Source organism: Lepisosteus oculatus, unplaced genomic scaffold (assembly GCF_040954835.1).
Source record: "Lepisosteus oculatus isolate fLepOcu1 unplaced genomic scaffold, fLepOcu1.hap2 HAP2_SCAFFOLD_131, whole genome shotgun sequence".
Classification (NCBI taxonomy): Eukaryota; Metazoa; Chordata; class Actinopteri; order Semionotiformes; family Lepisosteidae; genus Lepisosteus; species Lepisosteus oculatus.
Window position 1 is genome coordinate 109,703 of NW_027167680.1, and position 140,810 is coordinate 250,512.

A 140,810-nucleotide genomic window follows, 5' to 3' on the forward strand; every position below is an offset into this window, starting at 1 on the left:
TGACACAAGACCTGTTAAGGGAGCTTAGTGCCACTGTAGCCAGTCTAGCCATAGCACAAATCCTAACCCACTTGATTTCACTCTTCTCAGTAGAGGAGTATGTGACATTAAACCCATTGCTCATAGCTCACCCAGAAGGCAATCCAAGATTGAATTCGGTTCCAAATCTTGAGATGGGTATGGCTACCAAAGCTATCCATTGGCTGTGTCTAACTGATCCACCAATGAAGGGTGTAAAGCTACTAACGAGCAGAGGGAGGTTAATGAACCCCATGAAGAGCAGATGGGAAGTAAATGGCTGGTCAGCACACCACATTTAACTGTCACTATAACTTGTGACAGGCATGATACAGCTACCACAATGCAGCTACCTAACCAACAGTTTCCTGCAAGTTCCCAAGGAGGCCATAGTACAGCATGGTAACTTAACACTGTACGGTCTGCAACCAGACAACATAAGACCAAACTTGAGGTCGTGGATGCCTTCAGGTGCCACACTATTGAATTGGATAGAAATCCAAGAAACAGTAAGCCCTGAAGATGTACAGGTAGTTAGTTTGCTTTAATGGAACAAACCTCCAAACCACCCTGGCAGGTGCCCAACACAGGTGTCATGGTTCATCAGGGGGGCTGGGAACAGGAACCGGTGTTATTGTAACACTGGTGCTGGGAAGCTGGATCATGACTGACAATGTACTCTGAATGCTGTACTCTTACATCAAGATGTACTCCGGGTAGCACGAATGAGTCAAAGGTAGCATTTCAAAAGAAAGGAAGTTACCTCTTCCCCAAATATCTGCCTACAGAGGTATCAGATACTGACAGTGAACTTCCTGATTTGTAATGCCTAGACTGAGATGATGTCTCCTACCTTGTTTATACATACTCCAGATGTTATTCATTCTGTTTGTTCCCAATGCTGGTTCCGGTATGAATTCTCGAGGAGTAATGTGGACATTTAAGGTTAATGTTCTAATGACAAGGGACATCACTTAACTCTGTTTTGTTTTGAAGGCAACAACGCCTCAGGACCTCGTGACCTTCAAAAAGGGGGGATATGTAGAGGCAATGCTTGTTAATAAGAAAGAATTAAGTGTTGCTGTGCTTTCCCAAATGAGGCCCCATCTCTCTCTTCATCTCTGTGGCTGCACCACAGAGAAACTATTCATGCAGGCTGATTTAAAGATGTTTTCTTTTGATAAGGGACAGCTCCCAAATGGGGATGCACTTAGCTGAGCCTGGCTATCATGATCAATGGTCATCCATTGGCGCCTATCTGTCTAGGGAGTGCCAGATGGACATCTGGATTGCATTCCTAGGTGTCAGGAGTAAGTGACTCATATCTCACCTTGATCAACCAGTCAGGGATTGGTAGGGCCATGTAACCCATGTGGGACTCTGATGCCCATTAAACTTTCAGCCAATGACAAGCTGAAGTTCCTCCAGGTAAAAACAGGCAACAGAGAGCCTGGAGAAGGAGAACTAGTAGGACTATTCCAGTAGGAGAATTCTAAGGAGAATTCCAGGGGTGCAAGACAAATCCATGGCAGGACGGCCCAGGAGCAGAAGGCTCCCAAGGGCAGGACATTCTCACAGCGCGCCTCTTGACCATCCTGAGACTCAGCCCGGACAACCACGGAACGGCCAGTGCGTCTGAGTGCCAGTACTTTCCTCTGTTCTAAAAGTCGAGAGCGGAGGTTGCCACGAGTAACCAGAGGATCCACCCGAGGTTAGCATCAGCAGCAAACCTCATGAACAGGTCAGAACTGTGGACAGCTGAATCACTATTCAGAACAAGCGCTTCATCAGGAACGAATCGGTCCTCTTCCTGACCTGCTGGGACCCACAGTCATCTTTTCTCCTGTGCACAAACTTTGCTAGTTAAAGCCAACACTAACTAGCCGGTCAGTGAGCATCAGCAGCGCACCGTCGCAAGCAGCACAGCACAGCCTGGCACCTAGCCAGAGAGTGCGGATTGGACAGCAACAGCCTGCAACTGTTCCTTTGTGCCCACAGGAGATCTGAATCCCGAGAGATTGGATGAGTATTCAACTTCACTGCATTACAGCTCGAGAATTCCATTGTTATCCCAACCAGTTGATATCAGTTTAATTCCTAAGAGTTATGTACTTGTTTTGAGTATCTAATGTAGAAGTTGTAATCAAGTTCAATTATGAAACGGTCTAGATGAATGATATACTGAACGTATGTCCTCTTGATATATGTAACTCTTTGTAACTGAATGAATATATACCTTTTGTATTCTGATAACCCTCTCGATAAGATCTGTTAGGTTTACATGCATATTCTATGTATTAATAAATGTATCCTCGTGTATTAGTACCTGTGTGTGTGCGTTGTTTGAGTTATATCGCATAGTTGGATTCTAAAGCCATTAAAATAATTATTTTTGTGACTTACACAAAAATAATTTTTAGCTACAATTAATAATTGTCCCCGTAAATGCCCAAACTCTACAGAACTGGTGCCTCGTGAGAGCACACTACACCAGCTTCCGCGGGCTTGCAATACAATCGGCGAAAGCGAAAGCGAGAGCAAGGTGTTTAAAGACAGATTTTGTCGTGGTGACATCATGGTAGAAAGAAACGAACTTGTTACGTCTCAACAGAAACGCTCTTTAGCTCTTTCGGCTTTATGCAGAGAACAGCGTCTGTCGAGATCACTTTTGAGTCAGCGGGAAACGCCCTGTGCTGTCAGTTTGATTTCATATTGCTCGTAGCGGCGCCCGGCTTTTGTCTGTCAAACGTTAGGTTGCGCTCCTTCATGCTGCATCGTCGGCATGAGTGGAGCTTTTTAAACGTCTGTACTTACTGCGCCCCATAAGAAATCGTTTGTCCCCGTTCAAAAGAGATTGTGCGATGTCCTGCAGGGTTCGCAAAGCAAACCTTTGACAGTTTGAAAAGAGGAATTTATTCTGCTTCCTGTGCGTGCAGTAGTTACAAAGTTGAACGTCTTTACACGATCTGCTGCAGTTTTCAGTGGGCGGGCTTTGTCAGATGGCTTGGAAAAACGCACTGTGTTTCGGCTCGGGAAACATCATGAGCAGCTATACTGTGTATAGCTGACTTTTAACGCATACAGAATTCATTAGAAATCATTGATTTCTCCAATTAACAAGGGTCCCTTAAAGGATGAGTCAAAGTAACGTTTAATCGGATTAGTTTCCTTAGAGCTGGTTCAGAGTTTGCTCAAGAGTGTACCTTTCACAGATGCGCAAAGAAGAATGTTGGGGGTGCACGCTTCAAGGCGCCTTACAGCTATAGGGAGCGATTCGAGATGATTCGTGGCGTGTGCTCGTTCCCATATACCGTACGCCCCGGGGTGCAGTGCTAAGATGACGTACAATACCGCTTGGGCACGTAACGGCGTTATATGCAAGTGCGGGACGTGAGGGTTTTCGTTTGTTCGTTTTGTTTTGCTCTGCTTTGCTTTGTTTTGCTTTCCATCGCGTTGGTAAGAGCGTAAATAAAAAGGCGATTCCTGCGTCTACCACTAATGTAAGAGCTATTTCAAGTGCGACGTGGTGCGGCTTTTCAAATGCTTGTGGGCATTTCTCTGTTGTTGATTCTTTTTTTGTGTGTAACAAAGTGGCATTTTCATGTCCGGACGGGGAGACTTTATCATTCCGACATGAAGCCACCCTTAAGTCCTCTGAGGCGTGTCTGTCTGCAAGGCTTGTATTTTGGAAATGTTTTTATGAAACGGAGAACGACTTTGAAATAGGCTTCCGCCGGCACCTCGCGATCCAGGTAAGATTGTAGCAAGAACGCAGCGGCAGTGGGGCTTGCTGTAGTCGTGGCCGAGTGGTTAAGGCGATGGACTAGAAATCCACTGGGGTCTCCCCGCGCAGGTTCGAATCCTGCCGACTACGTTATCCGCCTCCAGTCGGTGTGTTTCGGCGCAAGCAAAGAAGCGTGCCTCTTTGCTGTTCCTGGTGGTTTTAAAACGCCCAATCGCTTGTACCCGCTGCCTTGGAAATAAGTTCTTCAGCGTCCGCGAATGGCATTTTGCAGCTGGAAGCAGATGTCGACGCGTTTTGCACAGACCACCAAAAAAGCGTCTTTTTTGAAGGCCCAGGCACTGAGCATTGGTGGTTCAGTGGTAGAATTCTCGCCTGCCACGCGGGAGGCTCGGGTTCGATTCCCGGCCAATGCAGTGGCTTTTGCAGCGAGCGGCTCCATCACTTGCATCCCCTTGCAACTCGCAACTCAAAAAACCCACTGAAGCTAAGCAGGTGTGAGCCAGGTCAGTACCCGGATGAGGGTGAGCTACAGGGAAAAACAAAGCTTCCAGCTGGAAGCGGTGTTAATGGTGCCGGCGTTGGGGCGCTCACCCTGAGGTCTGTGCGGGTCCCAATGCCCCAGTATAGTGACGGAGATGCTGTGTTGTAAAAGGGCGCTGTCTTTTGGATGAGATGTAAAACCGAGGTCACAGCGCTCTGTGGTCATTCAAAATGACCACCAAAACCTTTGACAAAAGCTCTTGGTAATTGATGGTCTTCAATAATGCTTCTCCTTTAGGTACATTTTAAATCAGCTGAAAAATGCTGTGAAATGGGGGGGCACTTCAGGCCAGTGTAGGATTTGGGTTACAAGAACCATGAAACTGCACGAGAAAGCCCGTACACTGAATTACACGGCTTTCTATTCAAAGGAGGACAAAAGAAATTCCCTGAGTTCGATTTTTTGCAGCACAGAGAGGAGCACTGTTGTGAGGCCGGTTAGCTCAGTTGGTTCAAGCGTGGTGCTAATAACGCCAAGGTCACGGGCTCGAGCCCGTACTGGCCAGGTCCTTTTCTCCTCTCTTACCAAAGCTGTTAGGTTCCTTTCCGTGGTGAGAGGGGTTGTCATGCAACGCTGCCACATAGTGCCGACAGACAAGAGTGTTGCGGGAGAAGAGAAAAGTGTTTGAAGATTTAAGAGTGTCTTAGGTGGAGCCAAAATCAAGTGTCACAAATACAAGTGGGAGGATTTCCAATGTTTAATATGGTAAAAATAAGCGGAAGTTATCTGCCGGTCCGGCACAGTCTGCCATGCTTTTGTCATATACTGTAAAGTGGTGTCGAACTGGGTGTCGAACTGGAGCCTCACCATTTGCATATGTGAGGCTCCAGTTATACATCGAGTGTCACATTAAATGACAAAAATGAAGAGAGTTAAAGCAGCTGGAGAGGTTTTCTTACAACTTTTGAGCTGACACAGTTTTGGAAAATGTTTCCTTCACGCTGCACTGTACAACATAGGCAGCCAAGAGTCTCCAAAACAAAACAGAATTGACAGATAGGAGAAAATTCCCACTCATCCTGAAGTTCCCAAAATCCAGCACTGAGCGTAAACAAAGTGTCTAAGTAGCGTGGGAATGCTAACCCTAACCCTAGCTGGAGTTTGAGTAATCCAGCACTGAGCGTAAAAAGATGAGTCAAAGTAACGTCTAATCGGATTAGTTTCCTTAGAGCTGGTTCAGAGTCTGCTCAAGAGTTTACCTTTCACACATGCGCAAAGAAGAATGTTGGGGGTGCACGCTTCAAGGCGCCTTACAGCTGTAGGGAGTGATTCGAGACGATTCGTGGCGTGTGCTCGTTCCCATATACCGTACGCCCCGGGGTGCAGTGCTAGGATGATGTACAATACCGCTTGGGCACGTAACGGCGTTATACGCAAGGTTTTCGTTTGTTCGTTTTGTTTTGCTCTGCTTTGCTTTGTTTTGCTTTCCATCGTGTTGGTAAGAGCGTAAATAAAAAGGCGATTCCTGCGTCTACCACTAATGTAAGAGCTATTTCAAGTGCGACGTGGTGCGGCTTTTCAAATGCTTGTGGGCATTTCTCTGTTGTTGATTCTTTTTTTGTGTGTAACAAAGTGGCATTTTCATGTCCGGACGGGGAGACTTTATCATTCCGACATGAAGCCACCCTTAAGTCCTCTGAGGCGTGTCTGTCTGCAAGGCTTGTATTTTGGAAATGTTTTTATGAAACGGAGAACGACTTTGAAATAGGCTTCCGCCGGCGCCTCGCGATCCAGGTAAGATTGTAGCAAGAACGCAGCGGCAGTGGGGCTCGCTGTAGTCGTGGCCGAGTGGTTAAGGCGATGGACTAGAAATCCATTGGGGTCTCCCCGCGCAGGTTCGAATCCTGCCGACTACGTTATCCGCCTCCAGTCGGTGTGTTTCGGCGCAAGCAAAGAAGCGTGCCTCTTTGCTGTTCCTGGTGGTTTTAAAACGCCCAATCGCTTGTACCCGCTGCCTTGGAAATAAGTTCTTCAGTGTCCGCGAATGGCATTTTGCAGCTGGAAGCAGATGTCGACGCGTTTTGCACAAACCACCAAAAAAGCGTCTTTTTTGAAGGCCCAGGCACTGAGCATTGGTGGTTCAGTGGTAGAATTCTCGCCTGCCACGCGGGAGGCTTGGGTTCGATTCCCGGCCAATGCAGTGGCTTTTGCAGCGAGCGGCTCCATCACTTGCATCCCCTTGCAACTCGCAACTCAAAAAACCCACTGAAGCTAAGCAGGTGTGAGCCAGGTCAGTACCCGGATGAGGGTGAGCTACAGGGAAAAACAAAGCTTCCAGTTGGAAGCGGTGTTAATGGTGCCGGCGGTGGGGCGCTCACCCTGAGGTCTGTGCGGGTCCCAATGCCCCAGTATAGTGACAGAGATGCTGTGTTGTAAAAGGGCGCTGTCTTTTGGATGAGATGTAAAACCGAGGTCACAGCGCTCTGTGGTCATTCAAAATGACCACCAAAACCTTTGACAAAAGCTCTTGGTAATTGATGGTCTTCAATAATGCTTCTCCTTTAGGTACATTTTAAATCAGCTGAAAAATGCTGTGAAATGGGGGGGCACTTCAGGCCAGTGTAGGATTTGGGTTACAAGAACCATAAAAACTGCACGAGAAAGCCCAAACACTGAATTACACGGCTTTCTATTCAAAGGAGGACAAAAGAAATTCCCTGAGTTCGATTTTTTGCAGCACAGAGAGGAGCACTGTTGTGAGGCCAGTTAGCTCAGTTGGTTCGAGCGTGGTGCTAATAATGCCAAGGTCCCGGGTTCGAGCCCCATACTGGCCAGGTCCTTTTCTCCTCTCTTACCAAAGCTGTTAGGTTCCTTTCCGTGGTGAGAGGGGTTGTCATGCAACGCTGCCACGTAGTGCCGACAGACAAGAGTGTTGCGGGAGAAGAGAAAAGTGTTTGAAGATTTAAGAGTGTCTTAGGTGGAGCCAAAATCAAGTGTCACAAATACAAGTGGGAGGATTTCCAATGTTTAATATGGTAAAAATAAGCGGAAGTTATCTGCCGGTCCGGCACAGTCTGCCATGCTTTTGTCATACACTGTAAAGTGGTGTCGAACTGGGTGTCGAACTGGAGCCTCACCATTTGCATATGTGAGGCTCCAGTTATACATCGAGTGTCACATTAAATGACAAAAATGAAGAGAGTTAAAGCAGCTGGAGAGGTTTTCTTACAACTTTTGAGCTGACACAGTTTTGGAAAATGTTTCCTTCACGCTGCACTGTACAACATAAGCAGCCAAGAGTCTCCAAAACAAAACAGAATTGACAGATAGGAGAAAATTCCCACTCATCCTGAAGTTCCCAAAATCCAGCACTGAGCGTAAACAAAGTGTCTAAGTAGCGTGGGAATGCTAACCCTAACCCTAGCTGGAGTTTGAGCAATCCAGCACTGAGCCTAAAAAGATGAGTCAAAGTAACGTCTAATCGGATTAGTTTCCTTAGAGCTGGTTCAGAGTCTGCTCAAGAGTTTACCTTTCACACATGCGCAAAGAAGAATGTTGGGGGTGCACGCTTTAAGGCGCCTTACAGCTGTAGGGAGTGATTCGAGACGATTCGTGGCGTGTGCTCGTTCCCATATACCGTACGCCCCGGGGTGCAGTGCTAGGATGATGTACAAATCCGCTTGGGCACGTAACGGCGTTATACGCAAGGTTTTCGTTTGTTCGTTTTGTTTTGCTCTGCTTTGCTTTGTTTTGCTTTCCATCGCGTTGGTAAGAGCGTAAATAAAAAGGCGATTCCTGCGTCTACCACTAATGTAAGAGCTATTTCAAGTGCGACGTGGTGCGGCTTTTCAAATGCTTGTGGGCATTTCTCTGTTGTTGATTCTTTTTTTGTGTGTAACAAAGTGGCATTTTCATGTCCGGACGGGGAGACTTTATCATTCCGACATGAAGCCACCCTTAAGTCCTCTGAGGCGTGTCTGTCTGCAAGGCTTGTATTTTGGAAATGTTTTTTTGAAACGGAGAACGACTTTGAAATAGGCTTCCGCCGGCGCCTCGCGATCCAGGTAAGATTGTAGCAAGAACGCAGCGGCAGTGGGGCTTGCTGTAGTCGAGGCCGAGTGGTTAAGGCGATGGACTAGAAATCCATTGGGGTCTCCCCGCGCAGGTTCGAATCCTGCCGACTACGTTATCCGCCTCCAGTCGGTGTGTTTCGGCGCAAGCAAAGAAGCGCGCCTCTTTGCTGTTCCTGGTGGTTTTAAAACGCCCAATCGCTTGTACCCGCTGCCTTGGAAATAAGTTCTTCAGCGTCCGCGAATGGCATTTTGCAGCTGGAAGCAGATGTCGACGCGTTTTGCACAGAGCACCAAAAAAGCGTCTTTTTTGAAGACCCAGGCACTGAGCATTGGTGGTTCAGTGGTAGAATTCTCGCCTGCCACGCGGGAGGCTCGGGTTCGATTCCCGGCCAATGCAGTGGCTTTTGCAGCGAGCGGCTCCATCACTTGCATCCCCTTGCAACTCGCAACTCAAAAAACCCACTGAAGCTAAGCAGGTGTGAGCCAGGTCAGTACCCGGATGAGGGTGAGCTACAGGGAAAAACAAAGCTTCCAGCTGGAAGCGGTGTTAATGGTGCCGGCGGTGGGGCGCTCACCCTGAGGTCTGTGCGGGTCCCAATGCCCCAGTATAGTGACGGAGATGCTGTGTTGTAAAAGGGCGCTGTCTTTTGGATGAGATGTAAAACCGAGGTCACAGCGCTCTGTGGTCATTCAAAATGACCACCAAAACCTTTGACAAAAGCTCTTGGTAATTGATGGTCTTCAATAATGCTTCTCCTTTAGGTACATTTTAAATCAGCTGAAAAATGCTGTGAAATGGGGGGGCACTTCAGGCCAGTGTAGGATTTGGGTTACAAGAACCATGAAACTGCACGAGAAAGCCCGTACACTGAATTACACGGCTTTCTATTCAAAGGAGGACAAAAGAAATTCCCTGAGTTCGATTTTTTGCAGCACAGAGAGGAGCACTGTTGTGAGGCCGGTTAGCTCAGTTGGTTCGAGCGTGGTGCTAATAACGCCAAGGTCACGGGTTCGAGCCCCGTACTGCCCAGGTCCTTTTCTCCTCTCTTACCAAAGCTGTTAGGTTCCTTTCCGTGGTGAGAGGGGTTGTCATGCAACGCTGCCACATAGTGCCGACAGACAAGAGTGTTGCGGGAGAAGAGAAAAGTGTTTGAAGATTTAAGAGTGTCTTAGGTGGAGCCAAAATCAAGTGTCACAAATACAAGTGGGAGGATTTCCAATGTTTAATATGGTAAAAATAAGCGGAAGTTATCTGCCGGTCCGGCACAGTCTGCCATGCTTTTGTCATATACTGTAAAGTGGTGTCGAACTGGGTGTCGAACTGGAGCCTCACCATTTGCATATGTGAGGCTCCAGTTATACATCGAGTGTCACATTAAATGACAAAAATGAAGAGAGTTAAAGCAGCTGGAGAGGTTTTCTTACAACTTTTGAGCTGACACAGTTTTGGAAAATGTTTCCTTCACGCTGCACTGTACAACATAGGCAGCCAAGAGTCTCCAAAACAAAACAGAATTGACAGATAGGAGAAAATTCCCACTCATCCTGAAGTTCCCAAAATCCAGCACTGAGCGTAAACAAAGTGCCTAAGTAGCGTGGGAATGCTAACCCTAACCCTAGCTGGAGTTTGAGCAATCCAGCACTGAGCGTAAAAAGATGAGTCAAAGTAACGTCTAATCGGATTAGTTTCCTTAGAGCTGGTTCAGAGTCTGCTCAAGAGTTTACCTTTCACACATGCGCAAAGAAGAATGTTGGGGGTGCACGCTTCAAGGCGCCTTACAGCTGTAGGGAGTGATTCGAGACGATTCGTGGCGTGTGCTCGTTCCCATATACCGTACGCCCCGGGGTGCAGTGCTAGGATGATGTACAATACCGCTTGGGCACGTAACGGCGTTATACGCAAGGTTTTCGTTTGTTCGTTTTGTTTTGCTCTGCTTTGCTTTGTTTTGCTTTCCATCGCGTTGGTAAGAGCGTAAATAAAAAGGCGATTCCTGCGTCTACCACTAATGTAAGAGCTATTTCAAGTGCGACGTGGTGCGGCTTTTCAAATGCTTGTGGGCATTTCTCTGTTGTTGATTCTTTTTTTGTGTGTAACAAAGTGGCATTTTCATGTCCGGACGGGGAGACTTTATCATTCCGACATGAAGCCACCCTTAAGTCCTCTGAGGCGTGTCTGTCTGCAAGGCTTGTATTTTGGAAATGTTTTTTTGAAACGGAGAACGACTTTGAAATAGGCTTCCGCCGGCGCCTCGCGATCCAGGTAAGATTGTATAAAAAACGCAGCCGCAGCGGGGCTTGCTGTAGTCGTGGCCGAGTGGTTAAGGCGATGGACTAGAAATCAATTGGGGTCTCCCCGCGCAGGCTTGAATCCTGCCGACTACGTTGTCCACCTCCTGTCGTTGTGTTCCGGCGCAAGCAAAGAAACGTGCCTCTTTGCTGTTCCTGGTGGTTTTAAAACGCCCAATCGCTTGTACCCGCTGCCTTGGAAATAAATTCTTCAGCGTCTGCGAATGGCATTTTGCAGCTGGAAGCAGATGTCGACGCTTTTTGCACAGAGCACCAAAAAAGCGTCTTTTTTGAAGGCCCAGGCACTGAGCATTGGTGGTTCAGTGGTCGAATTCTTGCCTGCCCCGCTGGAGGCTCGGGTTCGATTCCCGGCCAATGCAGTGGCTTTTGCAGCGAGCGGCTCCATCACTTGCATCCCCTTGCAACTCGCAACTGAAAACCCACTGAAGCTAAGCAGGTGTGAGCCAGGTCAGTACCCGGATGAAGGTGAGCTACAGGGAAAAACAAAGCTTCCAGCTGGAAGCGGTGTTAATGGTGCCGGCGGGGGGGCGCTCACCCTGAGGTCTGTGCGGGTCCTAATGCCCCAGTATAGTGACGGATATGCTGTGTTGTAAAAGGGCGCTGTCTTTTGGATGAGATGTAAAACCGAGGTCACAGCGCTCTGTGGTCATTAAAAATGACCACCAAAACCTTTGACAAAAGCTCTTGGTAATTGATGGTCTTCAATAATGCTTCTCCTTTAGGTACATTTTAAATCAGCTGAAAAATGCTGTGAAATGGGGGGGCACTTCAGGCCAGTGTAGGATTTGGGTTACAAGAACCATGAAACTGCACGAGAAAGCCCGTACACTGAATTACACGGCTTTCTATTCAAAGGAGGGCAAAAGAAATTCCCTGAGTTTGATTTTTTGCAGCACAGAGAGGAGCACTGTCGTGAGGCCGGTTAGCTCAGTTGGTTAGAGCGTGGTGCTAATAACGCCTAATCGTACGGGCCAGGTCCTTTTCTCCTTTCTTACCAAAGCTGTTAGGTTCCTTTCCGTGGTGAGATGGGTTGTCATGCAACACTGCCACATAGTGCCGACAGACAAGAGTGTTGCGGGAGAAGAGAAAAGTGTTTGAAGATTTAAGAGTGTCTTAGGTGGAGCCAAAATCAAGTGTCACAAATGAAAGTGGTTGGATTTCCAATGTTTAATATGGTAAAAATAAGCGGAAGTTATCTGCCGGTCCGGCACAGTCTGCCATGCTTTTGTCATATACTGTAAAGTGGTGTCGAACTGGAGCCTCACCATTTGCATATGTGAGGCTCCAGTTATACATCGAGTGTCACATTAAATGACAAAAATGAAGAGAGTTAAAGCAGCTGGAGAGGTTTTCTTACAACTTTTGAGCTGACACAGTTTTGGAAAATGTTTCCTTCACGCTGCACTGTACAATATAGGCAGCCAAGAGTTTCCAAAACAAAACAGAATTGACAGATAGGAGAAAATTCCCACTCGTCCTGAAGTTCCCAAAATCCAGCACTGAGCGTAAACAAAGTGTCTAAGTAGCGTGGGAATGCTAACACTAACCCTAGCTGGAGTTTGAGCAAACCAGCACTGAGAGTAAAAAGATGAGTCAAAGTAACGTCTAATCGGATTAGTTTCCTTAGAGCTGGTTCAGAGTTTGCTCAAGAGTTTACCTTTCACAGATGCGCAAAGAAGAATGTTGGGGGTGCACGCTTCAAGGCACCTTACAGCTGTAGAGACTGATTCGAGACGATTCATGGCGTGTGCTCGTTCCCATATACCGTACGCCCCGGGGTGCAGTGCTAGGATGACGTACAATACCGCTTGGGCACGTAACGGCGTTATATGCAAGTGCGGGACGTGAGGGTTTTCGTTTGTTCGTTTTGTTTTGCTCTGCTTTGCTTTGTTTTGCTTTCCATCACGTTGGTAAGAGCGTAAATAAAAAGGCGATTCCTGCGTCTACCACTAAGGTAAGAGCTATTTCAAGTGCGGCGTGGTGCGGCTTTTCAAATGCTCAACAGGATGACTTCGCATGCACGCGTGCTTTCATGCAGTCGTGTGTGCAACCATGTCTGCTTACGTGCAAACGGGCGTGGTTTCATGTATGCAAAAAACTTTCCTGGGCTCTTCTGAAGCACATAAAATTATTTGGAGATATACATTTGTCTTGTTTTCCTCTTAGGCTCTAGAATTGATAACTTTTTTTTCATTTTTGGCATTTTTCATAATTTTCTAGAAAGTGGTTGCAAGCCCGATATCATGCAAAGAAACTTCAGGATTCGGGGATCAGTCAATGGATTTTCTTCAAAGTTGGATTTTTGCACTCTGTTGACCAAGAGATGTTGTTCTATAATGTTTTTTTTTCAAATTTAAAAATATCATTTTTTCATGGAGCTTTGAAGGGGATGGATTCACCCTCCTTTAGCCAGGACAGAGCTCCAGGAGCCTGCGTAGGATTCTAGCTTTCTCCCCTTGCAGGCACCTGGCACAGAAGACAATATTTTTTTCCTTAAAATCTTTTTTTTTGTGTTCCTTGTTGTTCCAAACTTAATTTTAATCACTTTTAATTAGAGATTTTATTAAAAATAGTGCAATAAATGACTAATTTCACAAAAATTAATGTAATATAAAACGGATGTTTTCAACTTTATTGTAGTGTTTTAGAAACTAATATGTCTTCAAAAATGGTTGTTTTTCACTCCTATGAATGAAAACTGTTGTTATATGATGTTTTTTTTTTCAAATTTTAAATGATCATTTTTTCATGGAGCTTTGAAGGGGATGGATTCACCCTCCTTTAGCCAGGACAGAGCTCCAGGAGCCTGGGTAGGATTCTAGCTTTCTCCCCTTGCAGGCACCTGGCACAGAAGACATCATTTTTTTCCTTAAAATCTTTTTTTTTGTGTTCCTTGTTGCTCCAAACTTAATTCTATTCACTTTTAATTAGAGATTATATTAAAAATAGTGCAATAAATGACTAATTTCACTAAAAATACTAAAAGTAATATAAAACGGATGTTTTTAACTTTATTGTAGTGTTTTAGAAACTAATATGTCTTCAAAAATGGTTATTTTTCACTCCTAGGAATGAAAGCTGTTGTTATATGATGTTTATTTTCAAATTTTGAAAAAGCAAAGGATTCTAGCTTTCTCCCCTTGCAGGCATCGGACACAGAGAACTTCATGGTTTTCCTAAAAATCATTTTTTATGTTCCCTGGTGTTCCAAACTTAGTTTTAATCAATTTTAATTTGTTATGTTACAAACAGGGTAATAAAGTCTTAATTGGACTATAACTAATGTCATATTGTCTGCTACAAAACTGATATTTTCAGCTCTATTGTAGAGATTCTAGAATCAACTAATAAAGAATTGAAATAAAAAAGGGCATAAGAAGACATTACCAACAACGACCACATGATGGAGATATTGTCTAGACATTACCAACAACGACCACAAGATGGAGATATTGTCTAGACATTACCAACAACGACCACAAGATGGAGATATTTTCCAAAGAGGCAAGAGGGGCAAAGCTGCGATAAGGTAAAATCATTTTTTGAAAGAGATTGTTGTCAGAATGCACATCCGTATCCCAAACAGAATCTCTAGTAAAATATGATCATTTGTGAAACAGGCAAATGAGTGTCAGCTACAATATGATTGCTACATATCTGCATTTGTTGGTATTTAAGGAGTAAGAGTGCAGGTTTAAACCTGCGATCCAGTGTGCTGAAGAATTTCACAACACTACCTCTAGCACATATGGAAATAAATCCTCATAATGATTATTGCCCTGGGCATGTACCAAAAAAGCAGTGAGCATATATATATATATCACTGGGTTGAAGCTAGAAACACAGAATAACTGCAAACACATCCTAAATACAGTGTTCCAGCACCTTTGACCTCATCCAGAACGTATCATTTCTTGAAAGGGATTGCTGTCCGAATGCACATCTGAATCCCAAACAGAATCTCTAGTAAAATACGATCATTTGTGAAACAGGCAAATTGTCTCAGGGGCCCATTTCTCAATGTCAGACACATGTATGCAATGCTTTCACTGTGCATTGAGCAATAGGGATCAAAAACACCGCAGGTAAGGTTAGAAGTCATGTTCTATGATCATTTCTTTCAGCATTAGGGACTAAATATACTAAACGTATGATGCTAAAATGTTATTTTTACATATATTAATGTAATAAATGATTGCTTATGCTTTATAAACAAATCTAATTATAATAAAAGCTTAAGTTTTGTATTTATCTTGTACCATAGAACATGATTTTCTTTGTATTTCAAGCCCACAAAGTGTCCAAATGATGCACCTTTGACCTCATCCAGAACGTATCATTTCTTGAAAGGGATTGCTGTCCGAATGCACATCTGAATCCCAAACAGAATCTCTAGTAAAATACGATCATTTGTGAAACAGGCAAATGACTGTCTCAGGGGCCCATTTCTCATTGTCAGACACATGTATGCAATGCTTTCACTGTGCATTGAGCAATAGGGATCAAAAACAGAAGGGAAACAGACATGGAAACCAACGAGGATGGGATTTGTACCCATGCGTGCAAAGCACAATGGATTAGCAATCCATCGCCTTAACCACTCGGCCACCTCGTTAACAAAACTGGGCTGTCCCAACTGGGTTGGCGCGCTCCAGATGATCTTTTTCTTTTTTTTCCCTCGTACTCGAGGGTCATTTTCCTGTTCCACATGCGATTTCAACATTTTCCTTGGGAGATGTCAAGCCAGCAAGCCACTGCTGTGGTTCAGTGGCCAGCGTGGAGTTCAGTGGCCCTGTTGTACACAGAAAGCACATTGAGCTCCTTGGACATGAAAAGTTCCAGATAAAAGCCATTTGTCATCCTTTCTCTTGGTGTCGATGTTGCTATTGTATGTAAAGGTGGCAACTTGCTCAGCGAGCAGACGGAGCACACACCGAATGCAGATGTGTCTGAGTGGTGTGTCCAAGTGGCTGCAAAAGGACAGCACTCCCGGGGCGCTGTGGCTTAGTTGGTTAAAGCGCCTGTCTAGTAAACAGGAGGCCCTGGGTCTGAATCCCAGTGGATAACCGCCTACGGCTAGACTTAATTAAATGCAAGTATTCATTTCCTGTCTTTAACACGACTTGTTTTTCTTAAAATGGATGCAACTTGCAAAACATGAAATACAAACCTTGCTAATCAGCGCTAGCAGCTGGCAAAAAAAAAGAAGTCAGCAATGTTTTTTTTCTTTAACCTTAACCCTGCTAATGGAGAAGAGTTAAACGACCGAGTCTATGCAGCTTAAACGGTGCGCACGTCGGGTTCTTAGCTGAAAGGGTGGTAAATCACGCTCACCCCAGTCCTTAATCTTTTAAAGAGGATACAAAATTGAACCTAGTCGCCACATCACATACATCCTGTTCAATGATAAAAAGGTAACATCATTCCTCGCTCCAGAGTAAATCTCACGTTGAGGGCATATTTTTTTTCACTTTACCGTGAATCGGGCTCGGCTGCACAGAGGAGAGAGCAGAGCAATGAGGTCACGGGGACAGGGGAGTCACACGCTGGCTGTTTGAACACGCGGAAGATCACTGAGGGATCCACAGTATATGGACCCTCCGTGCGCAATCAGTCCGCACTCCGGACTCTGAATCCTGCCATCCAAGTTAAGATCTCGGCAGAACCTGAAGCGCAGTTCCTTCTTAAAACGTAATCTGGTGAGCATTTCTAGAATCGTACTTGTATAGATGCAGCCTTTAATGTGTTGCTAGGTTAAAATTGATGACTTCTTGTATTTCAGTAGGCAACTGCCCTCTTGATTTTGGATTTAATTTCTTTATTACAGTGGCGCTTTTATGAAGCCAAGGGACCAGGGAGCTGCCCCAGTACTGGGATGGCCAGTTCGAAATCATAGAAACTATTGTCAATTCCAGTCCCATGTCAGTGCGAGCAGGGATTTTGACATCTTGTTTTGCTATGTTCTGCACCAACAGGCAGGTGGCTCGGCCATTCCGTTCCAGTTTGGGGGTACAACAGACTGCTAGGTTCAGTCTGATAAACTGAGCTGATGGTTGGAAGAAAACCATCTCAGCGTCCATTCTCTGTCCCTTCTTTAGGACAAGGCGTACCGGAAACCCTGCTGTTGACGCAGGAACGATCAGGTCCGATTCGTTTACTACCTGGCAGGCCTGAGGAATCGTCTGACCTGACCGAATGTTCTCGGGGTCACCGCTTAGAGAGTGGGCATCTGGGTCCACCCGTTTCCACAGCACACTGTTTACTGTGTCCAGCTGGGCGCCCAGTCGAACCAATAGGTCTGCACCAATGCAGACAGAATGGGTCAGCTGAGGTGCTACCTGGAAGTAGTGAGCAAACTTCCTTTTTCCGATGGAGATGGAAGCTACACAGCTTCCTTTGCTCCAAATGGACCTATGAGGTGGGGGTGCCCACCACAGAACCTGTGACTGCGTCACCAGGGTCACCTGACAGCTTCGCGACAGGTCCTCGAACAGACCTTCACTGATTATGGACTTCTCAGAGCTGAGGCTAAGAATTACATCATCAACCTGCACTTCTGCCACCTGGACCCCCTCCCACCACCATGGGGTGGTAGTCCTGGACCCCCTGAGGTACCAGGGTGCACAGAAAGGACTCCCATTCATTACCGGACAGGGAGATCCACTCTTCTTCAGGGATGAAAAGGGGGTGTGCTTTACCTGGCGGGTCAAGCAGCTGCTCGGAGCACTGCTCCTGTAGTTGGGAGACCGTGGGAGTGCTGGCCTGGGCAGGACTTCCCTGTAGTTTTGGAAAGCAAGAAGAGACATTTATTCTCGTCCAGAGGAACCAGGAGGAACCTCCAACTCAGCTATAGTGTTCAGTGGGCACTGTGTGATCACAGCATAACCACTGAATCCCCCTTTTTGCTGTGCAACAGGCTTAGGGTTTTTGACCTGAGCCCACAATTTTCCACGCTGGCAGTCCACCAGAGGCTCCAGCCTGTCAAGCAGGTCTTGGCCAATGAGTAGTGGCTCTCTTTTTAACCTAGAGATGTAAACAGGATGCACCATGTTCATTGGCCCGAACCTAAGTGCCACCCACACTCGATGTGTGATCCTGGCATGATCCTGGGTATAGCTGGAAATATCTATCTTACACGGTTCTACCTTAAGTCTGATGCCTTTTCCTTTCGCTACTCGTTTGAGCTCGCTGAGTAGATCGGCTGACATCAAACTAATTTCAGCCCCAGTGTCAATCAGTGCTTCTCTATCTAAGACGTTTTCAAGAAAAACCTTGATATAAATACGCCTTGCTTTGCCTTTCTGGCTGAGATTCCCTAAGAATTGTTGGAAGCCTGCCTTTTCTTTGACTTCAGGGGCGGGGTCAGCGCCCAACTCAGAGTCACAGCCTTCTTCCAGGCAGGAACCCTCCCACCCAATCAGATAGACTGAGGGAGGGGCTTGGGACGGATCCCCGCCTCCTCCAGTGAGAAGGGGCGTGGTCCCCCTAAGCTCATTCACACTTCTGGCATTCGGTGCGGAAGGTTTACCCTGTCCTGATCTCTCAGGCAGGGCTTGTTCAAGCCTGGCCAGGCGGGCTGCAGTCGACTCCCTTCGTCCAGTCTTATGATAGACTCTGCCTGAGCCCTTGCCTTCCCCGTAGCGCTCACGGCGGCTCTGACGCTTAGTGCGGTCCTGCCTGCCTATTTTGTGCCGGGGCTTAGCGAGCTCAGGAACCTCAGCTGCCTCGAGCTGAGGCGAGTCGTCAACCCTGCTGGCTTTAGTGGCGAACACGGCCGTTTTAGCAGGTTTTCGCTCTGAGGAAGCAGAGACTTCAGCTCCCCAGGCTTTTTGAGCCAACCTTCTAATGTCAGCCATTTTCATCGCTGTGTGTGCATCACAATCATTTTCCTGACTGAGGGATGCAGATTAGCAATGAATAAACCTTTGAAATTCACGTTCTCTTCGCAACCCTCTTCATTCCGCCCTGCAAAATAAGTGCGCCTAAGCCTCTGATAATAGTCGCGAGGGGCTTCAGCTTTTTCGTGCTTAATATGGTGCACAGCAGCCACGGCAGCTATGGGATCGATAAAAGCCGAAAATTCTCCGATCATTGCCTGACACAGCTCCTCAAAGCTATTACAGACTTCCGGTCCTTGTCTAGACATCCACTCGTGGATCGCTCGGCTGGTAGTTTTCCTTACTTACATAGCCTTTTCCTGTTCGGACGCTTCGGGCATAAACTGCAAAGTATATCTCAGCTCATCGATGTAGGTCTCCACATTATTCCCTGACACTGACGGGTCAAACCTTTCTACATCTTTGGCTAACTGCCTCAGGGAGTGGAGGTTAATTTTTACGGTTTCTCCGCGGGCAGGGAGACGGCCGTGATCAGGAGCAGGGGGTCTATGCCTGAACTGACTCGCCCTTGCGTTTCGCGCAGGACTCGGCGATCTCCCCCATGCCGATCCGACCACAGACCCTGGCCGGGAGAAACCTCCTCCCGGCGCGCTGGGTGAGCGCTCCGGGCTGCTAGGTGGGCTGGCATGCAAGTGGGATCTAGTCTATTTTGCTTCCAGTACGGCAGCATCTGACTCCTTTTGCCTTTCCTGGCTGAGCTCATTTAAACTCTCAATTTCTTTTTCTTTTTCTTTCGAGCTCCCTTCCAGGTCTCTCCTAGCTACCTCAGCCGCAGTTTCTCTAGCAGACAAGTCATCTAATTTACCTAAAACTTCCCTGAGTCAGTCTTCACTTTCCTCATTTTTCACTCTCTTTTCTCTGATTATATCCAACAACTCGACTCGCTCCACCTTATATCTTTCTAGCGTTCCCTGAAGCTTTTGAAACTTTGTCAGCTCGGACAAAGACAGTTCCAGCTGTTTAGCTAGATTTAAGGTGAAACTCGATAGGACCAGAACTGCGTTCACAGACACTCCTGTGTTAAGCTGGTTCGCTACCTTAGCTACTAAATCTACTTGCAGCTTCTCAATATCATCAAAGTTCAACTTTTCGATACCACTCCAGTAACCAGGATTGTCGTCGCTAGAAATAGTACTTATAAGCGACTCCACTTCAGACATTTTAGCAGCCATTGTCATTACGTCAGAGAAACTTTAAGAGTATTACTTTTTTTTTTCTTTTTCCAAAATACAGTATGGAATCTAGACACCCGAGCAGATGGATTTCCAATCAGCACACGTTACACTAAACGCTAGAAAACAGGGGGATTTCTTTACGCAGTTATCAGCACACCCGGTATTCGCGTATAGAAGCCGCGGTGCTGTGCTGAACTTCAGTTATTCTGTGCGACTGATTCTCATTTCATTCTAAACTCACCCACCCAGGGACGCCATTAAATGTAATGGTTTGATGGGTTTACTGAGACAATTATTAATTGTAGCAGTAATCACAAGGTTGTTCGTTGGGGCTTTTAGAAAATCAATCGTCAGAACAACTAACAACGCACACACAGGGGTTCAATACACTAGATACATTTATTAATATAAATTGTGCACCAAACATATACTAGTCTGCCTGGATACGAGTGGCAGACCTTACTGTGAGGGTTATCAATATACAAGGTATATAATCCCGAAGAGATGCAAACACAAAGAGATACACAACAGAGAATATATGTCAATATATATCGTTCGGTTACCAAATCGCTAATCAGTGTTATTACCCACTGTTACTCTAAACTCGGAAGTAAATACATTACTCATGAATTAAATTGATAACAACTTGTGTTGAGGTACAATTAAATTCTCGAGATGCAATGTAGAACATGGGGTTTACTTATCCGCTGTGTATGGATTTGGAATTTCCCGGCACGAACACCAAACCAGCTGACAGGCTCTGTTGCAGCCTCTGTTCCAGCGGTTGTCCAATGGGCGTTGTCCCGGCGTCCTCTGGCTACCGGCCAACCAGTCAAGGTGCAGCTCGGAGTAGGACGGGCGGAGGAATCTGACTGCGGCGCGCAGGGCAGTCGTTGCTCCGAGGGGATCTACCAGCAGTCCGGCTGGCTGGTAGAAAGTCTCTATGCACAGAGTGTGACCGCGAGTCCTCACAAGTCACTCTTGTGCCTGGGAAGAAGCTGGTTCGTTCCCGGTCCAGCACTGCTTCTGAATAAGCTATTCAGGTTGTCGACGAGGGTCCAACTGTAGGGTCCAACTGTCCAACACAAACACAATCTGTGGCGTTTAGCGTGACAGTCTTGCAGGCATCGTGCTGTCTCACTGCAATACTATACCGCTGGAGGAAACAGTCCATCTGGCCATGAAACTCATTTGAACGTCTAGCTACAGCAACTAACAATATCATGATTTATTCAGGATGTGTGGAATCACCACGTCCCGGAGACAGCTTCCGAAATCGTGAGCATTCTCTGGTGGTGTCCTGCAGGGCACCTGTTGGCGTGCGTTGGTGATATAGTGGTGAGCATAGCTGCCTTCCAAGCAGTTAACCCGGGTTCGATTCCCGGCCAACGCAGTGGCGATTGGTTTCAAATGCTGTCATGAGCCTTGGATTGTGACTAGCAAAGCGCAGCCTTTTGAAAAACGGAATGCAAAACAGAATTGAAGGAGAATCTTACAGGGGATTCTGAGCGGTGTCTGCATACACGCAGTCCGATACGGGTGCTGAAAGCTTGAGCTACTCTCAATGTCATGCTGCCTTTCCCCGGAGTAAATCTGTTACATTGAAAGAATGCTTCTGGCAGGTTCAAAAAGCGACCCTTGTTAATTGGAGAAATCAATGATTTCGAATGAATTCTGTATGCGTTAAAAGACAGCTATACACAGAAAACATGCAGGACACTGCTCATGATGTTTCCCGAGCCGAAACACAGTGTGTTTTTCCAAGCCATCTGACAAAGCCCACCCACTGAAAACTGCAGCAGATCGTGTAAAGACGTTCAACTTTGTAACTACTGCACGCACAGGAAGCAGAATAAATTCCTCTTTTCCGGTTTTATTTATGCGAACCATAAATAAACCAAATAAACCAAGTTGCAAGAGGCCCGCACCCACAGCACAAATTGCGCAGCCTAGGCCACCTCCTCGCCCTGCACGCCACCGCCTCCTGCTGGGCCCACTCTTTCACACACTCACACGCCACACTAACACTCAAAAGTGTGGGCAAAACAAGAAAACGAGCGCACCGTTTCCTACACATCTGCAGTCACCGTTGCGCATTCGCAGCATGTCCCGGGATGCAATTCGGCCTCATTTGCATAACTCCAGACCGGCAGATCGCCACGCAAGCTCGCGACGTGCGCCTGCCACACACCGAACAAACCTTTTCAGCAATTTCCAAAAAACGGGCCTGCTCGCCTGCCCACAAGGCTCCATCTCTTACCTGCTCTCCAGAGCCTGCTGCCTTCTGTGCTTTTCTCTCGGCACCGCTGCAGCGCACACAACTCCTGCAGCGGGAGGGGGGGAGAAAGTTCCCGCGCTCCGCCGCAGGGAAGGCTCGCTCCGTGCGCACACGTCCTTTCGATGCCAGTCCAACAAGTGCTCCGCATTAGCTGCGTCGGGGCTCCGGGGTGTCGCACCTCACCTCACCTCACCTCGCACTGCCCCCTCCTTGAATGTCTGCCGCTGGGCATGCCCCACTCTCCTCCGCCTTATCTTATCGCGTGTGAGCACCGACAATGGCCACAATGCCGGGGAATGGCACCTGTAAATTAATTCTCTTCTCTTGCAGCCTGAGATCATGTCCTTCTTTTGGCTCCCTCCAGTTCTGATAAAAAATCTCACTCTTAGATTTGTTAATTTTTGCGGATGAAGCCAAAGAGAAACGATCACAGCACTGCAGAGCTCTGCTAATTGAGGCATTGTCAGAGAGGAGCAGGGTCATCCATGTATAGAGATGTCTTTACCTCTCCTCCCCCACTTCCAGGCACTGGTATCCCATTAATGGCCTGATCCTGGCGCAAGGCACAGGCTAAGGGCTCCATAGCCAAAACGAATAACAAGGGGGATAATGGGCAGGCCTGCCTCACCTCTGAACAGACTTCAAAGGGGTGTGATCTATTGCCATTAACCATTACTCTGCTGTTGCTACCTGTGTACAGCAGGTTAATCCACTTTCTCATGATGGGGCAAAAATTCATGTGCTCAAGTACCAATGTTAAGTACTGCCGGTTTAGGCGGTCAAAGGCCTTTTCTAGGTCTACACCTAAAATGCACAGAGGGAGGGAGCGATCCTCTGAGTACAGACAGACATCCCTCAACAAGGCCAGGTTGTCGCTCATCAGGCGTCCTGCTATCCCACAAGTCTGTTCTTTCCCTACCAGTGAGGCCACTACATTTTGTAGGCGCAGGAAAAGGGCTTTGGACAGGATCTTAGTGTCCACGCCTAACAGGCTGAGGGGTCTCCAGTTCTTTATGTCATTCTTTGCTCCTTTCTTAAACAAGAGAGAGATAGTGCCTTCTCTTAAGGAGTCAGGCAGCAATTCTGTCTTATAGCTTCGCTCGAATAGGAGCAGTAGCGGATCCTGAAGCAGATCCCAAAAGGTGCAATAAAATTCTTTAGGGAGCCCGTCAGCACCCGGAGTTTTCCTCTTCTGTAAGCTCTCCATAGCCTGTCTCAGCTCTTCTATTGTCAAATCCCTCTCAAGTACTTCCCTATCTTCTTCACTCAAAACGTTTTCTAGCTTTGAGGTAAAAAAATGAATTTCTTCATCCTTTACCTCTGTAGAGCTGTACAGTCTTGAGTAGAAGGCCTCGGTGCAGGAGAGGATTGCACTCGGCTCTGTTCTCTCTCGTCCCTCCTCATCAACTACACTTTCCATGACAGACTTGGAGCCTTCCACTTTCTTGAAAAAGAGGCGAGAACACTTCTCATTTTCTTCCAAGAACTGCACTCGACTACTTTCTTCGGCTATGCTCCGGATGTCCTTTTTTAAAAGGGTGATATCCTCGAGCACATCGAAGCCACTGTGCATCATCGTGTAGAGACGCTGCAGCTGCCTCTGTTTCCTGGCTAGCACTCCTCTCCGTCTGGCAGCAGCCTTCCTTCCCTCAGCCATGAAAAAGGCCTTTGTCCTCACCTTCACCTCCTCCCACCACTCTCCTACTGACCCGTACAGACACTGCAAGGACAGCCACTGTGATAGTTTCTCCTTGTAGCGGGATACTACCCCCTCGTTCTCTAGCAGCTTAGTGTTGAGTTTCCAGAGGCCTGGGCCAAAGACAGTCCCGCCCTTGAGTTCCACTCTACACCCTAAAGCCTGATGATCTGAGAAGAAGACAGGCTGAAGAGTGACCCCAACAACTTTCACTCTCTCTGAGACAAAGCAATAGTCAATTCTGGAGCTGCTATTCCTCCCTGACCATTTATATCCTGCTGTTGTGGGATATATACATCTATATGTGTCTGAGAGTTTAAAGTCTTGAACTAAGTTTTGCAGGGCCAGTGAGCTGGAATCCAATTTTATCGGAGAGCTAGACTGCCTGTCTGTGTGCTCTAAGATACAATTAAAATCCCCTCCCACTATCACGTCTGTGCTACTTAACAATAGGGGAGAGAGTGCCTTGAGTAGCTCCACCCTTCCTCCCACGTCAGTAGGACAATACACATTGATTAGCCGCAGGTTAACGGTCCCCCATTCCACATCCACACACAGCAACCTGCCATCTATGACCCTCTGAATACTTTTCAATTTGAAAGCCCATCCTTTGAAAAGAATGGCCACGCCAGAGGCTCTGTTGTTATTGTCCCCTGACCAAACAGAAGGCCCTTTATCCCACCTATCTTCAAAGCTTTTATACCTCTCTTGATAGGCTAAAGCACACTCCTGCAACATCAACACATCTCCCTCTCTCTGCTGGAGGTAATCAAAGACACACTGGCATTTAACTCTGTCATTGATACCTCTGGTGTTAAGAGAAATTATGTTTAGAGCCATATTACATAAGAAAGTGGAACCAGTCTTTACAAAACACATTTCTCTTCGGTCTCACCTGTTACCTTCTCTTTTTCTTTTTCTTCTTACCAATTTCCTGCCAGCCATCCTCTGAATGAGCCTTCATCAGGGTGGCAGCAGTAAAAGCGTTCACGGAGTCCATTTCAAGGAAGGGGGTAGAAGGAGGGGTGGAGGGGTTCCAGCTGTCCCTATCGCCATGCTCTCCTTCCTCCTCGCTCGGGGAGAAAACAGAGTCATTTTTCCTTTTCCTCAAGTCCAGCTCCTGGTAGCACTGAGGGGAAAGGGGTGCAGCCGATGCACCAGTCTCCTCTTCCCCCTCACCCACCAGCTGTTGCAGATCCTCCGTGACGGACTGGATGGAGGAGAGGAGGGCATCTGTAGCACTTGCAGAGTCTGAGAAAAGCAGCTCCGCTGAATCCTGGGTATCGTCGCTGGACCCGCTCCACCGGTGGGGGCCCCACAATGGCCCTCGTTCTGAGGAGCAGGAGTGGGGGAGGGGTCCTCGCTGTTCTCTGGGGTTTTCAAACCCTCGTGCTTGTCTGGTGCAGTCTGCGGTTGTGGGAGCGTAGTGGATTTCTCTTCCACCGGCCCCGGAGCCACAGCAGGACTGATCCTGGCTGGAGGCTGAGACTCTTTGTTCAACAAGGGTTCTTTGTTTGACTTGTTGTTTGCTTTGGCTTTTCGGGCCGGTTTGGCTGAAACAAGCACTGCCTCATCCTTTCTCATTTTGAGTTTATTGGCGTAGGCGTGAGGGCAGTTCTTAAAAACGTGTCCTTCCGAGCCACATAAATTGCACTTTGGCAGCATTGAACAGTCAAAGGCTAAATGTCCCTGTTTGCCACAGGTCTTGCAGCATTTCACAGTGCAGGACGATGCCAGGTGTCCCACAGCACCACAGCGCCGACGCACCTTTGGTTGTCCCACATAAAAAACATAGCCATTGCAGGCGCCCAGCCGGATTGTAGAGGGCAGGTGCCTTAAGCCTCCATTTACATTGTCCGGTAGCAAGCGAACCTCGAATGTCCTTGCTCCTGTTTTTATACCGTCAACATCTCTAACCTCAGTTCCATGGTGGACTGTGCAGTACTGCTTAAGCCAGGTGTGAATGTCCTCCGTCTTTGCCATTTCCGAGAACATAACAACATGCACCGTTTTCCTCTCTCTCTGTGTCAGAGGCTGCAAGTTGATCTTCTCAAGGGCAGGAACTTTCCCTCTTTTTGCCTCAAACACATCCACACATTGTTCAAACAGAGAATAGGTAGCAAAAACAACCTCAAATGCTTTCTGACCTGGGAGAGCGAAGATGAAATCCAAGTGCCGAGGTTCAAAGCCAAGTTCCTTCTGTAACACTTTTCTGCCTAACTGCATACGATCCATGAAGAGGTCATCCAAAAGCTCAAAACGTACAGCATTCTTGCGGGATCCAAAGGTTGCCATCTCAAACTGCAAAACAAACACTGCTTCCAGAAAACAAGAAAACAATCCAACTACACCAACTACAGGCTGATCAAGGTATCTCCCCTGCCAGGTAAGCCGAGAGCCGCAGGCGATGAGCCCGGAGCTGAACGGGCCCCACTGGCTCGTTTGTAAGGCCAGGTGCATTGCCAACCACGACCGGCAGGGCAGAGGGCTTGAAGGCGGCCTGGGCTCCTGCAGCTGTCCAGCCACGCACTCTGGTTTCTCTTCATCTCGTACAAATCTTTTGCCTTTTACTAAAGATTTCCATGGAGAGGAGCATGAATGAGTTCCATACAATTTTTGTGCTTCCCTGCCTTCGGGTGGGGCGCAGCTGGGCTGGTCAAAGAGAGAAAACAAAACCGCTCACAATCGCTCTTACAATGCAGTAAGTAGCACAGGCTACTTAGGGAGTAGGCTGATGTGTTTAAAAACAACCAGCGCCAGGCAGGAGTCGAACCTCCAAACTCCTAATCCATAGTCAGACACATTATCCATTGCACCACTGACCCTGGTGTGACATTGCAGGACTGTAACCCAGTGAGCTTAGCACTGCAACTAGTAAAATATTACCCCCGGTCCATTCTTTTCCAAAAGTGAGAAACACCTGTTTTCTACATTTTGTCTGTTTTAAAATCATATCTCTTTAAACCAAACCAAGAGTTTGTCTTTTGCACTGATATTCTGATTCATTTCGATTTCAAAGAAAAAAAAAACATTACCTTCCAAAGCATCATAAAATTGTCCCTTCCTCCAGACTCTACTTCTCTCTTGTAGTAGTACAGCAGACCTTTCCAGGTGAGCAGATCACAGAGTCCGAAATGAGCTTCCTCCATCAAGCAAAGTACCTGAACATGACTCTGTCATCATAAAAGCGCCCCTGTAATAAAGAAATTAAATCCGAAATCAAGAGGGCAGTTGCCTACTGAAGTTCAAGAAGTCATAAATTTTAACCTAGCAACACATTAAAGGCTGCATCTATACAAGTACGATTCTAGAAATGCTCACCAGATTACGTTTTAAGAAAGAACTGCGCCTCAGGTTCCGCCGAGATCTTAACTCGGATGGCAGGATTCAGAGTCTGGAGTGTGGAATGATGGCGCACGGAGGGTCCACATACTGTGGATCCCTCAGTGATCTTCCGCGTGTTCAAACCGCCAGCGTGTGACTCCCCTGTCCCCGTGACCTCATTGCTCTGCTCTCGCCTCTGTGCAGCTGTGCCCAACTCATGGTAAAGTGGAAAAAAATATGCCCTCAACGTGAGATTTACACTGGAGTGAGGATAGTTGTTACCTTCTTATCGTTGAAACGGATGTATGTGATATGGCGACTAGGTTCTTCTCCATTAGCAGGCTTAAGGTTAAAGAAAAAAACATTGCTGACTTCTTTTTTTTTTGCCAGCCGCGAGTGCTGATTAGCGAGGTTTGTATTTCATATTTTGCAAGTTGCATCCATTTTAAGAAAAACAAGTCGTTCAAGACAGGAAATGAATACTTGCATTTAATTAAGTCTAGACGTATGCGGTTGTCCATAATGACCAGTTCTGTTCGAGAACACAGAACAAAAAAAGGCACCACTGGGATTCAGACCCAGGATCTCTTGTTTACTAAACAGGCGCTTTAACCAACTAAGCCACGGCGCCCTGGGAGTGCTGTCTTTTTGCAGCCACTTGGACACACCACTCAGACACATCTGCATTCGGTGTGTGCTCCGCCTGTTCGCTGAGCAAGTTGCCACCTTTACATACAATAGCAACATCGACACCAAGAGAAAGGATGACAAATGGCTTTTATCTGGAACTTTTCATGTCCAAGGAGCTCAATGTGCATTCTGTGTACAACAGGGCCACTGAACTCCACAATGGCCACTGAACCAGTGGCTTGCTGGCTTGACATCTCCCAAGGAAAATGTTGAAATCGCATGTGGAACAGGAAAATGACCCTCGAGTACGAGGGAAAAAAAAGAAAAAGATCATCTGGAGCGCTGCAACCCATGTCTGGACAGCCCAGTTTCCTAGACGAGGTGGCCGAGTGGTTAAGGCGATGGACTGCTAATCCATTGTACTCTGCACGCATGGGTTCGAGTCCCATTCTCGTCACTCTCCATGTGTGCCCGTGTGCCTTTGGCCCTCCTGTTGTTTGCTCCAGTACTAGAGCCGTACATTTCCTAGTGGTGGCTGAACATGGTATAGTAGGCTAACGTCAGTATCGAGCAGTGAGCAGTGACAGTAACAGTATTTACGTGCCGCTGCTGCCAAGTGGCTCTGGTTTGAGACCGCGTTTTCACTTACTTGCAACGCAAACGGAGAAAGCGATTTTTGACAGTCTCTCGAGAGATTGCGCTAGGTGTTTAGGGATAGACTTTGTCAGTTCCCCTGGGATGATGGCCTCTCAAATAGTTTGTGATTTCTCTAGACGTTTATAGACTAGAAGCCTGCTTCATGGCTTAAATCCAAGCTAAGGAAACGAGTTAGAGGTCTGATGCAGAACTGCGAATTCAATGAACGGGAACACTACAGTACATTGCACTGTGTGTGTGAGGAAAGCTGCCCCCTTCTGTCCCTTGTCGACCGAACAGAGGACTGTAAAGGATACCGCCAAGAAACTTTAGGATGCTGGTTGGAATCCAGCTCCAAAGAAGCCCCTTTGGGTGTTATGTCATCAAAAAGTAAGAACAGCGAATCTCCCTTTGATCAAAAGCGCAACAGAACTGTTTTCCGTGGAGCAGGTTTCAGACCCGTAGACCTGTTTTATTCGTAGGGCAGGGCGCATTCCCAAACACGAATCTCCTGTTTTAGAAATGCTTTGGGCGGCGTGAAGTGAAAATAAGAAATGGGCTCCAGATGCACATGGAAGCAATCAAGTGTTTCATCCGAGCTGTTTCAAAGACTGCTCAAGAGCTTTCCTTTCACAGAGGCGCAACGATTAATGATGGGTGTGCACCCTTCAATGCGCCTTACGACTCTAGGGAGTGATTGAGACATACGTAGCGTGTGCTCATTTCCCTCTATTCCCCGTATTGCAGTGGTAGGATGACATAAATTCCTGCTTCGACACGTAACAGCATTATAATCAAGTGCAGGATTCCTGTGTCTAACAGGAATGTAAATGCTTTTGAAAGTGCAGTGTGGTGCAGCTTGTAAAATCCTTATCCACATTTGTGGTTTGTTGCTGTTTTTTTTGTCTGCCAAAACTGCATTTTGACATCCGGACGGGGAGACTTTATCATTTGAACGTGAAGCCAGCCTTAAACCCTCTGAGGCGTGTCTGTCTGCCGGCACGTATTTTGTCAAAGGTATTTATTTTTTTTTAACGGAGAGCGACTTTGAAAAAGTTTCCGCAGCCACCTCGCACTCTGTGTTAGATTATAGGAGGAATGCGGCGGGGGTGAGCTTGCTGTAGTCGTGGCCGTGTGTTTAAGGCGATGGACTTGAAATCCGTTGCGAACTCCCTGCACAGGTTTGAATCCTGCCGACTATGGCGTCTGCCACACGTATCCTTGTGCCTCCCCGGCAAAGGCGAAGTGCCGCTTCTCCATTCCTGGTACTATAAATACGCTGAATCACTTGGCCCTGCTGCCATGGAAATGAGTTCTTCAGATAACCACACATCTTACGTTCGCGCCTCTGGTGCTCTACTTATGCCTTTGAAAACCTAATGAATAAAGCTGAAAGAACTGACACATTATGTAGGTGTTCTTAAAGCACGCAGTAAAGAACTGTTAACAGCAAGGGTTTCAGTGGGTTAACTGAGGAGAAGGCGTGATCGCTAATTGTTGACTTTTTATTTGGTGTTAGAAACACTCTTACTGTGCATGACGTGCAACAAATGTAGCCACAGAAATTGCATCACGCTTTCATGTATGCTATTGCAGACACCAACGTTGCCTAGATAGAAAACCGAAATAGCCGTGGGTTTGCTTGCTGGTCTGAAGGATCTCTCTTCGAATTGCTATCATTTGTCAATGGAAGTAAAAGGCGCTGCACAGAGAGGACCACTGTCGTGAGGCCGGTTAGCTCAGTTGGTTAGAGCATGGTGCTGATAACGTCAAAGTCGTGGGTTCGAGCCCCTTACTGGCCAGGTCCTTTTCTCCTCTCTTACCAAAGCTGTTAGGTTCCTTTCCGTGGTGAGATGGGTTGTCATGCAACGCTGCCACATAGTGCCGACAGACAATTAAATGACAAAAATGAAGAGAGTTAAAGCAGCTGGAGAGGTTCTCTTACAACTTTTGAGCTGACACAGTTTTGGAAAATGTTTCCTTCACGCTGCACTGTACCATATAGGCAGCCAAGTGTCTCCAAAACAAAACAGAATTGACAGTCATATAATGTCCATTAACCCCGGTTTTAAACGCAGCATCATGTCTGCCATCATAAGAATATGAGTCCAATATTTTAGAATATAGTCAGAATGAATTCTAACCTTACCTGTGGTGTCTTTGATCCCTTTTGCTCAATGCATGGTGTACGTACTGCATACATGTGTCTTGAGAATGAGGAATGGGCCCCTGAGACAGTCATTTGCCTGTTTCACAAATGATCGTATTTTACTAGAGATTCTGTTTGGGATTCAGATGTGCATTCAGACAGCAATCCCTTTCAAGAAATGATACGTTCTGGATGAGGTCAAAGGTGCTGGAACACTGTATTTAGGATGTGTTTGCAGTGATTGTGTGTCTCCTGCTTCAACGCAGTGATATATAGATGTGCTCCTGTAATTTATTGGTACAAGCCCAGGGCAGTAAGCAGTCTGAGGATTTATTTCCAGACGGCATAGAACAGTGAAGCAGTGAAGTAGTGCAACACACTGGATCATTATATTATTAGAATCTATTCTACTTAAATTATTACATTATACACAACTTGAGTTCATTTTAAAAATTAAAAGGTAATGAAAGGAATGCATTTTCATGAGAAAGATAATACCGATTTTTCATGTGATAATCTTCCTTATATCATGTCGTGCATCATTTGGACACTTTGTGGGCTTGAAATACAAAGAAAATCATGTTCTATGGTACAAGACAAATACAAAACTTAAGTTTTTATTTTAATTAGATTTGTTTATTAAGCATAAGCAATCATTTATTACATTAATATATGTGAAAATGACATTTTAGCACCATAATATTACATACAGGTCTCTAGCTTCAACACAGTGATATATGCTCAGTGATTTATTGGTACATGCCCAGGGCAATAATCAGAATTAGTATTTATTTCCATACGGGCTACAGGTAGTGTTGTGAAATACTTCAACACACTGGATCGCAGATTTAGACCCCCTGCACTCTTACTCCTTAAAAACCAAAGAAATGAAGATATGTAGCAATCACATTGTAACAGGGGTGACAGTGACTTAATGCTTATACTAGTGGACTTCTGGTACCTTTAGGGTACGGTGTTCCCTGAAGGGCTCTCAAACCCCGCATTTCAGATGCCTAGCTGTATCGCTGATGTGTTGCACCTCAGAATCACTTTTAAACCTTACCTCTGGTATCTTTAATCCCTATTGCTCAACGCATGGTGAAAGTATTGCATAAATGTGTCTGAAAATGAGCAATGGGCACCTGAGAAACTCATTTGCCTGTTTCACAAATGATCATATTTGACTAGAGATTCTGTTTGGGATTCAGTTGTGCATTCTGACAGCAATCTCTTTCAAAAAATGATTTTACCTTATCGCAGCTTTGCCCTTCTTGCCTCTTTGGACAATATCTCCATCTTGTGGTCGTTGTTGGTAATGTCTAGACAATATCTCCATCTTGTGGTCGTTGTTGGTAATGTTTTCTTATGCCCTTTTTTATTTCAATTCTCTATTAGTTGATTCTAGAATCTCTACAATAGAGTTGAAAACATCAGTTTTATAGCAGACAATATGACATTATTTATAGTCCAATTAGAAATTTATTACCCTGTTTTTAACATAATAACAAATTAAAATTGATTAAAACTAAGTTTGGAACACCAGGGAACATAAAAAATGATTTTTAGGAAAACCATGAGGTTCTCTGTGTCCGATGCCTGAAAGGGGAGAAAGCTAGAATCCTTTGATTTTTCAAAATTTGAAAATAAACATTATATAACAACAGCTTTCATTCCTAGGAGTGAAAAACAACCATTTTTGAAGACATATTAGTTTCTAAAACACTACAATAAAGTTAAAAACATCCATTTTATATCACATTATTTTTTGTGAAATAATTAAATTGGCTTATTTCTCTCGCATTAAATTGGCTACAAATGCAAGAATTCAACCAGATATTCTTGTAAAATGTATAGTGTTGCATTGCAGTTAGTTAATGTAGTTAGTCCATAGTCAGCAATCTAAACTTTATTGTTAAGCTTTAATGATTGATGTTGTACCAGTAACCTTTAGAAATACTATAGTACTTCACAAATGCTTTGTGTGTTTGGAAATCTTTTGAGTAAAAGCCTTATAAAAATAGGTTTAGTTTTTACAGGATATCACAAAGAAGTAGGATGGTATAATTCTTATAATTGCTTAGTGATTGTATTTGGAAGATTATGCACTAAACAGACTTCAGGGATGCCAGTGGATCATTGTGCTATTTGGAATTATTCCAAAAATCAAGTGACCTATTTGCTGAAGTATTTTTAGTATTATTTATTTAGTATTAATAAAGAATAGATTTATTAAAGTCATGCGATGTGCAAGCGGGATATGTAAAATAATTGAAAATAAAGTTTTTTATTATTGTTATAGAGAAACATGATCAGATTTTCCCTGGTTCAGAAAAAAGACGGTTAAAATCTGTAATCTTTCCACTTGTATGTCATCAGACATTAACGAGTACAACCCCCCTCTCTGCCGGAGTGCTGGCTGTGACGAATTAAACCAATTTCACAGGTATTTTCAAAGTAGGAAGTACAGTGTTAACTAGTAGATGGCCTCCTCAATGAAATCGCTTCAACATGCTAATGCGTTGGTGTAACAGTCCGGGCGTGGCAAGCTTCCAATGTCAACTCGACTCGATTGGAAGACAATGAACGTATTTTAGCCCTAAATGAATTAATAGCAAACATGGTTTACATAAAAGACATTTTTCCAAGAAAGTTCATAATAATACGATCTATAGTTGAAATCTGAGCCTAAATATAAAGAAAAAACCATTTTCAGAGAGCAATCACGCTGTGTTTATGTAGAAAAAGCGATTAGGTTTATGAGCAATCTAATTACCTATTCGCTTAAAACGCTATATAAAATAAAGTTTATTTAAAGATGAATGATAAGTGTCGCAGTTTAAATAATTTTCATAGTAGGGCTAGGATAGATTCCAAGTGCATTTTTGCAATTTACGTTGCATTGTCCAATGTGATGTTGTAATACAGTTTAGAATACAGTAAGTCTAAACTGTATCAGCTTTATTTATGGGTTGCAATTTAGAAAAAGTCAAAAACCGCACTCAAAATGCAATTTAGAGCTTTCTGGCAAGAGGAGACACCCAAATTATAATGTAACATGCCACTGTTTGTGCATGAACAAAGTTATACTGCAATTTTCCTTAGATACGCGATTAAAAAAAATATTTTTTTTGAATCCCCGGCCGAACACATTCCATAAGAATCAGCGCTTTTATACAGTATATCGCCTTTAAACACATATATTTAAACACGCGTTTACGATTTAAATCAAAACGCAATTCAAATCAATATAAATGTTTATTTTGTAACGCATAGGTGACTATTCATTGTTATTAAAAAGACGTAAATTCGATCATGTTGTGATATTTAGAAATATAAATTTGTTTTGATGCGAGTGAGGTTTTATTTAATCTCTGACCAAGGGAAATGTTTCATTTTTTCAAAGAAATGTTTGTTAAAAATTAAAGTCATAGTTCCATGAGATTCAACCACAGACCATGTGACATAGGAGTCAGGAACCTAACCCACAGCACCACCAGCGCAGACACATGCTGAGGGCTGAAAAAGCACTACAGAAACATTATCGACTATAAAATAATGTAATTAGGCACAGAAGAAGTTTACAGCACAGTACAATAATAAATGCTGACCATGACTTTAGAAGCATAAATTACCTTACACTCAATTTAAACACAAGCTGTCTTTAGCCCTCTAAGCTGGTTCATACAGAAATGTAGAGAACCAGGCTCAGAAAAACACAGCTTCATTAGCGAATACATATGCAGAACAACTAGAGAAGATGTTTTACAGAGGATGGATTTTTAGAAACATCCCATCAGTGACATCACTGAAGTCAACTCCTAGGTAACTGTCGTGTGGATAGTTTCACAAGAATCAGACAAAGGTTTAAGCATCGCTTATTTTAGATAAAACTGCAAAAAAACAACAACAACCCATAATGTACTTCTTTGCGGCTCTGTTTGCCCAAATCATATATTCACAACGTGAAATTAGAAAATAATATTACGTAACCAAAAACCGCAATATGGAAACAGAACCTGTGTAATTGTTGACAGATGATGTACTCGTAACATTTTTACAAGACGAACTACAACATTTAAAAAATGACTTGTATGTACTTGATATCTCTAATCAATCCACTGCACTGCATTAAAACAAAACGAAAACTAAAACGCCCTGGGCATACCGTTTCGCGCTTCTTATCAGTTGCTCAAAAGCAATTTGACCGTATGAAATGCATAATATAAACCTAGAAACATATACGTGAGGAGTATTTACGTAGTATCGGTGTCAAGACATACCTCTCAAATACTGTAAATCAAGTTAAAAATATCTCAAGACCGATTCTGGTCATAATGAAACCATGTTTCGTGTATGTTTTCTTTAAAGTACCGAGACCAGCCATATACTGTATGTTTATGTTCCAAAATTAATATCGTTTATGGCCTTCACACGTGTTCCAGTATGCTGCTATTCTTTTTATGCTCAGGCACTAAGATTTCCCTTCAGTGGTAAAATTCCATATAAATATTCAATACTTAAACGGGCACAGTTAAGACATTAAATATACATATACATATACATATACAAACTGTATACAGTACAGTTTGCATACGGTAATATGTTTATGTTCCTAAATCAACCTCTTTTATGAGCATGTGAAAGGCATGGTGAATCGATTCTCAAAAATTACTGTACTTTGCATGATTGGAAAAAAATGCGTGATTGCGAAATGCTGTGGTGTTACTTTTACAAAGACGGGCAATGAAAAAAATAATGTGGACCAGGGCAATACTTTGAGTTTACAGCTTGTCCAAGTTCATTTATTATTAATACTATTAGTAATATCTTCATTAAAGACTTTGATGGCTACAGCTCAAACATGAGAAGTTGAGCTTTATTAGCTCCACCTTGCGGAAATTCCGGATACTATTATTTTGCTAGCGGTATTTACCGGTAACTCGCGGTATTTACCGGTAACTTGTGGTAGACTGCGTACAGCGTACGCCCGCGCATTTTGAATGGCTGCATCTGTAGCAATCATATTGTAGCAGACACTCAATTGCCTGTTTCACAAATGATCATATTTTACTAGAGATTCTGTTTGGGATACGGATGTGCATTCTGACAGCAATCTCTTACAAAAAATGATTTTACCTTATCGCGGCTTTGCCCTTCTTGCCTCTTTGGACAATATCTCCATCTTGTGGTCGTTGTTGGTAATGTCTAGACAATATCTCCATCTTGTGGTCGTTGTTGGTAATGTCTTCTTATAGATAGATACTTTATTGATCCCGTGAGGGAAATTGCAGTGCAACAGCAGCTTAACACACACAACACAGCCACAGTGTAACAATTATATAATAATAGTACAATACTGTATATATACTGTATATATATATATGAAACAGAAATAGAAACAGAAACAGGAATCGCTTACTCACCTGGAGAATCTCTGTAGGAATATCTAGCATTTATCAATGGAAATAAAAGCTGCTTTAATACAGTGCATGTTCAAACTCAAACCCTCAGCTGCTGTTCTTGTTTGTTTTGGGACAAATTGCAACTGAGCATCGCATGAGCCGTTACGTACCCTTATCTGTTAGGGAATTTCAAGGGAGGAGTTAGGTCAGAATGGGTAGGCTGCAAAACAACAAGTAAAGATTTATTCCGAGATGAAACGTTGTGGCGGTTTTCTTATCTTTTCAACATGGACTAAACTTTTACGTGTTCCTTATATGCTATATATGTATATATTAGCACCAATGTCGTTCTTAAAAACTAACATGAAATTGTCAGGGACATTCACCTATATACAAAGACGAGACAGACAAAGTAATAATTCTATATTAACGTGGCCTACATATTGACGCAATGATCGAACTAAGTGACGTGTTCTGATTCAGATCCCCTGCAGTTCATGCCAATTAGAACAATAGCAATGCTGAGTCCTCCCCACCCTACTGAGCACAAATTCAGCTGCTCTCCAGTTCTGTTCTGCATGTTTTTTCATTGCAATTGAGCTCGGAGCTGGAGATGATCTCCATACAGTTCTGTGTTAACTAGCCCGCACTTGCGTGCTAATTTACGGGTTGTGGCAGATGCTTTTCTATAGTTCATATACATGACGGCAACCTGTTACCGAGGAACCTGAGAGGTTTAAAAGCCTCACGAACCAGGCAGGACTCGAACCTACAATCTTCTGATCCGAAGTCAGACGCGTAATCCATTACGCCACTGGCCCATAGAACATGTGTTTGCATTCCACCACAGAGAGCTCTACACTGCTACCAGTAGTACACTTCCCCATCTAAATTTTCACAGCAAGAAACTTGTGTTTCCTACTATTTTTATCAGGTTTAAAATATCATCTCCTTAAAACAGAAAAAGTGTTGGTGTGTCGTGCTGAAATTCTGATTGATTTTGAATTCAAAGAAAAAAGGTTTTCTTCCAAAACACCGTGAAATTGTCACATCTTGCAGACAATAGGTGTATTCCATGTTGAAAAGAGAAGAAAGAAAACCATGGAGCCTTTTACAGGTGTGAGGCTTCTTCAGGTGTGAGAAGACCTCATGGCCGAAACGCTGTGTTTCCGTTCTTCTCTTTTCAGCATGCAATAAACCTATTACTTGTTCCTTTGCAGCCGAGGCATGCTGACGTAGCTACCCAGCTGAACATCTTGCAGACTCTACAGTACTTCTCTCCTGTAGAAGTAAAGCAGGGCTTGCTGGGTGAGCTTTTGCTCCGGTAAATTAGGTCACGTGTCATGTTAAATCACTTCTTCTAAACACAACATTTGCTGGTGCTAGCTTTCCCCATGAAAAGAGACATTTCCCTTACAGTACATGACATATCGTTTTTATTCTATCAATAAGTATAGAAATAAAACAAAAGAAAAAATGTTGTCGCCAAAGAATGCACAGCTCTGTCGCCTTGGGGAGGTGTCAAGGGCATTGAGCTCCTTGGACATGAGAAGTGCCCGATAAATGCCATTTCTCATCATTTCTCTTGGCGTCAGTTCTGCTATTAAATGGGACGGAGGCAACGGGCTCAGAGAGCAGATTAAGTGCACACCGAACGCAGATGTGTCCAAGTGTCTGTAAAAGCACGGTGCTCTGCTGGCGCTGTTCCCTAGTGGCTTAAAGTGCCTGCCTAGTAAGCAGGCGATCCTGGGTCTGAATACCAGCGGTGCCTCTCTCCGTGTCTTGTTGTGCCGCATATCTCATTTCAGACAAACATGTACAGCTTGGTTCAGTTTAATGCAAGAATTCATTTCCTTTCTGGAATAACTTGTTTTTGAAGAAATCCATACAGCTTGTGAAAGATGAAATCCATTTCTTGGTTGTCAGTGGAAAAAGATTGCCGGCTGCAAGAAGTGCAAGTGATTGTTTTCTTTGACCATAAACCTGCAAATGTAGGGCGCACAAAAGACTGTCAGACTCTGTGGTGCTGAAAAGTTGGTGGTTCAAGCCCCTCCAGTATGCGTGTCTCAGTTTTTCCAATGTAAACATCATCACCATTGCTAAAGAAGATGGCGCAGAAGGCTCCACAGCCGAAACGTTGTGCTTCTTTTCTTCTCTTTTCAGCATGGAGTAAACCTTTGCTTTATCCTTTGCAGCCTAAGCATGCTGACGCAGCTACCTTTCTCTTAACACGCCTCAATCATTATTCACCAAAACGATCAGCAGAATAAGTCGCCTTTGTGGTGATGTCACTCCTCTGCTTCACAAATGTCCTTAGTGACGGGCCATTTCTTTCTGCCATTTTTCCGGAGCGGTTATTGATTGCTCCATCATTTCCCTCTTACTTTCCATCACTAGATTGAAAAAAAAAACAGAAACAGGCTGACAGGACGACAATCAAATTGCAAAAACTCATCAAAGCACTCGATAGAGTATTTGAATCCACAAGTAGCTACGAGCAACTTTGTCCTGGCTTGCATGAAAGTCGGAAAATGTCAAAAAGAAAAAGATGGTGGCTTTTTCATATTCGTTCTTTTATTTTTAGTTCGTTGCTTCTTCTGTCCATTGTCCTCCTGCCTGGCTCTTAACCTGTGACTGTTTGAACGCACACAGTAGACTTTCATGCAGGGGATTTGTCCTGAGCCTCTGTGAAAGACCCACCCACCCCCATAAATAACTGCTCTAGAAACACATGAATGCAAAACTAAACCACAGCTTAAAGAGGAGCTTGTCATGACCGCCAGGCAGTTAAGACCAACTCTTAAGCAATCTAAACAGCACCAGCAGCGGGTGATTATTAACAAACGCCGCCGCACGAGTTTACCCACCTGCACACACTCCACCGTGCGGTACGCAGTGCTATTTTTACCATCTTTATCTGCTTCCCGCTGGTATTGAGTCTACTCCTTGAGAGCTCTACCTGGCGTTTTTTCCATTACCTCGTTTATTCTGGATATTGGACTCCCCTTCTAACTTTTCGACTTTGGACCTCGCCTCTCACCTCGGACTGTTTGCCACCAGTGTTCTCCCTGGATTACGACTTACCTTACGCCTCTTGACCAAGAAACAAAGCAAAGCAGAGCAAAACAAAACAAAATGAACAAACGAAAACCCTCACGTCCCGCACTTGCATATAACGCCGTTACGTGCCCGAGCGGTATTTTACGTCATCCTAGCACTGCACCCCGGGGCGTACGGTATATGGGAACGAGCACACGGCACGAATCGTCTCGAATCTCGAATCACTCCCTACAGCTGTAAGGCACCTTGAAGCATGCACCCCCAACATTCTTCTTTGCGCATCTGTGTAAGGTAAACTCTTGAGCAAACTCTGAACCAGCTCTAAGGAAACTAATCCGATTAGACGTTACTTTGACTCATCTTTTAAGGGACCCTTGTTAATTGGAGAAATCAATGATTTCGAATGAATTCTGTATGCGTTAAAAGACAGCTATACACAGAAAACATGCAGGACACTTCTCATGATGTTTCCCGAGCCGAAACACAGTGCGTTTTTCCAAGCCATCTGACAAAGCCCGCCCACTGAAAACTGCAGCAAATCGTGTAAAGACGTTCAACTTTGTAACTACTGCACGCACAGGAAGCAGAATAAATTCCTCTTTTCAAACTGTCAAAGGTTTACTTTGCGAACACTGCAGGACATCGCACAATCTCTTTTGAACGGGGACAAACGATTTCTTATGGGGCACAGTAAGTACAGACGTTTAAAAAGCTCCACTCATGCCGACGATGCAGCATGAAGAAGCGCAACCTAACGTTTGCATTCCTAGCAAATTCCTTTTATTTTTTGATAAATAAAGACAGTCTTGTTTAACAAACAACACACACAACATTTTACATTGTCAATTCAATTCAAATCAATGTATTTCTATATAGCGCCTTTCACAACAAGGTTGTCCCAAGGCACTTAACAATGCAAGTTGTTAAGAGCCTTGTGTCTAATATGCCGCCTAGGTAACGTGCTGTCTCTTTGAGGCAAATGTTTAAATCCTCTGAGTTAAGTGCTGAAGTTATAGTAGTCCTATCAGTATTGTTGCCTCCGATCAACAGATCCTCAGTTTTCTCAGAGTTGAGTAACAAAAAGTTTTCACACATCCAAGTATTTCCTTCCTTAATGCATTTAACTAAACTGATAATAGAAGAGTTGTCGTTTGGTGTAAACAAAATGTTTATTTGAGTGTCATCAGCATATGAATGAAAGTTCATATTATTTTTTCATATTATCCTACCTATCAGCAGCATGTAGAGAGAGAGAGCAATATTGGTCCCAGCACTGATCTTCTGGTACCCCAAATTGAACTGGTGACATTGATGAAGCAGTACAATTATTAGATATTTGAACATAATGAAAACGATGAGTAAAATGTGAAGTAAACCACTGAAGGACGGTTCCAGATAAGCCAACCTCAAACTCAAGCCTGTGTAACAAAACAGAGAGGTCAACCGTGTCAAAGGCAGCTCTAAGATCTAAAAGCACAAGCACTGTTGCATTCCCCGCATCAGTAGCTAAGAGAATATCATTTACGACTCTTGTTAATGCAGTTTCAGAAACCAGACTGAAATTTCTCAAGTATATTATTTGAATCCAGATACGATTGACATTGGGCAACAACTATTCTCTCAAAACTTTTAGATTGAAATGGGACCTTTGAGACAGGCCTGTAGTTGTTAAGAACTTGTGGATCCAAATTTGACTTCTTAAGGAGCGGTCTAACAACCGCTACCTTAAATTGATCAGGTACAACGCCTGACGCAAGCGATGCATTCATCATACTAATTATAGGTCCTGCCAGTCCTTCGAGGGAATCTTTGACTAGCTGAGTGGGGATGGGATCTAGCGAACAGGTGGTTGACTTTGTCTTACGTCTGTGTTCATGAGTCCACCATAAGAAAAAATCTGAACAGGAGTGGTGATCATGCGAGGTCACCATGGAGGAAACCACTGCTCTCCCCCCAAAAAAAACCACCACTGCCCCTCTCAAGTTTGCTAAAGACCACATGGATGTTCCACAGCAACTCCTGGAACAATGTTCTGTGGACAGACGTGACAAAAGTTGAACTTGTTGGTAAATGTGCACAGCGTTATGTTTGGAGATAACAAAACACTGCATACCAACTCCAAAACCTCATCCCACCTGGGAAGCATGGCGGAGGCTGTTTTGTTAAAACAGCAATGTCAAATGTTGGGCGTGTGTTGTTTGTTAAATCAGACTCTCTTTATTGATTATTATGACTTAGATAAAGATAAGATCACATGTTAGGAGCCATTCATGCAGAAATCCACATCATTCCGAAGGGCTGTTTACAAAAGTTTTTCTCCCAACTGTATGTGAGAGAAAAGCAGAGACGCTCACTGAGTAAGGTGGGGTTGCAGCTTTGCAAATCACAAGGACATTTGTACGCTCAAAATGGGACAGGAGCACCCCAGATGGGACTCGAACCCACAATCCCTGGCTTAGAAGGCCAGTGCCTTATCCATTAGGCCACTGGGACACACTGGGTTGGGTCGATCACGCTGATGAAGAGCCAGTTTTTTTTTTTCCTTTGCTTTTTCAAAGGGATCCCCAAAATTAGGAAAGTTAGGCAGCAGAAGGTTTACTGTGACCTGAGAAGGACCGGCATCCAATCACGGTGGTGCACACACACACGCTCTCACTCATCTGAGCTACACGGCTACCAAGATGATCTCAGGTGCGCCGAGCTGGTACGGAACATATTGAACTGATTGACGGCGAATTGTTTCTCAGACAGGCTTTTCACCTCTGAGCTCCCTGACTGACAGTAATCCGCTAGGTAGTGAAACAGTCAGCTGCTTCTAAGCCTTAAACAGCTGCATCTCGGCGCTTCCACAGAGAGATGATTTGAAAGCCAAACATCGCCCATTGGGAACACCTTACTATCACTAGTTTAAGAGACTCTTAAGGTCTTGCAGAGGTGCCTGTCTAATAGCATGCGCTTTGCAAGCTATAGGTGTTTGGACTAAGGCAGAATGCCTGTTAACAAAATGTTTTTCTAAAGGGGCCTCGCACTCTTTTCCAAGCAATGGTCACCATCCCCACCGAGTGTCACAATGTAGTCATGTCCTAGGACATCACCTGTTAGTCTCCATTTGTCTGCCACCAACACTTTAGGTTACGGGGTCACAACCGCACCCCGGAGACCAGAGGAGCCGTTGGCGTTCTGGCGGCGCAGATTGGGCTGAAGGTGGGGCGCTTGAATCTCGCTGTTGGAGGCCGTCTGAAACTGACCCAAGCCTTTCCCTTGAATTAAATGTAAATAAGAAATGAACCCCAGATGCACATGGAATCAATCACGTGTTTCCTTTGAGCCGTTTCAGAGACTGCTACAGAGTTTACCTTGCACAGATGCGCAAAGATTAATGATGGGGGTGCACGCTTCCAGGCGTCTTACTACTGTAGGGAGTGATTGAGACAATTCGTAGCTTGTGCTCATTTCCCTCTATTCCCCGTGTTACAGTGGTAGGATGACGTAAATTCCTGCTTCGACACGTAACGGGACTATAATCAAGTGCAGGAGCTGAGGGCTTTAGTTTTGTTTCGTTTTCCATGGCGTTCGTAAGCGCGCAAATCAAAGGCAATTCCTGCGTCTAACACGAATGTAAATGCTTTTGAAAGTGCAGTGTGGTGCAGCTTGTAAAATCCTTGTCCACATTTTTGGTTTGTTGATGTTTTTTTCTGTCTGCCAAAGTTGCGTTTTGACATCCGGACTGGGGGACTTTATCATTTGAACGTGAAGCCAGCCTTAAACCCTCTGAGGCGTGTCTGTCTGCCGGCACGAATCTTGTGAAAGGTATTTTTTTTTAACGGAGAGCAACTTTAAAAAGGTTTCCGCAGCCACCTCGCAGTCCGTGTTTGATTATAGGAGGAATACGGCGGCGGCGAGTTCGCATTTGTCGTGCTCGAGTGGTTAAGGCGATGGGCTCGAAATGCGTTGGGGCTTCCCCGCGCAGGTTCGAAACCTGCCGACTCCGGCGTCTGCCGCACGTCGCCTTGTGCCTGCACGGCAGAGGCGAAGTGCCGCTTCTCCTTTCCTGGTACTATAACAACGCGAAATCGCTTGGACCCGCTGCCATTGAAATCAATTCTTCAGATAACCACACATTTTGCGTTCGCACCTCTGGTGCTCTACTTATACCTTTGAAAACCTAATGAATAAAGCTGAAAGAACCGACACGATATGTAGGTGCTGGTAAAGCACGCAGTAAAGAACTGTTAACAGCAAGGGTTTCAGTGGGTTAACTGAGGAGAAGGGCGTGATCGCTAATTGTTGACTTTTTATTTGGTGTTAGAAACACTCTTACTGTGCATGACGTGCAACAAATGTAGCCACAGAAATTGCATCACGCTTTCATGTATGCTATTGCAGACACCAACGTTGCCTAGATAGAAAACCGAAATAGCCGTGGGTTTGCTTGCTGGTCTGAAGGATCTCTCTTCGAATCTCTATCATTTGTCAATGGAAGTAAAAGGCGCTGCAATCTCATACGTTCAGAATCAAACCCGCAGCTGTTGTTCGACTTTATTTCTTGACTAATTACAACTGAGTGTCGCATGAGCAGTTACATAAACTTGTCTGGTATATTTGAACACAAATGCCGTTCTTCAATTAAAACTAACAGAACATTGTCAGGGACATTCAGTTCTATACAAACAAGAGACAGACAAGAGAATATTTCTACCGTTCATGTGGACTACGTGTTGACTTACTGATCGGAATAATTGAAAGGTTCGGGCTCATAGCCGATGCAGTGCGTGCTAATTAGAACAGCAACGCTGAGCTCTCAGCACCGTACTGAGCCCAGGTGTTTTTCTAAAGCTGTCAGGTGCAGTTCATTTACATGAAGGAAATCTCTTACCGGGTACGATTACAATGCAGTAAGTAGCACAGACTACTTAGGGAGTAGCCAGATGCGTTTAAAAACGACCCGAGCCAGGCAGGAGTCGAACCTGCAATCTCCTGATCCGTAGTCAGACGCGTTATCCATTGCGCCACTGGCCCCGGTGTGACACTGCAGGACTGTAACCCAGTGAGATCAGCACTGCAACTAGTAAAATATTACCCCCGGTCCATTCTTTACCAAAAGTGAGAAAGACCTGTTTTCTACATTTTGTCTGTTTTAAAACCATATCTCAAACCAAACCAAGAGTCTGTCTTTTGCACTGATATTCTGATTCATTTCGATTTCAAAGAAAAAAAAAACATTATCTTCCAAAGCATCATAAAATTGTCCCTTCTTCCAGACTCTACTTCTCTCTTGTAGTAGTACAGCAGACCTTTCCAGGTGAGCAGATCACAGAGTCCGAAATATGCTTCCTCCATCAAGAAAAGTACCTGAACATGACTCTGTCTTCATAAAAGCGCCCCTGTAATAAAGAAATTAAATCCGAAATCAAGAGGGCAGTTGCCTACTGAAGTTCAAGAAGTCATCAATTTTAACCTAGCAACACATTAAAGGCTGCATCTATACAAGTACGATTCTAGAAATGCTCACCAGATTACGTTTTAAGAAGGAACTGCGCCTCAGGTTCCGCCGAGATCTTAACTTGGATGGCAGGATTCAGAGTCCGGAGTGCGGACTGATGGCGCACGGAGGGTCCACATACTGTGGATCCCTCAGTTTTCTTCCGCGTGTTTAAACCGCCAGCGTGTGACTCCCCTGTCCCCGTGACCTCATTGCTCTGCTCTCGCCTCTGTGCAGCTGAGCCCGACTCATGGTAAAGTGGAAAAAAGTATGCCCTCAACGTGGGATTTACTCTGGATCGAGGATAGATGTCACTTTTTTATCATTGAACAGGATGTATGTGATGTGGCGACTAGGTTCAATTTTGTATCCTCTTTAAAAGATTAAGGACTGGGGTGAGCGTGATTTACCACCCTTTCAGCTAAGAACCCGACATGCGGACCGTTTAAGCTGCATAGACTCGGTTGTTTAACTCGTCTCCGTTAGCAGGGTTAAGGTTAAAGAAAAAAAACATTGCTGACTTCTTTTTTTTTTTGCCAGCCGCCAGCGCTGATTAGCAAGGTTTGTATTTCATGTTTTGCAAGTTGCATCCATTTTAAGAAAAACAAGTCGCGTTAAAGACAGGAAATGAATACTTGCAAGTCTAGCCGTAGGCGGTTGTCTGTAAGGACCAGTTCTGTTTGAGAAAACAGAACAAAGAAGGCACCGCTGGGATTTGAACCCAGGATCTCCTATTTACCAGGCAGGCGCTTTAACCAACTAAGCCCCGGCGCCCCAGGAGCATTATCCTTTTGCAGCCACTTGGACACACCACTCAGACACATCTGCATTCGGTGTGTGCTCCGCCTGCTCGCTGAGCAAGTTGCCACCTTTACATACAATAGCAATATCAACACCAAGAGAAAGGGTGACAAATGGCTTTTATCTGGAACTTTTGATGTCCAAGGAGCTCAATTTGCTTTCTGTGTACAACAGGGCCACTGAACTCCACACTGGCCACTGAACCACAGCAGTGGCTTGCTGGCTTGACATCTCCTAAGGAAAATGTTGAAATTGCATGTGGAACAGGAAAATGACCCTCGAGTACGAGGGAAAAAAAAGAAAAAGATCATCTGGAGCGCGCCATCCCATGTCCGGACAGCCCAGTTTCATTGACAAGGTGGTTGAGTGGTTAAGGCGATGGACTGGTAATCCATTGTGCTCTGCAGACATGGGTTCGAATCCCATTCTCATCGCTCTCCATGTCTTACACATTTGACGTTGGCCCTCCTGTTGTTTGCTCTGGTGCTAGAGCTGTACATTTTCTAGCGGTGGCTGAGCATGGTATAGTGGGCCAACGTCGGTATCGAGCAGTGACAGTAACAGTACTTACTGCGCCCCATAAGAAATCGTTTGTCCCTGTTCAAAAGAGATTGTGCGATGTCCTGCAGCGTTCGGAAAGCAAACCTTTGACAGTTTGAAAAGAGGAATTTATTCTGCTTCCCGTGCCTGCAGTAGTTACAAAGTTGAACGTCTTTACACGATCTGCTGCAGTTTTCAGTGGGTGGGCTTTGTCAAATGGCTTGAAAAAACGCACTGTGTTTCGGCTCGGGAAACATCATTCATGAGCAGTGTCCTGCATGTTTTCTGTGTATAGCTGTCTTTTAACGCATACAGAATTCATTCGAAATCATTGATTTCTCCAATTAACAATGGTCCCTTTTTGAACCTGCGAGAAGCATTCTTTCCATGTAACAGATTTACTCCGGGGAAAGGCAGCATGACATTGAGAGTAGCTCAAGCTTTCAGCACCCGTATCGGACTGCATGTATGCAGACACCGCTCAGAATCCCCTGTAAGATTCTCCTTCAATTCCGTTTTGCAGTGCTTTAGCTCTTTCAAAAGGCTTCGCTTTGCTAGTCACAGTCCAAGGCTCATGACAGCATTTGAAACCAATCCCCACTGCGTTGGCCAGGAAATGAACCATGGAAAGCAGCTATGGTCACCACTATACCACCAACGCATGCCCACAGGTGCCCTGCAGGACACCACCAGAGAATGCTCACGATTTCGGAAGCTGTCTCCGGGACGTGCTGATTCCACACATCCTGAATAAATCATGATATTGTTAGTTGCTGTAGCTAGACGTTCAAATGAGTTTCATGGCCAGATGGACTGTTTCCTCCAGCGGTATAGTATTGCAGTGAGACAGCACGATGCCTGCAAGACTATGTCACGCTAAACGCCACAGATTAAATGTGTTTGTCCGTTCGTGTCAGTCGTCCTGCAGCCACGGGAAGTGGGACACAAACATGCTGCAATGCTTTCAAGACGTTAGGATTTGTTTGTGTAACATCCGAGAAGAGTACTTGTGGCTTGAATGTGAACTGTACGTGCCCGCCCCCTTTCCTCTGTAGTGCATGAGTTCCTCCAGGCATGCCCTTCGTCATTGTTCTGTCATCTTGTATTTAAAGGGTTGTATTTCTGCTGCTGAAAATAAGCAACGGTTTTCTCACAACGCCCTTTGTTCCCGAGGGAGCCCTTGTCTGTCATGAAATTCTTCAAAACCTCAAGCTAGAAGAAGAAGAAGACGACAAATATGAAGCGTTACCGCAACGACATGCCATGAGACGATCGATAACGATTTCCATAGGATCCCCGCGGTTGCCTGGCAACCGTCAGCTTTGCGCAGTGGCAGTATCGTAGCCTGTGAGGTTTAGCCGAGGCGCGATTATTGCTAGTTGAAAACTTTTCCCAATACCCCGCTTCCGCCGGTTTGCTATACAATCGGCGAAAGCAATTTTTGACAGTCTCGTCAGAGACTGAGCAAGGTGTTTAAAGACAGATTTGGTCATGGTGACATCATGGTAGAAAGAAACGAGCTTGTTACGTCTCAACAGAAACGCTCTTTAGTTCTTTCAGCGTTATGCAGAGAACAGCGTCTGTCGAGATCACTTTTGAGTCAGCGCGAAACGCCGTGTGCTGTCAGTTTGATTTCATATTGCTCGTCGCGGCGCCCGGCTTTTGTCTGTCAAAGTTAGGTTGCGCTTCTTCATGCTGCATCGTCGACATGAGTGGAGCTTTTTAAACGTCTGTACTTACTGCAATTCCTACGTCTACCACTAATGTAAGAGCTATTTCAAGTGCGGAGTGGTGCGGCTTTTGAAATGCTTGTGGGCATTTCTCTGTTGTTGATTCTTTTTTTGTTTTTTTTTGTAACAAAGTGGCATTTTCATGTCCGGACGGGGAGACTTTATCATTCCGACATGAAGCCACCCTTAAGTCCTCTGAGGCGTGTCTGTCTGCAAGGCTTGTATTTTGGAAATGTTTTTTTGAAATGGAGAACGACTTTGAAATAGGCTTCCGCCGGCGCCTCGCGATCCAGGTAAGATTGTAGCAAGAACGCAGCGGCAGTGGGGCTTGCTGTAGTCGTGGCCGAGTGGTTAAGGCGATGGACTAGAAATCCACTGGGGTCTCCCCGCGCAGGTTCGAATCCTGCCGACTACGTTGTCCGCCTCCAGTCGGTGTGTTCCGGCGCCTCTTTGCTGTTCCTGGTGGTTTTAAAACGCCCAATCGCTTGTACCCGCTGCCTTGCAAATAAATTCTTCAGCGTCCGCAAATGGCATTTTGCAGCTGGAAGCAGATGTCGACGCTTTTTGCACAGAGCACCAAAAACCGTCTTTTTTGAAGGCTCAGGTACTGAGCATTGGTGGTTCAGTGGTAGAATTCTCGCCCGCCATGCGGGAGGCTTGGGTTTGATTCCCAGCCAATGCAGTGGCTGTTGCAGCGAGCGGCTCCATCACTTGCAACTCGCAACTGAAAACCTACTGAAGCTAAGCAGGTGTGAGCCAGGTCAGTACACGGATGAGGATGAGCTACAGGGAAAAACAAAGTTTCCAGCTGGAAGCGGTGTTAATGGTGCCAGCAGGGGGGTGCTCACCCTGAGGTCTGTGTGGGTCCCAATGCCACAGCATAGTGACAGACAAGAGTGTTACGGGAGAAGAGAGATGTGTTTGAAGATTTAAGAGTGTCTTAGGTGCAGCAGAAATAAAGTGTCACAAATGCAAGTGGTTGGATTTCCATTGTTTAATATGGTAAAAATAAGCAGAAGTTATCTGCCGGTCATGGCACAGTCTGCCATGCTTTTGTCATATACTGTAAAGTGGTGTCGAACTGGTAGTGTCACATTAAATGACAAAAATGAAGAGAGTTAAAGCAGCTGGAGAGGTTTTCTTACAACTTTTGAGCTGACACAGTTTTGGAAAATGTTTCCTTCACGCTGCACTGTACCACATAGGCAGCCAAGAGTCTCCAAAACAAAACAGAATTGACAGTCATATAATGTCCATTAACCCCGGTTTTAAAAGCAGCATCATGTCTGCCATCATAAGAATATGAGTCCAATATTTTAGAATTAACCTTACCTGTGGTGTCTTTAATCCCTATTGCTCAATGCACGGTGAAAGCATTGCATACGTGTCTGACAATGAGGAATGACAGTCATTTGCCTGTTTCACAAATGATCGTATTTTACTAGAGATTTTGTTTGGGATTCAGCTGTGCATTCGGACAGCAATCCCTTTCAAGAAATGATACGTTCTGGATGAGGTCAAAGGTGCTGAAACACTGTATTTAGGATGTTTGCAGTGATTGTGTCTCCTGCTTCAACGCAGTGATATATAGATGTGCTCCTGTAATTTATTGGTACATGCCCTGGGCAGTAAGCAGTCTGAGGATTTATTTCCAGACGGCATAGAGCAGTGAAGTAGTGAAGTAGTGCAACACCACTTTATCATTATATTATTAGAACCTATTCTACTTAAATTATAACATTATACACAATTTGAGTTCATTTTAAAAATTAAAAGGTAATGAAAGGAATGCATATTAATGAGGAAGATAATACCGATATGCATGTGATAATCTTCCTTATATCATGTAGTGCGTCATTTGGACACTTTGTGGGCTTGAAATACAAAGAAAATCATGTTTTATGGTACAAGATAAATACAAAACTGAAGCTTTTATTTTAATTAGATTTGTTTATAAAGCATAAGCAATCATTTATTACATTACTATATGTGAAAATAACATTTTAGCATCATATTATTACATACAGGTCTTTAGCTTCAGCACAGTGATATATATATATATGCTCAGTGATTTATTGGTACATGCCCAGGTCAATAATCAGAATGAGGATTTATTTCCAGACGGGCTACAGGTAGTGTTGTGAAATACTTCAACACACTGGATCGCAGATTTAGACCCCCTGCACTCTTACTCCTTAAAAACCAAAGAAATGAAGATATGTAGCAATCACATTGTAACAGGGGTGACAGTGACTTAATGCTTATACTAGTGGACTTCAGGTACCTTTAGGGTACGGTGTTCCCTGAAGGGCTCTCAAACCCCACATTTCAGATGCCTAGCTGTATCGCTGATCTATTGCACCTCAGAATCACTTTTAAACCTTACCTCTGGTATCTTTAATCCCTATTGCTCAACGCATGGTGAAAGTATTGCATAAATGTGTCTGAAAATGAGCAATGGGCACCTGAGAGACTCATTTGCCTGTTTCACAAATGATCATATTTGACTAGAGATTCTGTTTGGAATTCAGTTGTGCATTCTGACAGCAATCCCTTTCAAAAAACGATACATTCTGGATGAGGTCAAAGGTGCAGGAACACTGTATTTAGGATGTGTTTTAAAATCCATTGACTGATCCCCGAATCCTGAAGTTTCTTCGCATGATATCGGGCTTGCAACCACTTTCTGAAAAATGATGAAAAATACCAAAAATGAAAAAAAAAATATCAATTCTAGAGCCTAAGAGGAAAACAAGACAAATTTATATCTCCAAATAATTTTATGTGCTTCAGAAGAGCCCAGGAAAGTTTTTTGCATACATGAAACCACGCCCGTTTGCACGTAAGCAGACATGGTTGCACACACGACTTCATGAAAGCACGCGTGCATGCGAAGTCATCCTGTTGAGCATTTGAAAAGCCGCACCACGCCGCACTTGAAATAGCTCTTACATTAGTGGTAGACGCAGGAATCGCCTTTTTATTTACGCTCTTACCAACGCGATGGAAAGCAAAACAAAGCAAAGCAGAGCAAAACAACGAACAAACAAAAACCCTCACGTCCCGCACTTGCAAATAACACCGTTACGTGCCCAAGCGGTATTGTATGTCATCCTACCACTGCACCCCGGGGCGTACGGTATATGGGAACGAGCACACGCCACGAATCGTCTCGAATCACTCCCTACAGCTGTAAGGCACCTTGAAGCGTGCACCCCCAACATTCTTCTTTGCGCATCTGTGAAAGGTAAATTCTTGAACAAACTCTGAACCAGCTCTAAGGAAACTAATCAGATTAGACATTACTTTGACTCATCTTTTTACGCTCAGTGCTGGATTGCTCAAACTCCAGCTAGGGTTAGGGTTAGCATTCCCACGCTACTTAGACACTTTGTTTACGCTCAGTGCTGGATTTTGGGAACTTCAGGACGAGTGGGAATTTTCTCCTATCTGTCAATTCTGTTTTGTTTTGGAGACTCTTGGCTGCCTATGTTGTACAGTGCAGCGTGAAGGAAACATTTTCCAAAACTGTGTCAGCTCAAAAGTTGTAAGAAAACCTCTCCAGCTGCTTTAACTCTCTTGATTTTTGTCATTTAACGTGACACTCGATGTATAACTGGAGCCTCACATATGCAAATGGTGAGGCTCCAGTTCGACACCACTTTACAGTATATGACAAAAGCATGGCAGACTGTGCCATGACCGGCAGATAACTTCTGCTTATTTTTACCATATTAAACATTGGAAATCCTCCCACTTGCATTTGTGACACTTGATTTTGGCTCCACCTAATACACTCTTAAAACTTCAAACACTTTTCTCTTCTCCCGCAACACTCTTGTCTGTCGGCACTATGTGGCAGCGTTGCATGACAACCCATCTCACCACGGAAAGGAACCTAACAGCTTTGGTAAGAGAGGAGAAAAGGACCTGGCCCGTACGGGGCTCGAACCCACGACCTTGGCGTTATTAGCACCACACTCTAACCAACTGAGCTAACCGGCCTCACGACAGTGGTCCTCTCTGTGCTGACACTGCTCATGATGTTTCCCGAGCCGAAACTGCGTTTTTCCAAGCAATTTGACAAAGCCCGCCCACTGAAAACTGCAGCAGATCGTGTAAAGACGTTCAACTTTGTAATTACTGCACGCACAGGAAGCAGAATAAATTCCTCTTTTCAAACTGTCAAAGGTTTGCTTTGCGAACGCTGCAGGACATCGCACAATCTCTTTTGAACAGGGACGAACGATTTCTTATGGGGCGCAGTAAGTACAGACGTTTAAAAAGCTCCACTCATGCCGACGATGCAGCATGAAGAAGCGCAACCTAACATTTGACAGACAAAGGCCGGGCGCCGCTACGAGCAATATGAAATCAAACTGACAGCACACGGCGTTTCGCGCTGACTCAAAAGTGATCTCGACAGACGCTGTTCTCTGCATAACGCTGAAAGAGCTAAAGAGCGTTTCTGTTGAGACGTAACAAGCTCGTTTCTTTCTACCATGATGTCACCATGACCAAATCTGTCTTTAAGCACCTTGCTCAGTCTCTGACGACACTGTCAAAAATTGCTTTCGCCGATTGTATTGCAAACCGGCGGAAGCGGGGTATTGGGAAAAGTTTTCAACTAGCAATAATCGCGCCTCGGCTAAACCTCACAGGCTACGATACTGCCACTGCGCAAAGCTGATAGTTGCCAGGCAACCGCGGGGATCCTATGGAAATCGTTATCGATAGTCTCATGGCATGTCGTTTCTGTAACGCTTCATATTTGTCCTCTTCTTCATCTAGCTTGAGGTTTTGAAGAATTTCATGGCAGACAAGGTCTCCGTCGGGAACAAAGGGCATTGTGAGAAAACCGTTGCTTATTTTCAGCAGCAGAAATACAACCCTTTAAATACAAGATGACAGAACAATGAGGAAGGGCATGCCGGGAGGAACTCATGCACTACAGAGGAAAGGGGGCGGGCACGTACAGTTCACATTCAAGCCACAAGTACTCTTCTCGGATGTTGCACAAACAAATCCTAACGTCTTGAAAGCATTGCAGCATGTTTGTGTCCCACTTCCCGTGGCTGCAGGACGACTGACACGAACGGACAAACACAATCTGTGGCGTTTAGCGTGACATAGTCTTGCAGGCATCGTGCTGTCTCACTGCAATACTATACCGCTGGAGGAAACAGTCCATCTGGCCATGAAACTCATTTAAACGTCTAGCTACAGCAACTAACTATATCATGATTTATTCAGGATGTGTGGAATCAGCACGTCCCGGAGACAGCTTCCGAAATCGTGAGCATTCTCTGGTGGTAGGGGCGTTCAAGATGGCGCTCAGGTGGGAGGTAAAGTTTAGTGGTTGAGGAGTTTTTTTTTAGTTTTTCATGACCTGAATGTTAATTTTTGCTTTTTTTGACTACAGAAAAATAAGGACTTAACACTAGTTGTTTAAACTTCAGTTATAATTGAAAGAAAAAAAAACGATTTTTTTTAGGTTTAAGAATTTCGATATGAGTAACACTGGGAAAAGAAAAGAGTGCTGGGTCCTCGAAGGAGAAATCTAAGATACCTCAATCGTATATGTATAGCACTACAAGAAAATCGATGGAACTACAGGGAAAAGTGAAGCAGCTGGAGGGGACGTGGAAAGAGTGCTGGAGATGCGCTCGTACGGTAGAGCCGGAGTCCCTGCCCAGCACACCTGTGAAAACCCCGGCGGCCAAGAGAGGAAGGGGCGACCTGACGCTGGAGGAGCTCCAAACCAACATCTTTAACATGATGGGTGAGCTGAAGGAAATGATTCGATTTAATACAGTCGCAATCGAAAGTCTTAAAAAGTCCATGGACTGTGTGTTTAAAGAGGTTGAAGACTTAAAGAGTGAAGTAAAAGTTCTTAAACAAGTAAATACCGAACAAGAAAAGCATATTAAAGAACTTGAATTGAAAGTGAACGATGTAGATAGATACTGTCGACGATGGAATTTAAAATTATTTGGAGTTAAAGAGGAACGTGATAAGGACCTTGTTGCAACAGTGAAGGGTATCTGTAAAAGGACCCTGCCGGACCAGGAGGACGTAATATCGGCCATTGACTTTGTTCACAGGCTCGGGAGAGCGAACATGTCTGGGCAAGTGCGCCCCAGATCGATTATAATACAGTTCACCAAGAGGACGGCGAGGGACATGCTCTGGCGAGCGGCGAGGGGGAATGAGTATTTGAATGGGAACAAACTGAGGTTTGCAGAGGAACTGTCTGCCGCGGACAGGAGCACCAGGAACCAGCTGTGGCCCCAGGTTGAAGCTGCCAGAAGAGAGGGGAGGAGACCCTACTTTGTGGGAGCGAGGGCCTTTGTGGACGGGAAGGAGATTTGCTCCCAGTGACTGCTCAGTTAATGATTATGTTTGGTTTTATTTGTTATACCAGTATATACTAGTGTTTCTTTAGTGTTAGTTTGGAATGGTGTAGTTAAGTGTTAAGGACTGTTATAGTTCTGGTTCTTTGAAAAACTCAATAGTTTAGATAGTCTTAGAGTTAGTTATTTGCTTTTGTGTATGTCTTTTTCATGAATGCCAGAGGTACTCGAAATGTTGTTAAAAGAAAAACGTTTTTTTTGTTTTGTAAAAAACTGTGCTGAGTTTTATTTTTTTACAGGAAACGCATGCATGTTGAAACTAAAGTTTATAATTGAGAAATATTAAAGCAAGGAAAATATGATACGTGTAAAATATACAATTTGATCACATAATTACTTAATTACCTCTGGTAGTTAAATGTTTTTTTTCTGCTGCGTTTTTTTTCTCTTGTACATGACTCTGATCCTCTTGTTGTATTTGTATTTCTAAATTCTACATGTTTAATAAAAATAAAAAAAAGCATTATAATCAAGTAGCCACAGAAATTGCATCACGCTTTCATGTATGCTATTGCAGACACCAACGTTGCCTAGATAGAAAACCGAAATAGCCGTGGGTTTGCTTGCTGGTCTGAAGGATCTCTCTTCGAATCTCTATCATTTGTCAATGGAAGTAAAACGCGCTGCAATCTGATACGTTCAGAATCAAACCCGCAGCTGTTGTTCGACTTTATTTCTTGACTAATTACAACTGAGTGTCGCATGAGCAGTTACGTAAACTTGTCTGGTATATTTGAACACAAATGCCGTTCTTCAATTAAAACTAACAGTACATTGTCAGGGACATTCAGTTCTATACAAACAAGAGACAGACAAGAGAATATTCCTACCTTCATGTGGACTACGTGTTGACTTACTGATCGGAATAATTGAAAAGTTCGGGTTCATAGCCGATGCAGTGCGTTCTAATTAGAACAACAGCAACGCTGAGCTCTCAGCACCGTACTGAGCCCAGGTGTTTTTCTAAAGCTGTCAGGTGCAGTTCATTTACATGAAGGAAATCTCTTACTGGGTACGATTACAATGCAGTAAGTAGCACAGGCTACTAAGGGAGTAGCCTGATGCGTTTAAAAACGACCCGAGCCAGCCAGGAGTCGAATTTACAATCTCCTAATCCGTAGTCAGACGCGTTATCCATTGCGCCACTGGCCCTGGTGTGACACTGCAGGACTTTAACCCAGTGAGCTCAGCACTGCAACTAGTAAAATATTACCCGCGGTCCATTCTTTTCCAAAAGTGAGAAACACCTGTTTTCTACATGTTGTCTGTTTTAAAACCATATCTCTTTAAACCAAACCAAGAGTTTGTCTTTTGCACTGATATTCTGATTCATTTCGATTTCAAAGAAAAAAAAACATTATCTTCCAAAGCATCATAAAATTGTCCCTTCTTCCAGACTCTACTTCTCTCTTGTAGTAGTACAGCAGACCTTTCCAGGTGAGCAGATAACAGAGTCCGAAATGAGCTTCCTCCATCAAGCAAAGTACCTGAACATGACTCTGTCTTCATAAATGCGCCCCTGTAATAAAGAAATTAAATCCAAAATCAAGAGGGCAGTTGCCTACTGAAGTTCAAGAAGTCATCAATTTTAACCTAGCAACACATTAAAGGCTGCATCTATACAAGTATGATTCTAGAAATGCTCACCAGATTACGTTTTAAGAAGGAACTGCGCCTCAGGTTTCGCCGAGATCTTAACTCGGATGGCAGGATTCAGAGTCCGGAGTGTGGACTGATGGAGCACGGAGGGTCCATATACTGTGGATCCCTCAGTGATCTTCCGCGTATTCAAACCGCCAGCGTGTAACTCCCCTGTCCCCGTGACCTCATTGCTCTGCTCTCACCTCTGTGCAGCCGAGCCCGACTCATGATAAAGTGGAAAAAAATATGCCCCCAACGTGAGATTTAATTTAGATTTCACAGATGCGCAAGGAAGAATGTTGGGGGTGCACACTTCAAGGTGCCTTACAGCTGTAGGGAGTGATTCGAGACGATTCGTGGCGTGCGCTCGTTCCCATATACCGTACGCCCCGGGCTGCAGTGCTAGGATGACATACAATACCGCTTGGGCACGTAACGGCCTTACATGCAAGTGTGGGACGTGAGGGTTTTCGTTTGTTCGTTTTGTTTTGCTCTGCTTTGCTTTGTTTTGCTTTCCATCGCGTTGGTAAGAGCGTAAATAAAAAGGCGATTCCTGCGTCTACCACTAATGTAAGAGCTATTTCAAGTGCGACGTGGTGCGGCTTTTCAAATGCTTGTGGGCATTTCTCTGTTGTTGATTCTTTTTTTGTGTGTAACAAAGTGGCATTTTCATGTCCGGACGGGGAGACTTTATCATTCCGACATGAAGCCACCCTTAAGTCCTCTGAGGCGTGTCTGTCTGCAAGGCTTGTATTTTGGAAATGTTTTTTTTAAACGGAGAATGACTTTGAAATAGGCTTCCGCCGGCGCCTCGCGATCCAGGTAAGATTGTAGCAAGAACGCAGCGGCGGTGGGGCTTGCTGTAGTCGTGGCCGAGTGATTAAAGCGATGGATTGGAAATCCATTGGGGTCTCCCCGCGCAAGTTCGAATCCTGCCGACTAGGTTGTCCGCCTCCAGTCCTTGTGTTCCGGCGCAAGGAAAGAAGCGTGCCTCTTTGCTGTTCCTGGTGGTTTTAAAACGCCAAATCGCTTGTACCCGCTGCCTTGGAAATAAATTCTTCAGCATCCGCGAATGCCTTTTTGCAGCTAAATGACGGTGTAAGTGTGTTTAGCCAGCGGGACTGGCTAGAGACGTAACTAAAGAGACTTGACGAAAATCAACTTAAGGAGATTGGAAAATATAAGAGCGTCTGAAAGTATAAGTACAGTACAGGTGGACGTAAAAGTAGTTAGATAAACAGTGTTTGTATTTTTATACAATTAGTTGCAATAGAGGAAACAATTTGGGTTTATTCGAATGTCTCAGACATGCTGAAACGCTGTAGGTTTAGAATCGAGACTGGGGAGAATAACGTCTTGTGAGAAGATCTGTTTACCTAACGATTAGATCCTGTAAATCCCTTGTACCCTCCCTAAGTCTGTCCCAGTCCAGTGGATAAAAATGTACTGTTAATGGAGTGTTGGTTTCTCTGTTATGGGATACTGGAGCACTACTGTCATGCTTGTTTCACTCCTCTGTTCAACAGTGTGCTATAGAGTAATGTATATGGGGAGACGGCAGGAGGCCACAGGAGTATTGGGGCAGCAAGTTTTACTTGCCGAGTACCAGATTTTAATGGGTGGTTTTATCCCAGATCTATTGGGTTGGAATATTATGCATTACAAAGAATGACTATCCAGAACAGGGTATCACGTGGCTTCAACTGACTGTGATCACTCAGTATGTTGATAGTATTCTGAGTGCTTCCCCTGACGAGGAAACCCACAAGTCTGAGTTGCTTCAGCTTTAGAGTGTCTAATAGAAGCAGTTATGATAAGGCCCTTTTGTGTCTAGCATTGTGAAATTTTAACAGGGCTTGGGTGCAATGTTTTTACAGGGTGAGCACAACTCTTAACAGATCTGCTTAAGGGGGGAGTGCAGTACAAGGACAAGATTGCCTTGGTTCCCGCAACAAAAGCCGCCTATAATAATTTGAAACAAGCTCTCTTACAGGTGCTGAGACTGGGGTTTCCTCAGATGGATCAACCATTCCTTTGTATGTAAGTGTGGACAAAGGGTTACTGTATATGTATATAATGTATGTATTTGTTGCATGTAGGCCACAATTCTGGATGGCTATGGAGAAATAGGATTCTCTCACAACGGCAGGGACTCCAGTTAAGAATACTAGGCTTGTCTCTGAACTGATTTGTAGTTTTACAGCTGCCGACAGAAGCAGCTTGAGTAAGGTGTAAATAACACAATAAATAAAGAATTCCAGTAACTCAAGGTAACAACCATGCAGATGCAGATGCCAGACGAGCTGCACTGGGAGAGCGGGAGTCTGAGACCCCTGTGAAACCTCTATTGGGGAAAGGGGAGAATTCAGGTTGAGGCCTTTAATAGATGTTTAATAGTGGTTAGAACAAATGTGTAAAGAATGTGGGGTTGTATGATGATGTGATGTGGGCTGGCACATACCCAAGTGTATGACAAAGATGATTCTAGTTTCTGAATACTAGAAGAAGAAGAAGACGACGACAAATATGAAGCGTTACCGCAACGACATGCCATGAGACGATCGATAACGATTTCCATAGGATCCCCACGGTTGCCTGGCAACCGTCAGCTTTGCGCAGTGGCAGTATCGTAGCCTGTGAGGTTTAGCCGAGGCGCAATTATTGCTAGTTGAAAACTTTTCCCAATACCCCGCTTCCGCCGGTTTGCAATACAATCGTCGAAAGCAATTTTTGACAGTCTCGTCAGTGCGTGACATAGTCTTGCAGGCATCGTGCTGTCTAACTGCAATACTATACCGCTGGAGGAAACAGCCCGGGTTCAATGAGCCTTGGAATGTGACTAGGAAAGTGAAGCCTTTTGAAAGAGGTAATGTCGACGCTTTTTTAACAGAGTACCAAAAAAGCGTCTTTTTTGAAGGCCTGGGCACTGAGCATTGTTGGTTCAGTGGTAGAACTCTCGCTTCTCACGCGGGAGGCTCTGGTTCGATTCCCAGCCAAAGCAGTGGCTTTTGCAGCGAGCGGCTCCATCACTTGCATCCCCTTGCAACTCGCAACTGAAAACCCACTGAAGCTAAGCAGGTGAGCCAGGTCAGTACCCGGATGAGGGTGAGCTACAGGGAAAAACAAAGTTTCCAGCTGGAAGCGGTGTTAATGGTGCCGGCGGGGGGGCGCTCACCCTGAGGTCTGTGCGGGTCCCAATGCCCCAGCATAGTGACGGAGACGCTGTGTTGTAAAAGGGCGCTGTCTCTTGGATGAGATGTAAAACTGAGGTCACAGCGCTCTGTGGTCATTAAAAATGACCACCAAAACCTTTGACAAAAGCTCTTGGTAATTGATGGTCTTCAATAATGCTTCTCCTTTAGGTACATTTTAAATCAGCTGAAAAATGCTGTGAAATGGGGGGTCACTTCACGCCAGTGTAGGATTTGGGTTACAAGAACTATAAAACTGCACGAGAAAGCCTGTACACTGAACTACACGGCTTTCAATTCAAAGGAGGGCAAAAGAAATTCCCTGAGTTCGATTTTTTGCAGCACAGAGAGGATTGCTGTCGTGAGGCTGGTTAGCTCAGTTGGTTAGAGCTAATAACACCAAGGTTGTGGGTTCGAGTCCCGTACGGGCCAGGTCCTTTTCTCCTCTCTTACAAAAGCTGTTAGGTTCCTTTCCGTGGTGAGATGGGTTGTCATGCAACGCTGCTACATAGTGCCGACAGACAATTAAATGACAAAAATGAAGAGAGTTAAAGCAGCTGGAAAGATTTTCTTACAACTTTTGAGCTGACACAGTTTTGGAAAATGTTTTCTTCACGCTGTACTGTACCACATAGGCAGCCAAGAGTCTCCAAAACAAAACAGAATTGACAGTCATATAATGTCCATTAACCCCGGTTTTAAACACAGCATCATGTCTGCCATCATAAGAATATGAGTCCAATATTTTAGAATATAGTCAGAATGTCTTCTAACCTTACCTGTGGTGTCTTTAATCCCTATTGCTCAATGCATGATGTACGTACTGCATACATGTGTCTTGAGAATGAGGAATGGGCCCCTGAGACATTTACCTGTTTCACAAATGATCGTATTTTACTAGAGATTCTGTTTGGGATTCAGATGTGCATTCGGACAGCAATTCCTTTCAAGAAATGATACGTTCTGGATGAGGTCAAAGGTGCTGGAACACTGTATCTAGGATGTGTTTGCAGAGACTGTGTGTCTCCTGCTTCAACGCAGTGATAAACAGATGTGCTCCTTTAATTTATTGGTACATGCCCAGGGCAGTAAGCAGTCTGAGGATTTATTTCCAGATGGCATAGAGCAGTGAAGCAGTGAAGTAGTGCAACACACTGGATCATTATATTATTAGAATCTATTCTACTTAAATTATTACATTATACTCAATTTGAGTTCATTTTAAAAAGTAAAAGGTAATGAAAGGAATGCATTTTCATAAGAAAGATAATACCGATATGCATGTGATAATCTTCCTTATATCATGTAGTGCGTCATTTGGACACTTTGTGGGCTTGAAATACAAAGCAAATCATGTTCTATGGTACAAGATAAATACAAAACTTAAGCTTTTATTTTAATTAGATTTGTTTATAAAGCATAAGCAATCATTTATTACATTAATATATGTGAAAATAACATTTTAGCATCATATTATTACATACAGTTATCAATCAAACATTGATAACGATTTCCATAGGATCCCCGCGGTTGCCTGGCAACCGTCAGCTTTGCGCAGTGGCAGTATCATAGTCTGTGAGGTTTAGCCGAGGCTCGATTATTGCTAGTTGAAAACTTTTCCCAATACCCCGCTTCCGCCGGTTTGCAATACAATCGGCGAAAGCAATTTTTGACAGTCTCGTCAGAGACTGAGCAAGGTGTGTAAAGACAGATATTGTCATGGTGACATCATGGTAGAAAGAAACGAGCTTGTTACGTCTCAACAGAAACGCTCTTTAGCTCTTTCAGCGTTATTCAGAGAACAGCGTCTGTCGAGATCACTTTTGAGTCAGCTTGAAACGCCGGGTGCTGTCAGTTTGATTTCATATTGCTCGTAGCGGCGCCCGGCTTTTGTCTGTCAAACGTTAGGTTGCGCTTCTTCATGCTGCATTGTCGGCATGAGTGGAGCTTTTTAAACGCCTGTACTTACTGCGCCCCATAAGAAATGGTTTGTCCCTGTTCAAAAGAGATTGTGCGATGTCCTGCAGCGTTCGCAAAGCAAACCTTTGACAGTTTGATAAGAGCGTAAATAAAAAGGCTATTCCTGCGTCTACCACTAATGTAAGAGCTATTTCATGTGCGGCGTGGTGCGGCTTTTCAAATGCTTGTGGGCATTTCTCTGTTGTTGATTCTTTTTTTGTGTGTAACAAAGTGGCATTTTCATGTCCGGGGAGACTATCATTCCGACATGAAGCCACCCTTACGTCCTCTGAGGCGTGTCTGTCTGCAAGGCTTGTATTTTGGAAATGTTTTTTTGAAACGGAGAACGACTTTGAAATAGGCTTCCGCCGGCGCCTCGCGATCCAGGTAAGATTGTAGCAAGAACGCAGCGGCGACAGGGCTTGCTGTAGTTGTGGCCGAGTGGTTAAGGTGATGGACTAGAAATCCATTGGGGTCTCCCCGCGCAGGTTCGAATCCTGCCGACTATGTTGTCCACCTCCTGTCGGTGTGTTCTGGCGCAAGCAAAGAAGCGCGCCTCTTTGCTGTTCCTGGTGGTTTTAAAACGCCAAATCGCTTGTACCCGCTGCCTTGGAAATAAATTCTTCAGCGTCTGCGAATGGCATTTTGCAGCTGGAAGCAGATGTCGACGCTTTTTGCACAGAGCACCAGAAAAGCGTCTTTTTTGAAGGCCCAGGCACTGAGCATTGGTGGTTCAGTGGTAGAATTCTCACCTGCCACGCGGGAGACTCGGGTGCGATTCCCGGCCAATGCAGTGGCGTTTGCAGTGAGCAGCTCCATAACTTGCATCCCATTGCAACTCGCAACTGAAAACCCACTGAAGCTAAGCAGGTGTGAGCCAGGTCAGTACCCAGATGAGGGTGAGCTACAGGGAAAAACAAAGCTTCCAGCTGGAAGCGGTGTTAATGGTGCTGGCGGGGGGGCGCTTACCTTGAGATCTGTGCGGGTCCCAATGCCCCAGCATAGTGACGGAGACGCTGTGTTGTTAAAGGGCGCTGTCTTTTGGATGAGATGTAAAACCGAGGTCACAGCGCTCTGTGGTCATTCAAAATGACCACCAAAACCTTTGACAAAAGCTCTTGGTAATTGATGGTCTTCAAAAATGCTTCTCCTATAGGTACATTTTAAATCAGCTGAAAAATTCTGTGAAATAGGGGGGGACTTCAGGCCAGTGTAGGATTTGGGTTACAAGAACCATGAAACTGCACGAGAAATCCCGTACACTGAATTACACGGCTTTCTATTCAAAGGAGGACAAAAGAAATTCCCTGAGTTCGATTTTTTGCAGCACAGAGAGGAGCACTGTCGTGAGGCTGGTTAGCTCAGTTGGTTAGAGCGTGGTGCTAATAACACCAAGGTCACGGGTTCGAGCCCCGTACGGGCCAGGTCCTTTTCTCCTCTCTTACCAAAGCTGTTAGGTTCTTTTCCGTGGTGAGAGGGGTTGTCATGCAACGCTGCCACATAGTGCCGACAGACAAGAGTGTTGCGGGAGAAGAGAAAAGTGTTTGAAGATTTAAGAGTGTCTTAGGTGGAGCCAAAATCAAGTGTCACAAATGCAAGTGGGAGGATTTCAAATGTTTAATATGGTAAAAATAAGCGGAAGTTATCTGCTGGTCCGGCACAGTCTGCCATGCTTTTGTCATATACTGTAAAGTGGTGTCGAACTGGGTGTCGAACTGGAGCCTCACCATTTGCATATGTGAGGCTCCAGTTATACACCGAATGTCACATTAAATGACAAAAATTAAGAGAGTTAAAGCAGATGGAGAGGTTTTCTTACAACTTTTGAGCCGACACAGTTTTGGAAAATGTTTCCTTCAGGCTGCACTGTACAACATAGGCAGCCAAGAGTCTCCAAAACAAAACAGAATTGACAGATAGGAGAAAATACCCACTCGTCCTGAAGTTCCCATAATCCAGCACTGAGCGTAAACAAAGTGTCTAAGTAGCGTGGGAATGCTAACCCTAACCCTAGCTGGAGTTTGAGCAATCCAGCACTGAGCGTAAAAAGATGAGTCAAAGTAACGTCTAATCGGGTTAGTTTCCTTAGAGCTGGTTCAGAGTTTGCTCAAGAGTTTACCTTTCACAGATGGGCAAAGAAGAAAGTTGGGGGTGCACGCTTCAAGGCGCCTTACAGCTGTAGGGAGTGATTCGAGACGATTCGTGGCGTGTGCTCGTTCCCATATACCGTACGCCCCGGGGTGCAGTGCTAGGATGACGTACAATACCGCTTGGGCACATAACGGCGTTATATGCAAGTGCGGGACGTGAGGGTTTTCGTTTGTTCGTTTTGTTTTGCTCTGCTTTGCTTTGTTTCGTGGTCAAGAGGCGTAAGGTAAGTCGTAATCCAGGGAGAACACTGGTGGCAAACAGTCCGAGGTGAGAGGCGAGGTCCAAAGTCAAAAAGGCAGAAGGGGAGTCCAATATCCAGAATAAACGAGGTAATGGAAAAAACGCCAGGTAGAGCTCTCAAGGAGTAGACTCAATACCAGCGGGAAGCAGGTAAAGATGGTAAAAATAGCACTGCGTACCGCACGGTGGAGTGTGTGCAGGTGGGTTAACTCGTGCGGCGGCGTTTGTTAATAATCACCCGCTGCTGGTGCTGTTTAGATTGCTTAAGAGTTGGTCTTAACTGCCTGGCGGTCATGACAAGCTCCTCTTTAAGCTGTGGTTTAGTTTTGCATTCATGTGTTTCTAGAGCAGTTATTTATGGGGGTGGGTGGGTCTTTCACAGAGGCTCAGGACAAATCCCCTGCATGAAAGTCTACTGTGTGCGTTCAAACAGTCACAGGTCAAGAGCCAGGCAGGAGGACAATGGACAGAAGCAGCAACGAACTAAAAATAAAAGAACGAATATGAAAAAGCCACCATCTTTTTCTTTTTGACATTTTCCGACTTTCATGCAAGCCAGGACAAAGTTGCTCGTAGCTACTTGTGGATTCAAATACTCTATCGAGTGCTTTGATGAGTTTTTGCAATTTGATTGTCGTCCTGTCAGCCTGTTTCTGTTTTTCTTTTCAATCTAGTGATGGAAAGTAAGAGGGAAATGATGGAGCAATCAATAACTGCTCCGGAAAAATGGCAGAAAGAAATGGCCCGTCACTAAGGACATTTGTGAAGCAGAGGAGTGACATCACCACAAAGGCGACACATTCTGCTGATGGTTTTGGTGAATAATGATTGAGGCGCGTTAAGAGAAAGGTAGCTGTGTCAGCATGCGTAGGCTGCAAAGGATAAAGCAAAGGTTTACTCCATGCTGAAAAGAGAAGAAAAGAAGCACAACGTTTTGGCTGTGGAGTCTTCTGTGCCATCTTCTTTAGCGATGGTGATGATGTTTACATTGGAAAAACTGAGACACGCATACTGGAGGGGCTTGAACCACCAACTTTTCAGCACCACAGAGTCTGACAGTCTTTTGTGCGCCCTACATTTGCAGGTTTATGGTCAAAGAAAACAATCACTTGCGCTTCTTGCAGCCGGCAATCTTTTTCCACTGACAACCAAGAAATGGATTTCATCTTTCACAAGCTGTATGGATTTCTTCAAAAACAAGTTATTCCAGAAAGGAAATGAATTCTTGCATTAAACTGAACCAAGCTGTACATGTTTGTCTGAAATGAGACATTCGGCACAACAAGACACGGAGAGAGGCACCGCTGGTATTCAGACCAGGGATCGCCTGCTTACTAGGCAGGCACTTTAAGCCACTAGGGAACAGCGCCAGCGGAGCACCGCGCTTTTACAGACACTTGGATTTGGGTTTTTTTCATTTATGTTTGTGGACCTTCACCATTTGAGGAAGTGAGTTAGATAAGAAAGTTACAGGTATGGTGAGCAATGACTAACAAAGGCACGTACTGCGTATTCCTTACAGAAGAGTAAGCAATTTGTTCTAAAAAACACCGGCTAAAGTCCAACATCGTTAGCAATCTTATTACTTAAATAGAATAAACATCAATAAACTGTAAGGTGCTGGTACATGCGAGTAGATTTGATCTTCTATTAAACAAAAATGCAATTACAGCTCTAAAAAGGTCAACCTAGACTTCTGTAACAGATCTGTTCAGGTCATCGCTGTTCCTCTGACCTTGTGAGTCTTTGGAATTTTAAAAGTGTATTTTGCTTGCCTTTCATGTGGTCTGTGTACAAGTCACTGTGGCGTATGCGGTCCTACACAGCCTTGCTATAGACGTGACGAGCCTCCGCTATGTTGCAATGGAGAACAGGTTCAGTACGGAGCTGCCGAGAAAATTCAGCTGGAAAGCTCGTTGCAGAAAAGCATCGTTATCTGCGTCCAGCTGCAAAGCGTCACTCGTGGGTGCTGAAGAATCGATTTCACAGGCTGCGGGTATAGGCGATTTAGAGTGTTAAAGGTCCCAGCGAAAACAAAACAGCGCTGGTCCTTTTTCATGCACGCACGAGAGCAAATGCAAAGGATTTGAACCTGCGTAGGGAGATCCAAACAGATTTCAAGTGTGTTGCCTTAACCACTCGGCCACGATTACAGTAAGTAAGCCAGCTGTTGGCTTCTTGCTACAATCGAACAAGGAGTGCAAGGCGGCGGCGGCAACTTTTTTCAAGTTCGCTCTCCGTTTAAGAAACCTTTTACGCCATACGTGTAAGCAGACACACACCTCAGAGTACTTAAGGGTGGCTTCAAGTTGGAATGATAAAGTCTCCCCGTTCGGACATGAAAATAGAACTTTCTTAGACAGAAAGAAATCAACAACGGAGACATGTGGATGACGATTTCAGTCACTGCACTTTGAATAGCATTTTTACTCGAGTTACAGGAGATGCACGAATGGCCCTTGACCTACGCTCTTACGAATGACTTGGAACATTCAAAGAGAACAGCCCTCAAGTCCTGCGGTTTATTATAATGCTGTTGCGTGTCGAGGCAGTATTTGACTCCGTCCTACCGTTGAGACAGGGGGCGTACTGTAAATGAACTGCACCTGACAGCTTTAGAAAAACACCTGGGCTCAGTACGGTGCTGAGAGCTCAGCGTTGCTGTTGTTCTTATTAGCACGCACTGCATCGGCTATGACCCGAACTTTTCAATTATTCCGATCAGTAAGTCAACACGTAGTCCACATGAAAGGTAGAAATATTCTCTTGTCTGTCTCATGTTTTTATAGAACTGAATGTCCCTGACAATGTACTGTTAGTTTTAATTGAAGAACGGCATCTGTGTTCAAATATACCAGAAAAGTTTACGTAACTGCTCATGCAACACTCAGTTGTAATTAGTCAAGAAATAAAGTCGAACAACAGCTGCGAGATTGATTCTGAACGTATGAGATTGCAGCGCCTTTTACTTCCATTGACAAATGATAGATATTCGAAGAGAGATCCTTCAGACCAGCAAGCAAACCCACGGCTATTTCGGTTTTCTATCTAGGCAACGTTGGTGTCTGCAATAGCATACATGAAAGCGTGATGCAATTTCTGTGGCTACATTAGTTGCACGTCATGCACAGTAAGAGTGTTTCTAACACCAAATACAAAGTCAACAATTAGCGATCACGCCTTCTCCTCAGTTAACCCACTGAAACCCTTGCTGTTAACAGTTCTTTACTGCGTGCTTTACGAGCACCTACATATTGTGTCGGTTCTTTCAGCTTTATTCATTACGTTTTCAAAGGCATAAGTAGAGCACCAGAGGTGCGAACACAAAGTGTGTGGTTACTTGAAGAATTGATTTCCATGGCAGCGGGGACAATTGATTTAGCGTTTTTATAGCACGAGGAAAGAAGAAGCAGCACACCGGGGTAAAGTTAGCTTGAAGTTCGAAAACGATTTTGGCACGCCTGTAGCGCTTTCACGAAATCTCTTAGAGTTGCGAGAATGCTTGTTTTGTGTATAAAATACATTGTGGATGCTTTCTCAGCCTTTACTTTTTCGATTTTATGACATTTTTTTGACCATGCACGAATATTCTTTTGTCCATATCTTCGCAATGGAAGCACAGAACGCCGTCAAACCAAATGCATTTTAAAGACCACGACTTGTGGATATTTCCACAGCCTTTACATCAAACTATCAGTGAGCTAATTATCTTTTTTTAAACCTCCGGTTTTTCATCGATGCGTAATTACGCACGAACTGGAACCCGGGGGACCGCTGTGTGCACACGTTCACAACGCGAGAAATACTGTTCAATACGGCTTCATGCGAAAAACCCGTATATGACCATAGGAAGCAGAACAGCGCAGTCTCCCATTACCCAGACTGTAAGCACGGGAATAAAGCTTTGTTTGATTTCTGAAACCCTTCCTTTACGCCCTGTTTTCATTCAGGTAAGGGTCAACTATATTCACAATACTACTGACAGCAGGAAGATTAAAATATTCTTTTCTCAGCAGCTTATTAAAAACAGCTCCCATGATGTTCAAACCGATTTTTTACACAGAACACTGACACAGCTTTGCATTCTGAATCTCTTTTTCTCAGGCTTTTATTTAATATGGCACAATGCACTGGGATAGGGGTATTCTGTTCACAAACCAATAGCATTTAAACCACATCACCCACAATGCAGCAAGTGTTTTGCACACTAAGCAGGTCCTCTGACTTTTCCCAGCTTTGTTTTGGGTTGTGGAACCTTTCTTTATATTTTTTAGGATTTTCTGAAGATAACACTACAGGTAATACACTGGGATAGGTGGGTCGTCTTCATGGCTCAATAGCATTTCAAATACAGCACCCACACTGTTGAAACCAAGTGTTTTACACACCAGACAGGCCCCCTAACTTTATATAACCTTGCTGTGGCTGTGGCCCCTTTCTTTAATTTTTTATGATTTTTTGAAGATAACACTACAGGTAATACACTGGGATAGGTGGGTCGTCTTCATGGCTCAATAGCATTTCAAATACAGCACCCACACTGTTGAAACCAAGTGTTTTACACACCAGACAGGCCCCCTAACTTTATATAACCTTGCTGTGGCTGTGGCCCCTTTCTTTAATTTTTTATGATTTTTTGAAGATAACACTACAGGTAATACACTGGGATAGGTGGGTCGTCTTCATGGCTCAATAGCATTTCAAATACAGCACCCACACTGTTGAAACCAAGTGTTTTACACACCAGACAGGCCCCCTAACTTTATATAACCTTGCTGTGGCTGTGGCCCCTTTCTTTAATTTTTTATGATTTTTTGAAGATAACACTACAGGTAATACACTGGGATAGGTGGGTCGTCTTCATGGCTCAATAGCATTTCAAATACAGCACCCACACTGTTGAAACCAAGTGTTTTACACACCAGACAGGCCCCCTAACTTTATATAACCTTGCTGTGGCTGTGGCCCCTTTCTTTAATTTTTTATGATTTTTTTAAGATAACACTACAGGTAATACACTGGGACAGGTGGGTCATCTTCATGGCTCAATAGCATTTCAAATACAGCACCCACTCTGCTGAAACCAAGTGTTTTACACACCACACAGGTCCCCTAACCTTATACAACCTTTCTGTGGTTGTGGCCCCTTTCTTTATTTTTTTAATAAGAATTTTAGTTTTTCAATATGGCACCATTAGACAGGCGGTACATGGGGATTGGGGGGTGCTATTCATGAGTCAATAGCTCTTCAAGCACAACAGCCACAGTGCTGCAACCAGGTGTTTTACACCAGACATTTCCCCTAACCTTATACAACCTTGCTTTGAGTTGTGGAACATTTCTTTATTTTTTAATGTTTTTTTTTTACTGTAATCAAGTGTTGTGCTCACTAGGCAGGCCTCCTGACCTTTCACAGTCATGCTTTGTTGTGTGCAACTTTAATTATCTTTTTAGGATTTTTTGAACATGGCAACTTCCACCGAGACGGGTGGGGGGTGTGGGGGTGCTCTTCAATAGCTTTTTCATCTATACACACAAACGGATGTAACCAAGACACTCAGAACCTGTCACGCAGGGGCTGACTGCTGAGGATAGGGATCCAATGCGGTGCCCTTGGTAGGGTTGGCGCGAGACGCAGGCGTAGTCGGAGTAAACAGGCAGGGGCCCGAGTCCGGGAAGGCGTAGAAGTTGCGTCGGTAGGCAGAGGCGTAAATGAAGAGACAGGCTGGGGTCAGGATCCGAGAAAGCGTAAAACAGGCGAAGGTACAAAATCGAGTGGCTAAAGCAGTTGTCGGAAAAGCGGGGTCGAGGTCCAGGGGAGAAGTCATAGTAAGGCAAAGGCGTAGTTAGTAGGTAAGCTCCGGGAGAGAATCTCAATCGTGAGCAATGACCGGGGGACAGATGAGGGTTTAAGTAGAGGACTGATTGACATGTGCACGTTTGGTATGGGGAGAGCTCGAGGGAATGCGGGAGCGCTTGCCTGCGTGAGGGAGATTCATGACAGAACCAACAGAATCAACCTGAACTCATAGAAAAACAAGAATGCCCCCGAGACACCTGAATCCCCCTCCTGGACCACTCTGGTATCAACACCCCCAAACCCATCCATACCAGCTAACAAGATTCAGAATCGGTGCAACCCTCCAACCTGGACCAAGAGCAGGATGGGACAAGAACCTGCACCACACAACGTACACAGGTTTGTATTTTTGGCTGAAGATGAAAATGTCTAACATAGATTGTTTTGGTTCTAGCAAACAATAAAAATAGTTGTTAAAATCCAAACACACATAATGAGATCACTCTCTGTCAGTATGTGTAACATTCTGGGTCTGGGCTCCTCTGTATTTGGGCTAAAGAGAGTTCAACAACATTTATTAAATGCACTGACATCATAATCTGACAAGATCCATTGTTTAGGGGAGACTTGACCACCCACTGTCCCCCTGGTATCGTGAAGCTCATTGTCCTTTAGCTTTCCAAAACCAGAATCAATTGGGACTCCGGGGGGATCGGTGTATGCAAAATATGAATTCCTTATGCAAGAAATTGTATATGGTCAATATAGCGATCATATCTTATCAGCAGATGGTAATCTCCAAGGAACAAGTAATAGGTTTATTCCACGCTGAAAAATGATCAAATGATTGATGAACCCAAGTGATTTGAAAGAAATGTTAAACAACTCAAAGCGAGGTTGTATAAGGTTAGGGGAGCTGTCTGGTGTGTAAAACACCTGGTTGCAGGACTGTGGCTGTTGTGCTTGAAGAGCTATTGACTCATGAATAGCACCCCCCAATCCCCATGTACCGCCTGTCTAATGGTGCCATATTGAAAAACTAAAATTCTTATTAAAAAAATAAAGAAAGGGGCCACAACCACAGCAAGGTTGTATAAGGTTCTGGGGGCTGTCTGGTGTGTAAAACACCTGGTTTCAGCAGTGTTGCTGTTGTATTTGAAATGCTATTGAGCCATGAAGATGACCCACCTGTCCCAGTGTATTACCTGTAGTGTAATCTTCAGAAAATCATAAAAAATTAAAGAAAGGGGCCACAGCTACAGTAAGGTTGTATGAGGTTTGGGGGCCTGTCTGGTGTGTAAAACACTTGGTTTCAGCAGAGTGGGTGCTGTATTTGAAATGCTATTGAGCCATGAAGACGACCCACCCGTCCCAGTGTATTACCTGTAGTGTAATCTTCAGAAAATCATAAAAAATTAAAGAAAGGGGCCACAGCTACAGTAAGGTTGTATGAGGTTTGGGGGCCTGTCTGGTGTGTAAAACACTTGGTTTCAGCAGAGTGGGTGCTGTATTTGAAATGCTATTGAGCCATGAAGACGACCCACCCGTCCCAGTGTATTACCTGTAGTGTAATCTTCAGAAAATCATAAAAAATTAAAGAAAGGGGCCACAGCTACAGTAAGGTTGTATGAGGTTTGGGGGCCTGTCTGGTGTGTAAAACACTTGGTTTCAGCAGAGTGGGTGCTGTATTTGAAATGCTATTGAGCCATGAAGACGACCCACCCGTCCCAGTGTATTACCTGTAGTGTAATCTTCAGAAAATCATAAAAAATTAAAGAAAGGGGCCACAGCTACAGTAAGGTTGTATGAGGTTTGGGGGCCTGTCTGGTGTGTAAAACACTTGGTTTCAGCAGAGTGGGTGCTGTATTTGAAATGCTATTGAGCCATGAAGACGACCCACCCGTCCCAGTGTATTACCTGTAGTGTAATCTTCAGAAAATCATAAAAAATTAAAGAAAGGGGCCACAGCTACAGTAAGGTTGTATGAGGTTTGGGGGCCTGTCTGGTGTGTAAAACACTTGGTTTCAGCAGAGTGGGTGCTGTATTTGAAATGCTATTGAGCCATGAAGACGACCCACCTGTCCCAGTGTATTACCTGTAGTGTTATCTTCAGAAACTCATTACAAAATAAAGACAGGGGCCACAGCCACAGTAAGGTTGTATGAGGTTCGGGGGCCTGTCTGGTGTGTAAAACACTTGGTTTCAGCAGTGTGGGTGCTGTATTTGAAATGCTATTGAGCCATGAAGACAACCCACCCATCCCACCTGTAGTGTTATCTTCAGAAAATCCTAAAAAATATAAAGAAAGGTTCCACAACCCAAAATAAAGCTGGGAAAAGTCAGAGGACCTGCTTAGTGTGCAAAACACTTGCAGCATTGTGGGTGCTGTGGTTTAAATGCTATTGGTTTGTGAACAGAATACCCCTATCCCAGTGCATTGTGCCATATTAAATAAAAGCATGAGAAAAAGAGATTCAGAATGCAAAGCTGTGTCAGTGTTCTGTGTAAAAAATCGGTTTGAACATCATGGGAGCTGTTTTTAATAAGATGCTGAGTAAAGAATATTTTAATCTTCCTGCTGTCAGTAGTATTTTCAATATAGTTGACCCTTACCTGAATGAAAACAGGACGTAAAGGAAGGGTTTCAGAAATCAGACAAAGCTTTATTCCCGTGCTTACAGTCTGGGTAATTGGAGACCGCGCTGTTCTGCTTCCTATGGTCATATACGGGTTTTTCGCATGAAGCCGTATTGAACAGTATTTCTCGCTTTGTGAACGTGTGCACACAGCGGTCCCCCGGGTTCCAGTTCGTGCGTAATTACGCATCGATGAAAAACCGGAGGTCTAAAAAAAGATAATTAGCTCACCGATAGATTGATGTAAAGGCTGTGGAAATATCCACAAGTCGTGGTCTTTAAAATGCTTTTGGTTTGAAGGCGTTCTGTGCTTCCATTGCGGAGATATGGTCAAAAGCATATTCGTGCTTGGTCAAAAAAATGTCATAAAAACGAAAAAGTAAAGGCTGAGAAAGCATCCACAATGTATTTTATACACAAAGCAAGTGTTTTTGTAACTCTAAGAGATTTCGTGAAAGCGCTACGGGCGTGCCAAAATCGTTTTCGAACTTCAAGCTAACTTTACCCCGGTAAGCAGCACTACGCCTTTTCCGCGCAGGCACAAAGCGACGTGCGGCAGACGCCGTAGTCTGCAGGATTCGAATCTGCACGGGGAGTCCCCAATGCATTTCGAGTCCATCACCTTAACCACTCGGCTACGACTACAGCGAGCTCGCCGCTGCCGCATTCCTCCTATAATCTAACACTGAGTGCGAGGTGGCTGCGGAAACCTTTTTAAAGTCGCTCTCCGTTAAAAAAAAAAATACCTTTCACAAGATTCGTGCCGGCAGACAGACACGCCTCAGAGGGTTTAAGGCTGGCTTCACGTTCAAATGATAAAGTCTCCCCGTCCGGATGTCAAAATGCAACTTTGGCAGACAGAAAAAACATCAACAAACCACAAATGTGGACAAGGATTTTACAAGCTGCACCACACTGCACTTTCAAAAGCATTTACATTCGTGTTAGCCGCAGGAATTGCCTTTGATTTGCGCGCTTACGAACGCCATGGAAAACGAAACAAAACTAAAGCCCTCAGCTCTTGCACTTGATTATAATGCCGTTACGTGTCGAAGCAGTAATTTACGTCATCCTACCACTGCAACACGGGGAATAGAGGGAAATGAGCACACGCTACGAATCGTCTCAATCACTCCCTAGAGTTGTAAGGCGCATTGAAGGGTGCACCCCCATCATTAATCGTTGCGCCTCTGTGAAAGGAAAGCTCTTGAACAGTCTTTGAAACAGCTCGGATGAAACACTTGATTGCTTCCATGTGCATCTGGAGCCCATTTCTTATTTTCACTTCACGCCGCCCAAAGCATTTCTAAAACAGGAGATTCGCGTTTGGGAATGCTCCCTGCCCTACAAATAAAACAGGTCTACGGGCTGAAACCTGCTCCACGGAAAACAGTTCTGTTGCGCTTCTTTGGAGCTGGATTCCAACCAGCATCCTAAAGTTTCTTGGCGGTACCATTTACAGTCCTCTATTCGGTCGACAAGGGACAGAAGGGGGCAGCTTTCCTCACACATAGAGTGCAATGTACTGTAGTGTTCCCGTTCATTGAATTTCTCAGTTCTGCATCAGACCTCTAACTCGTTTCCTTAGCTTGGATTTAAGCCACGAAGCAGGCTTCTAGTGTATAAACGTCTAGAGGAATCACAAACTATTTGAGAGGCCATCATCCCAGGGGGAACTGACAAAGTCTATCCCTAAACACCTAGCGCAGTCTCTCGAGAGACTGTCAAAAATCGCTTTCTCCGTTTCTCCGTGCAAGTAAGTGAAAACGCGGTCTCAACCCAGAGCCACTTGGCAGCAGCGGCACGTAAATACTGGTACTGCCACTGCTCGATACCGACGTTAGCCTACTATACCTTCTTCAGCCACCGCTAGAAAATGTATGGCTCTAGTACCAGAGCAAACAACAGGAGGGCCAACGTCGAACAGGCACACATATCAGACATGGAAAGCGACAAGAACGGGATTTGAACCCATGCGTGCAGAGCACAATGGATTAGCAGTCCATCACCTTGGCCACTCGGCCACCTCGTCGAAACTTGTTAGGTAATGCGCTCCTCTCTAGTAAACAGGAGATCCTGGGTCCGAATCCCAGCAGTGCCTTCTTTGTTCTGTCTTCTCTAACAGAACTGGTCCTTACGGACAACCGCCTACGGCTAGACTTAATTAAATACAAGTATTCATTTCCTGTCTTTAACGCGACTTGTTTTTCTTAAAATGGATGCAACTTGCAAAACATGAAATACAAACCTGGCTAATCAGCGCTAGCGGCAGGCAAAAAAAAAAGAAGTCAGCAATGTTTTTTTTCTTTAACCTTAACCCTGCTAATGGAGAAGAGTTAAACGACCGAGTCTATGCAGCTTAAACGGTGCGCACGTCAGGTTCTTAGCTGAAAGGTTGGTAAATCACGCTCACCCCAGTCCTAAATCTTTTAAAGAGGATACAAAATTGAACCTAGTCGCCACATCACATACATCCTGTTCATTGATAAAAAGGTAACATCTATCCTCGCTCCAGAGTAAATCTTACGTTGAGGGCATAGTTTTTTTCACTTTACCGTGAGTCGGGCTCGGCTGCACAGAGGAGAGAGCAGAGCAATGAGGTCACGGGGACAGGGGAGTCACACGCTGGCGGTTTGAATACGCGGAAGATCACTGAGGGATCCACAGTATGTGGACCCTCCGTGCGCCATCAGTCCACACTCCGGACTCTGAATCCTGCCATCCGAGTTAAGATCTCGGCGGAACCTGAGGCGCAGTTCCTTCTTAAAACGTAATCTGGTGAGCATTTCTAGAATCGTACTTGTATAGATGCAGCCTTTAATGTGTTGCTAGGTTAAAATTGATGACTTCTTGTATTTCAGTAGGCAACTGCCCTCTTTATTTCGGATTGAATTTCTTTATTACAGGGGCGCTTTTATGAAGACAGAGTCATGTTCAGGTACTTTGGTTGATGGAGGAAGCTCATTTCGGACTCTGTGATCTGCTCACCTGGAAAGGTCTGCTGTACTACTACAAGAGAGAAGTAGAGTCTGGAAGAAGGGACAATTTTATGATGCTTTGGAAGATAATGTTTTTTTTTTCTTATACTGAAAATGAAAGGTAGGTGTTTCTATATGGACTCAGTCTTTGGAATTTGTATATATATATATGTTTCAGTGATTCCTCAGCCATTCCTTCTGTATTGTACTTCAATTTCTCTTTTAAAATTCCTTCCCCACTTCTAGGACCTGCAGTTGCTGAACTCCACAATGGCTTCTATTGGAAAGTCTGTGACTGAGACCAAGTAAGTGTTCACTTTTTTATGAAACCATTATTTATTTTGGAGCAATGAGCAATTCTTATATAAATGCAATAAAATCATTATGCTCAAACTATGAGAGAGAATTTTAAGGATAATTTAAGAAATCAGTCTTAGCTTGTTTCTATACACAGATGGTATTATTTATTTTCAAAGGAAACCCGTGAGGATTCCCCTGGTGTGCAAGATGTGCCTGAATACTTTTGATCAGCTTCCTGCTCACTTGAAGAGGGCATGTATGAAGCACGCCACGGCAGAAGAGATCAGGATGGCCTCTCAACAGGCGAGGGAGGACATGATGAATCACCTGAAGAACGGGGTCATCGTGGATTACCACAGAACAGAGATCGTGTCTGGTGAGGCAAACAGGATAGTGGTTGTAAGACTGCTAGAGTCCTTGGGCCTTTTTGTACACGGGAAGCCTGAAGACACATCGGCAAGGTGAGATATTTTTAATCTGTAAGGCTTCTGTAGTTTCTTTTTGAAATCATTGTTACAACATATTATGTAAAAGCATGTTGAAAAGAATCTACCTGCATTCCAGCGGCCCTGAGCAAGAGGCCGCTGTCCAGGGGGAAAAGATGCCAGAGGCTCCTCTAGAAACTGAAACAGAAGCGGATAAGGAAGGGAAAGATGTGAGCTCTGAAGAACTCTATCAGCAGTAAGACTTTTTATTTTTCAGATGTATCTTTTTTTACTAAAATTCTAATTTGTCTTATAGGTATAAAATGTTTAAGCCGGTGTTTTATATCCTTACAGGCCCTGAGTAGTTAAAAAGTATCAGCAGGCCGGAAGAGAGTGGCCCAAGCTGGACTCTATAGAAAGCACTCCCTGGATGCTCCTCTCCTGATTGGATTCAAACAGTACCTTACCAAGGATCTGGGAGTGGCAAATTATTCTCAGGAGGTATTTATTTTTTAAAGGCATTAAAAATTAAGCAATGGTATATTCATTGTAAATGTTTTTATTTCTTAGCTTAAAATTCACACATGTGAAATGATGTCAGCCATAAACATCATGACTCTATATTTCCTACCTGAATCTATTCTACTTAAATTATTACATTATACACAATTTGAGTTCATTTTAAAAAGTAAAAGGTAATGAAAGGAATGCATTTTTATAAGAAAGATAATACCGATATGCATGTGATAATCTTCCTTATATCATGTAGTGCGTCATTTGGACACTTTGTGGGCTTGAAATACAAAGAAAATCATGTTCTATGGTACAAGATAAATACCAAACTTAAGCTTTTATTTTAATTAGATTTGTTTATAAAGCATAAGCAATCATTTATTACATCGCTTCTTGAATTAAATCTTTTGACAAGAGGTAAGACTTCTATTTTACATTTAAACCCATGTTTAGGTGTGTTTTTTAGATTTAACTGAACCAATTTCTGTGTGTGATAATGTCCTTGAATTCTGACAACATCACAATAAATTACATGATATAAAACAGCTAATGTTTCTAGAGATAAAGTTTCTGGGATGCTTCTAATTACTTTTTATTACCAGGGACAGTTTAATTCACCTTGTACAGTACTGAAAGACCAAGATGCTTTTTTTAAAAGTTATTTAACATTTTATAGAACTTTGTCTACTATGGCAACATGATGAGCTTGGTGAAACTTGGAAAAATACTGCTTGGCCACTTATCTTAAGATAAAGATAGGATAAAGGTTTATCTTTTGCACCTACCTGACCCCCAGGGAAGGCCAATGCTTTCTAAGTTGATGGTTCCCTACAGTAGACTGTACCTTATCTTCAAAGGTAATGTATATTGACCCAAATCAGTTTTGGAATCCAATCTACTGACGAGATGGAGCACATCCTTTTTTCAGGATTTTAGCATCATACGTTTGGTATATTTAGTCCCTAATGCTGAAAGAAATGATCATAGAACATTTGGACACTTTGTGGGCTTGAAATACAAAGCAAATCATGTTCTATGGTACAAGATAAATACAAAACTTAAGCTTTTATTTTAATTAGATTTGTTTATAAAGCATAAGCAATCATTTATTACATTAATATATGTGAAAATAACATTTAAGCATCATACGTTTAGTATATTTAGTCCCTAATGCTGAAAGAAATGATCATAGAACATGACATCTAACCTTACCTGTGGCGTCTTTAATCCCTATTGCTCAATGCACGGTGAAAGCATTGCATACATGTGTCTGACAATGAGGAATGGGCCCCTGAGACAGTCATTTGCATGTTTCACAAACGATCGTATATTACTAGAGATTCTGTTTGGGATTTGAATGTGCATTCGGACAGCAATCCCTTTCAAGAAATGATATGTTCTGGATGAGGTCAAAGGTGATGGAACACTGTATTTAGGATGTGTTTTCAGTGATTGTGTGTCTCCTGCTTCAACGCAGTGATATATAGATGTGCTCCTGTAATTTATTGGTTCATGCCCAGGGCAGTAAGCAGTCTGAGGATTTATTTCCAGACGGCATAGAGCAGTGAAGCAGTGAAGTAGTGCAACACACTGGATCATTATATTATTAGAATCTATTCTACTTAAATTATTACATTATGCACAATTTGAGTTCATTTTAAAAAGTAAAAGGTAATGAAAGGAATGCATTTTCATAAGAAAGATAATACCGATATGCATGTGATAATCTTCCTTATATCATGTAGTGCGTCATTTGGACACTTTGTGGGCTTGAAATACAAAGAAAATCATGTTCTATGGTACAAGATAAATACAAAACTTAAGCTTTTATTTAAATTCGATTTATTTATAAAGCATAAGCAATAATTGATTACATTAATATATGTGAAAATAACATTTTAGCATCATATTATTACATACAGGTCTCTAGCTTCAACACAGTGCTATATATATATATGCTCAGTGATTTATTGGTACATGCCCAGGGCAACAATCAGAATGAGGATTTATTTCCAGACGGGCTACAGGTAGTGTTGTGAAATACTTCAACACACTGGATCACAGATTTAGACCCCCTGCACTCTTACTCCTTAAAAACCAAAGAAATGAAGATATGTAGCAATCACATTGTAACAGGGGTGACAGTGACTTAATGCTTATACTAGTGGACTTCTGGTACCTTTAGGGTACGGTGTTCCCTGAAGGGCTCTCAAACCCCGCATTTCAAATGCCTAGCTGTATCGCTGATGTGTTGCACCTCAGAATCACTTTTAAACCTTACCTCTGGTATCTTTAATCCTTATTGCTCAACGCATGGTGAAAGTATTGCATAAATGTGTCTGAAAATGAGCAATGGGCACCTGAGAGACTCATTTGCCTGTTTCACAAATGATCATATTTGACTAGAGATTCTATTTGGGATTCAGTTGTGCATTCTGACAGCAATCCCTTTAAAAAAACGATACATTCCGGATGAGGTCAAAGGTGCAGGAACACTGTTACTTGTTCCTTTATAACCCGGTTATTGATGTCATTAACAACATTAATCCCAAACAGAGCTGTTGGACTCCCTCCTCTGGCCGTTTTCCACCAGTTGATTATTTCATCAACCAATGCACTAATCAAGCTCCCAAGGCACTCTCTATACCCAGTAAACATAGGTCTAACCTCACCCAAGGAGAAAATCAGGCGCTCCAGTCTCTCCGCAACAGGGATGATATCGTCATCAAACCAGCGGACAAAGGAGGTGCTGTTGTGGTGTGGGTAAGGATCTATATATCTTTGAAGCCTCTAGACAACTAACTGACACTTCTGCCTACCTCCCTCTCCAACAGGACCCTACCACTGACTACCAAAAGGAAGTGGTATCCACCATTTCCCTTCTTATCAGCAGTAACGAGCTCCCCCAGGAGGCGAACCGGCTCATCATGGAACATCCACAGGTATCTCAATTTTACCTCCTCCCCAAAATCCACAAACCTGACACCCCTGGACGCCCCATCGTATCAACATGTAACTGTCCAACTACTTACATCTCAGCCTTTCTCGACAGCCTCATGAGACCGCTGGTTGAAGATCTTCCCTCATACATCAAAGACACCAACCACGCGCTCCAACTTTTCAATGATTTCCAATTTCAGGGTACCGAATGCCACATTTTTACCATGGACATCACATCTCTGTACACCGTCATTCCCCATAATGACGGCCTTACAGCCCTCAAGCACACGCTGGACAAACGCACAGTGCTTGATCCACCCACCCACACCCTGGTACGCCTTGCAGAATTGGTCCTCACACTGAACGCATTCTCTTTCAATAATCTTTTTTACCAACAGGTCAGTGGAGTGGCCATGGGCACCAGAATGGGACCCAGCTATGCCAACATTTTTGTCAGCTGGGTAGAAGAACGCTTCTTCGCTTCCTACACTGGCTATGTCCCTGACCTCTACAAGTGATATATTGATGACTGCGTCGGTGCCGCCACATGCTCCAGCGATCAGCTTGAGTTCTTCCTGCACCATTTCACCAACTTCCACCCGTCCCTCAAATATACGGTTAACATATCTTCCACCACTCTTCCGTTTCTAGACATCCACTTGTCTATCAACTACCCCCGACTGTCCACTTCAGTTTATTACAAACCCACGGATTCACACAGCTACCTCCTGTACAGCTCATTTCACCCCAACCATACTAAAAACTCTCTTCCTTTTTCACAGTTCCTTAGGTTACGACGACTATGCAGCGATGACATCGACTTCGAGAACCAAGCCCTCGAAATGTACTCATTTTTCATCAACAGAGGATACCCCAGCAGTGTGATTGACAGGGCCCTTGCCCGAGCCAAAAACACCCCCTGGACCATCAACCCGATCAGGAACTCCCGCCGTAACAACCGCATTCCTTTGGTGCTTCCTTACCACCCTAACACACTTCCTATCCCCAGGACCATTAACCACAACTTTTCCATCCTACAGGATGATCCCTCCATTGGGGCCCTCTTTTCTGATCGCCCTATCATCTCATATCACCGACCACCTAATCTGCGTAACCTCCTTGTTCACAGCTCCCTTGACCGCCCTCAACAACCATCCACACCAGGCACTTTCCCTTGCAACAGAGCTCGTTGTATCACCTGCAAGTACACAGCCACCACCACACTCATTCAAGGCCCCTCAGGACAATTCCGGATCACCCAGACAGCATCTTGTACTTCCAGCAACCTCATTTACTGTATCTCTTGCAGTAAATGTCCAGCCATCTACATTGGAGAAACAGGAAGGAGACTCGGAGACCACTTCAGAGAACACGTCAGGGCTGTGAAGATTAAAGATCTCTCCAAGCCCATTGTTTCTCATTTCACCTCTGACGGCCCCGACCACTCTAATCTCTCCGTCTGTGTTCTCAAAAACGGTTTTCGGAACTCATACATCAGAAAGACCACCGAAACTAAAATTATTCTGCAGCTAGGATCACACATTCTCCCTTCCCTTAATGACAGACTACTGTTCTTTTAAATTTTCTCCATTCATTGGAAGTTTCATTTCACACCTCTCTGCACCCATTCTGACTTCACACCTCTTGATTGGCCTCTCTTTCTGTCCCCTGCTCCCGTCTCTCACTCCTCCACCCTCCCAACCTTTGTTCTCCCGCTACTTTACCTCTGCCTACTGCCCTGTCTCTCTCACACCTGAAGAAGGCTCCATGGCCGAAACGTTGTGTTCTCTTTCTTCTTTTTTTCAGCATGGAATAAACCTATTACTTGTTCCTTTGCAGCCTACGCATGCTGACGCAGCTACCCACCTTAACTACACTGTATTTAGGATGTGTTTGCAGTTATTCTGTGTCTCTAGCTTCAACACAGTGATATATATATGCATGCTCACTGATTTTTTGGTACATGCCCAGGGCAATAATCATTATGAGGATTTATTTCCAGATGTGCTAGGGGTAGTGTTGTGAAATACTTCAACACACTGGATCGCAGGTTTAAACCCCCTCCACTCTTACTACTTAAAAACCAACAAATGCAGATATGTAGCAATCATATTGTAGCAGACACTCATTTGCCTGTTTCACAAATGATCATATTTTACTAGAGATTCTGTTTGGAATACGGATGTGCATTCTGACAGCAATCTCTTTCAAGAAATGATTTTACCTTTTCGCGGCTTTGCCCTCTTGCCTCTTTGGACAATATCTCCATCTTGTGGTCGTTGTTGGTAATGTCTTCTTATGCCCTTTTTTATTTCAATTCTCTATTGGTTGATTCTAGAATCTCTACAATGGAGTTGAAAACATCAGTTTTATAGCAGACAATATGACATTATTTATAGTCCAATAAGAAACTTATTACCCTGTTTTTAACATAATAACAAATTAAAATTGATTAAAACTAAGTTTGAAACACCAGGGAACATAAAAAATGATTTTTAGGAAAACCATGAGGTTCTCTGTGTCCGATGCCTGCAAGGGGAGAAAGATAGAATCCTTTGATTTTTCAAAATTTGAAAATAAACATCATATAACAACAGCTTTCATTCCTAGGAGTGAAAAATAACCATTTTTCAAGACATATTAGTTTCTAAAACACTACAATAAAGTTAAAAACATCTGTTTTATATTACATTATTTTTTGTGAAATTAGTCATTTTTTGCACTATTTGTAATATAATTTCTAATTAAAAGTGTTTAGAATTAAGTTTGGAACAACAAGGAATACAAAAAAAAAAGATTTTTAGGAAAACCATGAGGTCCTCTGTGCCCGATGCCTGCAAGGGGAGAAAGCTAGAATCCTACACAGGCTCCTGGAGCTCTGGCCTGGCTAAAGAGGCTGAATTTATCCCCTTCAAAGCTCCATGAAAAATGATCATTTAAAATTTGAAAAAAAAAAAAAAACCATCATATAACATCATACAGATGCAGCCATTCAAAATGCGCGATAAAAACCCACGGTACAGTAACCTACCCACAAGCCACTGCAGGGCACCGGAGGACACCGCGGTAAGTGCTTGGCTGGCCAAAATGACCGACAGGGGCACTCGTGGTGCATTGGTTGGTAGTGAAAAGATTTAATCATTTAATGTCTTTACTGTGCACATTTTAATCCGCTTAGTTTTGAATATTTATATGGATTTTACCACTAAAGGGAAATTTTAGTAGCTGAGCATAAAAAGAAGAGGAGCATAACGCATCTGAAGGTCATAAACAATATTAATTTAGGAACATAAACATTACTGTATGTACATAAACTGTACTGTGTATGGCTGGTCTTGGTAGTTTAAAGAAAAAATACACACCAGTCTTCCATTTCTCCCTAAACATTTTAAGCATGAAAGTTTTATGAAACGGTACCCAAATATGCGATTGCTGTATAGAATGAATTATTTAACACGAACATTAAGCTGTTTACATCTCCCGCCTGAGAACAGTCACCCGTTGCTACCCAACGCAGAAACACAGCCACTAACTAGCAAAGACATTAGCTAGCCAATATGATAAAGAAATAAATGATTATTTTGTTTATTTCTTTTGCACATTTATTTGAACATTTCCATCGATTGTACAAGCACTTGGAAACTGTCCAATCCCTAGTTCATCTGGCATTTTACCGGTCTGGCGCCGGTCTGTGTCTTCTAGGATATAATGCCAGCGAACTCTTGTTTTTTTATGTCCACATTCAAGGGTCCCTTTTTGAACCTGCGAGAAGCATTCTTTCAATGTAACAGATTTACTCCGGGGAAAGGCAGCATGACATTAAGAGTAGCTCAAGCTTTCAGCACCCATATCGGACTGCGTGTATGCAGACACCGCTCAGAATCCCCTGGAAGATTCTCCCTCAATTCCGTTGTGCAGTGCTTTACCTCTTTCAAAAGGCTTCACTTTCCTAGTCACATTCCAAGGCTCATCGAACCCGGGCTGTTTCCTCCAGCGGTATAGTATTGCAGTGAGACAGCACGATGCCTGCAAGACTATGTCACGCTAAACGCCACAGATTGTGTTTGTCCGTTCGTGTCAGTCGTCCTGCAACCACGGGAAGTGGGACACAAACATGCTGCAATGCTTTCAGGACGTTAGGATTTGTTTGTGCAACATCCGAGAAGAGTTCTTGTGGCTTGAATGTGAACTGTACGTGCCCGCCCCCTTTCCTCTGTAGTGCATGAGTTCCTCCCGGCATGCCCTTCGTCATTGTTCTGTCATCTTGTATTTAAAGGGTTGTATTTCTGCTGCTGAAAATAAGCAACGGTTTTCTCACAACGCCCTTTGTTCCCGACGGAGCCCTTGTCTGTCATGAAATTCTTCAAAACCTCAAGCTAGAAGAAGAAGACGACAAATATGAAGCGTTACAGCAACAACATGCCATGAGACGATTGATAACGATTTCCATAGGATCCCCGCGGTTGCCTGGCAACCGTCAGCTTTGCGCATTGGCAGTATCGTAGCCTGTGAGGTTTAGCCGAGGCGCAATTATTGCTAGTTGAAAACTTTTCCCAATACCCCGCTTCCGCCGGTTTGCAATACAATCGGTGAAAGCAATTTTTGACAGTCTCGTCAGAGCGTGACATAATCTTGCAGGCATCGTGCTGTCTAACTGCAATACTATACCGCTGGAGGAAACAGCCCGGGTTCAATGAGCCTTGGAATGTGACTAGGAAAGTGAAGCCTTTTGAAAGAGGTAATGTCGACGCTTTTTTAACAGAGCACCAAAAAAGCGTCTTTTTTGAAGGCCTGGGTAATGAGCATTGATGGTTCAGTGGTAGAATTCTCGCTTCCCACGTGGGAGGCTCTGGTTCGATTCCCAGCCAAAACAGTGGCTTTTGCAGCGAGCGGCTCCATCACTTGCATCCCCTTGCAACTCGCAACTGAAAACCCACTGAAGCTAAGCATTTGTTAGCCAGGTCAGTACCCGGATGAGGGTGAGCTACAGGGAAAAACAAAGTTTCCAGCTGGAAGCGGTGTTAATGGTGCCGGTGGGGGGGCGCTCACCCTGAGGTCTGTGCGGGTCCCAATGCCCCAGCATAGTGACGGAGACGCTGTGTTGTAAAAGGGCGCTGTCTCTTAGATGAGATGTAAAACCGAGGTCACAGCGCTCTGTGGTCATTAAAAATGACCACCAAAACCTTTGACAAATGCTCTTGGTAATTGATGGTCTTCAATAATGCTTCTCCTTTAGGTACATTTTAAATCAGCTGAAAAATGCTGTGAAATGGGGGGACACTTCAGGCCAGTGTAGGATTTGGGTTACAAGAACCATGAAACTGCACGAGAAAGCCCGTACACTGAATTACACGGCTTTCTATTCAAAGGAGAGCAAAAGAAATTCCCTGAGTTCGATTTTTTGCAGCACAGAGAGGATTGCTGTCGTGAGGCTGGTTAGCTCAGTTGGTTAGAGCGTGGTGCTAATAACGCCAAGGTTGTGGGTTCGATCTCCGTACAGGCCAGGTCCCTTTTTCCTCTCTTACAAAAGCTGTTAGGTTCCTTTCCGTGGTGAGATGGGTTGTCATGCAACGCTGCCACATAGTGCCGACAGACAATTAAATGACAAAAATGAAGAGAGTTAAAGCAGCTGGAAAGGTTTTCTTACAACTTTTGAGCTGACACAGTTTTGGAAAATGTTTTTTTCACGCTGCACCACATAGGCAGCCAAGAGTCTCCAAAACAAAACAGAATTGACAGTCATATAATGTCCATTAACCCCGGTTTTAAACACAGCATCATGTCTGCCATCATAAGAATATGAGTCCAATATTTTAGAATATAGTCAGAATGTCTTCTAACCTTACCTGTGGTGTCTTTAATCCCTATTGCTCAATGCATAGTGTACGTACTGCATACATGTGTCTTGAGAATGAGGAATGGGCCCCTGAGAGAAATTATACGTTCTGGATGAGGTCAAAGGTGCTGAAACGCTGTATTTAGGATGTGTTTGCAGTGATTGTGTCTCCTGCTTCAACGCAGTGATATATAGATGTGCTCCTGTAATTTATTGGTACATGCCCAGGGCAGTAAGTAGTCTGAGGATTTATTTCCAGACGGCATAGAGCAGTGAAGCAGTGAAGTAGTGCAACACACTGGATCATTATATTATTAGAATCTATTCTACTTAAATTATTACATTATACACAACTTGAGTTCATTTTAAAAATTAAAAGGTAATGAAAGGAATGCATATTCATGAGGAAGATAATACCGATATGCATGTGATAATCTTCCTTATATCATGTAAATCATGTTCATCATTACATGATGGGGGCTAAAACAGAAGTTGAGAGAGAGCAAGGACGCCTACAGGAGGAAGGTATAGGACAAGCTGCAAAGGAAAAGCTACAACCCACGACAGCTACTCACCCACCCATCCCACACAGCTATCACTCTCCAACACCTCCGCCATTAACACCTCCAGCACTGAAAGTGCTATGTGCACCATCCACCAGGCCAGGCTGACCAGGCCAGTGCAATACACTGGATCATTATATTATTAGAATCTATTCTACTTAAATTATTACATTATACACAATTTGAGTTCATTTTAAAAAGTAAAAGGTAATGAAAGGAATGCATTTTCATAAGAAAGATAATACCGATATGCATGTGATAATCTTCCTTATATCATGTAGTGCGTCATTTGGACACTTTGTGGGCTTGAAATACAAAGAAAATCATGTTCTATGGTACAAGATAAATACAAAACGTAAGCTTTTATTTTAATTAGATTTGTTTATAAAGCATAAGCAATCATTTATTACATTAATATATGTGAAAATAACATTTTAGCATCATATTATACATACAGGTCTCTAGCTTCAACACAGTGCTATATATATATATGCTCAGTGATTTATTGGTACATTCCCAGGGCAACAATCAGAATGAGGATTGATTTCCAGACGGGCTACAGGTAGTGTTGTGAAATACTTCAACACACTGGATCGCAGATTTAGACCCCCTGCACTCTTACTCCTTAAAAACCAAAGAAATGAAGATATGTAGCAATCACATTGTAACAGGGGTGACAGTGACTTAATGCTTATACTAGTGGACTTCTGGTACCTTTAGGGTACGGTGTTCCCTGAAGGGCTCTCAAACCCCGCATTTCAGATGCCTAGCTGATGTGTTACACCTCAGAATCACTTTTAAACCTTACCTCTGGTATCTTTTATCCCTATTGCTCAACGCGAAAACCTTACCTGTGGTGTCTTTAATCCCTATTGCTCAATGCATGGTGAAAGTATTGCATAAATGTGTCGGAAAATGAGCAATGGGCACCTGAGAGACTCATTTGCCTGTTTCACAAATGATCATATTTGACTAGAGATTCTGTTTGGGATTCAGTTGTGCATTCTGACAGCAATCCCTTTCAAAAAAGGATACATTCTGGATGAGGTCAAAGGTGCAGGAACACTGTATTTAGGATGTGTTTGCAGTTATTCTGTGTCTCTAGCTTCAACACAGTTATATATATATATATGCTCACTGATTTTATGGTACATGCCCAGGGCAATAATCATTATGAGGATTTATTTCCAGATGTGCTAGGGGTAGTGTTGTGAAATACTTCAACACACTGGATCGCAGGTTTAAACTCCCTGCACTCTTACTCCTTAAAAACCAACAAATGCAGATATGTAGCAATCATATTGTAGCAGAGTGCATCGTTTCCGGCATAGTATGGCAGGGTGTTTTCCGAGTTATTGCACGGATTGGGCACGCCCGCAAGCCAAGAGCCGCAAGCGATGAGCCCGGAGCTGAACGGGCCCCACTGGCTCGTTTGTAAGGCCAGGTGCATTGCCAACCACGACCGGCAGGGCAGAGGCCTTGAAAGCAGCCTGGGCTCCTGCAGCTGTGCAGCCACGCACTCTGGTTTCTCTTCATTTCGTACAAATCTTTCGCCTTTTGCTAAAGATTTCCGTAGAGAGGAGCATGAATGAGTTCCGTGCAATTTTTGTGCTTCCCTGCCTTCGGGTGGTTGCAGCTGGGCTGGTCAAAGAGAGAAAACAAAACCGCTCACAATCGCTCTTGTTATGGCGATTGTGGTTGTCTGCTCTGCGAGTCCTCGGTCTCTGCCCGTCTGATTGCCGCTCTCTTCTTTGGGGGGCGGGAAGTGTCCGGCCGCAGGGGATCCTGGGACCTCGCTTTGCAAAGCGGCTTCCCAGAGTGCGTCGTTTCCGGCACAGTGTGGCCGGGTGTTTTCCGAGTTATCGCACGGATTGGGCACGCCCGCAAGCCGAGAGCCGCAGGCGATGAGCCCGGAGCTGAACGGACCCCACTGGCTCGTTTGTAAGGCCAGGTGCATTGCCAACCACGACCGGCAGGGCAGAGGCCTTGAAGGTGGCCTGGGCTCCTGAAGCTGTGCAGCCACGCACTCTGGTTTCTATTCATTTCATACAAATCTTTTGCCTTTTACTAAAAATTTCCGTGGAGAGGAGCATGAATGAGTTCCATACAATTTTTCTGCTTCCCTGCTTTCGGGTGGGGCGCAGCTGGGCTGGTCAAAGAGAGAAAACAAAACCGCTCACAATCGCTCTTGTTATGGCGATTGTGGTTGTCTGCTCTGCGAGTCCTTGGTCTCCGCCTGTCTGATTGGCGCTCTTTTCTTTGGGGGGCGGGAAGTGTCTGCCCCCACTGCCCCTTTCAAGTTTGCTAAAGACCACGTGGATGTTCCAGAGCAACTCCTGGAACAATGTTCTGTGGACAGACGTGACAAAAGCTGAACTTGTTGGTAAATGTGCACAGCGTTATGTTTGGAGATAACAAAACACTGCATACCAACTCCAAAACCTCATCCCACCTGGGAAGCATGGCGGAGGTTGTACGGCTTGCAATCATCTAGGATCACCCAGGATCTCCTGTTTATTAGGCATAATAAACAGGGCCACTGAACTCCACACTGGCCACTGAACCACAGCAGTGGCTTGCTGGCTTGACATCTCCCAAGAATAATGTTGAAATCGCATGTGGAACAGGAAAATGACCCTCGAGTACGAGGGAAAAAAAAGAAAAAGATCATCTGGAGCGTGCCAACCCATGTCCGGAGCGTGCCAACCCATGTCCGGACAGCCCAGTTTCCTCGACGAGGTGGCCGAGTGGTTAAGGCGATGGACTGCTAATCCATTGTGCTCTGCACGCGTGGGTTCGAATCCCATCCTCGTCGCTCCGGTACTAGAGCCGTACATTTTCTAGCGGTGGCTGAACATGGTATAGTAGGCTAACGTTGGCTCTGGGTTGAGACCGCGTTTTCACTTATTTGCAACGCAAACGGAGAAAGCGATTTTTGACAGTCTCTCAGAATCACAGTTTGTCATTCCTCTAGACGTTTATACAGTAGAAGCCTGCTTCGTGGCTTAAATCCAAGCTAAGGAAACGGGTTAGAGGTCTGATGCAGAACTGCAAATTCAATGAACGGGAACACTACAGTACATTGCACTGTATGTGTGAGGAAAGCTGCCCCCTTCTGTCCCTTGTCGACCGAACAGAGGACTGTAAAGGATACCGCCAAGGATGCTGGTTGAAATCCAGCTCCAAAGAAGCCCCTTTGGGTGTTATGTCATCAAAAAGTAAGAACAGCGAATCTCCCTTTGATCAAAAGCGCAACAGAACTGTTTTCCGTGGAGCGGGTTTCAGACCCGTAGACCTGTTTTATTTGTAAGGCAGGGCGCATTCCCAAGCGCGAATCTCCTGTTTTAGAAATGCTTTAATGGGCGTGAAGTGAAAATAAGAAATGGGCTCCAGATGCACATGGAAGCAATCAAGTGTTTCATCCGAGCTGTTTCAAAGACTGCTCAAGAGCTTTCCTTTCACAGAGGCGCAACGATTAATGCACCCTTCAATGCGCCTTAGGACTCTAGGGAGTGATTGAGACGATTCGTAGCGTGTGCTCATTTCCCTCTATTCCCCGTGTTGCAGTGGTAGGATGACGTAAATTACTGCTTCGACACGTAATGGCATTATAATCAAGTGCAGGAGCTGAGGGCTTTAGTTTTGTTTCGTTTTCCATGGCGTTCGTAAGCGCGCAAATCAAAGGCAATTCCTGCGTCTAACAGGAATGATTGAGACGATTCGTAGCGTGTGCTCATTTCCCTCTATTCCCCGTGTTGCAGTGGTAGGATGACGTAAATTCCTGCTTCGATACGTAACGGCATTATAATCAAGTGCAGGAGCTGAGGGCTTTTGTTTTGTTTCGTTTTCCATGGCGTTTGTAAGCACGCAAATCAAAGGCAATTCCTGCGTCTAACAGGAATGTAAATGCTTTTGAAAGTGCAGTGTGGTGCAGCTTGTAAAATCCTTATCCACATTTGTGGTTTGTTGCTGTTTGTTCTGTCTGCCAAAGCTGCATTTTGACATCCGGACGGGGAGACTTTATCATTTGAACGTGAAGCCAGCCTTAAACCCTCTGAGGCGTGTCTATCTGCCAGCACGTATTTTGTCAAAGGTATTTATTTTTTTTAACGGAGAGCGACTTTGAAAAGGTTTCCGCAGCCACGTCGCACTCCGTGTTAGATTAAAGGAGGAATGCAGCGATGGCGAACTCGCTGTAGTCGTGGCCGAGTGGTTAAGGCGATGGACTCGAAATCCATTGGGGACTCCCCGCGCAGGTTCGAATCCTGCCGACTACGGCGTCTGCCGCACGTCTCCTTGTGCCTGCGCGGCAAAGGCGAAGTGCTGTTTCTCCTTTCCTGGTACGATAAAAACGCTAAATCGCTTGGCCCCGCTGCCATGGAAATGAGTTCTTCAGATAACCACACATCTTGCGTTCGCACCTCTGGTGTTCTACTTATGCCTTTGAAAACCTAATGAATAAAACTGAAAGAACCGACACAATATGTAGGTGCTCGTAAAGCACGCATTAAAGAACTGTTAACAGCAAGGGTTTCAGTGGGTTAACTGAGGAGAAGGCGTGATCGCTAATTGTTGACTTTTTATTTGGTGTTAGAAACACTCTTACTGTGCATGACGTGCAACAAATGTAGCCACAGAAATTGCATCACGCTTTCATGTATGCTATTGCAGACACCAACGTTGCCTAGATAGAAAACCGAAATAGCCGTGGGTTCGCTTGCTGGTCTGAAGGATCTCTCTTCGAATCTCTATCATTTGTCAATTGAAGTAAAAGGTGCTGCAATCTGATACGTTCAGAATCAAACCCGCAGCTGTTGTTCGACTTTATTTCTTGACTAATTACAACCTTTTACTGTCAAGTTTATTGGTACAACTTGAGCTCTCAGCACCGTACTGAGCCCAGATGTTTTTCTAAAGCTGTCAGGTGCAGTTCATTTACATGAAGGAAATCTCTTACTGGGTACGATTACAATGCAGTAAGTAGCACAGGCTACTTAGGGAGTAGGCTGATGTGTTTAAAAACAACCAGCGCCAGGCAGGAGTCAAACCTCCAAACTCCTAATCCATAGTCAGACACATTATCCATTGCACCACTGGCCCTGGTGTGACACTGCAGGACTGTAACCCAGTGAGCTTAGCACTGCAACTAGTAAAATATTACCCCCGGTCCATTCTTTTCCAAAAGTGAGAAACACCTGTTTTCTACATTTTGTCTGTTTTAAAACCATATCTCTTTAAACCAAACCAAGAGTTTGTCTTTTGCACTGATATTCTGATTCATTTCGATTTCAAAGAAAAAAAAAACATTACCTTCCAAAGCATCATAAAATTGTCCCTTCCTCCAGACTCTACTTCTCTCTTGTAGTAGTACAGCAGACCTTTCCAGGTGAGCAGATCACAGAGTCCGAAATGAGCTTCCTCCATCAAGCAAAGTACCTGAACATGACTCTGTCATCATAAAAGCGCCCCTGTAATAAAGAAATTCAATCCGAAATCAAGAGGGCAGTTGCCTACTGAAATACAAGAAGTCATAAATTTTAACCTAGCAACACATTAAAGGCTGCATCTATACAAGTACGATTCTAGAAATGCTCACCAGATTACGTTTTAAGAAAGAACTGCGCCTCAGGTTCCGCCGAGATCTTAACTCGGATGGCAGGATTCAGAGTCTGGAGTGTGGAATGATGGCGCACGGAGGGTCCACATACTGTGGATCCCTCAGTGATCTTCCGCGTGTTCAAACCGCCAGCGTGTGACTCCCCTATCCCCCTGACCTCATTGCTCTGCTCTCGCCTCTGTGCAGCTGAGCCCGACTCATGGTAAAGTGGAAAAAAATATGCCCTCAACGTGAGATTTACTCTGGAGTGAGGATAGTTGTTACCTTCTTATCGTTGAAACGGATGTATGTGATGTGGCGACTAGGTTCTTCTCCATTAGCAGGCTTAAGGTTAAAGAAAAAAACATTGCTGACTTCTTTTTTTTTTGCCAGCCGCGAGCGCTGATTAGCGAGGTTTGTATTTCATGTTTTGCAAGTTGCATCCATTTTAAGAAAAACAAGTCGTTCAAGACAGGAAATGAATACTTGCATTTAATTAAGTCTAGACGTATGCGGTTGTCCATAATGGCCAGTTCTGTTTGAGAACACAGAACAAAAAAAGGCACCGCTGGGATTCGGACCCAGGATTTTCTGTTTACTAGACAGGCGCTTTAACCAACTAAGCCACGGCGCCCCGGGAGTGCTGTCCTTTTGCAGCCACTTGGACACACCACTCAGACACATCTGCATTCGGTGTGTGCTCCGCCTGCTCGCTGAGCAAGTTGCCACCTTTACATACAATAGCAACATCGACACCAAGAGAAAGGATGACAAATGGCTTTTATCTGGAACTTTTCATGTCCAAGGAGCTCAATGTGCTTTCTGTGTACAACAGGGCCACTGAACTCCACGCTGGCCACTGAACCACAGCAGTGGCTTGCTGGCTTGACATCTCCCAAGGAAAATGTTGAAATCGCATGTGGAACAGGAAAATGACCCTCGAGTATGAGGGAAAAAAAAGAAAAAGATCAACTGGAGTGCGCCAACCCATGTCAGGACAGCCCAGTTTCCTAGACGAGGTGGCCGAGTGGTTACTGTATGCTGAGTCTAAAGACAGTTTCACCCATTTTCTGATTGCTCGGTTCTGTACCAGTGTAGACATGTCAAACAGTGAATGGCTGTACCTCTATTGTATCCGTGCTCAATGAATGAAATCGGTAACAAATGAATATATGTCTAGTTATACGAAAAACGAGTGGTTTATCGACTCATCTTCATTTGCAGATTTAGAGGCAGCTTCGATATTCGTTTTACAGACGGGTTTTTTTTTTTGAATATGGGTCACACACATGCCACAGCAACAAAACATCTCTAGAGATGAGGCTATAGATCACCTTTCCATCCTGCAGGTTTTCCTCCCAAAGCCTACGGCACCAACGGCGACCCCTGCTGGCCGGGAGAGCAAAAGCTTACAGCACCTGGTATTCCCAGGCAGTCTCCCATCCAAGTACTAACCAGGCCCGACGCTACTTAGCTTCCAAGATCAGACAAGATCGGGCGTGTTCAGGGTGGTGTGGCCGTAAGCGAAAGCGCAGCCCCTGACTCGCTACTTGAAGCTGTGTGTGGCGGGGGTTCCGTGCCCCCCGAGCGGGACTGAAGGATCGTTCGTGTGCAACTCTTTGGAAAGGAGCTGCTTTCCAAATCGCATTGCGTGCCTGGATGTTGGCGAATGCGCTCCCTTGTGTTGGCTCGTCCCGCACTGGAGGAGGACAAACAATCTGCACGGAGGAGCACCAGGCAAGTCTTCACCAGACAAAAACCTCCAGTGCACAGCACTCTGGAAACATTTCGGGGCTTTCGCGTGTTTATTTCAGCACGTAAAGCGCACCGGTCCAACACGTCGGCCGGGCGCGCGGCGCCTCCGCCCTCTTGTGGCCTTGCGGCGTCAGAGCAAGAGGCTCCTTCTCGCTGCCCTTCCGCTGTGTTGCAGGGCCCCGAGAGGGAACCCGGAGCGCGCACTTTGTGGGGGGCGGGGGACCGCGTTCGCGCTCTGCCCCCGGTCTCTTGCGCGAGTACTAAATCTCACGGACAGGGGGGCCTCGTCATTGATTGTTACAGGTGAGACGGGGATTAGGAGGAGACCCCGACTGATGGGTAAAGGGGAGCACTAACACCAGAGGGACACCCCCGGCATCTCTTTTTGAGAGACGCCCTGGGGTTTCCTAATGGCCAAGGAGGGTCGGGACCTCGGTTTGACGCCTCCCCCGAAGGACGGCGCCTGTTTGTGCAGCAGAGTGTCGCCATCAGGAGGCTGGGGCGTAAGAGAGCCACACAGCCCGCAGGGTGAGCGCTCCCTACTGGTCCCAGTCACACCTCTTGCAGGAGCAGCAGCAACCGGAGCTTTTCCGGGGTGGAATCTCCCATCCGGGTGCCGGCCAGGCTCACACCTGCTGGGCTGCCCCGGGGGTGAGCCCAGTCGAGAGTCGCAGGGCCAGATCTAGTCACCGGGGAGAAACGATACAAGTGAAGGATTGCTCGGCTCTCGGCACTTGAAAAGACCGACAAATGTCTCGTTCCCGCCGGAGCTGAATGTACCCGCATGTGTGGTGTCGTCTTCTTCCCCCGCCCCGCTGTGTTTGCTGTATTGTCTCTGAAGCCGGCCCCCCCGAGACGAGACGGGCTGTTCCTGTGCCCCAATTAACACTTTACAGGTGCCATTCCCCGGCATTGTGGCCATTGTCGGTGCTCACACGCGATAAGATAAGGCGAAGGAGAGCGGGGCATGCCCAGCGGCAGACATTCAAGGAGGGGGCAGTGCGAGGTGAGGTGAGGTGCGACACGCCGGAGCCCCGACGCAGCTAATGCGGAGCACTTGTTGGACTGGCATCGAAAGGACGTGTGCGCACGGAGCGAGCCTTCCCTGCGGCGGAGCGCGGGAACTTTCTCCCCCCTCCCGCTGCAGGAGTTGTGTGCACTGCAGCGGTGCCGAGAGAAAAGCACAGAAGGCAGCAGGCTCTGGAGAGCAGGTTAGAGACGGAGCCTTGTGGGCAGGCGAGCAGGCCCGTTTTTTGGAAATTGCTGAAAAGGTTTGTTCGGTGTGTGGCAGGCGCACGTCGCGAGCTTGCGTGGCGATCTGCCGGTCTGGAGTTATGCAAATGAGGCCGAATTGCATCCCGGGACATGCTGCGAATGCGCAACGGCGACTGCAGATGTGTAGGAAACGGCGCGCTCGTTTTCTCGTTTTGCCCACACTTTTGAGTGTTAGTGTGGCGTGTGAGTGTGTGAAAGAGTGGGCCCAGCAGGAGGCGGTGGCGTGCGGGGCGAGGAGGTGGCCTAGGCTGCGCGATTTGTGCTGTGGGTGCGGGCCGCTTGCAGGGGCCTGTTTAACTCATACTTACCTGGCAGGGGAGATACCTTGATCAAGAAGGAAGTTCACCCAGGGCGAGGTTCGGCCATTGCACTCCGGCTGTGCTGACCCCTGCGAATTCCCAAAATGTGGGAATCTCGACTGCATAATTTCTGGTAGTGGGGGACTGCGTTCGCGCTCTCCCCTGATGTGCTTGGTCCAAAATCAGATACGGGAGGGTTAGGACACCACGAGCTGCGTGGCTGCGGAAGGATCCCGGTTCGACAGGAGTGGACGCCGCTGCTGGTTCTCGCTGGCTTTTAGTTAGGGGTCCGGAGAAGCATCTCAAGCTAGTTCCACTACTCCTTCCGGACGTTCATTCCCTTTTCAAGGTCAGTCGTTTTGCTGTAGTCTGCGTTCTTTAGGCTGATTATCGAGGTTAGCCTTTATTTGGTCATGGGGGGCCTCGGTACTGTATGCTGAGTCTAAAGACAGTTTCACCCGTTTTCTGATTGCTCGGTTCTGTACCAGTGCAGACATGTCAAACAGTGAATGGCTGTACCTCTATTGTATCCGTGCTCAATGAATGAAATCGGTAACAAATGAATATATGTCTAGTTATACGAAAAACGAGTGGTTTATCGACTCATCTTCATTTGCAGATTTAGAGGCAGCTTCGATATTCGTTTTACAGACGGGTTTTTTTTTTGAATATGGGTCACACACATGCCACAGCAACAAAACATCTCTAGAGATGAGGCTATAGATCACCTTTCCATCCTGCAGGTTTTCCTCCCAAAGCCTACGGCACCAACGGCGACCCCTGCTGGCCGGGAGAGCAAAAGCTTACAGCACCTGGTATTCCCAGGCATTCTCCCATCCAAGTACTAACCAGGCCCGACGCTGCTTAGCTTCCGAGATCAGACGAGATTGGGCGTGTTCAGGGTGGTGTGGCCGTAAGCGAAAGCCCCGGCGCCTGACTCGCTACTTGAAGCTGTGTGTGGCGGGGGTTCCGTGCCCCCCGAGCGGGACTGAAGGATCGTTCGTGTGCAACTCTTTGGAAAGGAGCTGCTTTCCAAATCGCATTGCGTGCCTGGATGTTGGCGAATGCGCTCCCTTGTGTTGGCTCGTCCCGCACTGGAGGAGCACCAACAATCTGAACAGAGGAGCACCAGCCAAGTCTTCAGTGCACAGCACTCTGGAAACATTTCGGGGCTGTCGCGTGTTTATTTCAGCACGTAAAGCGCACCGGTCCAACACGTCGGCCGGGCGCGCGGCGCCTCCGCCCTGTTGCTGCCCCTGCAGCTGCTTCACTTTTCCCTTTAGTTGCTATCGATTTTTTTGTAGTGCTATACATATGCGATTGAGGTATCTTAGAGTTCTCCTTCGAAGACCCAGCACTCTCTTTTCTTTTCCCAGTGTTACTCATATCGGACTTTTTAAACCTAAAAAAAAATCGTTTTTTTTTCTTTCAATTAAAACTGAAGTTTAAACAACTAGTGTTAAGTCCTTATTTTTCTGTAGTCAAAAAAAAGCAAAAATTAACATTCAGGTCATGAAAAACTCAAAAAAACTCCCCAACCACTAAACTTTACCTCCCACCTGAGCGCCATCTTGAACGCCCCTACCACCAGAGAATGCTCACGATTTCGGAAGCTGTCTCCGGGACGTGCTGATTCCACACATCCTGAATAAATCATGATATTGTTAGTTGCTGTAGCTAGACGTTCAAATGAGTTTCATGGCCAGATGGACTGTTTCCTCCAGCGGTATAATATTGCAGTGAGACAGCACGATGCCTGCAAGACTATGTCATGCTAAACGCCACAGATTGTGTTTGTCCGTTCGTGTCAGTCGTCCCGCAGCCACGGGAAGTGGGACACAAACATGCTGCAATGCTTTCAAGACGTTAGGATTTGTTTGTGCAACATCCAAGAAGAGTACTTGTGGCTTGAATGTGAACTGTACGTGCCCGCCCCCTTTCCTCTGTAGTGCATGAGTTCCTCCCGGCATGCCCTTCGTCATTGTTCTGTCATCTTGTATTTAAAGGGTTGTATTTCTGCTGCTGAAAATAAGCAACGGTTTTCTCACAACGCCCTTTGTTCCCAACGGAGCCCTTGTCTGTCATGAAATTCTTCAAAACCTCAAGCTAGAAGAAGAAGAAGACGACAAATATGAAGCGTTATAGCAACGACATGCCATGAGACGATCGATAACGATATCCATAGGATCCCCGCGGTTGCCTGGCAACCGTCAGCTTTGCGCAGTGGCAGTATCGTAGCCTGTGAGGTTTAGCCGAGGCGCGATTATTGCTAGTTGAAAACTTTTCCCAATACCCCGCTTCCGCCGGTTTGCAATACAATCGGCGAAAGCAGTTTTTGACAGTCTCGTCAGAGACTGAGCAAGGTGTTTAAAGACAGATTCGGTCACGGTGATATCATGGTAGAAATAAAACGAGCTTGTTACGTGTCAACAGAAACGCTCTTTAGCTCTTTCAGCTTTATGCAGAGAACAGCGTCTGTCGAGATTACTTTTGTGTCAGCGCGAAACGCCGTGTGCTGTCAGTATGATTTCATATTGCTCATAGCGGCGCCTGGCTTTTGTCTGTCAAACGTTAGGTTGCGCTTCTTCATGCTGCATCGTCGGCATGAGTGGAGCATTTTAAACGTCTGTACTTACTGCGCCCCATAAGAAATCGTTTGTCCCCATTCAAGAGATTGTGCGATGTCCTGCAGCGTTCGCAAAGCAAACCTTTGACAGTTTGAAAAGAGGAATTTATTCTGCTTCCTGTGCGTGCAGTAGTTACAAAGTTGAACGTCTTTACACGATCTGCTGCAGTTTTCAGTGGGTGGGCTTTGTCAAATGGCTTGGAAAAACGCACTGTGTTTCGGCTCGGGAAACATCATGAGCAGTGTCCTGCATGTTTTCTGTGTATAGCTGTCTTTTAACGCATACAGAATTCATTCGAAATCATTGATTTCTCCAATTAACAAGGGTCCCTTTTTGAACCTGCCAGAAGCATTCTTTCAATGTAACAGATTTACTCCGGGGAAGGGCAGCATGACATTGAGAGTAACTCAAGCTTTCAGCACCTTTATCTGACTGCATGTATGCAGACACTGCTCAGAATCCCCTGTAAGATTCTCCTTCAATTCCGTTTTGCAGTGCTTTAGCTCTTTCAAAAGGCTTCGCTTTGCTAGTCACAATCCAAGGCTCATGACAGCATTTGAAAACATTCGCAACTGCGTTGGCCGGGAATCGAACCTGGGTTAACTGCTTTGAAGGCAGCTATGCGCAACACTGGCTCGCTCCAGAATAAATCTCACGTCGAGGGCATATTTTTTACCATTTTACCGTGAGTCGGGCTCAGCTGCACAGAGGAGAGAGCAGAGCAATGAGGTCACGGGGACAGGGGAGTCACACGCTGGCGGTTTGAATACGCGGAAGATCACTGAGGGATCCACAGTATATGGACCCTCCGTGCGCCATCAGTCCGCACTCCGGACTCTGAATCCTGCCATCCGAGTTAAGATCTCGGCGGAACCTGAGGCGCAGTTCCTTCTTAAAACGTAATCTGGTGAGCATTTCTAGAATCGTATTTGTATAGATGCAGCCTTTAATGTGTTGCTAGGTTAAAATTGATGACTTCTTGTATTTCAGTAGGCAACTGCCCTCTTGATTTCGGATTTAATTTCTTTATTACAGGGGCGCTTTTATGAAGACAGAGTCATGTTCAGGTACTTTGCTTGATGGAGGAAGCTCATTTCAGACTCTGTGATCTGCTCACCTGGAAAGGTCTGCTATACTACTACAAGAGAGAAGTAGAGTCTGGAAGAAGGGACAATTTTATGATGCTTTGGAAGATAATGTTTTTTTTTTCTTATACTGAAAATGAAAGGTAGTTGTTTCTATATGGACTCAGTCTTTGGAATTTGTATATTTATATATTTCAGTGAACCCTCAGCCATTCCTTCTGTATTGTAATTCAATTTCTCTTTTAAAATTCCTTCCCCACTTCTAGGACCTGCAGTTGCTGAACTCCACAATGGCTTCTATTGGAAAGTCTGTGACTGAGACCAAGTAAGTGTTCATTTTTTTATGAAACCATTATTTATTTAGGAGCAATGAGCAATTCTTATATAAATGCAATAAAATCATTATGCTCAAACTATGAGAGAGAAAATTAAGGATAATTTAAGAAATCAGTCTTAGCTTGTTTCTATACACAGATGGTATTATTTATTTTCAAAGGAAACCCGTGCGGATTCCCCTGGTGTGCAAGATGTACCTGAATACTCTTGATCAGCTTCCTGCTCACTTGAAGAGGGCGTGTATGAAGCACGCCACGGCAGAAAAGATCAGGATGGCCTCTCAACAGGCGAGGGAGGACATGATGAATCACCTGAAGAACGGGGTCATCGTGGATTACCACAGAATAGAGATCGTGTCTGGTGAGGCAAACAGGATAGTGGTTGTAAGACTGCTAGAGTCCTTGGGCCTTTTTGTACATGGGAAGCCTGAAGACACATTGGCAAGGTGAGATATTTTTAATCTGTAAGGCTTCTGTAGTTTCTTTTTGAAATCATTGTTACAACATATTATGTAAAAGCATGTTGAAAAGAATCTACCTGCATTCCAGCGGCCCTGAGCAAGAGGCCGCTGTCCAGGAGGAAGAGATGCCAGAGGCTGCTCTAGAAACTGAAACAGAAGCGGATAAGGAAGGGGAAGATGTGAGCTCTGAAGAACTCTATCAGCAGTAAGACTTTTTTTATTTTTCAGATGTATCTATTTTTTACTAAAATTCTAATTTGTCTTATAGGTATAAAATGTTTAAACCGGTGTTTTATATCCTTACAGGCCCTGAGTAGTTAAAAAGTATCAGCAGGCCGGAAGAGAGTGGCCCAAGCTGGACTCTATAGAAAGCACTCCCTGGATGCTCCTCTCCTGATTGGATTCAAACAGTACCTTACCAAGGATCTGGGAGTGGCAAATTATTCTCAGGAGGTATTTATTTTTTAAAGGCCTTTAAAATTAAGCAATGGTATCTTCATTGTAAATGTTTTTATTTCTTAGCTTAAAATTCACCCATGTGAAATGATGTCAGCCATAAACATCATGACTTTTGTCTGTCAAAATATATTATATAATATATTTCCTACCTGAATCTATTCTACTTAAATTATTACATTATACACAATTTGAGTTCATTTTAAAAAGTAAAAGGTAATGAAAGGAATGCATTTTCATAAGAAAGATAATACCGATATGCATGTGATAATCTTCCTTATATCATGTAGTGCATCATTTGGACACTTTGTGGGCTTCAAATACAAAGAAAATCATGTTCTATGGTACAAGATAAATACAAAACTTAAGCTTCTTTATAAAGCATAAGCAATCATTTATTACATCGCTTCTTGAATTAAATCTTTTGACAAGAGGTAAGACTTCTGTTACATTTAAACCCATGTTTAGCTGTGTTTTTTAGATTTAACTGAACCAATTTCTGTGTGTGATAATGTCCTTGAATTCTGACAACATCACACTAAATTACATGATATAAAACAGCTAATGTTTCTAGAGATAAAGTTTCTGAGATGCTTCTAATTACTTTTTATTACCAGGGACAGTTTAATTCACCTTGTACAGTACTGTAAGACCAAGATACTTTTTTTAAAAGTTATTTAACATTTTATAGAACTTTGTCTACTATGGCAACATGATGTGCTTGGTGAAACTTGGAAAAATACTGCTTGGCCACTTATCTTAAGATAAAGATAGGATAAAGGTTTATCTTTTGCACCTACCTGACCCCCAGGGAAGGCCAATGCTTTCTAAGTTGATAGTTCCCTACTTTACTGTACTTTAATTTCAAAGGTAATGTATATTGACCCAAATCAGTTTTGGAATCCAATCTACTGACGAGATGGAGCACATCCTTTTTTCAGGATTTTAGCATCATACGTTTGGTATATTTAGTCCCTAATGCTGAAAGAAATGATCATAGAACATTTGGACACTTTGTGGGCTTGAAATACAAAGCAAATCATGTTCTATGGTACAAGATAAATACAAAACTTAAGCTTTTATTTTAATTAGATTTGTTTATAAAGCATAAGCAATCATTTATTACATTAATATATGTGAAAATAACATTTTAGCATCATACGTTTAGTATATTTAGTCCCTAATGCTGAAAGAAATGATCATAGAACATGACATCTAACCTTACCTGCGGTGTTTTTAATCCCTATTGCTCAATGCACGGTGAAAGCATTCCATACATGTGTCTGACAATGAGGAATGGGCCCCTGAGACAGTCATTTGCCTGTTTCACAAATGATCGTATTTTACTAGAGATTCTGTTTGGGATTCAGATGTGCATTCGGACAGCAATCCCTTTCAAGGATTGATACGTTCTGGATGAGGTCAAAGGTGCTGGAACACTGTATTTAGGATGTGTTTGCAGAGACTGTGTGTCTCCTGCTTCAACGCAGTGATAAACAGATGTGCTCCTTTAATTTATTGGTACATGCCCAGGGCAGTAAGCAGTCTGAGGATTTATTTCCAGATGGCATAGAGCAGTGAAGCAGTGAAGTAGTGCAAAACACTGATCATTATATTATTAGAATCTATTCTACTTAAATTATTACATTATACTCAATTTGAGTTCATTTTAAAAAGTAAAAGGTAATGAAAGGAATGCATTTTCATAAGAAAGATAATACCGATATGCATGTGATAATCTTCCTTATATCATGTAGTGCGTCATTTGGACGCTTTGTGGGCTTGAAATACAAAGAAAATCATGTTCTATGGTACAAGATAAATACAAAACTTAAGCTTTTATTATAATTAGATTTGTTTATAAAGCATAAGCAATCATTTATTACATTAATATATGTGAAAATAACATTTTAACATCATATGTTTAGTATATTTAGTCCCTAATGCCGAAAGAAATGATCATTTGTTTAACATGCACGGGTCTGTCTCAAAGGATGCAATACTCCTGAAGGGTCTCAAACCCTACATTTCGGATGCCTAGCTGTATCCCTCACATGTGGCACCTCAGAATGACTTCTAACCTTACCTGTGGTGTATTCAGTCCCTATTGCTCAATGCATGGTGTACATACTGCATACATGTGTCTTGAGAATGAGGAATGGGCCCCTGAGACAGTCATTTGCCTGTTTCACAAACAGGGACCTGGACCTAGACCTGGCCCGTACAGGGCTCAAACCCGCGACCTTGGCATTATTAGCACCACGCTCTAACCAACTGAGCTAACCGGCCTCACGACAGTGCTCCTCTCTGTGCTGCAAAAAATCAAACTCAGGGAATTTCTTTTGTCCTCCTTTGAATAGAAAGCCGTGTAATTCAGTGTACGGGCTTTCTCGTGCAGTTTCATGGTTCTTGTAACCCAAATCCTACACTGGCCTGAAGTGCCCCCCCATTTCACAGCATTTTTCAGCTGATTTAAAATGTACCTAAAGGAGAAGCATTATTGAAGACCATCAATTACCAAGAGCTTTTGTCAAAGGTTTTGGTGGTCATTTTGAATGACCACAGAGCGCTGTGACCTCGGTTTTACATCTCATCCAAAAGACAGCGCCCTTTTACAACACAGCATCTCCGTCACTATACTGGGGCATTGGGACCCGCACAGACCTCAGGGTGAGCGCCCCCCCGCCGGCACCATTAACACCGCTTCCAGCTGGAAGCTTTGTTTTTCCCTGTAGCTCATCCTTATCCAGGTACTGACCTGGCTCACACCTGCTTAGCTTCAGTGGGTTTTTAGTTGCAAGTTGCAAGGGGATGCAAGTGATGGAGCCGCTCGCTGCAAAAGCCACCGCATTGGCCGGGAATTGAACCCGAGCCTCCTGCGTGGCAGGCGAGAATTCTACCACTGAACCACCAATGCTCAGTGCCTGGGCCTTCAAAAAAGACGCTTTTTTGGTGCTCTGTGCAAAACGCGTCGACATCTGCTTCCAGCTGCAAAATGCCATTTGCGGACGCTGAAGAACTTATTTCCAAGGCAGCAGGTACAAGCGATTGGGCGTTTTAAAACCACCAGGAACAGCAAAGAGGCGCGCTTCTTTGCTTGTGCCGAAACACACCGACTGAAGGCGGACAACGTAGTCGACAGGATTGGAACCTGTGCGGGGAGACCCCAATGGATTTCTAGTCCATTGCCTTAACCACTCAGCCACGACTACAGCAAGCCCCACCGCCGCTGCGTTCTTGCTACAATCTTACCTGGATCGCGAGGCGCCGGCGGAAGCCTATTTCAAAGTCGTTCTCCGTTTCAAAAAAACATTTCCAAAATACAAGCCTTGCAGACAGACACGCCTCAGAGGACTTAAGGGTGGCTTCATGTCGGAATGATAAAGTCTCCCCGTCCGGACATGAAAATGCCACTTTGTTACACACAAAAAAAGAATCAACAACAGAGAAATGCCCACAAGCATTTGAAAAGCCGCACCACGTCGCACTTGAAATAGCTCTTACATTAGTGGTAGACACAGGAATCGTCTTTTTATTTACGCTCTTACCAACGCGATGGAAAGCAAAACAAAGCAAAGCAGAGCAAAACAAAACGAACAAACGAAAACCCTCACGTCCCGCACTTGCATATAACGCTGTTACGTGCCCAAGCGGTATTGTACGTCATCCACCGGGGTAAAGTTAGCTCGAAGTTCGAAAACGATTTTGGCACGCCTGTAGCGCTTTCACGAAACCTCTTAGAGTTGCGAGAATGCTTGTTTTGTGTATAAAATACATTGTGGATGCTTTCTCAGCCTTTACTTTTTCGATTTTATGACATTTTTTTGACCATGCACGAATATTCTTTTGACCATATCTTCGCAATGGAAGCACAGAACGCCGTCAAACCAAATGCATTTTAAAGACCACGACTTGTGGATATTTCCACAGCCTTTACATCAAACTATCAGTGAGCTAATTATCTTTTTTTAAACCTCCGGTTTTTCATCGATGCGTAATTACGCACGAACTGGAACCCGGGGGACCGCTGTGTGCACACGTTCACAACGCGAGAAATACTGTTCAATACGGCTTCATGCGAAAAACCCGTATATGACCATAGGAAGCAGAACAGCGCAGTCTCCCATTACCCAGACTGTAAGCACGGGAATAAAGCTTTGTTTGATTTCTGAAACCCTTCCTTTACGCCCTGTTTTCATTCAGGTAAGGGTCAACTATATTCACAATACTACTGACAGCAGGAAGATTAAAATATTCTTTTCTCAGCAGCTTATTAAAAACAGCTCCCATGATGTTCAAACTGATTTTTTACACAGAACACTGACACAGCTTTGCATTCTGAATCTCTTTTTCTCATGCTTTTATTTAATATGGCACAATGCACTGGGATAGGGGTATTCTGTTCACAAACCAATAGCATTTAAACCACAGCACCCACAATGCTGCAGGTAAGTGTTTTGCACACTAAGCAGGTCATCTGACTATTCCCAGCTTTGTTTTGGGTTATGGAACCTTTATTTTTTTATGATTTTCTGAAGATTACACTACAGGTAATACACTGGGACGGGTGGGTCGTCTTCATGGCTCAATAGCATTTCAAATACAGCACCCACTCTGCTGAAACCAAGTGTTTTACACACCAGACAGGCCCCCGAACCTCATACAACCTTACTGTAGCTGTGGCCCCTTTCTTTAATTTTTTATGATTTTCTGAAGATTACACTACAGGTAATACACTGGGACGGGTGGGTCGTCTTCATGGCTCAATAGCATTTCAAATACAGCACCCACTCTGCTGAAACCAAGTGTTTTACACACCAGACAGGCCCCCGAACCTCATACAACCTTACTGTAGCTGTGGCCCCTTTCTTTAATTTTTTATGATTTTCTGAAGATTACACTACAGGTAATACACTGGGACGGGTGGGTCGTCTTCATGGCTCAATAGCATTTCAAATACAGCACCCACTCTGCTGAAACCAAGTGTTTTACACACCAGACAGGCCCCCGAACCTCATACAACCTTACTGTAGCTGTGGCCCCTTTCTTTAATTTTTTATGATTTTCTGAAGATTACACTACAGGTAATACACTGGGACGGGTGGGTCGTCTTCATGGCTCAATAGCATTTCAAATACAGCACCCACTCTGCTGAAACCAAGTGTTTTACACACCAGACAGGCCCCCGAACCTCATACAACCTTACTGTAGCTGTGGCCCCTTTCTTTAATTTTTTATGATTTTCTGAAGATTACACTACAGGTAATACACTGGGACGGGTGGGTCGTCTTCATGGCTCAATAGCATTTCAAATACAGCACCCACTCTGCTGAAACCAAGTGTTTTACACACCAGACAGGCCCCCGAACCTCATACAACCTTACTGTAGCTGTGGCCCCTTTCTTTAATTTTTTATGATTTTCTGAAGATTACACTACAGGTAATACACTGGGACGGGTGGGTCGTCTTCATGGCTCAATAGCATTTCAAATACAGCACCCACTCTGCTGAAACCAAGTGTTTTACACACCAGACAGGCCCCCGAACCTCATACAACCTTACTGTAGCTGTGGCCCCTTTCTTTAATTTTTTATGATTTTCTGAAGATTACACTACAGGTAATACACTGGGACGGGTGGGTCGTCTTCATGGCTCAATAGCATTTCAAATACAGCACCCACTCTGCTGAAACCAAGTGTTTTACACACCAGACAGGCCCCCGAACCTCATACAACCTTACTGTAGCTGTGGCCCCTTTCTTTAATTTTTTATGATTTTCTGAAGATTACACTACAGGTAATACACTGGGACGGGTGGGTCGTCTTCATGGCTCAATAGCATTTCAAATACAGCACCCACTCTGCTGAAACCAAGTGTTTTACACACCAGACAGGCCCCCGAACCTCATACAACCTTACTGTAGCTGTGGCCCCTTTCTTTAATTTTTTATGATTTTCTGAAGATTACACTACAGGTAATACACTGGGACGGGTGGGTCGTCTTCATGGCTCAATAGCATTTCAAATACAGCACCCACTCTGCTGAAACCAAGTGTTTTACACACCAGACAGGCCCCCAAACCTCATACAACCTTACTGTGGCTGTGGCTCCTTTCTTTATTTTGTAATGAGTTTCTGAAGATAACACTACAGGTAATACACTGGGATAGGGGGGTGCTATTCATGAGTCAAAAGCTTCATCACAACATCTGAAAATTTTAGATTTTACATTCTTTTTATTTCCCATGTTTCGTTTAGTTTTTTCCTAATTTCACATTTTAAATAAGCTATATCTGTAATCACAATGAAGGTGTGGTATGCAGTCTTGATGATGTGACTGTGTAACCATCAGGCACGAAGGAGAGAAAAACAAAAAACTCCAAAGGAGAAAAAAAATCTCTGGGGGTCCAAGGCCTGATGGTTGACCTCCCCTCCAGGTCCTGGTTGTGTATGACAAGTAGTTACTTGAAACAGTTCACATGCACAACCATGCAGATTGACACGGTAAATTCTATTTCATATATTATGTGAGACTAGATGTTAATGTTGAGTGTGTCCCATCCACTGGGTTGAGCAGTACAGGATCTTGAGTTTTGTAGGCTGGGTTCCTTGCTTCAGAAATCCAGGAGGATCCCTTGTCATGGGGGACGGAGCTCAATATCAACCAAAGGCACCGAAGAGAGAACAGTGGCAGGCATGGTGTGGAGAAAAAAAAAGGGTTAGACACAGAAAAAACAATTGCAACGTGGTTGTCTACTTACCCACTTGATATCTATGTTTCTGCACCTCCTAAAGAATTAGATCACTTGGGATAAAGAAGACTACAGAGACGATGTAGAAGACTACAGCATTGTTAAATATGCTTGTAGGTATGGGGCATCCTTAAAAAGGTCTGACATATATTTCCACAATTTAGGGGCTGTGTGCCTAGATGCTCTGCTACGTGCTTGCTATGGTTAACATAATCTGTTCATTGATCTAGACAGCATCCTACAACTACCTTAACCTTACTGTAAGAAAAGTATCACTTTGGTGTCTAGGCTGTTCTTTTTCATGAGTCTCCACTCCTGGAGATGTACATGGTACGATATTGAAAGCCAGTGGGGTTCGGACTTCGATGATGCAATTGTGTTTTATTGTTCCGGTTAGAATCCTTTTAGCACTGTGCCCTGTCTGAAGGTAGATAGAGTACTGTTTTGGAAACCTAATAAAAAGGAATCACCCTAGATACACTTCTATTTGATAGAAGCCATTTTTCTTTGATCTTTCTCACAACGGAGTGGAATTTCTTGATTAATCTATCTTACTAGGATGGATACAATTTTATCTGGAAATCTTTCACATAAATCATGTCATGGTGACATACTGTCGTTTTACATTTCTTTGCACTACTACAGTGATGTTAACAGTGTGTAGTGATCATATTTAAAAGGGACTGTGTTGTGTCATGATTAACTTTTTTACTGTTTTCATACAGACTTTGTTTGGTTTCTGGCAATAGATAACAAATGGTTTCTAGTGATTTTGTGTTCTAGTGTTTTTCATTATTGTTTGGCAAAGTGTACGAAAGTTTACTCTTACCCAAGATAAAATTTTTGGGGGGATATTGAAACTTGTACTTACGTGTCTTTTGGAGGTGAATTCTGCTGAGAACACGTTGACAGTCTTCTTGAGTTTCCAGCATGTCTTTTATGTAATGCTCGGGAGTAGGGGGTGGATGCTCACTCATCAACAGTGCCTGAAATATAAAACCGTAAGAAGGGTTACGAACTGCAAAGGATCCAAGGAGTATAAATGGGTCACAAATCAAGATCTAGGTATTTGCACAATTTGCCAGATCTCTCTTAATCAAACTCCTTTTTTCTTACTTTGTGTTTTTACAGCAAGACGTTATATTGTTTCTGTGCTAAATGGCAAGCTCTTTTAGGTGTTCATGGTTGTGTCTTTGTTTCTATACTATTTTAAAGAAACCTAGTAAGTGATTTGATGCATCCATGTCTAATCATTAATCTGACACAGTAATTCTATCTTTGAGATGCCTGTGTCATGTAATAAATTGCACAGATTATCAGTAATCTTTTATGTGTGCCTTCTTTGGTGTGTTTTTTGAAAAGTTATCTCTCATTTATAGAACCATTAATGCCAGAAGACAAGCCTGCAATCCAAACTTCTTAACAATAACAAACAATTATAACGTCCACTGAAATATGTCATCCTACTGTATGTTTCTGCTGAATCTAAAACTACATGTCCTGCTTAAAAAACCCTTTCATAGTGATAGTTTGCATGCAGAGCATACTCACCAAACTGGGGTTGGCAAAATGTACATATCCATGTTACTTCATTCTTTGCGCTTTCATACTCTTCTTTTGAGATGCACAATTCATGGAACCAGTTTTCACAACTGTCACACTGAATCTACACGGACAGTAAACCTTATATCAGTTCAGCTATCACCTTTCACTGGCATGTTTTGTTATTATGTGCTTACATTACACATACAGATAGAGATGATGTTCACTTACCCAGTTTGTCTGCCGCACTGGTGTTTCTCCACACATCAGGCACATGTCCTGGAGAGGAGCTATAATAAACATGCCAAATAGACTGATTTTTCCAATGTTATCTACAGATCATTGTTGCATAATTGAAGACAGTTTGATAGAGACCTTTTCGTATGCACTTTCCTGATTAGGTGTTCTACTGCTTCTTAAACCGCACATTGTCATGTCTCAGAATACTCCTGTCAACACCTGTTACCCTTTTTTGCGTCAGCGTGTGTTGCTATGATTTTAAGGGGGCACATGATAACACAGCTATCATGTTTCAGTTTGCTTTGCTTCACTATGGGCAATTTAGACCCACACTTTTCCCAGACAATGGTTGTGTCAACCACGACGAAGGCCAAAGTGTCATTGAATTTTAACTGTGTGAAATGTGATTTAATTAACTTTTCATCACTGTGTTATATAGTACAAAAAGAATACCCAAATGAGTTCTGCATATAAATAAATTGAGAATCTTTTTCATCCAGACTTGTTACAGAGAGAGAACATGCTTCAGGAAAATAATATACACCAAGAAACGTAGGCAATGAGGATCAAATGGTACAATACCTGAAGCCTCAAGAATTCTGATTGACAGGTCTTCCCGCAACTTTCTCATTTCTTTGGCACTGCTGTTTATTTCGATATATGTTGGAATATCCGGGAAATTGTTAATGATGTCTGCGCCCATCTAACAGACAAAAGTTTGTTTCAATTATTTCCCTAAAAATCTCTCATACAATAGTTTTAAGTCCAAAATTTCGGCGTGGAAAGGTTATGCTGACCTGCATCACAAAGACCCCACAGCTTGAGGCATCTGCTTGCCTGGTGTGACCAATCACGCTTGGGTGCCAGTTGATATTCAACCAGTCTTCTTTTCCTAGGACATTCCTTCGCATCTTAAAAAAGTCCCTGTGAATCAAAACAATAGGTTATTGATAAATGAGGAAATATTTGTCATGCTGAACTTGAACCTGAAATGTATGTGTGCCCCTGCAGAATTTCACCACGAAACTAATGCTTGATTTCTTACCTGAACCTTTTTGCCGCTGCAGTGGAGTCTCCCATCTCATCACTCCCCATAGGGTCGACCACAAAGACTTTCTGGGATGGAGCATACAGATACTGCAAGAAACAAAGGGCCCATCATCAGACATGAAGTTGCATTTAATGTGGGGCCAGACACACAGGCAGTTTCAGGAGTTTTATGTTGTTTAAACAAAGGTTTTTAATATTTGAATATTTTATATATATAATATTTATATTTATATATTATTTAACATTTAATATTTTGCAAACCTCGGCAAAGACAGTCAGGAAATGACCTAACAGTACTTTTTTTCCTACATGACACTTTGACTTGTTTGGTTGTCTGTTCATTACACAGCAGTATTCACAATAATAATTTAGGAAAAGTGCACTGTCACCATTGCCTTGGACACTCACTATCAATGTCCACCTTTTTTAACAGGAGAGGAACACATACATTGTGACTTTGTAATTTTTTTAGATGCAACAAGGATAATCACTTGAACTGTAATGGTTCCAGGTGTAATTATAAACCTACGCTGTTTTGGATTACCTGCACCACACTTACCAACAATTTCCAGTGGACACCAGTGTTAAAAAAGCTAATAATGGCTTCATAGTTTTCAAAGTTGACCTGTAATGAAAAAAATGACAAGATTAGTACAACAGGCTGCCTCACAGGGATGGTGTGCTACCTTTGAATTTTGATTTCTGACTATAAAGGTAGTTTCTTTAGGCAGCACCATGGGCACAGTTGTGACCTGTTTTGATTGCTTGTAGCTCTCCTTGTTTCTCTATTGATAAAACAATCATCAGTTAGTGAAAAACCATGTTTGCCCCCTCACTAATGTAATCCATCAACATTTGTGTTTGATGTCCTTACCTTGGACAAACGTTGTCTAGCCATGCGCTCTCTATTCCCACTCATGATTACACCAGTTGTGTAGTGGTTCATTAGGAAAACCTTCTTCCCCAAGTCCATGGATTCTTTCGCTACTTGAAAGTAACACTCAATGGTCTTATGGAAAAAGCAAACACAATTGAAGAAGATGTGATTTCACGCACTCACACACATTTGATTACACAAAAGCTCCGAAACCTTAACAAATGCATGCAATCAAACACTTTCATCTTACCTCGCCTATGAGCCACTCATCTGGTTTCAGAGACACAAACTCCGAGTGTCTGAGAATATATGTGTCTGCACTGTGTATGGATGGCAAAACTGCAACCACTAATTCACTCGGATTGATGTTCCAAAGGGCGTGTACCTAAAAAAGATTTACCAAGCCAAAAGCATACACAAGAGATCACTGGACCTAACATAATGAAAATTGAGATTACACACCACAAGTATAACACAAGTATGTCAACAAGTATAACAAGTTAGAGAGAAACGACAAAGAACACCTACAGTAGTAGAAGATGACATTCATAAGCTCTGAAAAAGAAGTGAATGTCCACACAGAGAAATATTTGAAATACAAATCCTACCTTCTTTTTGAAATCTGTTTTCTCTTTTATAAGTTTTGAGATGGGGCGTGCATCACAGTGTGGTGTGATCACTTCAGCCATGCCCACGGCAGCTTGCTTGGGTGACACTTTCCTTTCTTCTTTGTGCTGCCATTCTTTATATTCTGTGGTTCCTGCTTTCCCCTGCTGTACTTGCAGGCCGTTGCTGTCATCTGGCGATTTTTCATTTGTTTCAATATTTCTATTGCTAACTTTTTTTTCCTGTGTTCTCATTTTTTTGGGGATTGGAATTTTCTGTGGTGCGCTGTAGAATTTATTTTTTGTTTCTTTGCCTACACCTGGTGCTCTCTTTGCCCATTGTTCCTGTGCATGTTCATGACGTGTCTTAGTGGTGATCAATGGAGCCGTCAAAACCTTTTTGGGGAGAGCATTTTGGATTATATGTTCTCTGTACCGGCCTCGGAGGGATTGTCTCATTATCGTAATAAACTCTGCTGGCCTCAGTTTCCTCCTGTGCTGAAGTATTGAATGCTTGACAATGCCAAACCAGGTCTCAACATGACAATTAGTGGCTCTTGTTTGTGCTACCTCTGACATTGATATGTCTTTTTTGCTGTCTGAAGCATATCTTGCCAGGTCACCCAACAAAATTCCACTCCACAGTGGAAATAGTGCCATGTATCTTTGCAACAGAAATCTTATTATGTCTTCACAGAAATAGGGGTTCACATTGTGTTGTGTCCCATAGTCATCATGTCCTTGAGCTGATATGCTGTCTTCATAAATACCTTTGAACTCCACAGCGAAAGGAGAGCGGCCCAGGCTGCCTCTCATTTTTGGGTACAGTACCTCATCTGTGTCTTTGACTTCTGCTTCCTTTTCCATCTGGTCTGGTGTGGTTGTTTGAGAAATGTAAGCGTTAAGGAGGCAGACACTAGATTGGACTTCATTTGTGAACCTCCTGCTTGAGAGTACAATACACATGTGTTTGAAAACATTTCTGGCGACACTCAAAGTTGTGCTGTTTTGCAGGATGGCAAAGGAAAATGTTGCAAAGTCTCGCAGTCCTTTGTCTGTTGTTTTTTTACTAATTGCTTGAGAGACAGCCTTTATGACATGGGCAGAGCAAAGGTGCAGAACAGTGAACATCTGAAGTTCTGTGTACTTAAGTTTGCCTTGGCAGACTTTCATTGCACGATTTAAGTATGCATGGATGGTGTCCCCATTGAAGGCAAAAAGAACACTGTGAATCAGGGCCCAGCTGTAGTCAGTTTCTACATGCTGCACTCTCTTGGTAGTACATGTTGAGATGTCAAACATGAATTTCCGTAGCCAACGTTCTATACTGACAATGGTGTGGTCAGTTGTCAACATTTCAGACACTGGTAATGGAGGCTTTCTTTTTCCACCTCCAGGTAAAGTAAGACTGTAGTACAAAATTCTTTTGTTCTCCATCTATAAGGGCAGGTGACTGGAGATCTCAATAAGAGTCAACACAAACACAAATGATACAAAAACCAACACAGTCTTCCTAAAATAATTTATGTAAGTATTTTCAAACCGCTTATACTTTCTGAGTACGCTAAAAAAAATCAGTTGTGGACTGTACCTCTTACCCCACATTGAAAGTTTGTATATTTGTTATTTGTTCAAAATAGAGCCTATTGCTTTTTAGAAATCAAAGACACAGGTCACTATTTTTCTGTTCATTTAAAGTGTGTGTTGAGTGCGTATGTGGTCAGATATGTGCCAGCTTCATATGAAGTCGATCTGACTTCTATTCAGGACACTGTATTTGACAAGCTGCCAGTAATAGGGTATTGAAGATACTGGTGAATAGCTAGCCCAGGTTACTGTTCACACAAATGCTCCGGCAGTTGTTAGGGTCAGGTGATCAGTCCTGGATTCCAGGCCAAAGGAAAACATCCGTACTTCAGGATGGGGTTGAGTATTTTAAACTAGGCTCATCACTAGGCTCATGCAGTTATGTCACATGATGTGGCTGTTTACCCTGTCTACGCCACAGGCCTTTTGTAGTTTAAGGGTATGGAGTTAGTATACTTGCTCCAGCTTTGTGTTTGGGAAATCCAAGGGATATTGGTTGTTTTTTATAGACAATTCAACAATGTTCTGTTTTTAAGACTTTGTACCATACACCGATCCGCCCCGGAGACCCAAGTGATTCTGGTTTAGGTAAGCCAAGGGACAATGATCTTCACGTTACCAGGGGGACAGTGGGTGGACAAGTCTCCCCTAAACAATGTATCTTGTCAGATTATGATGTCAGTCCGTTTAATAATGTTGTTGAACTCCCTTCAGCCAAAATACAGAGGAGCCCAGGCCCAGAATGTTACACATACTGACAGAGAGTGATCTCATTATGTGTGTCATGATGGTGCTGTCTGGCTGTCCTGCTGGTCTGGATGAGGGGTGCGTAGTGTGGTGCAGGTACTTGTCCCATCCTGCTCTTGGTCCAGGTTGGAGGGTTGCACCGATTCTGAGTCTTGTTAGCTGGTATGGATTGGTTTGGGGGTGTTGATACCAGAGTGGTCCAAGAGGGGGGTGCAGATGTCTCGGGGGCATTCTTGTTTTTCTATGACTTCACGTTGATTCTGTTGGTTCTGAGTGTCTTGGTTACATACGCTTGTGTGTATAGATGAAAAAGCTATTGAAGAGCACCTCATTCATCTCGGTGGAAGTTCCCATGTTCAAAAAATCCTAAAAAGAGAATTAAAGTTTCACACAACAAAGCATGACTGTGAAAGGTCAGGAGGCCTGACACTTGCACAAGTGCACAACACTTGATTACAGTCAAAAAATCATGAAGCCATGAAGACGACCCACCTGTCCCAGTGTATTACCTGTAGTGTTATCTTCAGAAACTCATTACAAAATAAAGACAGGGGCCACAGCCACAGTAAGGTTGTATGAGGTTTGGGGGCCTGTCTGGTGTGTAAACCACTTAGTTTCAGCAGAGTGGGTGCTGTATTTGAAATGCTATTGAGCCATGAAGACGACCCACCCGTCCCAGTGTATTACCTGTAGTGTAATCTTCAGAAAATCATAAAAAATTAAAGAAAGGGGCCACAGCTACAGTAAGGTTGTATGAGGTTTGGGGGCCTGTCTGGTGTGTAAAACACTTGGTTTCAGCAGAGTGGGTGCTGTATTTGAAATGCTATTGAGCCATGAAGACGACCCACCCGTCCCAGTGTATTACCTGTAGTGTAATCTTCAGAAACTCATTACAAAATAAAGACAGGGGCCACAGCCACAGTAAGGTTGTATGAGGTTCGGGGGCCTGTCTGGTGTGTAAAACACTTGGTTTCAGCAGAGTGGGTGCTGTATTTGAAATGCTATTGAGCCATGAAGACGACCCACCCGTCCCAGTGTATTACCTGTAGTGTAATCTTCAGAAAATCATAAAAAATTAAAGAAAGGGGCCACAGCTACAGTAAGGTTGTATGAGGTTTGGGGGCCTGTCTGGTGTGTAAAACACTTGGTTTCAGCAGAGTGGGTGCTGTATTTGAAATGCTATTGAGCCATGAAGACGACCCACCTGTCCCAGTGTATTACCTGTAGTGTTATCTTCAGAAACTCATTACAAAATAAAGACAGGGGCCACAGCCACAGTAAGGTTGTATGAGGTTCGGGGGCCTGTCTGGTGTGTAAAACACTTGGTTTCAGCAGTGTGGGTGCTGTATTTGAAATGCTATTGAGCCATGAAGACAACCCACCCATCCCACCTGTAGTGTTATCTTCAGAAAATCCTAAAAAATATAAAGAAAGGTTCCACAACCCAAAATAAAGCTGGGAAAAGTCAGAGGACCTGCTTAGTGTGCAAAACACTTGCAGCATTGTGGGTGCTGTGGTTTAAATGCTATTGGTTTGTGAACAGAATACCCCTATCCCAGTGCATTGTGCCATATTAAATAAAAGCATGAGAAAAAGAGATTCAGAATGCAAAGCTGTGTCAGTGTTCTGTGTAAAAAATCGGTTTGAACATCATGGGAGCTGTTTTTAATAAGATGCTGAGTAAAGAATATTTTAATCTTCCTGCTGTCAGTAGTATTTTCAATATAGTTGACCCTTACCTGAATGAAAACAGGGCGTAAAGGAAGGGTTTCAGAAGTCAAACAAAGCTTTATTCCCGTGCTTACAGTCTGGGTAATGGGAGACTGCGCTGTTCTGCTTCCTATGGTCATATACGGGTTTTTCGCACGAAGCGATTTGAACAGTATTTCTCGCGTTGTGAACGTGTGCACACAGCAGTCCCCCGGGTTCCAGTTCGTGCGTAATTACGCATCGATGAAAAACCGGAGGTTTAAAAAAAGATAATTAGCTCACTGATAGTTTGATGTAAAGAGTGTGGAAATATCCACAAGTCGTGGTCTTTAAAATGCATTTGGTTTGACGGCGTTCTGTGCTTCCATTGCGAAGATATGGACAAAAGAATATTCGTGCTTGGTCAAAAAAATGTCATAAAAACGAAAAAGTAAAGGCTGAGAAAGCATCCACAATGTATTTTATACACAAAACAAGCATTCTCGCAATTCTAAGAGGTTTCGTGAAAGCGCTACAGGCGTGCCAAAATCGTTTTCGAACTTCGAGCTAACTTTACCCCGGTCGTCAACCTAGCACTGCACCCCGGGTCGTACGGTATATGGGAACGAGCACACGCCACGAATCGTCTCGAATCACTCCCTACAGCTGTAAGGCGCCTTGAAGCGTGCACCCCCAACATTCTTCTTTGCGCATCTGTGAAAGGTAAACTCTTGAGCAAACTCTGAACCAGCTCTAAGGAAACTAATCCGATTAGACGTTACTTTGACTCATCCTTTAAGGGACCCTTGTTAATTGGAGAAATCAATGATTTCGAATTAATTCTGTATGCGTTAAAAGACAGCTATACACAGAAAACATGCAGGACACTGCTCATGATGTTTCCCGAGCCGAAACACAGTGCGTTTTTCCAAACCATTTGACAAAGCCCGCCCACTGAAAACTGCAGCAGATCGTGTAAAGGCGTTCAACTTTGTAACTACTGCACGCACAGGAAGCAGAATAAATTCCTCTTTTCAAACTGTCAAAGGTTTGCTGCAGGACATCGCACAATCTCTTTTGAATGGGGACAAACGATTTCTTATGGGGCGCAGTAAGTACAGACGTTTATAAAGCTCCACTCATGCCGACGATGCAGCATGAAGAAGCGCAACCTAACGTTTGACAGACAAAAGCCAGGCGCCGCTACGAGCAATATGAAATCAAACTGACAGCACACGGCGTTTCGCGCTGACTAAAAATGATCTCGACAGACGATGTTCTCTGCATAACGCTGAAAGAGCTAAAGAGCGTTTCTGTTGAGACGTAACCCATTGGGCAAAAGACGTATAATATACGTCTATTAAACGCATATCTTAGACGTCTAAATGTGGTCTACAATTCGTCTAGAATGAAATTCTAATATACGTCTAAAGTTAAACGTCAATTATACGTCTATATTTAGACGTTCATTATACATAAATGGTTGGAGTTCTATTATACGGATAAATTTAGAGGACTATTATACATATATGGTTGGAGTTCCGGATAACTTTAGAGGTCTATTATACGTATATGGTTAGAGGTCTATTATAGGGATAACATTAGAGGTCTATTATACGTATATGGGTAGAGGTCTATTATACATCAAAGATAGATTTTATAGGTGTAGAAACAAGTAAAACAAGCCAATGATTAGGTTTAGAAATGTATTCTGAAAATACACATTCACACCTGAAACATATGTATTTCAAATTATACATTGTATACAATCAATCAACAATCAACATATGGGCAATAATCATAAAAAACACAACTAGTCTTAAACTTCAGCTTCAAATTCTGGTAACATGGCAATATACAGTATAGTAATGACAAACACAAAACTAATTACATTAACACACTAGCTCAAAACCACATTTTGATTAAAATATACATTTTAAAATGTACAACTTCTATATTTCCAAGAAAAAAATATTACATAAAATATAAAATATTACAATGGAAGTTAAGACGATTTTTGTCCACTATTTGCAAACCCTGTCTAATTGTCCTAACAGTTAGAACCAAAAACCTATTATTTTCAGAGTCCAGATCTCTTGGCCCCCTGCCTTGCATATGCATTCTTCAAGTAACACATTGCGTGCTCCTTTATTTCTTTTTCTGTTGATGTAGGGTGGGACTTCAGCACCGCAGCTAGGAGAAAATTATATAATATTACTTCCCAAATAATTGATGATTAATATCTTCTTTAGTATAATCTAAAAAATGAACGGTTTACTAAGCTCAAAGCTGAAATAAATGTATAAAATTTGGCTTGCATCATAGCAGTTGAGCAATAAAGTCTGTCCTAATTAAAGAGTACCCAAAGTTTGAAAGTACAACATAGAATAAGAATAAGAGAAACGGCAAAACGATTTTGTGTCATCTTCCCCATTCACACTATTTTATGTGCCATTTTTTTGCTTATTCACATACTATTTTAATCAAAATAATATTAAGAAAGATCTGTATGTATTCAGATAGTATTATTATTGTTCATACTTACTCGTCAAAAGAGGATTGCTGAGATATTTTCGGATATACTTCTACGTTTGAAAAACGTGTCCAAAATGGTGACCAACGAATACTAGCAATGCATTGTGGTATATAACCGGAAAATATGCTGGGTTCGATATTTTCTCAATGTATGCGTTTATTAATGTTGTCGATATTATGGTTGAAATTTAACATTGATAATACATCGCTGCTATGAGCTGATGTGCAATTTTAACGCATGCAATAAGTAAGGATCGGTCACCGTTGTATGGTATTATATATAATGACATTATGGAATAGGATGGGGACAGGCCTGGCATCACGGGGGGAGGGGGGAATGTCGCCCCTTCAGTTTTGGGCAAAAAGTTTTACCTAACTTAATTTGCACCCTAAAAAAATAGTTGTACTTTGTCAATGGTCAGACAACACTAAATGACACGAACAGTCACTCAGTCTGTTTGATGGGCAGGAGGGCTATCCGTCCAGGAACTGCACATATTATTGAGTGTCAACATTACGATCCTGTTTGCTCAGGTGGACCGATTCCTTGCAGTAGTTTATCATTATACTTAAAATCGTTATATAACTAGGACTAGTTATAGCAGTCTGTGCTTTCTGTTGGTTTTACAACATTTTTTTCTTAACGATTCAGAACGTCCATGTAGCTGCAAAAATGAACGCTTATGGTACTTTTCACTCCAGGCAATACAAACCTTGAGAGTGACGAAAAATGTGAAACTGAACTTCATCGCAAATACCAGATTGCTAGTCGTTATCTTCTATCATGAAGCACTAATCAATGGCATAGCTGCGAGATTTCATTTGGGTAGCTGCACCGTACAGCTCCGTTTCAACCGAAATATCACTCCCCCCTCAGAATTTCAGACGCCCCCCTACAGATTTTTCCTCGGGCACCGCGCACTGATGGGGGACTTTTGTCAAGAAAATAAAAATAGAAACTCTATAGGCACTCAAACATTTTACTGTTTTTTTTCAGGCAGGTGGCAAGACCCCCTCAGCAAAACCCTTGTATGCCAAGCTGTGGGCATTGATTCGTCGAATATACGTATATTTACGGCGAAATTACGGCTATACGTATATATACGTCGCCTCGACGTATAATCAACGTCGAATTGCAACCGTAAAATCGACGACATGAATAAACGCATATATAACGTCGAAAAAACATCTAACACAGTGCCTGAGGCTTTTTACTGTATGTATCGTGTGTGCCGCAACTAGGAGTATACGGCACTCTGCACAGTGTACGAAGTAAATTATTTTCGCAGTAATTAATTTATTATATTTACTATATTTATTATACACGTGTAAATTAATTGCTGCGAAAATAATTTACTTCGTACACTGTGCAGAGTGCCGTATACTCCTAGTTGCGGCACACACGATACATACAGTAAAAAGCCTCAGGCACTGTGTTAGATGTGTTTTCGACGTTATATATGCGTTTGTTAATGTCGTCAATTTTACGGTTGCAATTCGACGTTGATTATACTTCGAGGCGACGTATATATACGTATAGCCGTAATTTCACCGTAAATATACGTATATTCGACGAATCAATGCCCACTGGGAACAAGCTCGCTTCTTTCTACCATGATGTCACCATGACCAAATCTGTCTTTAAACACCTTGCTCAGTCTCTAACGAGACTGTCAAAAATTGCTTTCGCCGATTGTATTGCAAACTGGCGGAAGCGGGGTATTGGGAAAAGTTTTCAACTAGCAATAATCCCGCCTCGGCTAAACCTCACAGGCTACGATACTGCCACTGCGCAAAGCTGACGGTTGCCAGGCAACCGCGGGGATCCTATGGAAATCGTTATCAATTGTCTCATGGCATGTCGTTGCTGTAACGCTTCATATTTGTCGTCTTCTTCTAGCTTGAGGTTTTGAAGAATTTCATGACAGACAAGGGCTCCTTTGGGAACAAAGAAAGCCGTTGATTCTTTTCAGCAGCAGAAATACAACCCTTTAAATACAAGATGACAGAACAATGACGAAGGGCATGCTGGGAGGAACTCATGCACTACAGAGGAAAGGGGGCGGGCACGTACAGTTCACATTCAAGCCACAAGTACTCTTCTCGGATGTTGCACAAACAAATCCTAACGTCTTGAAAGCATTGCGGCATGTTTGTGTCCCACTTCCCGTGGCTGCAGGATGACTGACATGAACGGACAAACACAATCTGTGGCGTTTAGCGTGACATAGTCTTGCAGGCATCGTGCTGTCTCACTGCAATACTATACCGCTGGAGGAAACAGTCCATCTGGCCATGAAACTCATTTGAACGTCTAGCTACAGCAACTAACAATATCATGATTTATTCAGGATGTGTGGAATCAGCACGTCCCGGAGACAGCTTCCGAAATCGTGAGCATTCTCTGGTGGTAGGGGCGTTCAAGATGGCGCTCAGGTGGGAGGTAAAGTTTAGTGGTTGAGGATTTTTTTTTGAGTTTTTCATGACCTGAATGTTAATTTTTGCTTTTTTTGACTACAGAAAAATAAGGACTTAACACTACTTGTTTAAACTTCAGTTATAATTGAAAGAAAAAAAAACGATTTTTTTTAGGTTTAAGAATTTCGATATGAGTAACACTGGGAAAAGAAAAGAGAGTGCTGGGTCTTCGAAGGAGAAGTCTAAGAAACCTCAATCGTATATGTATAGCACTACAAGAAAATTGATGGCAACTAAAGGGAAAAGTGAAGCAGCTGGAGGGGACGTGGAAAGAGTGCTGGAGATGCGCTCGTACGCGAGCGTTCGCAGCCCAAGTGAGACTCAGCTGCCAGAGGAAGAGCCGGAGTCCCTGCCCAGCACACCTGTGAAAACCCCGGCAGCCAAGAGAGGAAGGGGCGACCTGACGCTGGAGGAGCTCCAGACCAACATCTTCAACATGATGGCACAGAGCTTGGGTGAGCTGAAGGAAATGATTCGATCTAATACAGTCGCAATCGAAAGTCTTAAAAAGTCCATGGACTGTGTGTTTAAAGAGGTTGAAGACTTAAAGAGTGAAGTAAAAGTTCTTAAACAAGTAAATACCAAACAAGAAAAGCATATTAAAGAACTTGAATTGAAAGTGAACGATGTAGATAGATACCGTCGATGATGGAATTTATAATTATTTGGAGTTAAAGAGGAACGTGATAAGGACCTTGTTGCAACAGTGAAGGGTATCTGTAAAAGGACCCTGCCGGACCAGGAGGACGTAATATCGACCATTGACTTTGTTCACAGGCTCGGGAGAGCGAACATGTCTGGGCAAGTGCGCCCCAGATCGATTATAATACAGTTCACCAAGAGGACGGCGAGGGACATGCTGTGGCGAGCGGCGAGGGGGAATGAGTATTTGAATGGGAACAAACTGAGGTTTGCAGAGGACCTGTCTGCCGCGGACAGGAGCACCAGGAACCAGCTGTGGCCCCAGGTTGAAGCTGCCAGAAGAGAGGGGAGGAGAGCCTACTTTGTGGGAGCGAGGGCCTTTGTGGACGGGAAGGAGATTTGCTCCCAGTGACTGCTCAGTTAATGATTATGTTTGGTTATATTTGTTATACCAGTATATACTAGTGTTTCTTTAGTGTTAGTTTGGAATGGTGTAGTTAAGTGTTAAGGACTGTTATAGTTCTGGTTCTTTGAAAAACTCAATAGTTTAGACAGTCTTAGAGTTAGTTATTTGCTTTTGTGTATGTCTTTTTCATGAATGCCAGAGGTACTCGAAATGTTGTTAAAAGAAAAACTGTGTGCTGAGTTTTATTTTTTACAGGAAACGCATGCATGTTGAAACTAAAGTTTATAAATAATTGAGAAATATTAAAGCAAGGAAAATATGATACGTGTAAAATATACAATTTGATCACATAATTACTTAATTACCTCTGGTAGTTAAATGCTTTTTTCTGCTGCGTTTTTTTTCTCTTGTACATGACTCTGATCCTCTTGTTGTATTTGTATTTGTAAATTCTGTTTAATAAAAAAAAAATTAAAAAAAGCATTCTCTGGTGGTGTCCTGCAGGCTTCCTGTGGGTGTGCGTTGGTGGTATAGTGGTGAGCATAGCTGCCTTCCAAGCAGTTGACCTGGGTTCGATTCCCGGCCAACGCAGTGGCGAATGTTTTCAAATGCTGTCATGAGCCTTGGATTGTGACTAGCAAAGCGAAGCCTTTTGAAAGAGCTAAAGCACTGAAAAACGGAATTGAGGGAGAATCTTACAGGGGATTCTGAGCGGTGTTTTTTCAAGCCATCTGACAAAGCCCGCCCACTGAAAACTGCAGCAGATCGTGTAAAGACGTTCAACTTTGTAACTACTGCACGCACAGGAAGCAGAATAAATTCCTCTTTTCAAACTGTCAAAGGTTTGCTTTACGAACGCCGCAGGACATTGCACAATCTCTTTTGAACAGGGACAAACGATTTCTAATGGGGCGCAGTAAGTACTGTTACTGTCACTGCTCGATACCGACGTTGGCCTACTATACCATGTTCAGCCACTGCTAGAAAATGTACGGCTCTAGCACCGGAGCAAACAACAGGAGGGACGATGTCGAACAGGCACACGTGTCAGACATGGAGAGCAATGAGAATGGGATTCGAACCCATGACTGCAGAGCACAATGGATTAGCAGTCCATCACCTTAACCACTCAGCCACCTTGTCGACGAAACTGGGCTGTCCGGACATGGGTTGGCGCGCTCCAGATGATCTTTTTCTTTTTTTCCCCACGTACTCGAGGGTCATTTTCCTGTTCCACATGTGATTTCAACATTTTCCTTGGGAGATGTCAAGCCAGCAAGCCACTGCTGTGGTTCAGTGGCCAGTGTGGAGTTCAGTGGCCCTGTTGTACACAGAAAGCACATTGAGCTCCTTGGACATGAAAAGATCCAGATAAAAGCCATTTGTCATCCTTTCTCTTGGTGTCGATGTTGCTATTGTATGTAAAGGTGGCAACTTGCTCAGCGAGCAGGCGGAGCACACACCGAATGCAGATGTGTCTGAGTGGTGTGTCCAAGTGGCTGCAAAAGGACAACACTCCCGGGGCGCCGTGGCTTAGTTGGTTAAAGCGCCTGTCTAGTAAACAGGAGATCCCAGCCTACGGCTAGACTTAATTAAATGCAAGTATTCATTTCCTGTCTTTAACGCGACTTGTTTTTCTTAAAATGGATGCAACTTGCAAAACATGAAATACAAGCCTTGCTAATCAGCGCTAGCGGCTGGTAAAAAAAAGGAGTCAGCTATTTTTTTTTCTTTAACCTTAACCCTGCTAACGGAGAAGAGTTAAACGACCGAGTCTATGCAGCTTAAACGGTGCGCAAGTCGGGTTCTTAGCTGAAAGGGTGGTAAATCACGCTCACCCCAGTCCTTAATCTTTTAAAGAGGATACAAAATTGAACCTAGTCGCCACATCACATACATCCTGTTAAATGATAAAAAGGTAACATCTATCCTCGCTCCAGAGTAAATCTCACGTTGAGGGCATCTTTTTTTTCACTTTACCGTGAGTCGGGCTCGGCTGCACAGAGGAGAGAGCAGAGCAATGAGGTCACAGGGACAGGGGAGTCACACGCTGGCGGTTTGAATACGCGGAAGATCACTGAGGGATCCACAGTATGTGGACCCTCCGTTCGCCATCAGTCCACACTCCGGACTCTGAATCCTGCCACCGAGTTAAGATCTCGGCGGAACCTGAGGCGCAGTTCCTTCTTAAAACGTAATCTGGTGAGCATTTCTAGAATCGCACTTGTATAGATGCAGCCTTTAATGTGTTGCTAGGTTAAAATTGATGACTTCTTGTATTTCAGTAGGCAACTGCCCTCTTGATTTTGGATTTAATTTCTTTATTACAGGGGCGCTTTTATGAAGACAGAGTCATGTTCAGGTACTTTGCTTGATGGAGGAAGCTCATTTCGGACTCTGTGATCTGCTCACCTGGAAAGGTCTGCTGTACTACTACAAGAGAGAAGTAGGGTCTGGAAGAAGGGACAATTTTATGATGCTTTGGAAGATAGTTTTTTTTTTCTTATACTGAAAATGAAAAGTAGTTGTTTCTATATGGACTCAGTCTTTGGAATTTGTATATTTATACATTTCAGTGAACCCTCAGCCATTCCTTCTGTATTGTAATTCAATTTCTCTTTTAAAATTCCTTCCCCACTTCTAGGACCTGCAGTTGCTGAACTCCACAATGGCTTCTATTGGAAAGTCTGTGACTGAGACCATTATTTATTTAGGAGCAATGAGCAATTCTTATATAAATGCAATAAAATCATTATGCTCAAACTATGAGAGAGAATTTTAAGGATAATTTAAGAAATCAGTCTTATTCCCCTGGTGTGCAAGATGTGCCTGAATACTTTTGATCAGCTTCCTGCTCACTTCAAGAGGGCGTGTATGAAGCACGCCACGGCAGAAGAGATCAGGTGGCCTCTCAACAGGCGAGGGAGGACATGATGAATCACCTGAAGAACGGGGTCATCGTGGATTACCACAGAATAGAGATCAAAGGACACTTTGTGGGCTTGAAATACAAAGAAAATCATGTTCTATGGGACAAGATAAATACAAAACTTAAGCTTTTATTTTAATTAGATTTATTTATAAAGCATAAGCAATCATTTATTACATTAATATATGTGAAAATAACATTTTAGTATCATACGTTTAGTATATTTAGTCCCTAATGCTGAAAGAAATGATCATAGAACATGACATCTAACTTTACCTGCTGTGTTTTTAATCCCTATTGCTCAGTGCACGGTGAAAGCATTGCATACATATGTCTGACAATGAGGAATGGGCCCCTGAGACAGTCATTTGCCTGTTTCACAAATGATCGTATTTTACTAGAGATTCTGTTTGGGATTCAGATGTGCATTCGGACAGCAATCCCTTTCAAGAAATGATACGTTCTGGATGAGGTCAAAGGTGCTGGAACACTGTATTTAGGATGTGTTTGCAGAGACTGTGTGTCTCCTGCTTCAACGCAGTGAGAAATAGATGTGCTCCTGTAATTCATTGGTACATGCCCAGGGCAGTAAGCAGTCTGAGGATTTATTTCCAGACGGCATAGAGCAGTGAAGCAGTGAAGTAGTGCAACACACTGGATCATTATATTATTAGAATCTATTCTACTTAAATTATTACATTATACACAATTTGAGTTCATTTTAAAAAGTAAAAGGTAATGAAAGGAATGCATTTTCGTAAGAAAGATAATACCGATATGCATGTGATAATCTTCCTTATATCATGTAGTGCGTCATTTGGACACTTTGTGGGATTGAAATACAAAGAAAATCATGTTCTATGGTACAAGATAAATACAAAACTTAAGCTTTTATTTTAATTAGATTTGTTTATAAAGCATAAGCAATCATTTATTATATTAATATATGTGTGTAGCGGCGAGGCTTATTAATAAGGCAGAATTAAGTGTTCTGAGCCTTCCCAAATGAGGCCCCATTTCTCTGTTCATCTCTGTGGTGCAGCCATAGAGAGACTATTCATGCAGGGTGATTTAAGATCCTAGGACAGCTCCCAAAGGGGGATGCACTTAGCTAAGCCTGGCTATCATGATCAATGGTCATCCATTGGCGCCTATCTGTCTAGGGAGTGCCAGTTGGACATCTGGACTGCATTACTAAGTGTCAGGACTAAGTGACTCATATCTCACCTTGATCAATCAATCAGGGACTGGTAGGGCCGAGTAACCCACGTGGGACTCTGATGCCCATGGAACTTTCAGCCAATCAATGAGCTGAAGTTCCTCCAGGTAAAAACAGGCAACACAGAGAGCCTGTGAGATTCAGTAAGATTCAGAAGGGAGGATTCAGAGGATTCTGTGGACAATTCTAAAGGGAATTCAAAGGAGAATTCCAGGGCAGGGCGGCCCAGGAGCAGAAGGCTCCCAAGGGCAGGACATTCTCGCAGCGCGCCTCCTGACCATCCTGAGACTCAGCCCGGACAACCACGGAACGGCCAGTGTGTCCGAGTGCCAGAACTTTCCTTTGTTCTAAGAGTCTAGAGCGGAGGTTGCCAGAGAATAACCAGAGGATCCACCCGAGGTTAGCACCAGCAGCAGGCCTCGTGAACAGGTCGGAACTGTGGACAGCTGAATCACTATTCAGAACTAGCTCTTCATCAGAAACGAACCGGTCCTCTTCCTGACTTGCTGGGACCCACAGTCATCTTTTCTCCTGTGCACAAACTTTGCTAGTTAAAGCCCACAGTGAGCATCAGCAGCGCAGCGTCGCAAGCCGCACAGCACAGCCTGGCACGGAGCCAGAGAGCGCGGATTGGACAGCAACAGCCTGCAACTGTTTCTTTGTGCCCGCAGGAAGATCTGAATCCCCAAAGATTGGATGAGTATTCAACTTCAATGCATTACAGCTCGAGAATTCAATTGTTATCCCAACCAGTTGATATCAATTTAATTCCTAAGAGTTATGTACTTGTTTGAGTATCTAATGTAGAAGTTATAACCAAGTTCATTAACGAAACGGTCTTAATGAATGATATACTGAACGTATGTCCTCTTGATATGTGTAACACTTCGTAACTGACTGAATATATATCTTTTGTATTCTGATAACCCTCTCGATAAGATCTGTTAGGTTTACATGCATATTTTATGTATTAATAAATGTATCCTCGTGTATTAGTACCTGTGTGTGCGCGTTGTTTGAGTTATGTCACATGGTTGGATTCTAAAGCCATCAAAAGAATCAACTTTGTGATTTACTGCTACAATTAATAATTATCTCAGTAAATGCCCAAACCCTACAGAACTGGTGCCTTCAGAGAGCCACTACATTTAATTTTGCTATGGCAACATTACATATTTGGCGTCCCTGAGCCGGTTTTCTTACATGTGAAAATAACATTTTAGCATCATATTATTACATACAGGTCTCTAGCTTCAACACAGTGATATATATATATACTCAGTGATTTATTGGTACATGCCCAGGTCAATAATCAGAATGAGGATTTATTTCCAGACGGGCTACAGGTAGTGTTGTGAAATACTTCAACACACTGGATCGCAGATTTAGACCCCCTGCACTCTTACTCCTTAAAAACCAAAGAAATGAAGATATGTAGCAATCACATTGCAACAGGGCTGACAGTGACTTAATGCTTATACTAGTGGACTTCTGGTACCTTTAGGGTACGGTGTTCCCTGAAGGGCTCTCAAACCCCGCATTTCAGATGCCTAGCTGTTTCGCTGATGTGTTGCACCTCAGAATCACTTTTAAACCTTACCTCTGGTATCTTTAATCCCTATTGCTCAACGCATGGTGAAAGTATTGCATAAATGTGTCTGAAAATGAGCAATGGGCACCTGAGAGACTCATTTGCCTGTTTCACAAATGATCATATTTGACTAGAGATTCTGTTTGGGATTCAGTTGTGCATTCTGACAGCAATCGCTTTCAAAAAACGATACATTCTGGATGAGGTCAAGGTGCAGGAACACTGTATTTAGGATGTGTTTGCACTTATTCTGTGTCTCTAGCTTCAACACAGCGATATATGTATATGCTCACTGATTTTTTGGTACATGCCCAGGGCAATAATCATTATGAGGATTTATTTCCTGATGTGCTAGGGGTAGTGTGAAATACTTCAACACACTGGATCGCAGGTTTAAACCGCCTGCACTCTTACTCCTTAAAAACCAACAAATGCAGATATGTAGCAATCATATTGTAGCTGACACTCATTTGCCTGTTTCACAAATGATCATATTTTACTAGAGATTCTGTTTGGGATCCGGATGTGCATTCTGACAGCAATCTCCTTATCGCGGCTTTGCCCTTCTTGCCTCTTTGGACAATATCTCCATCTTGTGGTCGTTATTGGTAATGTCTAGACAACATCTCCATCTTGTGGTCGTTGTTGGTAATGTCTTCTTATGCCCTTTTTTATTTTAATTCTCTATTAGTTGATTCTAGAATCTCTACAATGGAGATGAAAACATCAGTTTTATAGCAGACAATATGACATTATTTATAGTCCAATTAGAAACTTATTACCCTGTTTTTAACATAATAACAAATTAAAATTGATTAAAACTAAGTTTGGAACACCAGGGAACATAACAAATGATTTTTAGGAAAACCATGAAGTTCTCTGTGTCCAATGCCTGCAAGGGGAGAAAGCTAGAATCCTTAGATTTTTTCAAAATTTGAAAATAAACATCATATAACAACAGCTTTCATTCCTAGGAGTGAAAAATAACCATTTTTGAAGACATAGTAGTTTCTAAAACACTACAATAAAGTTAAAAACATCAGTTTTATATTACATTATTTTTAGTGAAATTAGTCATTTTTTGCACTATTTTTAATAAAATATCTAATTAAAAGTGATTAAAATTAAGTTTGGAACAACAAGGAACACAAAAAAAAAGATTTTTAGGAAAACCATGAGGTCCTCTGTGCCCGATGCCTGCAAGGGGAGAAAGCTAGAATCCTAAAAAAAAGTTATCAATTCTAGAGCCTAAGAGGAAAACAAGACAAATGTATATCTCCAAATAATTTTATGTGCTTCAGAAGAGCCCAGGAAAGTTTTTTGCATACATGAAACCACGCCCGTTTGCACATAAGCAGACATGGTTGCACACACTACTGCATGAAAGCACACGTGCATGCGAAGTCATCCTGTTGAGCATTTGAAAAGCCGCACCACGCCGCACTTGAAATAGCTCTTACATTAGTGGTAGACGCAGGAATCGCCTTTTTATTTACGCTCTTACCAACGCGATGGAAAGCAAAACAAAGCAAAGCAGAGCAAAACAAAACGAACAAACGAAAACCCTCACGTCCTGCACTTGCATATAACGCCGTTACGTGCCCAAGCGGTATTGTACGTCATCCTAGCACTGCACCCCGGGGCGTAAGGTATATGGGAACGAGCACACGCCACGAATCGTCTCGAATCACTCCCTACAGCTGTAAGGCGCCTTGAAGCGTGCACCCCCAACATTCTTCTTTGCGCATCTGTGAAAGGTAAACTCTTGAGCAAACTCTGAACCAGCTCTAAGGAAACTAATCTGATTAGACGTTACTTTTACTCATCTTTTTACTCTCAGTGCTGGATTGCTCAAACTCCAGCTAGGGTTAGGTTTAACATTCCCACGCTACTTAGACACTTTGTTTACGCTCAGTGCTGGATTTTGGGAACTTCAGGACGAGTGGGAATTTTCTCCTATCTGTCCATTCTGTTTTGTTTTGGAGACTCTTGGCTGCCTATGTTGTACAGTGCAGCGTGAAGGAAACATTTTCCAAAACTGTGTCAGCTCAAAAGTTGTAAGAAAACCTCTCCAGCTGCTTTAACTCTCTTCATTTTTGTCATTTAATGTGACAATCGATGTATAACTGGAGCCTCACATATGCAAATGGTGAGACTCCAGTTCGACACCCAGTTCGACACCACTTTACAGTATATGACAAAAGCATGGCAGACTGTGCCGGACCAGCTGGTAAGTTCCGCTTATTTTGACCATATTAAACATTGGAAATCTTCCCACTTGCATTTGTGACACTTGATTTTGGCTCCACCTAAGACACTCTTAAATCTTCAAACACTTTTCTCTTCTCCCGCAACACTCTTGTCTGTCGGCACTGTGTGGCAGCGTTGCAGGACAACCCATCTCACCACGGAAAGGAACCTAACAGCTTTGGTAAGAGAGGAGAAAAGGACATGGCCCGTACGGGGCTCAAACCCGCGACCTTGGCGTTATTAGCACCACGCTCTAACCAACTGAGCTAACCGGCCTCGTGACAGTGCCCCTCTCTGTGCTGCAAAAAATCGAACTCAGGGAATTTCTTTTGTCCTTTGAATAGAAAGCCGTGTAATTCAGTGTACGGGCTTTCTCATGCAGTTTCATGGTTTCACAGCATTATTCAGCTGATTTTAAATGTACCTAAAGGAGAAACATTATTGAAGACCATCAATTACCAAGAGCTTTTGTCAAAGGTTTTGGTGGTCATTTTTAATGACCACAGAGCACTATGACCTCGGTTTTACATCTCATCCAAAAGACAGCGCCCTTTTACAACACAGCTTCTCCGTCACTATATTGGGAGATTGGGACCCGCACAGACCTCAGGGTGAGCGCCTCCCCACTGGCCCCATTAACACCACTTCCAGCTGGAAGCTTTGTTTTTCCCTGTAGCTCACCCTCATCCAGGTACTGACCTGGCTCACACCTGCTTAGCTTCAGTGGGCTTTCAGTTGCGAGTTGCAAAAGTTGGGATGCAAGTGATGGAGCCGTTCGCTGCAAAAGCCACTGCATTGGCCAGGAATCGAAACCAAGCCTCCTGCGTGGCAGGCGAGAGTTCTAACAATGAACCACCAATGCTCAATGCCTGTACCTTCAAAAAAGACGCTTTTTTGGTGCTGTGTGCAAAAAGCGTCGACATCTACTTCCAGCTGCAAAATGCCATCCGTGGACGCTGTGAATTTATTTATTTAGACACCGCTCAGAATCCCCTGTAAGATTCTCCTTCAATTCCGTTTTGCAGTGCTTTAGCTCTTTCAAAAGGCTTTGCTTTGCTAGTCACAATCCAAGGCTTGTGACAGCATTTGAAAACACTTGCCACTGCGTTGGCCGGGAATCGAACCCGGGTCAACTGCTTGGAAGGTAGCTATGCTCACCACTATACCACCAACACATGCCCGGGGGAGCCCTCCAGGACACCACCAGAGAATGCTCACGATTTCAGAAGCTGTCTCCGGGACGTGCTGGTTCCACACATCCTGAATAAATCATGTTATTGTTAGTTGCTGTAGCTAGACGTTCAAATGAGTTTCATGGCCAGATGAACTGTTTCCTCAAGTGGTATAGTATTGCAGTAAGACAGCACGATGCCTGCAAGACTATGTCACGCTAAACGCCACAGATTGTGTTTGTCCGATCGTGTCAGTCGTCCTGCAGCCACGGGAAGTGGGACACAAACATGCTGCAATGCTTTCAAGACATTAGGATTTGTTTGTGCAACATCCGAGAAGAGTACTTGTGGCTTGAATGTGACTGAGCAAGGTGTTTAAAGACAGAGACTGAAAACTGTTAAAGGATGAGTCAAAGTAACGTCTAATCGGATTAGTTTCCTTAGAGCTGGTTCAGAGTTTGCTCAAGAGTTTACCTTTCACAGATGCGCAAAGAAGAATGTTGGGGGTGCACGCTTCAAGGCGCCTTACAGCTGTAGGGAGTGATTTCAGACGATTCGTGGCGTGTGCTCATTCCCATATACCGTACGCCCCGGGGTGCAGTGCTAGGATGACGTACAATACCGCTTGGGCACGTAACGGCGTTATATGCAAGTGCGGGACGTGAGGGTTTTGCGTTTGTTCGTTTTGTTTTGCTCTGCTTTGCTTTGTTTTGCTTTCCATCGCGTTGGTAAGAGCATAAATAAAAAGGCGATTCCTGTGTCGACCACTAATGTAAGAGCTATTTCAAGTGCGCCGTGGTGCGGCTTTTCAAATGCTTAACAGGATGATTTTGCATGCACGCGTGCTTTCATGCAGTCGTGTGTGCAACCATGTCTGCTTACGTGCAAACGGGCGTGGTTTCATGTATGCAAAAAACTTTCCTGGGCTCTTCTGAAGCACATAAAACTATTTGGAGATATACATTTGTCTTATTTTCCTCTTAGGCTCTAGAATTGATAACTTTTTTTTCATTTTTGGCATTTTTCATCATTTTCCAGAAAGTGGTTGCAAGCCCAATATCATGCGAAGAAACTTCAGGATTCGGGGATCAGTCAATGGATTTTCTTCAAAGTTGGATTTTTGCACTCTGTGGACCAAGAGATGTTGTTCTATAATGTTTTTTTTTTTTTTCAAATTTAAAAATATCATTTTTTCATGGAGCTTTGAATGGGATGGATTCACCCTCCTTTAGCCAGGACAGAGCTCCAGGAGCCTGGGTAGGATTCTAGCTTTCTCCCCTTGCAGGCACCTGGCACAGAAGACATCATTTTTTTCCTTAAAATCTTTTTTTTTGTGTTCCTTGTTGCTCCAAACTTAATTTTAATCACTTTTAATTAGAGATTTTATTAAAAATAGTGCAATAAATGACTAATTTCACAAAAATTAATGTAATATAAAACGGATGTTTTCAACTTTATTGTAGTGTTTTAGAAACTAATATGTCTTCAAAAATGGTTGTTTTTCACTCCTATGAATGAAAACTGTTGTTATATGATGTTTTTTGTTTCAAATTTTAAATGATCATTTTTTCATGGAGCTTTGAAGGGGATGGATTCACCCTCCTTTAGCCAGGACAGAGCTCCAGGAGCCTGGGTAGGATTCTAGCTTTCTCCCCTTGCAGGCACCTGGCACAGAAGACATCATTTTTTTCCTTAAAATCTTTTTTTTTGTGTTCCTTGTTGCTCCAAACTTAATTCTATTCACTTTTAATTAGAGATTATATTAAAAATAGTGCAATAAATGACTAATTTCACTAAAAATACTAAAAGTAATATAAAACTGATGTTTTTAACTTTATTGTAGTGTTTTAGAAACTAAAATGTCTTCAAAAATGGTTATTTTTCACTCCTAGGAATGAAAGCTGTTGTTATATGATGTTTATTTTCAAATTTTGAAAAAGCAAAGAATTCTAGCTTTCTCCCCTTGCAGGCATCGGACACAGAGAACCTCATGGTTTTCCTAAAATCATTTGTTATGTTCCCTGGTGTTCCAAACTTAGTTTTAATCAAGTTTAATTTGTTATGTTACAAACAGGGTAATAAAGTCTTAATTGGACTATAACTAATGTCATATTGTCTGCTACAAAACTGATATTTTCAGCTCTATTGTAGAGATTCTAGAATCAACTAATAAAGAATTGAAATAAAAAAAGGGCATAAGAAGACATTACCAACAACGACCACATGATGGAGATATTGTCTAGACATTACCAACAACGACCACAAGATGGAGATATTGTCTAGACATTACCAACAACGACCACAAGATGGAGATATTTTCCAAAGAGGCAAGAGGGGCAAAGCTGCGATAAGGTAAAATCATTTTTTGAAAGAGATTGTTGTCAGAATGCACATCCGTATCCCAAACAGAATCTCTAGTAAAATATGCTCATTTGTGAAATAGGCAAATGAGTGTCAGCTACAATATGATTGCTACATATCTGCATTTGTTGGTATTTAAGGAGTAAGAGTGCAGGTTTTAACCTGCGATCCAGTGTGTTGAAGAATTTCACAACACTACCTCTAGCACATATGGAAATAAATCCTCATAATGATTATTGCCCTGGGCATGTACCAAAAAATCAGTGAGCATATATATATATATCACTGGGTTGAAGCTAGAAACACAGAATAACTGCAAACACATCCTAAATACAGTGTTCCAGCACCTTTGACCTCATCCAGAACGTATCATTTCTTGAAAGGGATTGCTGTCCGAATGCACATCTGAATCCCAAACAGAATCTCTAGTAAAATACGATCATTTGTGAAACAGGCAAATGACTGTCTCAGGGGCCCATTTCTCATTGTCAGACACATGTATGCAATGCTTTCACTGTGCATTGAGCAATAGGGATCAAAAACACCGCAGGTAAGGTTAGAAGTCATGTTCTATGATCATTTCTTTCAGCATTAGGGACTAAATATACTAAACGTATGATGCTAAAATGTTATTTTTACATATATTAATGTAATGAATGATTGCTTATGCTTTATAAACAAATCTAATTATAATAAAAGCTTAAGTTTTGTATTTATCTTGTACCATAGAACATGATTTTCTTTGTATTTCAAGCCCACAAAGTGTCCAAATGATGCACCTTTGACCTCATCCAGAACGTATCATTTCTTGAAAGGGATTGCTGTCCGAATGCACATCTGAATCCCAAACAGAATCTCTAGTAAAATACGATCATTTGTGAAACAGGCAAATGACTGTCTCAGGGGCCCATTTCTCATTGTCAGACACATGTATGCAATGCTTTCACTGTGCATTGAGCAATAGGGATCAAAAACAGAATGGAAACAGACGAGGATGGGATTTGAACCCATGCGTGCAAAGCACAATAGATTAGCAATCCATCACCTTAACCACTCGGCCACCTCGTCGACAAAACTGGGCTGTCCCAACTGGGTTGGCGCGCTCCAGATGATCTTTTTCTTTTTTTTCCCTCGTACTCGAGGGTCATTTTCCTGTTCCACATGCGATTTCAATATTTTCCTTGGGAGATGTCAAGCCAGCAAGCCACTGCTGTGGTTCAGTGGCCAGCGTGGAGTTCAGTGGCCCTGTTGTACACAGAAAGCACATTGAGCTCCTTGGACATGAAAAGTTCCAGATAAAAGCCATTTGTCATCCTTTCTCTTGGTGTCGATGTTGCTATTGTATGTAAAGGTGGCAACTTGCTCAGCGAGCAGGCGGAGCACACACCGAATGCAGATGTGTCTGAGTGGTGTGTCCAAGTGGCTGCAAAAGGACAGCACTCCCGGGGCGCTGTGGCTTAGTTGGTTAAAGCGCCTGTCTAGTAAACAGGAGGCCCTGGGTCTGAATCCCAGTGGATAACCGCCTACGGCTAGACTTAATTAAATGCAAGTATTCATTTCCTGTCTTTAACACGACTTGTTTTTCTTAAAATGGATGCAACTTGCAAAACATGAAATACAAACCTTGCTAATCAGCGCTAGCAGCTGGCAAAAAAAAAGAAGTCAGCAATGTTTTTTTTCTTTAACCTTAACCCTGCTAATGGAGAAGAGTTAAACGACCGAGTCTATGCAGCTTAAACGGTGCGCACGTCGGGATCTTAGCTGAAAGGGTGGTAAATCACGCTCACCCCAGTCCTTAATCTTTTAAAGAGGATACAAAATTGAACCTAGTCGCCACATCACATACATCCTGTTCAATGATAAAAAGGTAACATCTATCCTCGCTCCAGAGTAAATCTCACGTTGAGGGCATATTTTTTTTCACTTTACCGTGAATCGGGCTCGGCTGCACAGAGGAGAGAGCAGAGCAATGAGGTCACGGGGACAGGGGAGTCACACGCTGGCTGTTTGAACACGCGGAAGATCACTGAGGGATCCACAGTATATGGACCCTCCGTGCGCAATCAGTCCGCACTCCGGACTCTGAATCCTGCCATCCGAGTTAAGATCTCGGCAGAACCTGAAGCGCAGTTCCTTCTTAAAACGTAATCTGGTGAGCATTTCTAGAATCGTACTTGTATAGATGCAGCCTTTAATGTGTTGCTAGGTTAAAATTGATGACTTCTTGTATTTCAGTAGGCAACTGCCCTCTTGATTTCAGATTGAATTTCTTTATTACAGGGGCGCTTTTATGATGACAGAGTCATGTTCAGGTACTTTGCTTGATGGAGGAAGCTCATTTCGGACTCTGTGATCTGCTCACCTGGAAAGGTCTGCTGTACTACTACAAGAGAGAAGTAGAGTCTGGAAGAAGGGACAATTTTATGATGCTTTGGAAGGTAGTTTTTTTTTTCTTTGAAATCGAAATGAATCAGAATATCAGAGCAAAAGACAAACTCTTGGTTTGGTTTAAAGAGATATGGTTTTAAAACAGACAAAATGTAGAAAACAGGTGTTTCTCACTTCTGGAAAAGAATGGACCGGGGTATTTTACTAGTTGCAGTGCTGAGCTCACCGGCTTGCAGTCCTGCAGTGTTGCACCAGGGTCAGTGGTGCAATGGATAACACGTTTGACTACGGATCAGGAGATTGTAGGTTCGACTTCCGCCTGGCTCGGGTCGTTTTTAAACGCATCAGGCTACTCCCTAAGTAGCCTGTGCTACTTACTGTATTGTAATCGTACCCAGTAAGAGATTTCCTTCATGTAAATGAACTGCACTTGACAGCTTTAGAAAAACACCTGGGCTCAGTACGGTGCTGAGAGCTAATCGTTGCTGTTGTTCTAATTAGCACGCACTGCATCGGCTATGAACCCGAACTTTTCAATTATTCCGATCAGTAAGTCAACACGTAGTCCACATGAAAGGTAGAAATATTCTCTTGTCTGTCTCTTGTTTGTATAGAACTGAATGTCCCTGACAATGTACTGTTAGTTTTAATTGAAGAACGGCATTTGTGTTCAAATATACCAGACAAGTTTATGTAACTGCTCATGCGACACTCAGTTGTAATTAGTCAAGAAATAAAGTCGAACAACAGCTGCGGGTTTGATTCTGAACGTATGAGATTGCAGCGTCTTTTACTTCCATTGACAAATGATAGAGATTCGAAGAGAGATCCTTCAGACCAGCAAGCAAACCCACGGCTATTTCGGTTTTCTATCTAGGCAACGTTGGTGTCTGCAATAGCATACATGAAAGCGTGATGCAATTTCTGTGGCTACATTTGTTGCACGTCATGCACAGTAAGAGTGTTTCTAACACCAAATAAAAAGTCAACAATTAGCGATCACGCCTTCTCAGTTAACCCACTGAAACCCTTGCTGTTAACAGTTCTTTAATGCGTGCTTTACGAGCACCTACATATCGTGTCGGTTCTTTCAGCTTTATTCATTAGGTTTTCAAAGGCATAAGTAGAGCACCAGAGGTGCGAACGCAGAATGTATGGTAATCTGAAGAACTGCTTTCCATGGCAGCGGGTCCAAGCGATTTAACGTTTTTATAGTACCGGGAAAGGAGAAGCGGCACTTTGCCTTTGCCGCGCAGGCACAAGGCGACGTGCGGCAGACGCAGGAGTCGGCAAGTTCTGAACCTGCGCGGGGAGTCCCTAACGCATTTCGAATCCATCGCCTTAACCACTCGGCCATGACAAAAGCGAGCTCGCTGCCGCCGCATTCCTCCTATAATCTAACACGGAGTGCGAGGTGGCTGCGGAAACCTTTTTAAAGTCGCTCTCCGTTAAAAAAAAAAAACCTTTCACAAGATTCGTGCCGGCAGACAGACACGCCTCAGAGGGTTTAAGGCTGGCTTCACGTTCAAATGATAAAGTCCCCCAGTCCGGATGTCAAAATGCAACTTTGGCAGACAGAAAAAACAGCAACAAACCACAAATGTGGAAAAGGATTTTACAAGCTGCACCACACTGCACTTTCAAAAGCATTTACATTCGTGTTAGACGCAGGAATTGCCTTTGATTTGCGCGCTTACGAACGCCATGGAAAACGAAACAAAACCAAAGCCCTCAGCTCCTGCACTTGATTATAATGCCGTTACGTGTCGAAGCAGGAATTTACGTCATCCTACCACTGCAACACGGGGAATAGAGGGAAATGAGCACAATCTACGAATTGTCTCTAAACAGTCCCTACAGTTGTAAGACGCCTGGAAGCGTGCACCCCCATCATTAATCTTTGCGCATCTGTGCAAGGTAAACTCTGGAGCAGTCTCTGAAACGGCTCAAAGGAAACACGTGATTGATTCCATGTGCATCTGGGGTTCATTTCTTATTTACATTTAATTCAAGGGAAAGGCTTGGGTCAGTTTCAGACGGCCTCCAACAGCGAGATTCAAGCGCCCCACCTTCAGCCCAATCTGCGCCGCCAGAACGCCAACGGCTCCTCTGGTCTCTGGGGTGCGGTTGTGACCCTGTAACCTAAAGTGTTGGTGGCAGACAAATGGAGACTAACAGGTGATGTCCTAGGACATGACTACATTGTGACACTCGGTGGGGATGGTGACCATTGCTTGGAAAAGAGTGCGAGGCCCCTTTAGAAAAACATTTTGTTAACAGGCATTCTGCCTCAGCCTAAACACCTATAGCTTGCAAAGCGCATGCTATTAGACAGGCACCTCTGCAAGACCTTAAGAGTCTCTTAAACTAGTGATAGTAAGGTGTTCCCAATGGGCGATGTTTGGCTTTCAAATCATCTGTCTGTGGAAGCGCCGAGATGCAGCTGTTTAAGGCTTAGAAGCAGCTGACTGTTTCACTAGCTAGCTGATTACTGTCAGTCAGGGAGCTCAGAGGTGAAAAGCCTGTCTGAGAGACAATTCGCCGTTGTTCAGTTCAATATGTTCCGTACCAGCTCGGCGCACCTGAGATCATCTTGGTAGCCGTGTAGCTCAGATGAGTGAGAGCGTGTCTGTGTGTACCACCGTGATTGGATGCCGGTCCTTCTCAGGTCACAGTAAACCTTCTGCTGCCTAACTTTCCTAATTTTGGGGATCCCTTTGTAAAAGCAAAGGAAAAAAAAACTGGCTCTTCATCAGCATGATCGACCCACCCAGTGTGCCCCTGTGGCTTAATGGATAAGGCACTGGCTTCCTAAGCCAGGGTTTGTGGGTTTGAGTCCCATCTGGGGTGCTTCTGTCCCATTTTGAGCGTACAAATGTCCTTGTGATTTGCAAAGCTGCAACCCCACCTTACTCAGTGAGCGTCTCTGCTTTTCTCTCACATACAGTTGGGAGAAAAACTTTTGTAAACAGCCCTTCGGAATGATGTGGATTTCTGCATGAATGGCTCCTAACATGTGATCTTATCTTTATCTAAGTCATAATAATTAATAAAGAGAGTGTGATTTAACAAACAACACACGCCCAACATTTGACATTGCTGTTTCTTTATTGACCAAATGGTTTAAAAAATCAAGGTCATTGATGGAAAAAGTACGTGAACCCTTATATTAAGGAGCTAGTGGAACCTCCTTTATGACAAAAACCTCAACCCCCACTTTCTGTAGCGGCTGGTCAGACCTGAGCAGCGGTTAGGAGGTATTTTGGCCTATTCCTCTATGAAAAACTGTTTCAGTTCATGTATATTTTTGGGATGTCTTGCACTGAACGGCCTGCTTCAGATCACGCCACAGCACTTCAATGGGATTGGGGTCAGGACTCTTACTTGGCCATCCCAAAATACGGAATTTCTTTTGTTTCAGCCACTCTGTTGTTGATGTACTCCTTTGTTTTTGTCATGCTGCATGACCCAGCGTCTTTCGAGTTTTAGATCACAGGCAGACACCCTGACATTCTGCTGTAGATTTTCCTGATACATCTTGGAATTCATCGGTCCCTCGATGATTGCAAGCCGTACAGCCTCCGCCATCCTTCCCAGGTGGGATGAGGTTTTGGAGTTGGTATGCAGTGTTTTGTTATCTCCAAACATAACGCTGTGCACATTTACCAACAAGTTCAACTTTTGTCACGTCTGTCCACAGAACATTGTTCCAGGAGTTGCTGTGGAACATCCATGTGGTCTTTAGCAAACTTGAGAGGGGCAGTGGTGGTTTTTTTGGGGGGGAGAGCAGTGGTTTCCTCCATGGTGACCTCGCATGATCACCACTCCTGTTCAGATTTCTTCTTATGGTGGACTCATGAACACAGACGTAAGACAAAGTCAACCACCTGTTCGCTAGATCCCATCCCCACTCAGCTAGTCAAAGATTCCCTCGAAGGACTGGCAGGACCTATAATTAGTATGATGAATGCATCGCTTGCGTCAGGCGTTGTACCTGATCAATTTAAGGTAGCGGTTGTTAGACCACTCCTTAAGAAGTCAAATTTGGATCCACAAGTTCTTAACAACTACAGGCCTGTCTCAAAGGTCCCATTTCAATCTAAAAGTCTTGGGAGAATAGTTGTTGCCCAACGTCAATCGTATCTGGATTCAAATAATATACTTGAGAAATTTCAGTCTGGTTTCTGAAACTGCATTAACAAGAGTCGTAAATGATATTCTCTTAGCTACTGATGCGGGGAATGCAACAGTGCTTGTGCTTCTAGATCTTAGAGCTGCCTTTGACATGGTTGACCTCTCTGTTTTGTTACACAGGCTTGAGTTTGAGGTTGGCTTATCTGGAACCGTCCTTCAGTGGTTTACTTCACATTTTACTCATCGTTTTCATTATGTTCAAATATCTAATAATTGTACTGCTTCATCAATGTCACCAGTTCAATTTGGGGTACCAGAAGATCAGTGCTGGGACCAATATTGCTCTCTCTCTCAACATGCTGCTGCTAGGTAGGATAATATGAAAAAATAATATGAACTTTCATTCATATGCTGATGACACTCAAATAAACATTTTGTTTACACCAAACGACAACTCTTCTATTATCAGTTTAGTTAAATGCATTAAGGAAGGAAATACTTGGATGTGTGAAAACTTTTTGTTACTCAACTCTGAGAAAAATGAGGATCTGTTGATCGGAGGCAACAATACTGATAGGACTACTATAACTTCAGCACTTAACTCAGAGGATTTAAACATTTGCCTCAAAGAGACAGCACGTAACCTAGGCGGCATATTAAACACAAGGCTCTTAACAACTTGCATTGTTAAGTGCCTTGGGACAACCTTGTTGTGAAAGGCGCTATATAGAAATACATTGATTTGAATTGAATTCACAATGTAAAATGTTGTGTGTGTTGTTTGTTAAACAAGACTGTCTTTATTTATCAAAAAATAAAAGGAATTTGCTAGGAATGCAAACGTTAGGTTGCGCTTCTTCATGCTGCATCGTCGGCATGAGTGGAGCTTTTTAAACGTCTGTACTTACTGTGCCCCATAAGAAATCGTTTGTCCCCGTTCAAAAGAGATTGTGCGATGTCCTGCAGTGTTCGCAAAGCAAACCTTTGACAGTTTGAAAAGAGGAATTTATTCTGCTTCCTGTGCGTGCAGTAATTACAAAGTTGAACGTCTTTACACGATTTGCTGCAGTTTTCAGTGGGCGGGCTTTGTCAGATGGCTTGGAAAAACGCACTGTGTTTCGGCTCGGGAAACATCATGAGAAGTGTCCTGCATGTTTTCTGTGTATAGCTGTCTTTTATCGCATACAGAATTCATTCGAAATCATTGATTTCTCCAATTAACAAGGGTCCCTTAAAAGATTAGTCAAAGTAACGTCTAATCGGATTAGTTTCCTTAGAGCTGGTTCAGAGTTTGCTCAAGAGTTTACCTTTCACAGATGCGCAAAGAAGAATGTTGGGGGTGCATGCTTCAAGGTGCCTTATAGCTGTAGGGAGTGATTCGAGACGATTCGTGGCGTGTGCTCGTTCCCATATACCGTACGCCCCGGGGTGCAGTGCTAGGATGACGTACAATACCGCTTGGGCACGTAACGGCGTTATATGCAAGTGCGGGACGTGAGGGTTTTCGTTTGTTCATTTTGTTTTGCTCTGCTTTGCTTTGTTTCGTGGTCAAGAGGCGTAAGGTAAGTCGTAATCCAGGGAGAACACTGGTGGCAAACAGTCCGAGGTGAGAGGCGAGGTCCAAAGTCGAAAAGGCAGAAACGCCAGGTAGAGCTCTCAAGGAGTAGACTCAATACCAGCGGGAAGCAGGTAAAGATGGTAAAAATAGCACTGCGTACCGCACGGTGGAGTGTGTGCAGGTGGGTTAACTTGTGCGGCGGCGTTTGTTAATAATCACCCGCTGCTGGTGCTGTTTAGATTGCTTAAGAGTTGGTCTTAACTGCCTGGCGGTCATGACAAGCTCCTCTTTAAGCTGTGGTTTAGTTTTGCATTCATGTGTTTCTAGAGCAGTTATTTATGGGGGTGGGTGGGTCTTTCACAGAGGCTCAGGACAAATCCCCCGCCTGAAAGTCTAATGTGTGCGTTCAGAGAGTCACAGGTCAAGAGCCAGGCAGGAGGACAATGGACAGAAGAGCCAACGAACTAAAAATAAAAGAACAGATATGAAAAAGCCACCATCTTTTTCTTTTTGACATTTTCCGACTTTCACGCAAGCCAGGACAAAGTTGCTTGTAGCTACTTGTGGATTCAAATACTCTATCGAGTGCTTTGATGAGTTTTTGCAATTTGATTGTCGTCCTGTCAGCCTGTTTCTGTTTTTTTTTTTTCAATCTAGGGATGGAAAGTATGAGGGAAATGATGGAGCAATCAATAACCGCTCCGGAAAAATGGCAGAAAGAAATGGTCCGTCACTAAGGACATTTGTGAAGCAGAGGACTGACATCACCACAAAGGCGACACATTCTGCTGATGGTTTTGGTGAATAATGATTGAGGCTCGTTAAGAGAAAGGTAGCTGTGTCAGCATGCGTAGGCTGCAAAGGATCAAGCAAAGGTTTACTCCATGCTGAAAAGAGAAGAAAAGAAGCACAACGTTTCGACTGTGGAGCCTTCTGCGCCATCTTCTTTAGCGGTGATGATGTTTACATTGGAAAAACGGAGACATGCGTCCCTGGGTGGGCTTGAACCACCAACCTTTCGGTTAACAGCCGAACGCGCTAACCGATTGCGCCACAGAGACTGACGGCTGCTTGTGCTCCCTACATTTGCAGGTTTATGGTCAAAGAAAATAATCACTTGCGCTTCTTGCAGCCGGCAATCTTTTTCCACTGACAACCA

At 43.7% G+C, this 140,810-nt stretch overlaps 1 protein-coding gene, 37 non-coding genes and 2 pseudogenes across 38 annotated transcripts; 24 read left to right on the top strand and 16 right to left on the bottom strand.

Moving 5' to 3' along the window:
* Positions 1-3,810: 3,810 nt before the first annotated feature.
* trnas-aga (transfer RNA serine (anticodon AGA)) lies at positions 3,811-3,892 on the top strand. The gene has a single exon. It is a non-coding gene; the product is annotated as a tRNA-Ser (tRNA).
* A 213-nt stretch (positions 3,893-4,105) lies between these two features.
* Positions 4,106-4,176, top strand: trnag-gcc (transfer RNA glycine (anticodon GCC)). The gene has a single exon. It is a non-coding gene; the product is annotated as a tRNA-Gly (tRNA).
* Positions 4,177-6,078: 1,902 nt separating this feature from the next.
* On the top strand, positions 6,079-6,160 carry trnas-aga (transfer RNA serine (anticodon AGA)). Its single transcript has one exon. It is a non-coding gene; the product is annotated as a tRNA-Ser (tRNA).
* A 213-nt stretch (positions 6,161-6,373) lies between these two features.
* trnag-gcc (transfer RNA glycine (anticodon GCC)) lies at positions 6,374-6,444 on the top strand. Its single transcript has one exon. It is a non-coding gene; the product is annotated as a tRNA-Gly (tRNA).
* Positions 6,445-8,643: 2,199 nt separating this feature from the next.
* On the top strand, positions 8,644-8,714 carry trnag-gcc (transfer RNA glycine (anticodon GCC)). The gene has a single exon. It is a non-coding gene; the product is annotated as a tRNA-Gly (tRNA).
* A 12,304-nt stretch (positions 8,715-21,018) lies between these two features.
* Positions 21,019-21,090, top strand: trnag-ucc (transfer RNA glycine (anticodon UCC)). Its single transcript has one exon. It is a non-coding gene; the product is annotated as a tRNA-Gly (tRNA).
* Positions 21,091-26,197: 5,107 nt separating this feature from the next.
* On the top strand, positions 26,198-26,314 carry LOC138226303 (U5 spliceosomal RNA). Its single transcript, XR_011184489.1, has one exon. It is a non-coding gene; the product is annotated as a U5 spliceosomal RNA (small nuclear RNA).
* Positions 26,315-28,000: 1,686 nt separating this feature from the next.
* Positions 28,001-28,082, top strand: trnas-gcu (transfer RNA serine (anticodon GCU)). The gene has a single exon. It is a non-coding gene; the product is annotated as a tRNA-Ser (tRNA).
* Positions 28,083-29,989: 1,907 nt separating this feature from the next.
* trnai-gau (transfer RNA isoleucine (anticodon GAU)) lies at positions 29,990-30,063 on the top strand. Its single transcript has one exon. It is a non-coding gene; the product is annotated as a tRNA-Ile (tRNA).
* Positions 30,064-36,560: 6,497 nt separating this feature from the next.
* Positions 36,561-36,633, bottom strand: trnar-ucg (transfer RNA arginine (anticodon UCG)). Its single transcript has one exon. It is a non-coding gene; the product is annotated as a tRNA-Arg (tRNA).
* Positions 36,634-41,292: 4,659 nt separating this feature from the next.
* Positions 41,293-41,365, bottom strand: trnar-ucu (transfer RNA arginine (anticodon UCU)). Its single transcript has one exon. It is a non-coding gene; the product is annotated as a tRNA-Arg (tRNA).
* A 2,453-nt stretch (positions 41,366-43,818) lies between these two features.
* trnar-acg (transfer RNA arginine (anticodon ACG)) lies at positions 43,819-43,891 on the bottom strand. The gene has a single exon. It is a non-coding gene; the product is annotated as a tRNA-Arg (tRNA).
* A 1,163-nt stretch (positions 43,892-45,054) lies between these two features.
* trnat-ggu (transfer RNA threonine (anticodon GGU)) lies at positions 45,055-45,128 on the bottom strand. Its single transcript has one exon. It is a non-coding gene; the product is annotated as a tRNA-Thr (tRNA).
* A 379-nt stretch (positions 45,129-45,507) lies between these two features.
* trnat-ggu (transfer RNA threonine (anticodon GGU)) lies at positions 45,508-45,589 on the top strand. The gene has a single exon. It is a non-coding gene; the product is annotated as a tRNA-Thr (tRNA).
* A 1,424-nt stretch (positions 45,590-47,013) lies between these two features.
* LOC138226287 (U4 spliceosomal RNA) lies at positions 47,014-47,155 on the top strand. The gene has a single exon (XR_011184472.1). It is a non-coding gene; the product is annotated as a U4 spliceosomal RNA (small nuclear RNA).
* A 603-nt stretch (positions 47,156-47,758) lies between these two features.
* Positions 47,759-47,840, top strand: trnas-aga (transfer RNA serine (anticodon AGA)). Its single transcript has one exon. It is a non-coding gene; the product is annotated as a tRNA-Ser (tRNA).
* A 3,516-nt stretch (positions 47,841-51,356) lies between these two features.
* On the bottom strand, positions 51,357-51,430 carry trnai-aau (transfer RNA isoleucine (anticodon AAU)). The gene has a single exon. It is a non-coding gene; the product is annotated as a tRNA-Ile (tRNA).
* A 541-nt stretch (positions 51,431-51,971) lies between these two features.
* LOC138226292 (U4 spliceosomal RNA) lies at positions 51,972-52,113 on the bottom strand. Its single transcript, XR_011184477.1, has one exon. It is a non-coding gene; the product is annotated as a U4 spliceosomal RNA (small nuclear RNA).
* Positions 52,114-56,341: 4,228 nt separating this feature from the next.
* trnas-gga (transfer RNA serine (anticodon GGA)) lies at positions 56,342-56,423 on the top strand. Its single transcript has one exon. It is a non-coding gene; the product is annotated as a tRNA-Ser (tRNA).
* Positions 56,424-58,086: 1,663 nt separating this feature from the next.
* LOC138226298 (U4 spliceosomal RNA) lies at positions 58,087-58,228 on the top strand. Its single transcript, XR_011184483.1, has one exon. It is a non-coding gene; the product is annotated as a U4 spliceosomal RNA (small nuclear RNA).
* Positions 58,229-60,216: 1,988 nt separating this feature from the next.
* Positions 60,217-60,358, top strand: LOC138226295 (U4 spliceosomal RNA). The gene has a single exon (XR_011184480.1). It is a non-coding gene; the product is annotated as a U4 spliceosomal RNA (small nuclear RNA).
* A 1,621-nt stretch (positions 60,359-61,979) lies between these two features.
* Positions 61,980-62,053, top strand: trnai-aau (transfer RNA isoleucine (anticodon AAU)). Its single transcript has one exon. It is a non-coding gene; the product is annotated as a tRNA-Ile (tRNA).
* Positions 62,054-72,019: 9,966 nt separating this feature from the next.
* Positions 72,020-72,101, bottom strand: trnas-cga (transfer RNA serine (anticodon CGA)). The gene has a single exon. It is a non-coding gene; the product is annotated as a tRNA-Ser (tRNA).
* Positions 72,102-83,091: 10,990 nt separating this feature from the next.
* Positions 83,092-83,233, top strand: LOC138226297 (U4 spliceosomal RNA). Its single transcript, XR_011184482.1, has one exon. It is a non-coding gene; the product is annotated as a U4 spliceosomal RNA (small nuclear RNA).
* A 3,294-nt stretch (positions 83,234-86,527) lies between these two features.
* On the top strand, positions 86,528-86,641 carry LOC138226308 (U5 spliceosomal RNA). Its single transcript, XR_011184495.1, has one exon. It is a non-coding gene; the product is annotated as a U5 spliceosomal RNA (small nuclear RNA).
* Positions 86,642-87,034: 393 nt separating this feature from the next.
* On the top strand, positions 87,035-87,148 carry LOC138226306 (U5 spliceosomal RNA). Its single transcript, XR_011184492.1, has one exon. It is a non-coding gene; the product is annotated as a U5 spliceosomal RNA (small nuclear RNA).
* Positions 87,149-87,744: 596 nt separating this feature from the next.
* On the top strand, positions 87,745-87,826 carry trnas-gcu (transfer RNA serine (anticodon GCU)). The gene has a single exon. It is a non-coding gene; the product is annotated as a tRNA-Ser (tRNA).
* A 1,380-nt stretch (positions 87,827-89,206) lies between these two features.
* trnas-cga (transfer RNA serine (anticodon CGA)) lies at positions 89,207-89,288 on the top strand. The gene has a single exon. It is a non-coding gene; the product is annotated as a tRNA-Ser (tRNA).
* Positions 89,289-91,167: 1,879 nt separating this feature from the next.
* Positions 91,168-91,241, bottom strand: trnat-agu (transfer RNA threonine (anticodon AGU)). The gene has a single exon. It is a non-coding gene; the product is annotated as a tRNA-Thr (tRNA).
* Positions 91,242-92,013: 772 nt separating this feature from the next.
* On the bottom strand, positions 92,014-92,132 carry LOC138226277 (5S ribosomal RNA; annotated as a pseudogene).
* Positions 92,133-93,937: 1,805 nt separating this feature from the next.
* Positions 93,938-94,101, top strand: LOC138226284 (U1 spliceosomal RNA). The gene has a single exon (XR_011184469.1). It is a non-coding gene; the product is annotated as a U1 spliceosomal RNA (small nuclear RNA).
* A 635-nt stretch (positions 94,102-94,736) lies between these two features.
* LOC138226278 (5S ribosomal RNA) lies at positions 94,737-94,855 on the bottom strand (annotated as a pseudogene).
* A 1,293-nt stretch (positions 94,856-96,148) lies between these two features.
* LOC138226289 (U4 spliceosomal RNA) lies at positions 96,149-96,290 on the top strand. The gene has a single exon (XR_011184474.1). It is a non-coding gene; the product is annotated as a U4 spliceosomal RNA (small nuclear RNA).
* A 9,533-nt stretch (positions 96,291-105,823) lies between these two features.
* Positions 105,824-109,732, bottom strand: LOC138226273 (uncharacterized). Its single transcript, XM_069186264.1, has 9 exons — positions 109,611-109,732; positions 109,358-109,492; positions 109,043-109,108; positions 108,479-108,570; positions 108,231-108,357; positions 108,016-108,136; positions 107,425-107,483; positions 107,203-107,317; positions 105,824-106,637 (listed from the first exon to the last, which is right to left on the bottom strand). The coding sequence occupies exons 2-9, from the start codon at positions 109,454-109,456 to the stop codon at positions 106,621-106,623; spliced, it is 696 nt and encodes a 231-aa protein (XP_069042365.1). The 5' UTR covers positions 109,457-109,492; positions 109,611-109,732; the 3' UTR covers positions 105,824-106,620.
* Positions 109,733-118,181: 8,449 nt separating this feature from the next.
* LOC138226294 (U4 spliceosomal RNA) lies at positions 118,182-118,323 on the bottom strand. Its single transcript, XR_011184479.1, has one exon. It is a non-coding gene; the product is annotated as a U4 spliceosomal RNA (small nuclear RNA).
* Positions 118,324-120,568: 2,245 nt separating this feature from the next.
* trnag-ucc (transfer RNA glycine (anticodon UCC)) lies at positions 120,569-120,640 on the top strand. Its single transcript has one exon. It is a non-coding gene; the product is annotated as a tRNA-Gly (tRNA).
* Positions 120,641-128,240: 7,600 nt separating this feature from the next.
* Positions 128,241-128,314, bottom strand: trnai-aau (transfer RNA isoleucine (anticodon AAU)). Its single transcript has one exon. It is a non-coding gene; the product is annotated as a tRNA-Ile (tRNA).
* Positions 128,315-129,141: 827 nt separating this feature from the next.
* trnag-ucc (transfer RNA glycine (anticodon UCC)) lies at positions 129,142-129,213 on the bottom strand. Its single transcript has one exon. It is a non-coding gene; the product is annotated as a tRNA-Gly (tRNA).
* Positions 129,214-132,557: 3,344 nt separating this feature from the next.
* On the bottom strand, positions 132,558-132,639 carry trnas-gcu (transfer RNA serine (anticodon GCU)). Its single transcript has one exon. It is a non-coding gene; the product is annotated as a tRNA-Ser (tRNA).
* Positions 132,640-140,638: 7,999 nt separating this feature from the next.
* trnan-guu (transfer RNA asparagine (anticodon GUU)) lies at positions 140,639-140,712 on the bottom strand. The gene has a single exon. It is a non-coding gene; the product is annotated as a tRNA-Asn (tRNA).
* Between the last annotated feature and the right edge of the window lie 98 nt (positions 140,713-140,810).

What these genes read in the sequence shown, in the direction of transcription:
- LOC138226273 (XM_069186264.1), bottom strand. Translation starts at nt 109,456, where the DNA reads ATGGACTTGGGGAAGAAGGTTTTCCTAATGAACCACTACACAACTGGT. An exon ending in GTGGGGTCTTTGTGATGCAG is followed by an intron (nt 108,137 to 108,230) that starts GTCAGCATAACC and finishes TTTGTCTGTTAG; the next exon opens with ATGGGCGCAGACATCATTAA. An exon ending in CAGTGCGGCAGACAAACTGG is followed by an intron (nt 107,318 to 107,424) that starts GTAAGTGAACAT and finishes CTGTCCGTGTAG; the next exon opens with ATTCAGTGTGACAGTTGTGA.